This window comes from Monodelphis domestica, chromosome 2 (genome assembly GCF_027887165.1).
Source record: "Monodelphis domestica isolate mMonDom1 chromosome 2, mMonDom1.pri, whole genome shotgun sequence".
NCBI classification, from domain to species: Eukaryota; Metazoa; Chordata; class Mammalia; order Didelphimorphia; family Didelphidae; genus Monodelphis; species Monodelphis domestica.
This window is the reverse complement of record NC_077228.1, coordinates 195,648,285-195,792,463: the sequence shown is the minus strand read 5'-3', so window position 1 is coordinate 195,792,463 and position 144,179 is coordinate 195,648,285. Positions and strand designations below refer to the sequence as shown.

The following is a 144,179-nucleotide window of genomic DNA, read 5'->3' as shown; positions in this document are numbered from 1 at the left end:
AATGGGTACAAGAGAAGACGGGATCGCTGGCTGGGCAATTTAACTTGCCATTTTCTTTTTCAAAAAGTTATAAATTCCTACTTGTTAATAAGCCACTCTCATCCACTCATCTAAGGTGTTGATTATAGAGAGGTAAAATGCAAGTTACTCCCATCAAAATAAAATGATGAGTCACAAATACTTGAAAAAAATTGATCAACTTTGGAGTCAGGAAAATTAGCATTCAAATTCTGCCTAATATATTTACTAATTATATAACCCTTGCCAAATTGCTTGACCATTATGTGGTTGAGTTTCCTCCCCTATAAGGTGAGAATCTTAGACTTGCTCACCTCCAGAGTCTTTCATGCCATATAACTATCAATGTAGTTAATAGATCTTGGAAAAGCATTTTTTACAAACTCAGTAACTTTATTAATACTGTTTTTGTTACATCTTTTTCAATTATGAAAAACTGTTCAGTTATGATTGACTTTGGGTGACCCCATTTGAAATTTCTTGGGCGCAGTTACTAGAATGGTTTTCCATTTCTTTCTCCAGCTCATTTCACAAGTGAGGAATTGAGGCAAACTGGGTTAAGTGACTTGCACAGAGTAACACAGTTTATAAGCAACCGAGTCCAGATTTAGATTCAAAAAGATGAGTCTTCCCACCTCTATACCTTGTAACAGTTAAATTAGTTTCTCTGCTAAAAGTATTATATTTTATGAGGTTGATTAAAGATTACTAGAAATCAAGGATACAAAATAATAAACCATGTGCCCATGGCTGAAAGCCAAATTCAGAACCCCTCCCCCCTCCACGTTTAGTCTACTCACTACATCCTTCTACCTCTGGGTACAGGAAGAGAGGGAGTAGGCATTAGTCAGTTTAAATACAAATTGTGATCTCGGCCCAGGTGGGGATTCAGATGAGATTATAGGGAATTCTGGGAACTGCTAAGGACTTCTGGGGATTGAAGTCTGGGGTTCAAATCTCCATTTTTACAACCTAGCATCCTATCCACTGTGTTACCTAGCTGCCCTTTCATTGAGGTATGAAGTTCCAAGACAGGAACTCATTTTACCATACATTCAATTTGGTTAAAGAAGTCAATTAAACAGTTCTTAAGCACCAGCCACTGTAGTATGTGTTAGGGATACAAAAAAGAGACAAAAGGTGGTCCCTGTCCTCAAGAAGCATATAATCTAGTGTGAGAGATGATAAAGACTAACATCACCATAATCACCACTAATGTTACAAATCAAGAACAAACTTTGATTATTCAAATGAATCAAGTTTATTAGTAGACAAACACAAAAGTCCTAATAATCATCAGAATATGAGAAAGGAAATGTAAAAAAATACAGAAATTGTTTTTATAAATTTTAAATACTAAAACTTTAGAAATTCAGTCATTTTAATATTGAGATAGCAGAAGAAGTAAGAGAACATGTTTAATACAAGACTTATTGGATATTTCTATGAAAGGGATGGAACTGGTCCCTTGTCCCCTCCATCAATAGACAGATAAAGTGGCTAGCCAGAGTTTATTTCAAAAATGAACTAGCAAAGGAATCCAATAAAGAAAGCCATAGAAGGTTTTTGACCTGGCTAATAGGTATAATAGTTAATAGCTAATAGCTATAATAAAATAGCTGATAACAATATTTGTCAGCCACTGGGTGATGAGAGGTGGATTGCTTGCCTGCAAACTAGTCAAAAGATGATGACCCATGGAAAGCTACATTAATGCATCAAATAGATGGCAAAACTATGAGCAAGAGAATGAGTGTAAAAAAGCAAGTAAGTTAGAAACAAAGTTTCAGAAGGATGATGACAAGCTGGAACTGGAAATATGGTAGGTTGTTGCACAAGTCAATCAACAAAAGGAAAGTTATCAGCATCTAGACAACCAAAAGGTTGGACAAATTATTAGGTGGTTCTACAGCAAGAAGTTTCATAGCAAGTGGGATGGCAGCAGCTGGGCATGCAGCAGGTAGGGTGACAAGTTGTCCATCAGCAGATTGGTTGACAGCAATTGGGCTGGCGACAAGAAGGTTGGCAACAGCTAGAATCACAGCTGGTGTGTTGACAGCAGCTAGGCACATAACAACTTTACTTTTAGCAAGCTATTTGACAGAAAACTGTTCTACAGGATGTAAGTTGGCAATACGATGGCTAACAATAATTGTATATGCAGCAAGATGGCTTACAACATGTTCTATAGCAGACAGTCTTGCAGCGTATTGGCTGGCAATGCCATGGTCTTGGTGGGAGAGGTTTCTATTGAGTAGTAGAAAAAAGTTTACAGGAGTCAGATTACTTTCTGTTCTGGATCTTTATATACCTATCCACAATCACTAGATGAAATTAAACCAATAGGATAGGATCTTTTCTTGCTTTTGTTTATTCCCAGGGTTCTATAACTTTAGGAAATTATTCAGCTTCATAGTTTTGACTAATTTTACTATGAATCTTATTAGAATGAATGATTCATTTGATTGCTCCACTAGATTCATACAATCTTTTCTTTCTGAGACAACAGAAAAATTGTCTTCGAGGATGTTCCTTACCATCATGAATCATCAACTATCATTATGCAAAGTAGTCTCTACCCATGATAATCTGATGAGGATTGGTCATAGGTCAGAAAAATGGTCTCTCAGCTACTCTTTATTCTGACTACTGGGGGATTGGTAACTTCATTTAATCCTAACACTATGTCAGTATGAGCTTGTGGCTGATTCTTCCTGACTTAATTTAGATTTTCAAGTCCAGAATTCAATGTCTAGCTCAACTACTTAGCAGTTACACAACCTTGAACTAGTCAGTTGATTGTAAACGTTAATTACCTTCTCCATAACATGAGAACATAATCATACCTGCCATCATACTTTACAAGTTTCTCAGAACATCAAATGAAATAATTATGAAAAGTATAATGTATTATATTTTTATGTATTCTTGAAGGGGGATTCCTTTTGGCTCTGTAACCTAGTTCACTTTGCCAAACTTTTCAATGTCTAGACAATTTTCTTAGTCCTACAAAAGTCACTTCCCTAGATTGACAAAAGAAATTTCCTTCCTCATGTATATAGTCACTATATAAATGAAATCAGAGGCACAGACCCTTTCCTTCTCCCCAATGTATAATAGAAAACTTTTGTCTTTATGTATTAGCCATTTCCCATCCTAGTTGGGAGCTGACCTTTTGACAAAGAAAAACAATTAAGCCAAAATACTAAGCAGATAAATTCATCTGACAATGTATACAATATTTTGTCCTGATAATTCCCCATTTATCTGTTGTGAAGGGGAAAATATGTTACATTATCCATTCTTCAAAGCTTCAATGATTCTTCTATTAACCAATATGCAAATATATTTCCAAGCTGAAGTTAACCATTATTCTGTGCATTTGTTTTGTTTAAACAATTCTAAATGCCCAATATCTCTCTCAAACTTCATTTTTCTACAGAAACCCAGATCAATCACAAGGAACCTGTTTAACTCTTAATGTTACTCTTCTCTTTGTTTCTCTGTATTCTGTTCCTACCTCTCTGTCTCTATCTGTTTCTCTCTCCCTCTCTCTCTTTCTTTTTCTATCTGTGCTTCAATCTCTTTGTCTCTCTATGAAACAAAGACAGAAAGAGTATGTGTCTCCTCTACTCTTTTATTTTTAGGACTTCCTTTTGCTCAATTCAAATGTGTAAAGTAGGTAATATTCTTTGTGCTGCCCCCTCCAATATGTCATTTATTTTGCAAAGTCTTAATTTGCAAAACATGAAAATTTTTTTTCTTTCTATTCCTTTTCTTATTCCACTTCTCTTCTACAATGTTATTAATAAGTAAATTCAGCAGAGTGTAAAATATTTTGTGACCCTGGTCTCAAATTTCAAAGTAACTTTTTTTTAATTCTCTCAGAACACACATCATTTACCAGGTTTCCCTGGCCTCTAGTCAGAATTTCAAAGACTGCTTCTTCACCCTCCCTCCAGAGAGAAACAGGACCTAATCTTACAGAAGATGAATTCTTGAAGTCTCCAAATCCCACTCACACTTGTAGAGCCATTGCAAGTTCACTATTCACCTTTTCTCTGCCTCTGAAGGAGTTGGACTCCTGAATCTACTGGATTGTGCTGTGATTTGTTTTACCAATGAAAACATTGTTGCTAATATTATTATTATTTACTTTGAACATGGAAAAACTCCTCAAAACAATAGACTACACCTCTGGCTCTGGCTTTTTTTTTTCATATAATAATTAAGATAATGCCCAACCTTCTCTTCTTATCTTATCAGCTTCTACAATATGATTATAACTCCCTTGTGGAAATTATAAGTGAGTGAAAGAAATGGTGTGGTTAACTCCTAATAGGAGAGAATTCAGAAAGACTTAGCTCAGAGAAAAAAATATGCCTGGTCAAATCCATTATCTGTACTTGATACCCTGAGGAGGTAAAGACCCCCTCTGATGGAGAGCCCAAGACTTATTAGCATTCTCTCCAAACTCAGAACACCTTCCTTTACTCAGGCACTTCAACAAGGATACTCTGCCCCTATAGCTACAGCTGTCAGAAATTTTTTTTTTTAATATATTTTATTTGATCATTTCCAAGCATTATTCGTTAAAGACATAGATCATTTTCTTTTCCTCCCCCCCACCCCCCATAGCCGACGCGTAAGTCCACTGGGCATTAGATGTTTTCTTGATTTGAACCCATTGCTTTGTTGATAGTATTTGCATTAGAGTGTTCATTTAAAGTCTATCCTCTGTCATGTCCCCTCAACCTCTGTATTCAGGCAGTTGCTTTTTCTCGGTGTTTCCACTCCCATAGTTTATCCTTTGCTTATGAATGGTGTTTTTTTTCTCCTGGATCCCTGAAAGTTGTTCAGGGACATTACACCGCCCCTAATGTAGAAGTCCATTACGTTCGATTATACCACAGTGTATTAGTCTCTGTGTACAATGTTCTCCTGGTTCTGCTCCTCTCGCTCTGCATCACTTCCTGGAGGTTGTTCCAGTCTCCATGGAACTTCTCCACTTTATTATTCCTTTGAGCACAATAGTATTCCATCACCAACATATACCACAGTTTGTTCAGCCATTCCCCAATTGATGGGCATCCCCTCGTTTTCCAGTTTTGGGCCACCACAAAGAGCGCAGCTATGAATATTTTTGTACAAGTCTTTGTGTCCATTATCTCTTTGGGGTACAGACCCAGCAGTGCTATGGCTGGGTCAGCTGTCAGAAATTTTAATGAAACACTGCTCTCATAGAGGAAGTGCTTGCCCTATAGGTAGAGTGAAAAAGAATGATTTCTATTTACACAGATAGCTCAATTGATGGCAGATCCTATAGAGTTGAGTTGACATCCAGCTCTGATGCTTTTTCTATCCCTCATTTCTAATCACCCATTTTTCTAAATTCTTCCCATATAGGAATCTATCCTTTCATTCCCAACTACATGCCTTTTCACTTCTTGTACTCCATACCTGGAATGCTCTTTCTCCTCATCACTTGAATCATCACTTACATTCCTTGATTTCTTTCAAGACATCTCTGAACAGCTTGGCCTTTCTCAGTCATCCTTATCACTAGAACTTCTTTCTGAGACTGACCTTACCTCTTATATGCCTTCTATGTGGTATGGAACCTAGGGTTTCCCTCTGGACACCTCAAACTCCAAAAGTGTTCCAGGTCAAAAAGGACATAGGAAATTCTTTCCTGATCCTTGAGAGAAATATGTCCCTTGGATTTTCCCCTAGATTCTCAATTGTCAAAGATATCCCAGTTCCACCCTGATAAGATTTGGGTGGTACCTAATCTAATCATCCCTGATCCCTTGGGACACAAAACATCACCAAACACCCCTTATACCATCCCCCCATCTCAGAATATCATCCCATTCCTGATTCACCCCATCCTCCCACTTCTGATCAAGTAGACCCTGTTGTTGAAACAGTATAAATATCCCAAACCCCATATCCTTGGGAAGGCAATATCCCACCTGCATACTGTCTTCCTCATACATTTGACATACATTCAAATTAATAAATCTCTTATTGTTAAGCTACTTATTGAAGTTGTCATTCTTGACAAGGGTACCCATCCCCAAATCCAGGGCTCTACCTCAAAGTTTTCCAACATTATATGGACATTTAAAAACATATTTTATGCCTCTCATTAGAATGTAGGTCTCTTGAGGGCAAGGGGCATATATTAACCTTTCTTTGCATCCCACGATCTGCTTTTGTGAACTTTTCAAAGCCATTTAACATGTCTACATGAACTTAAGGTTTCCTCATCAGTTAAATGACAAAGTTTGAACTGGATAATGTCTTGGGTCCCTATAAGCCTGAAATTTTAAAAGCTTATTACCTCTCAAGCTATGACATACTATTTTTAAATGGAAGTTTACATTACAAGTCTCAGTCTTCCTCGTTCCATATTTTCACCATTGCTTCTATTTCTGGTTGATAGATTTAGAGTCAGTTTAACTAGATTGAACTGATATTTCTACTGGTTGCTACATATATGATTTGAGACATGTCTTTGAACTTCCTTGCACCTCAGTTTCCTTAACTATAAAATGAGATTCATCTCTGCTAAGTCCTTTTTTGGTTCATCCTTCTTAGCACCTGTTTCCACACCTATGCAAATTGCCATGGTTTGTTAATTATACATTTCTCATATCACAATGTAGGAACATTGGGAAGTCAGATTAGGAAATCCAGTGTTCTACTAGAGTGGAAGAAATAGTCTGGCCAACTCCAAATAGAGAATTCAGAAAGGCATAGCTCAGAGGGGTGAACAGAGTTGATAAGTTCAAAAGGAAAGAGAATTGGATCAGAATCTTAGATAATCATTACAAAACATCTGACAAATTACCTGTATCTGGAATGACCATTAGTAGAAATCAAATATAGGGAATTTTAGAACTAATTATAAAAGGAAAAAACTACTTATTAAGGAGTGTTGTAAATTACTAACTGAAATAGATGACCTACCTAGAAGGAGGAGGATGGAATAAGAAATATGAACTATTATGCTCTTATTTGAACTAAGAAAGGAAAGGACTAAGCAAACAAGAGAATAGAAACAATAAGAGTTGACCCAAGAAGTCTGGATAAGTAAAGAGAAGAGAGAAGAAGTAAAAAGGAGCTTATAGGATTTAAAACTGGGTAGGAAAATAAATGCATTAACTAAATGCTAACTTTATAAGAAATAAATTTGTATAGTCTACTAAATATTCTAGAGAAAATGAAACAAACAAAATTAGTTAATTAGATGCATTAAGTATTACATAAAATACCTAAGAAAGTTACTATTATCTCCATGTTAAAGAGAAGACAATTGATATTTCAGGAAGCCAAGTGACTAGTTCAAGATAATATAGTTATCAAGTGGATGATGTAGGCCTTTAATGATAGAATTCTACCTCTAAATTCAGTATTGTGGAACCAGTCACAAATTCTTGCCATCATGTATGCTAACTAAAGTTGCTGACAGGCAGAGTCAAGATGGCGGCCTAGAAAGAGCAGAAATTCAGACCTCTGAATACCCTTCCTAACCGATCACAAACTGAATGCTCCCAGGGGACTGAAAAACAAACTCAACAAGACAGAGCCAAGGAACCCTCCTGCTGGACTTAATTCAAAAGGTACGCCCCGCAAAAATCTGGAATCCAAGAACACTCGGGTTTAAGGGGAAGACAGAAGGAAGGTACCAGGACACCTCCACCCACCCACCCACCCAGAGCGCTGAGAATCCCAGGCTCCAGCTACAGCAGGAACTTCTAGGCAGGCAAAGGTACTGGTCTGGAGGATATACATTGCAACCAGGACTGTGATAATCTCAGAGCATCCAACACAGATGGCAGGGAAGAAGCTAGAAAGGGAGGCTAGACCTGGCAGCCTGGCCAGAGCTGTGGAGATCCTCCATATTTGATCTAGCCTTCCAGGAAGTTTTGGACTCAGAGCATACCCAGCTCAACTAAGCTGAACTTAATCCCATCAAAAGTCTCCAGAACTCAGGGAAACCAAGGCTCCACACCCATCCTCATTGACTGCTGGACTTTAATCCAATCAAAAGCCTCCAGAGGACAGGGAAGCTCAACCCCAACAAACCTCCATCAGAGACTACACTGAGAGATCTCCTGTTAAAGCTCCAAGAGGGGAGACTGACAGAAGCCCCCAAACCAAAAAAAAAAATGAGAGGAGCAAGAGCACAGACAAATACGGGGAGTAAAGAAGGGGTTAATATAAATAAACAACAGAAAAAGAAGAAAGAAACTACAATAGACAGCTTCTACTCAGCAAATGGAACAGAGGGGGAGAGATCAGCAAATGATAAATCAGAAATCCCAGCGAATTGAAATCAGGCTGTGGAAGAAATCAAAACACAATTAAGAGAGGCTGAAGACAATTGGGAAAAGAACTTAAAAATTCAGATAAGTCATCTGGAAACAGAGGAACTTGAACTAAAAAGAGAAAATAGTGTCCTAAAGGCCAAAATCAACCAGCTAGAAAATGAGGCAAAGGAGATGAAAGTTGAGGTAAAAAAGATGAAAGATGAGAAAAAGGAGATGAAAGACAAGGTAAAGAGGATGAAAGATAACCTCCAAAGAAAATCAGACCAGAAGGAAAAGGATGACCAAAAAGCCAGGGATGAAATCCAGTCTTTAAGAACCAGAACTCGACAACTGGAATTAAGTGACCTCACAAGGCAGCAGGACACTATAAAACAAAATGAAAAGAATGAAAAAATTGAGGAAAATATGAAGCATCTCATTCACAAAACAGATGATTTAGAAAATTGTTCAAGAAGAGACAATTTAAGAATCATAGGTCTACCAGAAGACCAGGACAAAAGAAAAAGCCTGTACATAATACCACAGGAAATTATTCAGGAAAACTGTCCCAGTATCCTAGAACAAGAGGGGAAAGTGGAGATTGAAAGAATCCATAGATCACCTCCTGTATTTAATCCCCAACTGACAACACCCAGGAATGTTATAGCCAAACTCAAAAACAATCAGACCAAAGAAAAGATATTACAAGCTGCCAAGAAGAAGCCATTCAGATACCATGGAAACACAGTGTGGATAACTCAGGATCTGGCTGCATCCACAGTGAAAAAAAAGGAAGGCATGGAATATGATATTCCAGACAGCAAGGAACTAGGTCTACAACCAAGAATCAACTACCCAGCAAAACTGACTATATTCATACAGGGGAAAGTATGGTCATTCAACAAAACAGAAGAATTCCAAGCATTCGTAAAGAAAAGACCAAACCTGAACAGAAAATTTGATGTCCAAGCACAGAACTCAAGAGAATCATCAAAAAGTAATTAAAAAAGAGGGAAAAAAACAAAACAACAACAACAAAAATTTTTAAGAGACTCAATAAGTTAAAATATGTATCCCTATAAGAAAATAGGTCATTGTTACCGCTTAAAAACTGTTGCTATCACCTGAGCAGCTAGAAGAATTACACTTAGAGAGAACAGTGACAAACTGTATAGGATGAAAGGACAAGAAATAAATAGTATATAGATATATGAATGCACATAAATATATATACATGTGTGTATATATGTATGTGTGTATATATATATATACAACAAGAACTAAAAAAAAGAGGTTAATACTAAAAGAAATGGGAAAAGAAACAAATGGGGATAAATTGATACGTCACAAAGAAGCTCATGGCGGGAGTGGGGAGAACATCGATACACTGGAAGGGTAAAGAGGTTGGAGATAGGAAATACTCAACTCTTATATGCTTTGAAACTAACCCAAAGAGGGAAGAACAATCCAAACCATTGGGGCAGAGAATAGATTTGTGCCCTACAGGGGAGTAGAAGGGTAAAAAACAGATTGGTGGGGAGGGAAGCAGTACAAGGGAGGGAGGGGGGGGTTTTAAAAAGACTATAGGTGAAAATAAGAGGAGGAATAAGAAGAGAGGGGGTAGAAAGGGAAGTAAAATAGGGGTGGGAACTAGGTGGACTGATTACAAACAAACACTGGTATAGAAGGAAATAGGGAAAGAAGAAAAGGCAGTACCAGGAGTAGAAATCAAAATGCTGGGAAATACACAGCTAGTAATCATGACTATGAATGTGAATGGACTCACCCATAAAATGCAAGTGAATAGCAGAGTGGATTAGAATCCAAAACCCTAACATATGCTATCTGCAGGAAACACACATGAGGAAGATAGATACGCATAGGGTGAAAGTAAGAGGATGGAGCCAAATCTATTGGGCATCAACTGATAAAAAGAAGGCAGGATTAGCAATCATGATATCCAACAAAGCCAAAGTAAAAATAAATCTAGTTAAAAGAGACATGGAAGGTAATTACATCCTGATAAAAGGCAGTATAGACAACGAGGAAATATCTGTACTCAATATGTATGCACCAAATGGCAGAGAAACCAAATTTTTAAAGGAGAAACTAGAGGAGCTCAAGGATTAAATAGACAGAAAAACTATACTAGTGGGAGATCTGAACATTCCTCTATCCAAACTAGATAAATCAAACCAAAAAATAAATAAGAAAGAGGTAAGAGAAGCAAATGAAATCTTAGAAATATTAGAGTTAGTAGACATGTGGAGAAAAATAAATAGGCACAAAAAGGAATACACCTTCTTTTCTGCAGCACATGGTAAATTCACAAAAATTGACCATGTATTAGGGAACAAAAACATTGCAAACAAGTGCAAAAGGGCAGAAATAATAAATGCAAACTTTTCAGATTGCAATGCAATGAAAATAATAATTAGTAAGGGTACATGGAGAGATAAATCAAAAATTAACTGGAAATTAAACAATATGATTCTACAAAACCAGCTAGTTAAAAGAAAAAATTGTAGAAACAATCAATAACTTCATTGAAGAAAATGACAATGGGGAGAAATCCTTTCAAAATCTATGGGATGCAGCCAAAGCAGTACTCAGGGGGAAGTTTATATCATTGAGTTAATATATAAACAAATTAAGAAGGGCAGAGGTCAATGAATTGGGCATGGAAATTAAAAAACTAGAAAGTGAACAAATTAAAAATCCTCAGATGAAGACTAAATTAGAGATCATAAAAATCAAAGGAGAAATCAATAAAATTGAAAGTCAAAGAACTATTGATTTAATAAATAAGACTAAAAGCTGTACTTTGAAAAAACAAATAAAATAGACAAAGTACTAGTCCTTCTAATTAAAAAAAAAGGAAAGAAAAAAAAACAAATTGATAGTATCCAAGATGAAAAAGGAGACCTCACCTCTAATGAAGAAGAAATTAAGGCAATCATTAAAAACTACTATGCCCAATTATATGGCAACAAATATGGCAAACTAGGTGATATGGATGAATATTTACAAAAATATAAATTGCCTAGACTAACAGAGGAAGAAATAGATTACCTAAAAAACCCCATATCAGAAAAAGAAATTGAACAAGCCATCAAAGAACTCCCTAAGAAAAAATCCCCAGGTCCAGACGGATTCACAAATGAATTCTATCAAACATTCAAAGAACAACTAATCCCAATATTAAACAAACTATTTGGCAGAATAAACCAAGAAGGAGTTCTACCAAATTCATTTTACAACACAAACATGGTACTGATCCCAAAGCCAGGCAGGTCAAAAACAGAGAAAGAAAACTATAGGCCAATCTCCCTAATGAATATAGACACAAAAATCTTAAATAGGATATTAGCAAAAAGACTCCAGCAAGTCATCACAAGGGTTAACCACAATGATCAGGTAGGATTCATACCAGGAATGCAAAGATGGTTCAATATCAAGAAAACCATCCACATAATTGACCATATTAACAAGAAAACCAACAAAAATCACATGATTATCTCAATAGATGCAGAAAAAGCCTTTGATAAAATACAACACCCATTCCTATTGAAAACACTAAAAAGTATAGGAATAGAAGGGCCTTTCCTAAAAATAATAAACAGTATATGTCTAAAACCATCAGCAAATATCATCTGCAATGGGGATACACTTGAAGCCTTCCCAATAAGACCAGGAATAAAGCAAGGATACCTATTATCACCTTTACTATTTAATATTGTACTAGAAACACGAGAAGTAGCAATTAGAGAAGAAAAAGAAATTGAAGGTATTAAAATTGGCAATGGAGAGACCAAGCTGTCGCTCTTTGTGGATGATATGATGATTTACTTAAAGAATCCTAGAGAATCAACCAAAAAGCTAGTCAAAATAATCAACAACTTTAGCAAAGTTGCTGGATACAAAATAAACCCGTGTAAGTCATCAGCATTTCTATATATCTCCAACCCAGTTCAGCAGCAAGAATTAGAAAGAGAAATTCCATGTAATGTCACCTGAGACAATATAAAATACTTAGGAATCTCTCTGCTGAGACAAACACAGGAACTATATGAACACAACTAGAAAACACTCTCCACACAATTAAAACTAGATCTAAACAATTGGAAAGATATTGATTGCTCATGGGCGGGATGAGATAACATAATAAAAATTACAGTCCTACCCAAACTTATCTATATATTTAGTGCCATATCCATTGAACTTCCAAAAAACTGTTTTACTGAATTAAGAGGAAACCATAACAAAGTCCATTTGGAGGAACAAAGGATCAAGGATATTCAGGGAAATAATGAAAAAAAATACAAAGGAAGGTGGCCTTGCAGTCCCAGATCTCAAACTATATTACAAAGCAGTGGTCATCAAAACAATTTGGTACTGGCTAAGAGACAGAAAGGAGAATCAGTGGAATAGACTTGGGGTAAATGACCTCAGCAAGACAGTCTATGACAAACCCAAAGTCCCCAGCTCTGGGGACAAAAAATCCACTATTTGATAAAAAAAAAACTGTTGGGAAAATTGGAAGACAGTGTGGAAGAGATTAGGTTTGGATCAACACCTCACACCCTACACCAAGATAAACTCAGAATGTGTGAATGACCTGAACATAAAGAAGGAAACTATAAGTAAATTAGGTGAACACAGAATAGTATACATGTCAGACCTTTGGGAAGGGAAAGCTTTTAAAACAAAGCAAGACTTAGAGTCACAAAACGTAAAATAAATAATTTTGACTACATCAAATTAAAAATTTCTGTACAAACAAAACCAATGTAACTAAAATTAGAAGGGAGCAAATTGGGAAACAATCTTTATAACAAAAACCTCTGACAAAAGTCTAATTACTCAAATTTATAAAGAGTTAAACCAGTTGTACAAAAAATTAAGACATTCTCCAATTGAAAAATGGGCAAGGTACATGAATATGCAGTTTTCAGTTAAAGAAATCAAAACTATTAATAAGCACATGAAAAAATGTTCTACATCTCTTATAATCAGAGAGATGCAAATCAAAACAACTCTGAGGTATCACCTCACACCTAGCAGATTGGCCAACATGACAGCAAAGGAAAGTAATGAATGCTGGAGGGGATGTGGCAAAGTAGGGACATTAATGCATTGCTGGTGGAGTTGTGAATTGATCCAACAATTCTAGAGGGCAATTTGGAACTATGCCTAAAGGGTCATAAAAGACTGTCTGCCCTTTGATCCAGCCATAGCACTGCTGGGTTTGTACCCCAAAGAGATAATAAGGAAAAAGATTTGTACAAGAATATTCATAGCTGAGCTCTTTGTGGTAGCAAAAAATTGGAAAATGAGGGGATGCCCTTCAATTGGGGAATGACTGAACAAATTGTGGTATATGTTGGTGATGGAATACTACTGTGCTCAAAGGAATAATGAACTGGAAGAATTCCATGGAGACTGGAACAACCTCCAGGAAGTGATGCAGAGTGAAAGGAGCAGAACCAGGAAAACATTGTACACAGAGACTGATACACTGTGGTTTAATCAAACATAATGGACTTCTCCATTAGTGTCAATGCAATGTTCCTGAACAATCTGCAGGGATCTATGAGAAAAAACACTATCCTCAAACAGAAGACAAACTGTGGGAGTAAAAACACTGAGGAAAATCAACTGTTTGACTACAGGGGTGGAGGGGATATGATTGAGAGATGCTGAATGAGCACCCTAATGCAAAAACCAACAACAAGAAAATGGGTTCGGAGCAAGGACACATGTGGAACCCAGTGGAATAGTGTGTTGGCTAGGGGAGGAATGGTGGGAGGAGGTGGGGGAGGAAAAGAAAATGATCTCTGTTTCCAATAAATAATGTATGAAAATGACCAAATAAAATAATGTTAAAAATAATAAAGTTGCTCATTTATCAACATGCATAAAAAAGAGTTGAGACCATCCTTCTGATCTAGGACCCATCAACATTCAATGGTCCAATGAAAGGAACATTCTGCATAATTATGGTTGATCTTTCCATGAGGAGGAAAATGCTATCTTGAAAAAAGTGAATTTTCTATCACATTAGAAAGAAGACTTGATGAATCCACTGGAAGAACCAATCGAATCATATATTTTAATAAAACTCATAATAACACTTAGCAATTATTATGCTAACCAATTTCCTGAGATAATAGAACATGATATAAACAATAATAAAGAAAGATGCTGCTCATGGAGCCAATTTCACATACTGAGTACAAGAAGGTTCTTAGACTCTAGGAAATTTGCCTCTGCAACTCAACAGAAATCATTTCCACCAAAACCATGACCAATACCTGCTACATTGCTCTTACCAGCTGCCAGTGAACATGCTATAAGACAGTCTACTACAGAACTACTTGTTGTAAGCCAACTTGTTGTATACCCAGCTGCTGCCAACTCACCATCTGTGGCTCCAGTTGCTACATACCTTGCTGTCAGTCAACCTATTATAGAACAGTCTGTTGTCAAACAACTGGTTGTAAACAAATGTGCTCTGTGCCCAGCTACTGCCAAACTTGTTTTAGGCCATCCTGTTGTGATTGTAGCTGCTGCCAGCCTTCATTCTGTCAATCTGTTCACTATAATAGTCTTTTCCCAGATAACCTGCTACAGGCTCACCTATTTTGTATCCTACTGCTTCCCCCATCTTACTGTTGATCAACTTGTTCTCCAAAATGTGCAGTGATTCTAATCATCTCCCTACTCCACATTTTCATAGCTGGTCATTTTTCCACCAGATAATTTTCTCTCATCATCTTGTTGCTGAAAGTCTTGGATGTCCCTGGATATAAAGTCATCCATTTCCATTTAGGGCCCTTCTATTTCATTATGGGTAACAGCTTTGTGACTGAGCTATCATCTATAAGTTCCCTGGTAAAATAGAGATATTTGCATATAATAATGCCATAACTTCCTAGTTCTTATTGTGTTTGACCGTTTTTTTCAAATTACCAAACTATGACAGACACAAAGTCACATTTTTTTTGTCAGAATCTGACCAAGTATACACTAAAGGTTAATTCCTGAGGTTTTGGTCTTTGCAACAACTCAATTTAATTTTTGTTTTAATAGTTTATATGTTCTTCTCATAAGTGCTGATTATTCTACCTTTTTCAAAAAATGTCTTCATAGGGCCAGTAGAACTTCTTTGCCTGTCACCAAATAAACTCTTTTTGTTTGTGCAGTCTCCCTTATCTTTTTCAGGTTGTGCAGTATGAATAATGACGATAATAGCAATGATGACATTGTAAAAGTTAAAATTAAATCTCAATAATAAAATCTTATATTTTGAGGAATTTATTAATGATCATTAGAAATCAAGGAATAAAGAGGATACAAAATAAAGACCACATACCCATGGCTGATTAGCCATTTCAAAATCCCCACTCCATGCTTACTGAAAGGGCCAAAAAGGGGCAAGACCCTTCACGTCCCTGCCTAATATCTTGTGTCTATAGGAAGTACATAAGGACAGAAAGTCAGCAAGCTCCTGGGAAATAGAGTTCTTTTTTAGGGTAACAGATTTTCAATTATATATTCCCCTCCTGAGATCCTTGGAAGACTGGTCTCTCCAATGGATCTTGTAAACATAAGCAACTTTTAAATTACAATAATTTGGGGATAAGAAGAAAAGAGAACAAAACCAATGATTGCTAGGCACATTGACAAAAAGCTACTTAGGGGGAAGTCCCCTTCAGTATAAGAGTATACATATAAAACAAATGCATTCAACCCCATACAGTTCAAATCACAACATCACAAAATTCACTCTGGATCTTCTGATATAGTGTGTGGTCTTTGGAGGCATCTTCATGCTGTCTTCTCCAAACAGTTCACTTTCTGGATTTGGAGAGGTAGCATGTTTCTTATCCTAAAATTATTCTTGAAAATAAAATTTGCATTTTTGAATAATAACACCCCTGAAGAGGGTGTTGAAAAACATAGGGATCACTTAGGGATGCATGGCTGAGTAATGAGTTATATGAATCAATTGGCAAGAGAAATCAAAAACATTTTAAAAATCCAAATAAAAGAGAAAAGATAACTTTCAGATGAAATATAGACTATCAAAGTCTTATGTGTAAAAATTTTAAGTAAAGGAGTATAAACCTATAAAAGGTCCTTGAATCAGGGCCCAATTAAAGTGATTTCTGTACCACAAGTCTATAGGACAAAATGCAGTAATATTTCACTTACTCATTTGCAGCCAAGACTACAGGAAGTTGGAGGGGCAGAGTCAAGATGGCGGAAGTTCAGACCTCAGAAAACCCTTCTTTACCGATTACAACTGAATGCTCCTAGGGCACTGAAATTCAAACTGAACAAGAGGACAGAGGTGGGGAACCCTCCTTCTGGACTCAAATCAAAAGGTATGCCCCCCAAAAGCCAGAATCTGAGAATATTCAGGTCTAAGGGGAAGGCAGAGGGAAGGTCCCAGGACCCCTCCCCCCCCAATCCAGGGGGCTGAGCCCCCAGCTGCAGTGGGAACCTCTGAGTGGGCAAAGGTGCTGGTTTGGAGGGTCTACCTTGGGAGCAATGGGGTGCCGGGCTCTGAGCATCCAGCTTAGACAGCTGGGAGGAAGCCAGGGAGAGACCGGGGCCATGGCTGGGTCCCTCCATCTGGCTCCAGTCTCACCATTGCCTCGGGGCACATCCAGACAAATCCAGTTGAACCTAATCCAATAAGGACTCCTCAGAGCTCAGGGAGGTGGGCAAAGGCACTAGGGAACCTTGCGGACAGTGGAGAAGCAGCTAGAGAGAACTAGAGAGAGCCTGGGCAACCCAGCCTTCCAGGAGTCTGTGGCCTCAGAGCACATACAGCCCAACCCAATTGAACTTAATCTGATCAAAAGCCTCCAGAGGACAGGGAAGCTAACATTCCTCCCCTAGAGACTGTACCAAAAGATCTGACAAAGCTCGAAGAGGGGAAACTGACAGCCCCAAAACAAAAAAAAAAAATGAGAGGAGCAAGAGCACAGACAAATACGGGGAGCAAAGAAGGGGTAAACTCGAGCAAACAACAGAAAAAGAAGAAAGAAAGTACAATAGACAGCTTCTGCACAGGTAATGAGCAAAGAGAGAATGAAACAGAGGGGGAGGGATCAGCAAAGGAAAAATCAGAAATCCCAGTGAATTGGTTACAGGCTTTGGAAGAACTCAAAATGAAATTCAAAACACAATAAAGAGAGGCTGAAGACAATTGGGGAAAGAACTTAAAAACTAAGATAAGTCATCTGGAAACAGAGGCACTTGAACTAAAACAAGAAAATAGTGTCTTAAAAGCCAAAATCAACCAGCTGGAAAATGAGGCAAAGGAGATGAAAGATGAGGTAAAGCAAATGAAAGATGAGGTGAAGAAGATGAAAGATGACCTCCAAAGAAAATCAGACCAAAAGGAAAAGGACAACCAAAAAACTAAGGATGAAATCCAGAATTTAAGAACCAGAATATAACAACTAGAATCAAGTTACCCCCCAAGGCAGCGGAACATATATATAAATATAATATAGAATATTATATTTATATTTTCTTTTATATATATAATATCTATATATTATATAGAATATAGAATAATATAGAATAAAGAATATAAAACAAAGCCAAAAGAATGAAAAAATCGAGAAAAATATGAAACATCTCATTCACAAAACAGACGATTTAGAAAATCGTTCAAGGAGAGACAATTTAAGAATCATTGACCTAGCAGAAGACGAAAAGAAAAACCCTGGACATTATGTTACAGGAAATTATTAAAGAAAACTGCCCCAATATCCTAGAAGAAGAGGGAAAAGTGGAGATTGATAGAATCCACAGATCACCTCCTGTATTTAATCCCCAACTGACAACACCCAGGAATGTTATAGCCAAATTCAAGAACTATCAGACCAAAGAAAAGATATTACAAGCTGCCAAGAATAAGTCATTCAGATACCAAGGACCAAAGTGAGGATAACTCAGGATCTGGTTGCATCCACACTGAAAAAAATGGAAGGCATGGAATATGATATTCCGGACAGCAAGGGAACTAGGTCTACAATCAAGAATCAACTACCCAGCAAAACTGACTATATTCTTACAGGGGAAAGTATGGTCATTCAACAAAATAGAAGAATTTCAAGAATTCGTAAAGAAAAGACCAGACCTGAACAGAAAATTTGATGTCCAAGCACAGAACTCAAGAGAATCATCAAAGGGTAATTTAAAAAGAGGGGAGAAAAGAAAAACAAAACAAAACCAAAAACAATTTTTTAAGAGACTCAATAAGTTAAAATGATATGTATCCCTATAAGAAAAGAGGTCATTGGTACCTCTTAAAAACTTTTGTTATTACCTGGGCAGAAAAAAGAAGTACACTTAGAGGGAAAAGTGACAAACTGTATAGGATGAAAGGACAAGACATAAATAGGTATATAGATATATGCATGCAAAAATACATACACATAAGTATGCATATATATATACATATATATAACTAGAGCTTAAAATAGGTTAATATTAAAAGAAATGGGAAAAGAAACAAATGGGGGTAAATTGATAGGTCATAAAGAAGCTCATGGTGGGAGGGGGGAGAACATCAATACACTGGAAGGGTAAAGAGGTCAGAGACAGGAAATACTCAACTTTTATGTGCTTTGAAATTGACTCAAAGGGGGGAAAACAATCCAACCCATTGGGGGCAGAGAATAGATATGCGCCCTATAGGGGAGTAGAAGGGTAACAAAAGGTCTGGTGGGGAGGGAAGCAGTACAAGAGAGGGAGGGGGCAAGGGATTAATTTTAGAAAGACTACAGGGAAAATAAGGGGGGGGAATAAGAAGGGAGTGGGGTAGAAAGGGAAGTAAAATAAAGGTGGGAACAAGGGTGACTATTTAAAAGCAAACATTGGTGTAGAATAAAATAGTGAAAGAAGAAAAGGCAGTACCAGGAGTAGAAATGAAAATGCTGGGAAATACACAGCTAGTAATCATAACTCTGAATGTGAATGGAATGAACTCACCCATAAAACGCAAGCGAATAGCAGAGTGGATTAGAATCCAAAACCCTAACATATACTATCTGCAGGAAACACACATGAGGAAGATAGATACGCATAGGGTGAAAGTAAGAGGATGGAGCCAAATCTATTGGGCAACAACTGATAAAAAGAAGGCAGGAGTCACAATCATGATATCTGACAAAGCCAAAGTAAAAATAAATCTAGTTAAAAGAGATATGGAAGGTAATTACATCCTGATAAAAGGCAGTATAGACAATGAGGAAATATCCATACTCAACATGTAAACACCAAATGGCATAGGAACCATATTTCTAAAGGAGAAACTAGAGGAACTCAAGGACAAAATAGATAGAAAAACTATACTAGTGGGAGACCTGAATCTTCCTCTATCCAAACTAGATAAATCAAACCAAAAGATAAATAAAATAAAAAGAGGTAAGAGAAGTGAATGAAATCTTAGAAAAATTAGAGTTAGTAGACATGTGGAGAAAAATAAATAGGCACAAAAAGGAATACACCTTCTTTTCTGCAGGACATGGTACATTCACAAAAATTGACCATGTATTAGGGCATAAAAACATTGCAAACAAGTGCAAAAGAGCAGAAATAATAAATGCAAATTTCTCAGATTGCAATGCAATGAAAATAATAATTAATAAGGGAACATGGAGAGGTAAATTAAAAATTAATTGCAAATTAAACAATACTATTCTCCAAAACCAGTTAGTTAAAGAACAAATCATAGAAACAATTAATAACTTCATTGAAGAAAATGAAAATGATGCGACATCCTTTCAAAATCTATGGGATGCAGCCAAAGCAGTACTCAGGGGGAAATTTATATCCTTGAGTTCATATGTAAACAAATTAAGAAGGGCAGAGGTCAATGAATTGGGCATGGAAATTTAAAAAAATTAGAACATGAATGAATTAAAAATCCTCAGATGACGACTAAATTAGAGATCATGAAAATCAAAGGAGAAATCAATAAAATTGAAAGTCAAAGAACTATTGATTTAATAAATAAGACTAAAAGCTGGTACTTTGAAAAAACAAATAAAATAGACAAAGTATTAGTCAGTCTAATTAAAAAAAGGAAAGAAATAAATCAAATTGACAGTATCCAAGATGAAAAAGGAGACCTCACCTCTAATGAAGAGGAAATTAAGGCAATCATTAAAAAATACTATGCCCAATTATATGGCAACAAATATGGCAATCTAGGTGATATGGATGAATACTTACAAAAATATAAATTGCCTAGACTAACAGAGGAAGAAATAAATTACCTTAACAATGCCATATCAGGAAAAGATATTGAACAAGCTATCAAAGAACTCCCTAAGAAAAAATCCCCAGGTCCAGATGGATTCACAAATGAATTCTATCAAACATTCAAAGAACAACTAATCCCAATATTAAACAAACTATGTGGCAGAATAAGCCAAGAAGGAGTTCTACCAAATTCATTTTACAACACAAACATGGTACTGATCCCAAAGCCAGGCAGGTCAAAAACAGAGAAAGAAAACTATAGGCCAATCTCCCTAATGAATATAGACACAAAAATCTTAAATAGGATATTAGCAAAAAGACTCCAGCAAGTCATCACAAGGGTCATCCACTATGACCAGACAGGATTCATACCAGGAATGCAAGGATGGTTCAATATTAGGAAAACCATCCACATAATTGACCATATTAACAAGCAAACTGACAAAAATCACATGATTATCTCAATAGATACAGAAAAAGCCTTTGATAAAATACAACACCCATTCCTATTGAAAACACTAGAAAGTATAGGATTAGAAGGGCCTTTCCTAAAAATGATAAACAGTATATATCTGAAACCATCAGCAAACACCATCTGCAAAGGGGATAAACTAGAAGCCTTCCCAGTAAGATCAGGAGTGAAACAAGGATGCCCATTATCACCTCTATTATTTAACATTGTACTAGAAACACTAGCAATAGAAATTAGAGAAGAAAAAGAAATTGGAGGTATTAAAATTGGCAATGAGGAGACCAAGTTATCACTCTTTGCAGATGATATGATGGTCTACTTCAAGAATCCTAGAGAATCAACCAAAAAGTTACTCGAAATAATCAACAACTTTAGCAAAGTTGCAGGATACAAAATAAACCCACATAAGTCACCAGATTTCTATATAACTTCTGAAATTCTTGCCTTTTTACTCTACCTTCTCACCACTTAGTCCCTTTTAACAGCAAACTTGGCTTAAAGACACAGCTGCTAGAACACGTGAGTATTAAAAAACTTTTTCTCTCTTCTCTTTTCTCCTTAAGTTAAATTGGAATCAGCAGTTTTTCTTTTTCTTCCCCTTAATCTCAAGGGACAGCTGGGTAGCTCAGTGGATTGAAAGCCAGGCCTAGAGACAGAAGGTCCTAGGTTCAAATCAGACCTCAGATACTTCCCAGCTGTGTGACTCTGATAGTTAGATAGAAAACAGCTGTTTTAAATCTCAGCAACAGGACCCTAAAGTCCTGGCTGGAAGAGCTTTTTCTAAATATCCTTTCCCTTAAGTAACAACTTCCTAGATTAGGAAAAAAAAAACCCTGTGGAAAGTTTGTTGCTTTGCCCTGCTCCCCACATGTTTTGTGAAGACTGTTAGAGAAATAATTACAAAATATACATATAAAAATGAGTACTACATTCTTTGACATTTATATGGCAGCTGAAGAATTAGGGGCATTGAGGAATGCAGGATACCTCCAAATTTTTATATTAATAGGTACTGTCATTTTTGTACTCCTCAATACTATATTTAGAGATGCTAAAATAAAAAATATTGAGGATAAAATAGAAAATATTGAGGATAAAATAGAAAAAAATTGAGGATAAAATGCAAGCCCAATTAGAAGATCTAAAATGTTTCTTACAGGATCAATTGGCAAACACCCACTCTACCAGAAACAGACCTGTTTCTGAACCTTTGAATGAGGAAATTTCCTTCCCTGAAATAGAGATGGAAAACACCTTCCCTATAGCCCAGTTAACAGACTGCTTCTCTCGGGTAGTGCAAATCTTGACTGAATTTAATCCCCAAAACCCTTCCCCTGCAATCCCAGTTTCTCATGTTCCCTCTCCTACAGAAAACCAAATTCCAATGCAAAGGAGATCTTGTCCTCCTAGAGAAACCTGTCCTTGTCAAACTGACCCACAGGTACAAAATTCAACTAGAGGCCTGTTTCCTCTAAGAGAAGTACCTGAAATAGGATGGAATGGGGATGTGGTGACTTTAAGACATAGGATACCGTTTACTCCCCAAGAAATAAATGAATTTACACAAAATATTCCTACATATGAACAAGATCCTTTTCTAGTAGCAAAAAAGATGGGAGACATATTTTTTCAGTATAACCCATCTTACAAGGACATTGAGAACTTACTACAGGCTTTTCTAACTGAACGTGAAAAAAATAAAATAATTGCTCATGTCAACAAAACCTGGGGGCATAATACAGCACATTGGCCATCTCAGGATCCCGAATGGGACTATAACAATCCTGAGGATTATCTACATCTATACCGTTGTAGAGAGGCCATCCTCACGGCAATGAAGGAATGTGCAGACAGTACAGATAAGTGGATGGAACTGGAAAAAATAAACAAAAGAAAGAAGAAACACCCTCCAGATTCATGGATAGAATAATCGCGTTTGAGGACAGATACTTAGATTGGGACCTAACTAAAGAGAGTAGCTTAAGACAAGTTAGAAGGATCTTTGTAAATAACTCTTGCAAAGCAATTAAGAATTATTTTAGAACACAATGCCCAAGATGGTCAGATATGGACCTTGAAGAATTGCGAAAAACAGCTATATATGTTTTAAAGGGAAACAAAGAAAAGGAAGAAGAAAATAATGATGACATGGAGGAAATGAAGAAAAAAAATGAGATATTTAATAGATAGGATAACTACATTAGAAAGTGGGCATGATAATGAACCAATGACAATTGCCCCTCTCCAGAAATCCAATTATCAATCCATTACTTGCCACTTCTGTGAGAAGAAGGGCCACAAAATGATGGAATGTAGAACCTTTCTTAAGATGATTGGAAGGAATACACAGTTTAATAATAGCTTTAGAAATAATAACTATAGAAATGATAATGGTTATAGAAACCAGAATTCTAGAAATTACAATAATGACTATGGAAATAACTATAATGAATATAGAAATAAGAACTTTAGAAACCAGAATTATAGAAATAGGAATTGGGAAAATAATGACAATGCTCCAAATGAAGAAAATTATAATGATAATGAACAAAAACAATATATGAGAAATGGCGCTGGTCCAAAAAATACTCGAGGTACTAATGACCCTCAGAGAGGTGCCCTTCAGGGGGGTGCCCAAGGAATATCCCAAACACAATGATGGTGTCCGGGGGCGGGGGGGGCGGTGGGGGCTGGGACACAGGAATCAGAGAATACAACCTTTGATTTCCAGGACCCTGATGTCCTACTACCCGTTGTCCCTATCCACTGCCCTCCCCATACTAATGAACCCCATGTTACCTTAAAGGTGGGTAACACCTATTATGATGGTCTATTAGACACCGGAGCTTCCTGGTCTGTATTAAAGAGAACACCTGATTTACAATGTTATTCTATTGGCTCAGAGAATGTAATGGGAGTATCAGGAATAACCCAAAGAGTTAAAAGACTTCCTCCTAGAATGGTGTCTGTAGGACCCCTAGAGGTACAACACTCCTTCCTTTTGATGCCTGACTCCCCTTTAAATTTGCTGGGGAGGGACCTTCTAATCAAACTCAGAGCCACAATAACCTGCTCTCCAGATGGCTCATTATCATTAGAAGTACCAGAGGAATCTTTAAATTTATTCCCTGTAATTCTCTCAGAAAGTCAGGAAAAAAAATAGCATTCCGTCTTTGCAATACCTAAAGATATACCGGAGTCTCTTTGGGCCACATCTTCTTCAGATGTAGGTTTACTTAAGTTGGCTGTTCCTGTGCAGATAAAAACTAAATCTAGCCCACCTCCTTCTATCCCTCAGTATCCCCTCTCAAAGGAGGCAATTGAGGGTATTACACCAGTTATTAACTCATTAATAGAACAGGGAATAATAATCCCTTGCAAATCTGAATACAACACACGTATCCTGCCAATAAAAAAAAACAAAAAGAGGGCCCGATGGCAAGCACCTCTATAGATTCGTACAGGATCTAAGGGCAGTGAATAATCATATTATAAAGAGACACTCCATAGTTTCTAACATACATAATATTATTTCATCTATTCCTAACACAGCTACATACTTTACAGTAGTAGACTTGTGTTCAGCTTTCTTTTCCATACCTATACATGAGAACTCCAGGCATATTTTTGCTTTCACCTGGAAGGGCTCACAGTATACCTGGTGTTGGCTGCCACAGGGTTATGTCGAAAGTTCGAGCTTATTTGAACAAATTTTGAGCCAAGACACAGACTATATAACATTTAAAAATAGCAAATTAATCAAATATGTAGATGATCTACTCTTGGCTTCAACAGATGCAAAAACATGTCAAGAAGATAGCAAACACCTTCTTTTGGAATTGCACAAAAGAGGACATAAAATCTCTAAGGATAAAGTTCAGTGGTGTCTCCAAAAAGTAGAATATTTGGGATTCATCTTGACTGCAGGTGCTCATTATATTTCTCCAAAACGAATTGAAAATATTCAAAAATTGAGTGCTCCTACCACTAAGAAACAGCTGAGAGCAATTTTAGGAGCAACAGGGTTTTGCAGACAATGGATTCCTTGCTATGGGGAAATTACTAAACCCCTTATAGCATTAACAAAGGATTCGGTTTCTGAACCCCTCAAATTAGAGCCTGAACACTTGTCAGCTCTATCAGATCTAAAAAAGGCTATCATGTCTGCCCCTGCTCTGGGCATCCCAGATTACAACAAGCCATTTACTTTATATGTGCATGAGCGAAGAGGAGTAGCCTCTGGCATGTTAACTCAGACTTTGGGACCTTCTCAGCGCCCAATTGCTTATTATTCTGCCCAACTAGACCCAGTAGCAGCAGGAGCACCACCATGCCTTACAGGAGTAGCTGCTACAGCCTTACTAGTAACAAAAACCGTTGATTTAGTATTGGGATGTCCATTAACAATAATGTGCCCACATGAGATTGAAGCATTATTGATAAAACATAGAACACAGGCATTCTCAGATCAGAGAATTACAAGGTATGAAATAACCTTATTAAATAGTGAATATATTAACTTGAAATGCTGTTCAACTCTTAACCCTGCCACCTTGCTTCCAGATTTACCTACTTCAAGAGAACCATTACATAACTATGAAACATTAGTGTCCATGGCAGAAAAGCCTCGAGATAATCTCTTGGACACTCCCTTAGACAATGCAGATCTGATTTTATTTACCGATAGTTCCTCTTTTATGAGAAACGTTACACTGGAGCTGCCTACGTTACACTGGAGCTGCCGTAGTCTCAGAATTTGCCACTGAATGGTCAGCTTCACTACCTGCTAACATTAGTGCTCAAGGAGCAGAACTCATAGCTCTAAAACAAGCTTGTATAATTGCCAAGGATAAAAAGGCAACAATTTATACAGATTCTAGATATGCTTTTGGCATTTGTCACTCAGTCGGAATGCTATGGCTCCAGAGAGGATTTTTAACCTCAGCTGGAAAATCCATAGCTAATGCAAAAATTATTAATGAAGTTCTTTCTGCTCTCAAACTGCCTAAAGCCATAGCTGTAGTTCTTTGCTCTGCCCATACAGGTGGCTCTGACCCTGTCTCTAGAGGAAATGATCGAGCAGATGCTGCTGCAAAGCTAGCAGCCATAGAAGGACCTGAATTAATTTTAACATTAACAACCACTGATAATTTAAATTTATCACTTTCCTATAATGAAAAGGAAGTGGAAAAATGGAAACAAAAATTTAAAGCAAAACAGATTAATGGAGTATGGGTGTCATCTGAAGGAAAACCCCTGCTCCCTAGAAGTTTCTATAACCAAATTTGCCAATCTATTCATAAAAATGGTCATTTTGGCACCCAGGGCATCGTGGCCTCTGTCAAGAGAGTATGGATAATGGAGACTGGAACAACCTCCAGGAAGTGATGCAGAACGAGAGGAGCAGAACCAGGAGAACATTGTATACAGAGACTAATACACTGTGGTATAATCGAACGTAATGGACTTCTACATTAGTGGTGGTGTAATGTCCCTGAACAACTTGCAGGGATCCAGGAGAAAAAAACACTATTCATAAGCAAAGGATAAACTATGGGAGTGGAAACACTGAGAAAAAGCAACTGCCTGAATACAGAGGTTGAGGGGACATGACAGAGGATAGACTCTAAATGAACACTCTAATGCAAATACTATCAACAAAGCAATGGGTTCAAATCAAGAAAACATCTAATGCCCAGTGGACTTACGCGTCGGCTATGGGGGGTGGGGGGGAGGAAAAGAAAATGATCTATGTCTTTAACGAATAATGCTTGGAAATGATCAAATAAAATATATTAAATAAAAAAAAATAAATAAATAAATAAAAAGAGAGTATGGATAGCCCCTGGTATAACTACTATAGCCTCTAAAGTATGTTCAGCCTGCCCTATCTGCCACGCATATAACCAGCATGCATATCGTGGAAAAGCTTTTGGGGGACGTCCTCTGGCTTACACACCTTTTGAACATCTACAGATAGATTTCATAACAATGCCAAAGGCTGGACGTTATAAATTTGTCTAGTAATTGTAGATCAACTAACCAAATGGCCGGAAGCATTTCCTACAACCCGAGCCACAGCAGATTTTGTTGTAAAGATACTTTTAAAGGAAATTATTCCTCGTTTTGGCCTGCCAGCACATATTGACTCCGATAGAGGGAGTCATTTTACTGATTCTGTCTTAAACCAAATATATTCTTTCTTGGGGATAACTCCAAAATTCCATGTTCCATATCACCCCCAGAGCTCAGGCCAAGTGGAGAGGATGAATAAAGAACTTAAGACTATGATTGGCAAATTATGCACTGAGACCCATTTAAAATGGCCTGAAATTCTCCCTCTGGCCCTATTTTATCTTAGAAGCAGGCCTAGAGGAGACTTACATATTTCACCATTTGAGATGCTTTTTGGACATCCGCCTATACAGGCTAAACCTTTCTCCCCGGCTTATACATCACTGTTAGGGGGAGATATTACCATTGCTTCCTATATACAGGAGTTACAGCACAAACTACGTGAACTTCATGAATCCAGAGCTGCAGTACAAGCTGGACCATTAGACTTTTCTCTGCATGACCTGAACCCAGGAGATAAAGTTTATATCAAGAATTTCAAGCGAACTGGAGCAACTCAACCTTCATGGGAAGGACCATTCCAAATATTATTAACTACTGCAACATCCATAAAGATTGGAGAAAGAGACTCTTGGATTCACTGCTCACGTGAAGAAAGCATCTTCTGCTGAGACTGATTGACTCTATCCTATCATATGAATTGTGACTCTATCTTATCATATGAATTGGAGATAATAATCCATAGACAAATGGATGCTGTTTTTTTTAAGAACACATTGAATTACTGATTTTTTTCTTAATTTTATTATTTCTTTTCTTTTATTTTTTGATCAGAATATTTGATTTTTTCTCATTTTTTGTACTGAAGGTACACATAATTAATATTAATATTATTTTTTCCTACAGTAATACAAGTTAATATATGTACTCTTGCTATAATATCAATATATGCCTAAAAGCTTTAAACTATGGGAACCTGCCATTTATTGATAAAATATTATAGGACTGTGATTAATGTTTGTGTCTGATTCCAGGAAAAGGGATAAAAACAAGGAGCACAGACTAAACCTGAATAGTGCCAATAGAGCACACAAGAAATATTAAAGTGAGACTCGAGGTTGTGATGCTTAACTTATGTTTAAGTCGTAGGACTTCCTTGTATCTACACTCTTTACAAAGTACTCAAACAAGTACAAAGTTTGACTATCATGCTGGCTCCCTATATCCCTGAGGAAAAAAAATCAGAAGAGGGAATGACATTTCCCCATCAAAATAGAATTCTAATTCTTTTCTTCTTATATTATGGCAACTTCCTGTAGTCTTGGCTACAAATGGCTAAGTGAAATATTACTGCATTTTGTCCTACATACTTGTGGGATAGAAATTACTTTAAACTGGACCTATACAAGGCCTATTTTGAATTTTTCTTATGTTTTTGATTATTTTTCTATTCTTTTGATAATTCACACATACACCCCCATAACTGAACATTACATTCTGAGCTAAACTTGATATTTTTTAATACTTACTTCAGGGGGGATTGTATTTTAATTTAAAATCTAAGAATTTTTTTTTATTTTTGAATTTTTTTGTTTGAGATTGTATTTTTATAAAAATCCAAGAATTTTTATTTTTTGTTTAAGATTTTACTTTTATAAAAAAATTCAAAGATTTTGATTATGTTTGAGAAAAGATCTTCAAGAAAGAAGCTTGAAACTTTTATATCCAGAGAATGAACTGTTGCAGAAAGATGCCGAAAACCTACATTTCATCAAGAAGATCAAGAATGAACTATGGATGTGATTGATTGGACTGAACATTTGATTGAACATTTATTGTAACTGTACACATTTATGCCAAAAGGGACTGCCCCTAATTTAGCTTTCTGTCAATGCGCCTAGCTTTCTTTTCTTTTCTATTTCCTCTCTCACTATTCTAATTCTCTTTTTTAAAAATTGAATATTGTGTATATCTATAGTTAGAATTGAATTCAGAATTACAAATTTGATTATGTTGTTTGATCAATGGGGAGACTGGTCTCCCATGATCATCAGGGGGGATTGTAAACCTTAAAATTTCTTAGACTTATGAATGTTGGAAATTTCCCCATTGGGAAATTTCATACTTGAAAAATTTCCTACTGATAGTAAGAACTCTATTGGAATGTGAAAACCCTTGGCATGGGAGGGTCCTTCTCCTCCCTACTTAAGACTACTTTAGGACAGAAACCTTTTGCTAAACAATGGAAAGGGCTTTGACCTATGCTTAAGCATAGAACAGGAAGTTCTTTGAGTCATGATTGATTTTAGAATTGATACAATAGAGATGCTTGGAATGACAGAACCAGGTCTTGGAACTTACAATCCTTACCCTACTCAGTCTAACAGGATTTAGGAAGGGCTGCAGCAAAGATCAAGATTTAATTATTTGAGAATATGACCTTCAACAGACATGTGCAAAGGAAACAAAACTCTGGGCGGTCCTGGGTTAAGCTAGAGCCACCATTGGCACAGGGGAGACATCGACAGTGATTGGTAGATGTGAGAACTGAGGGGAGGGGACTTAGATAGTGTCCTTAAAGATAGCGGGGTCTGAGGAAGAGTTTTTTGCTCTGAGAGGTTTTGCTCTGAGAGGTTTTGCTCTGAAGGAGTCTGGAGGTGGAGGCCCCTGAGAGTGTTTCTCCATTTTGGTCATGTGAGTGATAGTGACTGATCTCTTTTCTTTGCCTCAGCTATCTAAGGGCTTGGGCCTTTGGCCCAGCCTAAGGAGAGGGGGTATTTAAGTCCTATTCCCTTCTCTCCCCTTTCTCTCTCTCTCTCTCTCTCTCTCTCTCTCTCTCTCTCTCTCTCTCTAATACCTTTCTTCCTCCTGTTTGTAATTAAAAACTCCAAAAGGTTGACTGCTGACTTGAGTTTTCATTTAGGAATTACATAGCTGAATTCCTTGGCGACCTTAAATTAATATATATCAGTCTTTTAAAGTGATTTCGATATCACACAACCCATTTCAGCAGCAAGAATTAGAAAGAGAAATTTCATTTAAAATCACCCTAGACAAAATAAAATACTTAGGAATCTATCTGCCGAGACAAACACAAGAAGTATATGAACACAACTACAAAACACTCTCTACCCAATTAAAACTACATCTAAACAATTGGAAAAATCTTGATTGCTCATGGGTAGGTCGAGCTAAAATAATAAAAATGACAATCCTATCCAAATTAATTTATTTATTTAGTGCCATACCTATTGAACTACCAAAAAACTATTTTACTGAATTAGGAAAAAAAAACTAAAGTTTATTTGGAAGAACAAAAGATCAAAGATATCCAGGGAAATAATGAAAAAAAAAATGTAAAGGAAGGGGGCCGTGCAATCCCAGATCTCAAACTATACTATAAAGCAATGGTCATCAAAACAGTTTGGTACTTGCTAAGCGACAGAAAGGAGGATCAGTGGAATAGACTTGGGGTAAGGGACCTCAGCAAGACAGTCCATGACAAATCTAAAGACCCTAGCTTTTGAGACAAAAATCCACTATTTGATAAAAATTGCTGGAAAAATTGGAAGACAGTGTGGGAGAAATTAGGCTTGGACCAACACTTCACACCCTACAACAAGATAAACTCAGAATTGGTGAATGACTTGAACATAAAGAAGGAAACTATAAGTAAATTAGGTGAACACAAAATAGTATACAGGTCTGATCTCTGGGAAGGGAAAGATTTCAAAACCAAGCAAGACTTAGAATCACAAAATATAAAATAAATAATTTTGACTACATCAATTTAAAAAGTTTCTATACAAGCAAAACCAATGTAACCAAAATCAGAAGGGAAATAACAAACTGGGAAATAATCTTCATAACAAAAAAAACTCTGACAAAGTTCTAATTACTCAAATTTATAACGAGTTAAACCAATTGTACAAAAAATCAAGCCATTCTCCAATTGATAAATGGGCAATGGACATAAATAGGCAATTTTCAGTCAAAGAAATCAAAACTATTAATAATCACATTAAAAAGTGTTCTATATCTCTTATGATCAGAGAGATGCAAATCAAAACAACTCTGAGGTATCACCTCACACCTACCAAATTGGCTAACATGACAGCAAAGGAAAGTAATGAATGCTGGAGGGGATGTGGCAAAGTTGGGGCATTAATTCATTGCTGGTGGAATTGTGAATTGATCCAACCATTCTGGAGGGCAATCTGGAACTATACCCAAAGGGCAATGAAAGACTGTCTGCCCTTTGATCCAGCCATAACATTGTTGGATCTGTATCCTAAAGAGATAATAATGAAAAAAATATGTACAAGAATATTCATAGCTGCACTCTTTGTGGTGGCAAAAAATTGGAAAATGAGGGGATGCCCTTCGATTGGGGAGTGACTGAACAAATTGTAGTATAATTGGTGATGGAATACGATTGTTCTCAAAGGAAAAATAAAGTGGAGGAATTCCATGGGGAGTGGAACAACCTCCAGGAAGTGATGCAGAGTGAAAGGAGCAGAATCAGGAGAACATTGTACACAGAGACTGATACACTGTGGTACAATCAAAGGTAATGAACTCCTCCATTGGTGGTAATGCATCAATCCTGAACTACCCAGAGGGGTACAGGAGAAAAACCACTATCCACATCCAGAAGAAAAACTGTGGGAGTAAAAACACTAAAGAAAAACTACTGCTGAATGACATGGTTCAAAGGGGATATGAATGGGAAAATTGACTCCAAATGAACATCCTATTACAAATACCAACAACATGGAAAGAGGTTCAGATCAAGAACACATGCAATACCCAGTCAAACTGTACATTGGATATGGGAAGGGTGGGGGAACAGGAGGGAGGAGAAGAAAATGATTTTTTTAACCAAGGAACAATGTTTGAAATTAAAAATTAAAATTAAAAACAAAACAACTTAGAGGAACCTACAAGAAAAGCCACGATCCACATCCAAAGGAAAAACTGTGGGAGTAAAGCACTGAAGAAAAACAACTGATTGAACACATTGGTCGAAGGGATATGGTTGAGGATGTAGACTCTGAATGAACATCCTAGTGTAAACAACAACATGGAAATAGGTTCTGATCAAGGACACAAATAATACCCAATGAAATTGTGCATTGGCTGTGGGAAGAGTGGGTGGAGGGCAGGGAGGGAAATAATGTGATTATTGTGACCAAGGAATAATGTTCTAAATTGACAAAACAAACTTATTCAAATGGGAAAAAAAATTAGGCCTGGAAAAATCTGAGTAATAAAACTAAAGCCGTTTCTAAAATAAGTATGAGTAAAAGAAAAGACAAAAGGAGAAAAGAAAATCTCCCATCAAAAAGTAAAATAAGGAACCAAAATTCAAAAGCATTAAGTGGATAATCATTTTCCAGATCAAGTATTCTAAATGTGATTCCTATGTCAATAAAGTAAACTTTCCCAGAAGCAAAGAAAAGTAGTTAAAGAAAAGTGTTTAAGTTCCCCAAACAGGTAAAATACAAAAATCTTGTATATGACTTTACTTGTAAAGGAGTGGATCTTGGAATGGAACTATGTCTTCATAAAGGTGGTCTAAGGAATGCATATCTCAGAGATTCTAAAATTGTAGTGAAGAAAAGATCTCGTCACTATATTATTTTTTTTTAATATGGAAGGAAATTTTATAGAAATATTGAAAAAGAAGAATTGATTTCACATTAGAACTCCTACTAACCCTGCCTAAATATTTCAACATGAATTTTTAAGAATATAATCATTAGGAGGTCATACTAAGATACTGAGAAGCATATACAGACTATATATAACAAAGGTTACATCATAGGAGTTCATGACCAAATAGATTTCCTAGAATTTTTGGTAAGCAAGTTTTGTTTTTTTAAATCCTTACCTTCCATCTTGGAATCAATACTGTGTATTGGTTCCAAGGCAGAAGAGTGGTAAGGGCTAGACAGTGGGGATTAAGTGACTTGCTCAGGGTCACACAGCTGGGAAGTATTTGAGGCCAGATCTAAAACTACGACCTCCCATCTCTAGGCCTGGCTCTCAATCCACTGAGCTACCCAGCTGTCCCTGCAACAAGTTTTCTTAAGTTAAAAAATGGTCATTTAAAATGCATTTTATTTTGCTAGTATTCTTGTGAGAGGGGCCCACAAAGAGGCCCACATTTTAAAATGCAAAATGAACAATTTCACAAAGCTACACGATCAAACTAATTCATGGAATGCATAAGAGTTTTACAATTGTGATTTACTTGTCAATATCAAAATCATTATGGGGATTTAAAAAAATTTATACTCTTTTAATCCTACCCTTTGATCCAGCCATAGCACTGTTGAGTTTATACCCCAAAGAGATAATAAGCAAAAAGACATACAAAAATATTCATAGCTGCGCTCTCTGTGGCAAAAACAATTGGAAAATGAGGGGATGCCCTTCAATTGGGGAATGGCTGACTAAATTGTGTTATCTGTTGGTGATGGAATACTATTGTGCTCAACGGCATAATGAGCTGGAGGAACTCCATATGAACTGGAATGACTTCCAGGAATTGATGCAGAGTGAAAGGAGCAGAACCAGGAGAACATTGTACACAGAGACTAATACACTGTGGTACAATCGAAGGTAATGGACTTCTCTACTAGCATCAATGCAATGATCCAGGACAATTCAAAGGGACCTAAGGTAAGAATGCTATTCATACCCAGAGGAAGACCTGTAGGAGTAGAAACACAGAAGAAAGACAACTAACTGCTTGATCACATGGTTCAATGGGGATATGATTGGGGATGTAGACTCTAAATGATCACCCTAGTGCAAGTATCAATAATATGGAAATAAGTCTTGACTAAAGATACATGTGAAATCCAGTGGAATTGTGCATCAGCTACGGAAGAGGTTGGGGGGAGGGGAAGGAAAGAACATGATTTTTGTAATCCTGGAAAAATGCTCTAAATTAACCAATTAAATATAATTTTAACAATAAATTTAAAAAACAATTAAACACCGAAGGTCATGAAAGGGGTAAAAAGGTAGGACTGAAAGTGAAGGAAAAAGAGGCAGCAACCCACTAATACTTTTCCAATACTAGGTCCCAAAATAACTTTAAAATGAGACATCAAATTGAATTATGGAATGGCAAAGCAAACAAAAGGTCAAGGTAAGATATTTTTTGACCTTAAGACAATTTAAGAGACTGGCAGAAGAGGTCTGTGACACAGGGTAGGGGGCTGTCACAGAGTGCACATGGTGGCAGCACTAGTGGTGGGCCCTGAAGATAGCATTGAGTAGGAGCTTTGAATAGAGAGACGGTAAGGCAGTCAGACACCTGGTCAGAAAGAGATTACAAGGGATCAATTGTTGGCAATGGATATAGGACTTAGTGCTAGATAACAATTCTATTGCTCATCTGCAGCTCTAGGTCATAATTTCAGGGCTAAGAGGAGTGCTTATGGTCAACCACAATGAATCATAAGCCAGAGTCATGGTTTGAGGGCAGAGAGGAAAACTAGCTCTTATAGCTTCAGGAGAACAAGTGCCCTGGTCATAGTTCCAGGATAATCATGAATGCTAGTGAGCAGCATTCATGATCATGAAGCAGCAGAGAAGCTAAAGCCATTCCTGGGTAAGGCCCCTAACATAATCCAGAAGATAGGACCATTCCTCTCCTTGGATTAGATCACCTTGGAAGCAGCCAAAACTTGAAGAACTCCAGAACAAACTCAGAAAATAGTAGTACAATAAAACCTAAAACTTAAGGACAGCACTTCCCTCTTTATCTTAAAGTTCAAAGTCAAGAAATAAACTATATAAATAAGAAAACAATCAAAGAAGAACTTGACCTTCAAAAGGAACTATGATGGCAGAGAAGACAAGAACACAAACTCAGATGAAGGTCATAACATGAAAAGAGCTATAAGCAAGCCTCCAAAAATTGCTATTTTCATAGAAACTCAATCAGAATTCCTGGAAGAGTTAAGAGAGCTAGGGAAAAAATTGGGGGGAAAAATGAGATAAATGTAAGAAAATTATGAAAGACAATTAATGAAGAAAAAAGCAAGGTAAGATGGTGAAGTGAAAAAGGGATCAATCCCAGACCAGCATACTATAAATGGTTGGGCAGCTGAAGTCAAGTGTTTGCAGTGTTTGCAATACTTGTGGAGTTAAGAGTATAATACACAATTCCTACATTTCATGTCCTTTAAGAGTGTATTAAGGTTGCAGAAGAAACCTTTCCAAATTCCTCTTAATTATGGTTTCTTTCTTCTGTTGATTATCTCCAATTTATTTTGTAATTATCATATCTGTACAGAGAGATATTGATCTTGTCTCACACATTAGATTATGAACTCCTTGAAGGCAATGACACTTTGTTTTGTTTTGTTTTTAATCCCAAGAACTAAGCATAGTATCATAATAAATGGTAATATTCATTCAAAGAATTATTGCATTGCTTTCAGGGAAAAAGAAAAAATTAACAAAATAGGGTAGTGAATGTGTCTAATTGCAATGATGTTAAACACGTCTGAATCGAATTCCCCTATAAAAAGGAATTAATTTATGGATTCAAAATAAAAATCAACAAAATGTTGACTATAAGCATAAAGTCCCAGAAGAGAAAGGCTCTCAGACTCCTGGAAATTTGTCTCCACAACTCAACAGAAACCACATCCACCAAGTCCCTGGCAGTTCCTGATGCTTTGCTCCTCCCTGCTGCCAGCCAACATGCTGTGGGACAGTGCCACAGAACAACTTGTGAACCAAATTGTGTGCCCAGGTGCTGCCAACCTTGTTGTCAGCAATCCAGCTATGAATCCAGCTGCTGCCATGCTACATGCTATAGGAGTTTGCTGCAGAAAAAAAATTGTTGTCAGTCAATCTGTTGTGTGCCCAGTTGCTGCCAACTTTACACCTGTGGCTTCAACTGCAGCCCACTTCGCTGCCAGCCATCCTGTTGTGATTAGAGCTGCTGTCAGTCTTCATGCACTTAGCCAACTTATGTGAAGCACTGTGCTCCCAGATGACCTGCTGTAGACTCACTTGTTTTGCATCCAATTGTTGCCCCACATCCTGCTGTTGACCAACTTGCTGTCAAAAATGTACTATTCTTCTTACCCTACCCCATTTTTTTGTTTTGTTGACCACTCTCCTACTGGACAATTCTCCTTCCACCATCATATCATTCATTTCTATCAAGTGCTATTCTATCTCATTATGTTTCAGCCACTTTGCAGTAAGCTTTCAGCTCATATTCCCTATTGAAATAGGAGTGTTATACCCATTTTATTACTACAGATGACCATAGCCCTAATTTTAGTTCTCTTCCTGTTTCTTTTTTTTCAAATCAACAAACTGTGACACACAAGTCACTCTTTTCTTGTCAGGATCTGACCCAATGTATCCTACTGATTAATTCCTGAGGTTTTAGTCTTAGTGACCACTGAGGTTTTTTTCTTTTTTACTATTTTTTTCTATTTTACTGTTCCCATATTTCCTGATTATTCTATCTTACTTAAATGTCCTCTTAAAAGACATTCAGAGCTTCTCTGCTTCTCACCTAATAAATGCCCTTCCTTTGCATGATCTACCTTGTGCTTGTTCATTTGTAAAGTACAAATTATGAGGGGAGCAATGGTGGTGGTTCTAGATTCATGATGAAAATTGGTATCTACCTGGAAAGAACTGATGTCTCTCTTCCTTTATTTTTCTTGGGGTTTTGGTGTAACATGGATAATATGTAAACATATTTTGCATAGTTTGATATGTGCAATGGGCATCATATTGCTTGCATTCTCAATGGGTAGGATAAGGGATGGGTAAAGGAAATGAATTTAAAATACAATTTGAAATATTAAAAATTTAAAAATATTTTTAAATTAAAAGTAAGGGGAAATCAATTGTATGCCTTACAAATAATGAAGAAAGAAAAGCAAGGTAGTTAAGATAGAGTGAGAAAGGGGGTCAACCCCAGAGCAACAGAATTTAAAGAATTAGGGCTTAGCAGAGAGGGATATTGAAGAATGGAGAAAGGAGATGATTATGGACATTATCTCCTGGAATATAGAGGAAAATATGAGATAAAGAAAACACATAGAGAGCAAGGAGAAGGGCCACCTCATCATCAGAAGCTGGAGTCAAAAAAAAGAAAGAATGGGGGACAATATCAAGTGTTTTGAGACATACAGGAAAGAAGGAGCACATGGAAAATAGTTGCTCTTTTCTAGGCATATGTGGCTTTTAAAGTCTTCCATATACCAGAATTAGTCATTCTATAACTGATTAGCAGTCCCTTAATTTCCTATATTTTGCTATAACAAATAGAATTGCTATAAATGTTTTTGTATATAAGAGTCTTTCTCCTTTCTTTGATTCTCTTGGAATATAGGCCAAGTAGAACTGTCATTGCACCCAAAGACACATGAAGTTTAGTGACAATTTTATGAGCCATTGTGTAAATTGTCTTCCCAGTTCGTTTGCTATGTATCCAAATGTTACTAACCTTGCTCTCAGCCAACCTGTGTCAGGTGCAACTAAGTACAACTTAATGAAGGATATTTGGTCCAAAAGAATTAGAAGAATTTTCTGCCTAAAAATTTCTAGTTTGGGTCTCTACATGTAAAGTTCCCCCAAAAAATGAGTGATGAGGGGTGGAGTAGATGAAAACCACCAGAGACTGCCTATACTAATTAAATGGACAGTAGATGCTTTCCTCTAACCCTACATAGCAGGCAAAGCCCTCCCACCATCATTACAACAGCTTCATGAACAAAGGAATGGCAGTTATTGATACCTGTGTGAAGTGACTAGCTGACTATGTTCTGGTATCAGGTGTGAAACATTTAGCCTTGGGCTTGTTCATTAGAAGCAGTCATCCTGAAAGAGGTGGAGTCGAGATGGCAGCATAGAGGCAGCAGAAGTTCAGACCTTTGAAAACCCTTCCTTACCAATTAATAATCAAATGCTCCTTGGGGACTGAAAACCAAACCTAACAACAGGACAGAGCCAAGGAACCCTCCTGCTGGACTCAACTTAAAAGGTATACCCCAAAAAAGCCTGAATTTGAGAACACTCTGGCTTAAGGGGAAGGAAGAAGGAAGGTCTCAGGACCCCTCCCCCACCTAGAGCACTGAGGCTCCAGCAGTGGCTAGAACCTCAGGGTGGGCAAAGGTGCTAGTCTAGATGGAGTACCTTGTGGGCAAAGCTGTGCCAGGCTCAGAGCTTTGAACACAGGTGGTGGGGAAGCAGTTGGAGAAGCACAGAGCTTGCAGCCTAGTCACAGAAGTGGAGACACTCCATATCCCTTCCCAAGGTTTTGGCCTCAGGGCACATCCAGATCTGCAAATTTAACTCAGCTGGGCTTAATCTCATCAAGCTTTCAGAGGGCAGGGAAGCTCAAGCCCCAACACCCCTCCCCCACAGACTGCTCTGAGAGATTTAATGACTAAGCTCCAAGGGTGAAGGCTGACAGAAAAACCCAAAAACACAGACCCAGCATATAATGAGAGGAGCAAGAGTACAGGCAACTAGAGGGGGAAAATAAGGGGCAAATACGAGTAAACAACAGGAAAAGAAAAAAAAAAAGAAAATACAATCCAAAGCTTCTATCCAGGCAATGAACAAAGAGCAAATGTACCAAGAGAATCAAGGATCACCACACAAAAACACAGAAACTCCAGTGAACTGGACACAGGCTTTGGAAGTACTCAAAATACAATTCAAAACACAATTAAGAGAGGCTGAAGACAACTAGGAAAAGAACTTACAAAGCAAGATAAGTCATCTGGAAACAGAAAATAGTGTCCTGAAAGCCAAAATTAATTGGCTTGAAAATGAGGCAAAGGAGATGAAATATCAGAAGAAGGATGACCAAAAAGCCAATGATGAAATTCAGTCTTTAAAAACCAGCAAGCGACTTCACGAGGCAGCAGGAAACTATAAAACAAAATCAAAAGAATGAAAAAATTGAGGAAATATGAAACATCTCATTCACAAAAGAGAGGATTTAGAAAATCACTCCAGGAGAGACAACTTAAGAATCATTGGTCTACCAGAAGACCACGACAAAAGAAAAAGCCTGAATATCATCCTACAGGAAATTATCCAAGAAAACTGCCCCCACATTCTAGAACAAGGGGGAAAAGTGGAGAGTGAAAGAATCCACAGATCACCTCCTGTACTTAATCCCCAACTGACAACACCCAGGAATGTTATAGACATATTCAAGAACTATCAGACCAAGGAAAAAATATTACAAGCTGCTAAGAAGAAGTCATTCAGATACCATGGAACAACAGTGAGGATAACACAGGACCTGGCTGCATCTACACTGAAGGACCAAAAGGCATGGAATATCATATTCTGGAATATTAAAATTGGCAATGAGGAGACCAAGCTATCACACTTTTCAGATGATGATGGCCTACTTAAGGAATCCTAGAGAATCAACTAAAAAGCTAGTCAAAATAATCAACAACTTTAGCAAAGTTTCAGGATACAAAATAAATCCACATAAGTCACCAGCATTTCTATATATTTCCAACACTTTCCGCAGCAAGAATTAGAAAGAGAAATTCCATTCAAAACACCCTAGAGGGCCCACTCGAGTTCTGGTCATGGACAGATGCCTGCAGGTGGGAGCCTCTGCTCCCCCAGAAAATGTGCATGCAGGGCCTGCCTAGCCTGGTCTGCCTTCTTGTCATCCTCCCCATCCCCAGGGCAGGAGGCAGCAGGCCACGCTTTCCACAATGGAGGTGGGAGAGCTAGAGTGGAGGCCCAGTCCTGACCCCTTCCCCACTCACTGTATGTAGATCTAAACAATTGGAAAAACATTGATTGCTCATGGGTAGGACGAGCTAACCTAATAAAAAATGAAATTCCTACCCAAATTAATTTACTTTAGTGCCATACCCATTGAAACCAAAAAAAACTTTTTTTACTGAATTAGAAAAAACCATAACAAAGTTCATTTGGAAGAACAAAAGATCAAGGCTACCCAGGGAAATAATGAAAAAAAAATCAAAAGGAAGGTGGCCCTGTAGTCCCAGATTTCAAACTATACTATAAAGCAATGGTCATCAAAACAATATGGTACTGGCTAAGAGACAGAAAAGAGGATCAGTGGAATAGACTTGGGGTAAGGGACCTCAGCAAGACAGTCTATGATGAACCCAAAGATCCCAGCTTTTGAGACCAAAATCCACTATTTGATAAAAACTGATGCACGCATAATATAGATACTATTTCATTTTCTTTTATCCATGGTGTAACCTCTGTGTTACTCCTATTTCCTGTTATGCCTCCATTGCAAGTATGGATACTTGCTTCTGCCACTCATGACTTGTCTCTTTTCAGAATATCTTCAGACATCTTCTTCAGTACCGAACTGGATTAAAGAATTTACCTCTATTTTTCTTTTATTTTCTTTATCATTTTTCCTTCAATTAAACTTTTATAACTTTACTGGAATATGCTATGTGATCAGGGATCCTCTAAATGACTTTTTATATTATCATCTTAATCAAAAGGCTCCTCATCTTTTCAAACTCAACTCATATACTCTCTCCTCCATGAAGCCTTCCTCTATCATTCTGTACTCATACAGCACTTTATTTTAGAATTCTCTAATTTACTCATCATATAATATTTCAGGTCACAGCTATCTGATGTTTCATCACTTATCATCAGATCGTATTGTACTACCATTCTGCCCTGACATTGTTCTACTTCAACTGCCAGGGGAGGACTCAGTACCACCTATTTCAGGGTATTCCTTCCTTATCCAGTACTTCCCCTCTTCTCCTACTCAGACATCCAGAGACAGTATATTTGAACAGTTCAGCCCATTAGTTTTGGAAATTCTACCAAAGGGGGTTGCTATCCTGATTCCTGAAAGTCTACTATATCTAGTAAGAATCACAACAATGATTTACCCTTCCTGTCTTTCTGACATGCCCCTCCCTCAAGCCCCTCCACTATTTCCCCCAAACAATGATTAAATCAAAACTACTATTACTTCCAGAAAAGGGTTATCAATACTCTGCTGTAGGACAACGTTCATCATTACAGTGACTACCCAGCCCAAAATCCTTTTTCCTAATCATCACTCCCCTGAATGACTTATTTCTCCCCATCAAAATGTAGACTCCTTGCATATGCATTGACTTGTAGAAAAATAAGTCATCATCTAAATCTGAATTTGTCTCACCTGTTTTCCCCTTAACTATATTACTTTGAGTTCTATACTGTTGACTGTAGACTATCAATGAACCAAAAAAGGTTTTCTATATTAGAAATCAGGAGGAACCAAAAGCAAGAAAATCTTTTGTGGAGCAGAAACTTGTAAAGTTGGCACCACTATTTGTCATAGCTTCCCAAGGCCACTATGTGTCAGTTCCTTGAGTTCTCATCAATCAAGTGTTGGGCCTCTTCTTGCAGGTCTGACTCTTCCCCATCCATTCCCATGCCTAAGACATACAAAGGTCTTTATCTCAATTGGGCCACTGAAATATTCGATTTTATCTCAAACTTTTCCTCTGCTCAATGCCAGTTTCCAGGGCTTTAGACTCTAGGATGAATATGAAATGTATCCTTGAAGCCTTCTCTCTTTCCTCTATTTTTTTTATTAACAGCATACATTATGTACATATGGATAACACATGATGTAGGGCAGTCAGCCCTGGATCAAAGAGCTGGACAGAAAGCTTTGACAATGAGTTTTACAGAATCAGATGGCAACCTTGAAGGAAACTTGGGAAAAGGGGACCTGGATGAGGTTCCTGCCCTGATGAATGCCAATACAAATGTACATTTAAACACTGAAATCAAACATCTACAGATGAGGAACCATTGCACATGCCTGCAGTGGCTGAGATGGCAAGCTCTGTCATGGGGACATGATGTGGACACTAGGTTACCACTTGTTTACAGCACTGATGCTTAATAATACAGATCAGTAATTTGCCTTAGTGGGTTCCAGATGAGAGTCTTGGAAGTGTGACTCTTCCCCTCCCCTTGGGGCTTAGGCACACTGGGAGACCAAAGAAGGACAGTCTAAAGTAGGGGCCTTGGCTCCTTTCTGGTTCTCTGATCCACAGCAGCTGGTATCAGCTTGGTTGACTAAGTCAAGATAGAATTGGAACTTGAGGAAACAGCGATATGAATCCTTCTCCATGAGATTGAAGATTTTTTTCTGGGCTTCATCAAAGCAAGTTATTGTAGGCTCTAGCATGTTCCAGCTTGTCTCTTCCGGTGTACAGGAATCTAGGTTCACCTCTTTAGTCGCCTGGACAGAGATGAATTCATTGTAGATCTTCTTAGCCTTGGGGCTGAGTTTGCTGGGTGATTTGATTTTTTTGTACTCCTCACAGCTAACCCAGAAATCAATGACCTCAGTGAACCAGGCTTGCTTCCCATCTCTCAGTCCCATTCCCTGCCTCATGCATTATGTCTATAGCAACATAAGTTTGTCATTATATTCACTGACATTTTGGGATACATTAATCTTTTCTTGCACAACTGCATAGATGTAAGAAATATACTCAAATAATCTGTCTGCTAACCAAACATATGGTCCTGTTTATATCCAACATTCTTCTGGTGTTGAATTTTCTTCCTAAACTACAATCCCCATAAAGGCAAGGATGTATGTTTTATCTAACTTCATATCTCTCTTTGTAATCCCACAGTGATCCACACGATGTGGGTGCTTAAGAAATGTTTCTATGTGTTGTTCTTCACAATCTATACTCTCCTTTGTCAGTTCCAGTACCCTGGGTACAGGCCTTCATCATTTCACACCAGGACTACTTCAATTATCTGCTGATTAATCTCCTTGCCCAAAGCATCTTCCCATTTATTCTATCCTCAGCTATGAAACAAACATCTTTCTAAAGCCATGAGTCCAATCATAACACATATCCATCCACTCAGTAAACTCCACCAACTCCCTATAACTTTCAAGACAATTTAAAAATGCCTTTTGGAGCAAGTAGTTGGCTCAATGACCTAGAGAAAGGAATTCCTAGATTCAAATTTGACCTCAAACTCTTTCTACCTGTGTAACCCTAGCCAAGTCTCTAAACTTCAATTGCCTAACCCTTGCTGCTCTTCTGCCTTGGTACAGATACTTGGTATCAATTTTAAGACAGACAGTAAGGATTTTTTTTTTAAAAAGCAATCTTTGATTTTTGAAACCTTTTACAATGTACCATCTTTCTAACCTAACATTTTACTGCCCTCTGTATGCTCTAGATCCACCAACATCGACCTTCTTGCTCTTCCTTGAATTTAGCATTCCATTTCCCTACTTTTTGCCTTTTTACCAGTTGTCCTTCATGCTTAGAATTCTCAATCTCCTCACTTCTAACTCCTAGCTTCCCTTGCCTCAAGATTCAGAGCAAATTCTACCTTTTGAAAGAGATCTTTCACATCTCTAGTGTCACAAAGAGCTGGACATAAATGAAAAATGACTGAACTTCCCCTCCCACACCTCACTGCTATGCCTTCTCTCTAATTATTTCCATTTATTTGTACGTATCCTATATAGTTTTCTGCATGCCGTATCTCCCATTAAAATGTGAGCTCCTTGAGGCCAGGTGCCAAGCTTTGCATTTCTGTATATCCCTAGTACTTAGCCTAATGCTTAATTAGTTCTTGCTGGTTGATTTATGCAATGATTGATCCAAGCTGTTCCCATGAATCCACTCATCTCAATGGAAACAATTCCCAAATCAGAATCTCTAACTCTGACCTTTCCCCAACTTCCCAATATAAAACTCTGCCTGAGTGCTTCATTGAGCACTCAAATTCGGCATGCCAAAGAATTCACATCTTTCTCTGAAGACTTTGTCTTTCCCTTAACTTCTCTATTTCTTTGCATGTCACTTACATCTTCCCAGTTACACAGAAAACACAATCCTTTTCCCTCCCTATCTAATCAATTTCTAAACCAATTTCTAAATGCTACTCCCATTGGTAGCTATCATCTCAGTCCAGTCCTTCAGAATCACTGATTTGGATGATTGAAATAACTTCCATTTAGGTTTTCCAACTAGCAAATTCTTTCCTTTTCAGCCTGTTATCTCACATACTCAACCAAGAAAACTTCCAAAAGCAACCCTTTGCCAGCTTTTGGGACCAAAATCCACTATTTGATGGAAAAAACTGATGGGAAAATTGGAAGACAGTGTGGGAGAGATTAGGTTTGGATCAATATCTCACATCCTACTGAGATAAACTCAGAATGGGTGAATGACTTGAACATAAAGAAGGAAACTATAAACTATGTGAACACAGAATAGTATACATGTCAAACCTTTGGAAAAGGAAAGATTTTAAAACCAAACAAGACTTAGAAAGAGTCACAAAATATAAAATAAATAATTTTGATTACATCAAATTAGAAAGGTTTTGTACAAACAAAACTAATGCATCCAAAATTAGAAGGGAAGCAACAAATTGGAAAGCAATCTTCATAACAAAAACCTCTGACAAAGGTCTAATTAATGAAATTTATAAAGAACTAAACCAATTGTACAAAAAAATCAAGCCATTCTCCAACTGATAAATGGGCAAGGGACATGAATAGGCAATTTTCAGTTAAAGAAATCAAAACCATTAATAAGCACATGAAAAAGTGTTCTATATCTCTTATAATCAGAGAAATGCAAATCAAAACAACTCTGAGGTATCACCTCACACCTAGCAGATTGGCTAACATGACAGCAATGGAAAGTAATGAATGCTGGAGGCGATGTGGCAAAGTTGGGACATTAATGCATTGCTGGTAGAGTTGTGAATTGATCCAACCATTCTGGAGGGCAATTTGGAACTATTCCCAAAGGGCACTAAAAGACTGGCTGCCCTTTGATCCAGCCATAGCATTGCTAGGTTTGTACCCCAAAGAGATAATAAGGAAAAAGACATGTACAAAAATATTCATAGCTGTGCTCTTTGTTGTGGGAAAAAAATTGGAAAATGAGGGGATGCCCTTCAATTTGGGGGATGGCTGAACAAATTGTGGTATATGTTGGTGATGGAATACTATTGTGCTCAAAGGAATAATAAAGTGGGGAAATTCCATGGGAACTGGAACAACCTCCAGGAATTGATGCAAATTGAAAGGAGCGGAACCAGGAGAACATTGTACACAAAGACTGATAAATTGTGGTAAATCGAATGTAATGGACTTCTTCATTAGTGGCAATGCAGTGATCCTGAACAAATTGGAGGAATCTATGAGAAAAACCACTATCCACATCCAGTGGAAAAACTGGGAGTAGAAACACAGAAGAAAAACAACTGCTTGAATACATGGGTTGAGGGGAGATGGCTGGGGAGGTAGACTCTAAATGAACATCCTAATGCAACCACCAACAACATGGAAATGGGTTCTGATCAAGGACACAAGTGATACCCAATGAAATTGAGCATTGGCTGCGGGAGGGGTTGGGGGGGGAGGGAGGGAAATAATGTGATTATTGTAACCAAGGAATAATGTTCTAAATTGATTAAATAGATTAATTCAAATTTAAAATAAATAAGTGAATAAATAAATAAGCAACCCTCTGATCACATCATCCCTAGATATAACCCTCAGTGACTCCTTGTTCCCTACCAAATAAATGTTTTAGCCTTATTCAAGGTCTTTCCACACTTCTGGCCCTATTTACCTACCTAATATTATCTATCCCAATTCTTTCATACAGTCTGTATTCTAACTGTTTTGCATCTCCCAGGATGTACTTTTTTTCCTGTCCTCTCTGGTTTTTAGGACCTGTGCCTGACATGAACGCCCCATTATCCCCCCGACTTCTACCTATTTAAATCTTTCTCTTTCTTCATGATGAAAGTCTAGTTGTGCCTCCTCTGTGAAGTCTTTTTTTTAAATAAAACCCTTACCTTCTGTCTTAGAACTGATATTAAGTATTGCTTCCAAAGCAGAATAACATCAAGGGCTAGGCAATGGGGGTTAAATAACTTGCCTAGGATCACACAGCTAGGAAATGTCTGAGGTCAGATTTGAACCTAGGATCTCCCATCTCTAGGTCCGACTCTCTATCCACTGAGCCACACAGCTCTCTCCTCTAGGAAGTCCTGTCTGATCCCCACTTTCCTAGAAAGTAATCTCTCCTCATATTTTCTGATAATATCTTTTCTCTTGTATATAAGCTCTCCTTGTACTTCTCACATTCATCTTCTTTATGTAATTGATGTACATGTCACATTTCTACCTGTTAGACTGTAAATTCCTTAGAGGCAGAAAATTTTGCATTATTTAATCTCCTATACCCAGCACCTACCACAGTACACATAATTGTCATTTAGTAAATGCTTATTTAATTAAATTGTCATAGCTTCCTAGTGTATTCTTCAGGCACATAGGAAATTGGAAAAGGACACAATAACCGAGTTGAGAAAAGCTCTTCAAATCTTGTGTTTAGTTTTTCTCAACAATGATACTATGTAGTCAAATATAGTAATTTGGAGGCATAAAATTATAGATAATAAATCTGGAATGAACCCCAGAGGCTCCCTCACTTTACAGCTCAGAAAATTGAGGCTTGGGTAGATTTTATGCCTTGTCTGAGGTCATATAGTTAGTAACCACCAGAGGTAGAATTTGAAACCAGACCCTCTACTCCTGAGCCTGTGTTCTTTCTTCTGTACTGCAGAGAATCCTATATAAACTTGTAGAACATCTAGTTTAATGGTTTCATTTCATAGATGAGGAAACATAGGCTTCCATACACAAAGTAACCTGCCTAAGGTCACATACCTCATAATTAATAGAGCAAAGCCTTGATCTGAGGTCTCCTGTTTCTTTCTACATCACACTATATTTTGCCTATTTATAGCAAACTATTTACCATGTTAACAGATGAGAAATCTGACTTCAGAGGGGTTAAAACAATCAACCAACTGGTTGATCAATCATTTTTCAAAGCCTTACCTTCCATCTTAGAATCAATACTATTGGTTCTAAAAAGAAGAGCAGTAAGGGTGAAGCAATAGTAGTTTAATAACATGCCCAGGGTCTACATCTAGGTAGTGTCTGAGGTCAGATTTGAATCCAGGACCTTTCATGCCCCGGTTTGGTTACCTATCCACTGAGCCACCTAGTTGCCTCCTGGTCAATCATTTGTAAATGTTGGCATGACTTGCCCAAGGGAGTAGAAAAGAGTCAGGAGATATTTTGAAAGTAGACAAGGCAGACTTGGAAATTGATGGGGGTGAAGAAAAGTAATAGAAATAATAGAGATACTAATTTAATGGGTGGCCCCAGTTTTCCTACCAGTCACTTCTGCCAGCAATACTTGAGTGAAGGAAGCAAGAGGCTGGGAATTCTCTCTTCAGGCTAATGCCCTTCCTGGAGAGTTCTCTCATCTGTAAAATGAGGTTGCTGAACTGGATTCCATCCAGCTATAAATTATTATTGCCAATAATAACAACCCCTCCAATTTCATTGCATTTTACAGTTCACAAAGAGTTTTTTTCTCACAACTGTCTTAGGAGGTAGGTAGGGTAATTCCTTTTATCTTCATTTCACTAAGAACCCAGAGATCAATGAGGTTCCCAATCACACAGCTATTAAGTACACGAGAAGGGCCAGCAACCCATATGACCTTACTTCAAGACTTGGGCTTTTTCCCCCTATGCTATACCACATTGTCTATAGCTCTATAATTCCAGCATACAGAAGCATTTTAGACCTTTTTCCTCCATTCCATTCCTTGGTAATGACTCAGTTCCTATGTTGCACTCAGTCAGCTATTTAGCATACCAGACACAACTTTATTGCATGGTGGGGGATCCTGGGGCATAAGTTACAGGAACACAGACCTATATGGTACAAAGTGCAGGTTAGATATTAGTCTACTAGGCTGAGGAATTTCCTCAGTTCTAGATCTTCATATATATGTGTATATGTATGTATACATGTGTATATTATACATACATATATATTAGGAGAGGAAAGGGAGGAAAAGGAGAGAGACATCACACACACACACACACATACACAGAGAGGAGGAGAGAGAGGGGGGGTAGGGAGAGAGAGAGAGGGGGGGGGGAGGTTGAAACTGGGACCCTTTCCAGACAAAGTAAAGCTAGGATCCAGGAGTTAGTTTCTTCCTCTTCCCCCATGACATTTTGTGCCTTTTTCTGAGGATTATCCATGTCTTTCTTTCTCTCCCAACATTAGTAGGCTTGGAGTCAGCAATTCTTGAGTTTAAATCTTGCCTCAGACATATTACCCTGGGCAAGTCATTTGACCACTCAGCCTCAGTTTCTCATCTGTAAAATGGGGGTAATAATAGCACCTACCTCACAGGATTGTTATGAGGATAGGATGAGATAATATATGCAAAGTGTCTTGAAAATCATAATATATCAATACTCGTTATTACTTTCTGACATATGGCACATGAACACTTCCCTATTAAAACCTCCTTTCAGGAATTGATTTAATACTTGTGTGATGGTAGGGCCATCAAGAGAAACAGGGAAGGTATGAGGCAGGAAGGCAGTGAAGACAATGAAGACAGTTTCACACATTAAGTGTGAGGTATTGGCATTATATGGAGATATCCAGAAAGTGCTTAGAGATTATTTTTAATATTGGAAAAGTTATTATCAAACTATGGACTATGGATTTTGGAGCATTTGTGAATATATACATAGAGTAATGTGAGAAAGGAAGGAGTCAAATTGGGAAGACTTTTGAGTACATATTTTGCCCTATGAACAATAGGGAGCTATGATGGTTTTTTAAAAGAGGAGCATCACAGTCCATGCATCATTAAGATTACTGAATCAGTAATGTAAAGAAAAACAAAGAGAAAATTGACAACCATAGTATTTAGTGGTCATGGATTTAACATCTCTAGGGTGAGAGAGTTATTATGGTATAGTAGAAAGAACATTTGACTTGTAGCCTAGTGATCTAAGTTCAAGTCTCACCTATGGTATGTTATTAAGTAAATATGGACAAGTTGTAACTTCTATGAGTCTCAGTTTTTTAAATTCTTAGTTTGAGATAATGTTTTAACAATCTATCTCACATGGCTGTTGCTCAGTCATGTCCATCTTTTCGTGACCCTGTGGACCCCAATAGCACACCAATACTATCTATGGGATTTTCTTGGCAAGAATACTGAAGTTGTTTGCCATTTCCTTCTCCAATGGATTAAGTCAAGAGATGTTAAGTTACTTCCCCGGGGTCACATAGCCAGTAAATGTCTAAAGCCAGATTTGAACCCAAGTTTTTCTGACTTCATGTCCAGTACTCACTCCACCTACCTGCCCTCCAACTTCACATGATTAATAAATCTCAAAGCTATGGAGAAATTTAGATGTCTAAATTATTATCTTAACATTAAAATGTTATGATTAATTACAGTGTTATCAAGTTGAAATGACATATGGAAGAAATATAGCCAGAGGATAGATTATAATCAATAAAGAACCATAAGAGTAAGATTTGCTGTTTGATGTACTACATTTATTAGCCATTACTAACAAAGGCAACAAAATGACTTTTGAATAGTTTAGAAAGAACCCAGGAAAGATCACTTACTGAAATGAAATGAGATTGACAGCATCGAGAAATGCAAGACATAGTTTCATCCATTGCCCCCAGTGTTTTTCTTTTATGTTTTAAGAAAACCACCTCCTAGAAGCTGCTTTCATTATCTAGTCACTGCTTGCAGTGGCTTTCAGGATTGTAATCAAAGGGAGTATAGGTGGCATAGTTGGTGAACAGCAGAAATATACACTTGGAAGAATTTGCTGTATAACAAGAAATAGGACACAAGCAATGCAGGAAGAAGCTGTCAGGCAGACTTGGCTACTCAGATGAGGCAGAGTCTTCTCCATTAGTAACAGGTTGCTTTATGGGTGTTGGATATGTAGCTTTTGGGTTGGCAGGTCCTGAGCAGGCGGCTACTAATCTTGCAGGAACTTGGGCAAGTGGGCTGATAGTAACCAGTACCACAGCCAGATGGTTTTTCAGAACCAGTCACACAGCAAGCTGGTTGGAAAGAAGTAGACTTACATCCATCCCCTTTGTAGGATGGGGGCACACAGCGAGTTGGTTGGCACAAGAGAGGGTTTCCACAGGTTGATTTGCAGGAATTTTGCACAGAGCATTTGGGTTGGCAGCTGGCAGGCTCATAGACATAAGACATGCAAGAAGGTGGTTGGCAATAAAAGGACTGGAAGGACATTGGTACATAGTAAGTAGGTTTGTAAGGGGTAGGCATACAGAAAGATGGCTGACAGGAAACAGGCATACAAGGAAATGGTTGGCAAGAGCTGAGAAAGCAGACAGGTTGATAGTAAGTTGCTCCACAGGACTGGCCTTCACAGCTAGTCGGTGTGCATGAACTTATCTGACAAGAAGTTGGTTGGCGTGAACTGGGCATACAGACGGTTGACTGACAGGAAATCCGAGGACAAGAACTGGATTCAGAGCAGACTGGCTGGCAAGAATTGGAATTATAACCTGTTGGTTGGCAGCAAGCTGATGAACATGATCCAGTTGTACACACTCCTTCCTGAGAAGCTGGTTGACAAGGAGTGGCATCACAATTTGATTGGCAGGAACGAGTTTCAGAGCAAGGTGGTGGACAACTGTTGACAATACAAGCTGATGGGCCACATATAGTACTATTGCAAATAGGTCGGCAGACAAAACCCACACGAGATGTTGATGGAAGGCAAGTTAGTTGGCAGGAACTAGGCTCACAACATGTAGGTTCAGGATAACTCAGGTTACAGCTAGGTGACTGGCAGTTTTCTTGGCAGGTAACCAGTTGCCATGTTTTTCCTTGGCAGGAACTAGGCAAGCAGATAGCATTTCCACAGGTCCCACCATTGGCATAGAAAGGAACAGTAGGTGCAGATGGAATGGCCTGGCAGGTTCTGAGACAACAGCTATCAGGCATAGTGTTGGGAGTTCTGTGGTGGCTAAATTGATTCAAGAGGTGAATTTAGCTGTGTCTACACTTCTTTATACCTTCTGGCTTTTATAGTCTATCCTCACTTCATATGGCCACAATCTTGAGCATCTTTTCCTTGTTATTGTTTAGTTTCATGGACATAAAAACATCTGATTAGTAGGCTTCATTGGCCTCAGAGGTGTTGGCCCCACTTAAAACTTGTCAGGTGGGTTTGGAGCCTTCTCAGTTGGGATCAGACTATGCTAACCCTCAAACTCAGCTGTCCCATTTAGAGCCAACTTAGAGCCCCACCTGGAAGCAAGAGAAGTTGAGCTAACCTCTCATCAGGCTACACCTCCACTCATACCTAAGCATGTGGCACTCCCTTATTCTGCTTGGAATGTTTGTCATTAACCACTGATGTTGCCTTAAAACAAAGTACTGGCCCATATGCCCAGAGTCAGTAGAAAATCAGGATAGACTTAATGAGATCCCAAAGGAAATGAAAATTCTTCTTCCAGAACCCTTTCAGTTCCCACGGCCATAGTATTTAAGTATTTTAAGACACGCTGGTGGTCATTTATTCCAAACAATACCTAAATGAGAATCTCTTTTGTGGAATACCCAGTAAATTGTCATTGATCCTTTGCTCAAAGACCTTCACCGAAGTGGAAAACCACCTCTCCATATCCACTCTAAGATTACCCCAATAGCTGCTATTTGTTGTTTTCATCCTTTGTTTTCCAAAAGTACCCATGATTTTCCAATATTGGGATCAAGATACAGCATGTCTACCTGTGGTTGATCAATTCAATATGAGCTTGGGCCACTCTACTAAAGGTCAGGCACAAATAGATCATTTGAACATTTGGGATAGAGATATCTCTAGACTGTTGCATTTCACATTTCCTCTGTGCAACTACAATTCTGCTTTGCTCATGGAGCATAGCAAATTCCTTGATATGCATAAGTTTGCATTTTTTTGCCAGCATTTCCCATGTCTCACAGTTGATACTAAAATGCTTCAGAGAGACCTTGAAAATGTCCTTGTACCACTTCTTCTGATCTCCACGTGTTTGCTTTCATAGGCAAATATGTATTTGTTATTTAGACTATGTAGCCAGCCCTTCAGAATTGCACTCTTTACATTTACATTGTATTTAAAGATTTACAAAGTCCATAGCAGCTCTCTTTGTAGTGGCAAAGAATTGGAAATTGAGAGGATATCCATCAAGTGGGGAATGACTAAACATGATATATGATAATAATGGAATACTACTGTTCCATAAGAAATGATGAGCAGATTAACTTTTAAAATATTTGGAAAGAACCACATGAGATAATAAGGAATGAAACAACTGTATACAGATACAGCCATAATATTTGGAGAATAACTTAAGGATGTTCATCTCCAGAGAATAAACTGAGAAGTCGGAATATGACATATAATCCATAGATTTTACTGGACGCTGCCTTCTGTCGTATGGGTAGAAAAAGGAGGGACTGAATAAAATTAATTTTTTAAAAAAGATTTACAAAGCCCCGTACATAAGTCATTGATTTGATTCTCATAAGAACTGTGATGTGGGTACTATGATAACCTCTCTCTACAGATGAGGAAACTGACAGAGAGGTTATGTGACTTGTTCAGGGTCACACATGGAGCAACCAAATGGCTGACACTACTAGGTCTGTATGCCAAAGAGATTTTTAAAAAGATAACAAAAATATTTATAGCTGCTCTTTTTTGTGGTGGCAAAGAATTGGAAATGGAGGGATGTCCATCAATTGGGGAATGGCTGAACAAATTGTGGTATATGATGGTGATGGGGTCCTATTGTACTATAAAGAATGATAAATAAGATGATTTCAGAAAAAGCTGGAAAGATCTGCAAGAACTAATGCAGAGCAAAATAAGTAGAACCAGGAATATATTATATATAATAACAGCAATGTTAAACAATGATTATCTGTGAAAACTTGGCTCCTCTCAGCAATGCAAAGATCTGGGATGATCCTGAAAGACTTATGACAGGGAATGCTCTCCATCTCTAGTGAAAGAACTGTTGGAGTCATCTTTCACATCAGTGTATCCTTGATTTTATTGGGGGCTTTTGGTTTTGTATGACTTTGCTCTTACAACAATGGCCAATATGGAAGTGTTTTGCATGACCATAAAAAAAAAAAAACAAATGCTAGGCAGAATTAAAAGAGAAGCTATTCCTGACTGAACACATGATTTCCACTATGCCAAGGACAGCATCTGCATTTGAAAGCTTTTTCTTACACTGAGATTAAGTCTGTGTCTATATACCATTGTCAATCTGACCAATACTCCTAATTCTGCTCTCTAGAGGCAGACAGAACAAGTTTTATCTCAATTCCATATTAGTAGTTGTTATTCAGTCTTTTGGTTGTGCCTGACTCTTTGTGACCTCATTTGGCATATTCTTAAGAGTGCTTTGACATTCCCTTCTGCATTTCAATTGAAAGATCATGAAACTGAGGCAAACAGGTTTAAGGGACTTACTCAGGATCACACATCTAAGAAGTGTCTGAATCCTATTTTGAACTCATCTTCCTGACTCCAGCCCTGGCCCCATCTAGCTGTGGTCACTCAAATTCTTAGAGACTTTTACCATATTCCAAAGTCTTCCCTTCTTTAGGCTATCCATTCCCAGTTCTTTCAACTCATACTTAGAAGCCATAACCTCAGGGTCTTTCATGAATCTGGTCTTACTTCTCTGGACACTCCTAAACTTACCAATTGCCCCTCCTAAAATATGACAACTAAAACTGAGTAGAGGACTCCAGGTATGATCTGACCAGGGCACATTGGGACCACTGCCTCCTTATTCCTGGATGAACTCTTTCAGGAAAGAATTTTGAAGTTTTAGGATCATCTGGTCTAAAGGCAGAAATAAGCAAGTTAATCAGGAAAAATTGGAGAGAACATTTGGGGGAGGGGGATTATTCCATTCTCTTCTAATTGACTCCCCTTTCAAGCCTAACTCTCCTGCTCAAGGGATACCCTGTTTAATAAGGCCTCATCACTTGACACAACCAAGTAGCACAGTGGCTAGAGCACTAGGCCTGGAGTCAGGAAGATCTGAGTTCAAATCCAGCCTCAAATACTTACAAGCAGGGTGACCCTGAGTAAGTCATTTAACTCTCTTCCTCAATTATATAATCTGTAAAATGCATAATAATAATAGCACCTGCCTCCCGAGGTTATGGTGAGAGTCAAATGAGTTTGTAAAATACTTAGATCTGTGCCTAGTATGTAGTTGGCATTTAATGTTTCATTTTTATGCTTCTTAAAATTTTTTTTTCTTTTCAATGTATTTATATTTTTATTTGTTACATTTAAATACCTACTTAACTAACTCCCTCATTCCCCCCATTAGAGAAGGCACCATTTGACAAAAAGATATTTTTACATGTGTAATTGTCTTATTTATTTCTACTTATCAGTTCTTTTTCTGGAGGTGGATATACACAGGTCATTCTTAAAACAATAATTCTGATGCTATGTATAACATTCTCTTAGTTCTGCTCATTTTGCTGTTCCTAATTTCATGTAGGTCTTTCATTGTTTTTCCAAAATTCATCTGCCCAGTATTTCCTTTTTTAAAAAGAGGCATTCATGGAGTTATAAGAAAACTAAAGTTGCAATGGTTAACTATGGCTATTATTGGTAAATCTATTTTGTAGGCGGTGGATAGAAGGCCGGAAGCAGTTTGGTACACCAACGAAACTGTTTATTCTAATGAGGAGAGTTAGGAATAGGAGAGGAAATCTCTTAATCCTTTTACTAAAATTATCTAAATAAACCCCCCCAAGATCTAACTGCTTTCTTTTCAGTTTCTTCTTGTCTGCTAGAGCAGACCTCCTTAAATTTACTCTCAATTATCTTAAACAATATTTTTCTATCTAACTAACCTATGCTAATCGATGAACCTTAAATTGATAATGAACTCCTTAAAGTAATATATGAAATCAAACTGTCAGATATAACTGTCAGAATCGGCCCCTCTGACAGCTCCTTCTCCCTTCAGGAGAAAAGCTCTCCAGAATCAGACTTTAACTCTACTTCATAGGTGTATCCCAAACTCTCAAAAATAACTCTCTCAGAAGTCACTAAGGGATCTTCTTTGTCTGAGAGAATGTCCCAGCAACCCTGCTCCCAAGGAAGTCAGAGAAATTGGAGTTCAGAACTAACTGCTTTTCCTCTTAAAGAGAAAGAGGGTGAGAGCTTTCTGCTCTGTCTCTCAAAGCAACAGGAGATTTTACAAAACTCCCAACCTGTCAGATACTGTCGCCTACATAAAAAGTAAGAGATTAATTAACAATAGTGAGAAATAGCCTCTGACCTGGAGTGACAGATTAGGAAAAGCATCAGGTTTGGCATCAGAGCAAAGAATCTGTGTTTGAATATTGGATTGTTACCCCTGTGACCTTCCTTTATCTGGTCTTTAGCTTCTTCCTCTATATAAGACAACTGAATGAATGCTCTTTCACCCCTAAATGCTATGATCCTCTATGATTTCAGGTGCAGATCCACATTTCCTAGCATTGCCCTGTTCTCATCATCTTTCTTCTTACTGACATTCTCTGATTTTTAAGGAGGGACATGCTGTGATGATTTACTGTGGACTAAGAACAATCAGCATATTATCCAAGGATTCCTTCTATTGGTATTAAACATTCTTCTTGCATTCTTCTTAGGAGTCAATGTAGTAAATAAATTTTGTTAATCTCTTAAACCCTCTCCTTTCCAGGAAAGTTCCCTGGATCCTTATCAGGGTTTCCACACCAAGTTAAGATTAGCCAACCACATTGCCATGGACAAGAAATGGTGACAAACTTGAGTGCCTGTGCCAAGCAACAGCATGCAATCCCTTTTGCAAATTATATTCCTCTTTTCCTATCTTAATCTTTCTGAGCTGCAATTTCCCCATCTATAAAATGGGTAAAATACTAAGGGTATCCCATATGCGTCTAGATTTTCATGCAATTGATAAAAGCTTTCTGTTGTTTCTATTGCCTCTAGGATAAAATATAAATTCTCCCCTCCAACATGTAAAGCCATCTACAATGACTAACCTATGTTTTTTTTTTTTATTTTAAACCCTCGCCTTCTGCTTAGAATCAATACTGAGTGTTGGTTTCAAGCCAGAAGAATGGTAAGGGCCAGGCAATGGGGGGTAAGTAACTTGTCCAGGATCAAACAACTAAGTGTCTGAAAATAAATTAGAACCCAGTACTTCCCATCTCTAGGCCTGATTCTCAATCCACTGAGCCACCTAGCTGCTCCCCCAACCTATTTTTTTTATTTTATTTTTATTCAAAAACATATTTTCCTAATTGAATGTAATGATTTTCCACGTATGTTTTCTGAAATCATAAGATCCAAATGGTCTCCCCTTCCACTTTTTCCTGTCCCCTCTTAGAGATTTTAAGCAATTTGATCAGGATTATACTTGTATTATTGTGTAAAACATACATCTATATTCCCAACCTATCTTTTAACCCTTCCTTCCCATCCTTCCCCTATATGCACTCTAAATCACAGTCAGGGAAGAATGTTAAGCTGTCTCTTACACTTGGCCCTCTATCTCCCTTTTCGATGCCCTCCTAGAAGCTTCCTTCAGATTGGGATTTTCCTCCCTCCTCATCACTGCCTCATAGCTCCTTTCAACAATCAGCTCAGGTGCTATAATAGTAGTGATAGTAGCAGCATCAGCAAGTTTGCAAAGTACTATAAAAATCTTTCAGTTCTCACAATAATTGTGGGAGGAAGGTGCTATTATTATCATTATTTTACAGGTGTGGAAACTGAGACAGACAACTTTAAGTGATTTGCCCAAGATTACACAGCTAGTTAAATGTCTGAAGACATATTTGAACTCAGATCATCTCAAGGCCAGATCCAGCCCTCTCTCCACTGTGCCACCAAACTTGATCCCAGTTCTTAATATTTATTTACCACCCATATTATCTTAAGACTATTTCCCTGTCTATGTGCTTTATGTCCCAAGAGGAGGTAAACTTCAAAACTGTCTTTAAATCCCCAGAATATAGCACAACCCTTACTCATAGCAGGTGTTCAATAAATGGTTTTTTTTAACCCTTACCATCTTAGAATTGAAAATATCAATTCCAAGGCAGAAGAGTGGTAAGGGCTAGACAATGGGAGTTAAATGACTTGCCCAGGGTCACACAGCTAAGAAGAGTCTGAGGTCAGAATGGAACCCAGGACTTCCTTGTCTTCAGGCTTGACTTTCTATCCACTGAGCCACTTAGCTGTTCCTTAATAAAAGTTTGAGTTGAATTGAAGATGTAGAATGAGTTTTGATAATGCAAATGTGCCTTAAGGGAAAGGGGGAACCCATCTTCCATTGATGTTGCTACTCTAGAGATCTTTTCTGGATGGATCAAGTGCTTAGAAACAATATAGGATAGCAGCTGCCTAGATGTAGGGTCAGAAGAGTTTGGGCTCAGATCCTGACTTTACCAGTGATTAGGTGTGTGACCCTGAGCAAGCCATTTAGTCCCTTTGGCCTTGAGTTTCTCTGGCTATGGAAATTAGGGTGGTTATATCTATCACGCCCATATCATAACAATTTTTATGAGGCTTGGGCTACATAGTGTCCATAAATAATGTGCTATGTGGATATCAGCTATTATTAAATGCTACTTTTAGAACTGGAAAGCCATCTAGTCCAACCCCATCATTCAGCAGATAGGAGACTAAGCCTCGAAGAATGGTATGACCGATCATTGTCATACAGCTACTATATAAGAGACAAGATTTGAATCCAGGACTTCCTAACTCAAAATACAGCACTTTGTCCTCTGTGTCAGTACATATATTTTTTTTCCCTAAAAACCCTTACCTTCCATCTTAGAATCAATACTGTGTATTGGTTCCAAGACAGAAGAGTGGTAAGGCCTAGACAATAGGGGTTAAGTGACTTACCCAGGGTCACATAGCTTGGAAGTATCTGAGGTCAGATTTGAACCCAGGACCTCCCATCTCTAGGCCTGGCTCTCAATCCACTGAGCTACCCAGCTGATCCCATCATTATATCTTAATAAGGAATATATGGACTTCTTATGAAGAGTATTTTCAGGGCAGGTAGGTGGCTCAGGGGATAGAGAGCCATACCTGTACACATGAAATCCTCGCCTCAAATCTAGCTTCAGATGCTTCCTAGCTGTGTGATCTTGGGCACCCAACACCTGTTGCCTACCCCTTATCTCTCTTCTGCCTTGGATCTGGTGCCTGGTATCCAAGACAGAAGATAAGGGTTTAGGATTTTTTTAAGTGCTTCCTAGGAAAGGAAATATTCCATCTTTATTCCCCTATAGTCTAAGCCTAATGGAATTTCCTTATTCCCTCCACTAGCCTTTTATTGTACAAAGTCCTTTCCAAAGCCCTTGCCCTAGTGCTTTTGGCCTAATTCCACTTATATAGGCCCATTCAAGGCAGAGAAATGATGGTAAATGCATGGGAGCAAGTGATCAATAATGAGAGTAAGGCAACTAGATGGTACAATGGATAGAGTTCCCAAGTCTTGAGTCAAGAAGAGATAGGCTCAAATCTAGCCTTGGATATTTACTAACTGAATGACAATGGGCAAATCATTTCACCCTGTTTGCCTCAGTTTCCTCATTTATAAAATGAGCTGGAGAGGGAAATGGCAAACTAGTATCTTTGCCAAGAAAACCCCAAATGGGAATACTATCCATAATAACTATTGGAGTCATCTTTCACATCTCTATGTCTTTGGTTTTATTTTGAGGTTTGGGTCATGTATGAGCTTGCTCTTCCAACAATGAACAATATGGAAGTGTGTTTTGCATGACATTAAAAAATGGGGGAAAAACCCAAAAAGGGTCATAAAGATTTGAACACAACTTAAAAAATGACTGAAAAAAATGAGAGTAACATCTGTCTAATTTTATTTGAAGATGAGAAAAAGTTTCTCACATCTAAAAGTATATCATGGGTGAGAAAGACAAGGAATCAGGTTTCAAGAGAGAACCAGAAGCTTCTGAAATGAAAGGGGATGGAGCAGGAAACAAGAAACATCATTCACCTCTTCATCGTGTGATGTTAGCCTGTGAAAAGGATATCATGCGCCATTTTCTTTGTGCCTAAGTGGGTCTGTATCTTAAGGGTCCTAGATTATAGTTGAATTCTTTCAAATAGAGCTATTGTAGCACAAGCAACATGCGGTAAACAATGGAAAGGGGTTCAAGCATGTACTAACTACTCATCTGACCCTAGTGGGGCCAGAGATTTTTCTCTTCAGAGCCATGTCTTGTTTCCTAATGCCTGGACCTACCGGATCTGGAACAACAGCCAGATGGTTTTCCATCTTCAACTTTGCCAGCAGCTGACTCACCAGTGGTTGGGCTGCTGGGTGTACAGGAAGTGGTCCCTGAGCTTGTTGGCTCACAAGGACTAGCCTCTGAGACAGATGGTTTGCATGGAGTGGACTCAGAACCATCCGGCTGGCTAGAAGTAGACTTTTCACAAGTCGGCTTACATGGGGAGCTAGGCTCAGAGCAAACCGGCTGACAGCATGCTGGCCGAGAAGCAATGGAGGTGACATAGACAGGCCTGCGCAGATAGGGTAGGGAGTAAGGTGGGCGGTAGCAAGTTGGACGATAAGACATGGAAGTCAAGTAAGGTTGTTTGCAACTAAGAGGAGAGGAGCAGATGGGGCGGTAACACGCAGGTCGGTAGGAAATGGGTGTGATGCAAGGTGGCCTACAGGAACTGGGCACGTAGAAAGTGGGCCGAGAGCAAGCTGGCCGGCAGACAACAGAAGCAGAAGATCCTGGTCTGCAGCAGAGTGGCTGACAGCAGGTAGACACACAAGCTGGTTTGCAGGCAATAGGTTCACAGCAAACTGACTGGCAGCGTCTTACTACGTAACAAGATGGCTGGCATGGACTGGGCAGGCAGGTGCTCTGTTGGCAAGGGGTGGGTTGACAGCAGGCTGTTGCTGTTGGACAGACACTGGGAATGCAACAGGAAGGCTCTTGAACTGTGCAAGTTGACTCACAGGGACTGCGTAGGCAGCAGATGGCACGGTAGCAGATGGGTTCACAGACCAGTGTCACACAGGAAGCTGGCTGGCAGCAACTGGGCTCAGAGCAAATAGGTGGACAACAAGCAGGCACAGAGCAGACAGGTTGGCAGCAAGTGGACACTGCACAAGATGGCACACAAGGACTGGTTTCACAGCAAATGGGCTGACAGCAAGCTTGTACAGAGCAGACTGGTTGGCAACAAGTGGGTGCAGAGCAGATGGGCTCACAGCAACTGGGCTCACAGCAAGAGGATTCACAAGGAGTGGGCTCACAACATACTGGCTGGCAGCAAGTGGGCTCACAGCAAGAGGATTCACAGCAACTTGGGGCACAGCTTGGAGATGTGCTGCACGGTTCTTCACAGCTAATAAGTTGCCAGGTTGGACTTGAGCAAGAAGTAGTCAGGCAGATGGTGGAACCACCATAGCTCACATCTGCTGGGCAGATAGAAATGGCTGGCACTGTGGTACAAGTCCCGGAACAGCAGCTGCCAGACATCTTGGACCTACTTCTTTCTATAAATCTGTAAGTTGCAGGGAGGAAGCTACCCAAGTCTGAGCATTGCCTTGTGCCCTGGACTTTTTATATCCCCTAAGTCATGAGGGATTCCACAAGACATGACATCTTTTCCTTGTTGTTGTTTGGATCAGCTTGTACAGAAACATCTTATTAGAGTGTTGCTTGTTTGCAAGGGAGTTGCTTGTCTTCTCATTAAAATGTTTGTTTATTTTCTTCCTAAATTTATGCTTTTCTTAGATTGGGGGGAATCTTCATGGGGCCCTTTGTTTTGTGGGTCTAGTGCTAGATAACTAGGATGTCATAGGCCTACTTATATGTGCACAGAAACATGATAAATTCCAACACTTTTATAAATTCTCTGTTTCTAAAATTCCCTAATATTATTCTGGGGGGAAAAAAAACTTTCTTGTGGGAGTTGAACTAGATGGCTTCAGCACCCACTTCTAGCTATGACTCTGATTCTCAATATATAGACCTGAGCTCCTTGGTACTACGATCTGTCTAGCAATAAGCAGTCCCTGGCTTCTGTGTCAAATGAACTACACTTTAAAATAGTTAAGTTCCCAAGTTGGGTTCAGAAGAAGAAATGAGAAAATTCGCCTCCCCTAACCTTCCTCAGAGCAGCTACGAGGCACTTTGATAGACAGCTAGGCTTGGAATCAAGAAGATTTATCTTTGGTGGCAGCTGGGTGGCTCAGTGGATTGAGATCCAGGCCTAAAGATGGAAAGTCCTAGGTTCAAGTCTGACCTCAAGACACTTCCCAGCTGTGTGATCCTGAGCAGGTCACTTCACCTCCATTGCCTAGCCCTTAACACTCTTCTGCCTTGGAACCAATACACACTATTGATTCTAAGATGGAAAGTAAAGGTTTAAAAAAGAAAAGAAAAGAAAGATTTATTCTCATGAATTTGAATCCAGCCTCAAACACTTATTAGTTATGTGATCCTGGGCAAGTTATTCAACCCTGTTTGCCTCAGTTGTTCATCTGTAAAATGAGCTGAAGAAGAAAATGGCAAACCATTCAAGTATTTCTGCCAAGAAAATCCTAAATGGGGTCACAGAGAGTCAGATATACTTTTAATGACTGAACAACAACAAAAACCATCCTTAAAAAGGCAGCACAAGAAGTTCAAATCCAGCCTCATATAGTAGCTGTGTAGCCCTGGGCAAGTCACTTAACTTCTATTTACCTTAATCTACTGGAGAAGGAAACGATAGACTACTGCAGGATCTTTGATGGGAAAACTTCAAGGGAGAAACTAGGTGGTTCAGTGGATTGATAGCCAATCCTAGAGATGAGAGGTCCTGGGTTCAAATCAAGTCTCAGATACTTTCTATCCATGTGACCCCCGCCAGGCTGCTTAACCTCCACTGCCTATCTCTTACCACTCATCAGCCTTAAACAATATAACAGTATTGATCCTAAGATAGAAGGTAAAAGTTTTGTTGGGGGGTTTTTTATATCAATGGCCAGTATGGTCCATAGGATCATGAAGAGTCAGACACAACTGAACAAAAATAAAGATCCTTCTTTGAAGTTCATTGATGTGGAGCATCATGCTTGGAACCAGTTAATGTTTTGACTATTTTTAACAAGCTTTTCTTTATTTTCTATTCTTTGTAACAAAGGATGACTTTGCTCAATAGGAAAGAAGACAGGGTATGGTAGGAAATGACAATGTTATAAAAACAGAACTTAATACAATTTTAACAATAGATTAGAGGACAGATAGGTGGCTCAATGGATAGAGGCCTAGAGATAAGAGGTCTTGGGCTTAAATGTGGCCTCAGACACTTCCCAAGTGGATGACCCTGAGCAAGTCATTCAACCCTCACTGCCTAGCCCTTACCATTCTTCTGCCTTGGAGCCAATATTTTAGTATCAGTTCTAAGAGAGAAGGTGAGGGTTTTTTTTAATAGTTTAATACATTCAAAGATGTTGTGTTTGTTGTCCTTTGTACTTGAAGAGGGCCAAAATGACATCCCTATGTCAGGGTCAATGTACAGTGTGTCCAGCTATTACTGATCAGACAAATATTAGCTCAGAAGGCTCTACCACAGAGGGGACACAAATAGTCAGTACGAATATTTGGAATGGAGAGGCCTCTAAATTTGCGATAGTGGGTTATTAAAAATCATTTACTACAATAATCTTTCCTTTTACTGATGGGAAAACGAAAGCCCAAAGAGCAAATGGGATTTCAGAAGCCAACCTTTCAGCAAGCCAATCATAACTGACTCCACCATAGGACAACTAATGTTCTGAGACTACCATAGTTTGGTCCAAGCACATGCATTTCACCTGCTCATAGTCATTCCTTGCCAAGACCTCCCTACAATCCATTCAAGCATCTTCCAGATTCTCCATCTCCTTCTTGTCCACCTGGATAGACTGAGTGGCTCCTAACTTTGAATCAGAAAAGGAGAAAAGCTAGGATTAAAAGACATCATAAAGATCACAGATGTGCTCTCTTGGTATTTGTATCTCAAAGACATATCTGAGTGTACAATTTATCCTTGTGGCTATAATGATCGAGTAGAATGAGAAGTAAGATGTGTTTCTTTTTTTTTTTTAACTAACAAGGTCAGGCATTCTGCCTCAGTGAGGAAGTCAATTTTTACATATCATTATGGCATAGTAGATAGAGCACTGGACTTGGTTTCAGGAAGACCTGGGTTCTAATTGTTCCCAAAGCACTTCCAAGTTGTGAGACCTCAAGAAATCATTTAAATTCTTTGAACCTCAGTCCCTCATCTATAAGATGATCAAATAAGAGAATGCACACAGTGTTCGCCAAGTTTTGTAACACTATATGAAGGTGCGCATTTATGGTGTATGTTTTTTAGCTTATTTGTTGCTTTAAAGGAGTTCCCAAAGTATTGCCTTACCCTGCTCCTCTACCTGCATTAGAGAAGACATCATTTGATAGCTTCATGTATATAAAGAAAATCATTTTCCTTATTTCTATTTGTCAGTTCTTTCTTTAGAGGTGGACATAAACAATATTTCTGTTGTTATGTATGATGTTCCCTTCATTCTGCTTGTTTCATGCTTCATAATTTTATGTAGGTCTTTCCATATTATTTTTGTAAAATTAACCTGCTCATCATTTCCTATGCTACAGTAGTATTCCATTATAATCATATGCCAGAACTTTTGTGAGCCATTCCCCAATTGATGGGCATATTCTCAATTTCCAGTTCTTTGCCACCTCTACTGCTGCTATATATATTTTAGAACATATAGGTTCTTTTCCTTTTTTCCTGATAACCTTTAGGAAACAAGTCTAATAGTATTGCTGGGTCAAAAGGCATACATTTTATAGCTCTTTTGGGCACAATTCCAAATTGCTCTTCAAAACAGTTCACAGTTCCACCAATACTGTATTAGTATCCCCCATTTTCTTTCCCACATTCCCTCCAACACTTTTCATTTTACCTCTGTATCATTTTAGTCAATATGACAGGTGTTCGTTTTCATTTCAGGGCAAAAGACAAGTTTTCTCTCGTGAAAACTAGTAAGATATTTCATTCAATTCTGCAGGGTTTTCTGCAGCCTTGGAAATATCTGTTGCCCTCTTCCCTTTCCTTCTACCTCCACTTCACTTGCCACACATGATATCTTCAGCAGACATTTTTAGCAATTAGTCAGAATACTCAAAATGGGAAAATCTCCTGCTTTCCACCCTAAGGCTTCCTCCTTTGTCACAACCTCAAACACTGAGAAAGAGTATGTTATCTTATCCCTCTAACTAGAATCGTGGGAACAGTAAGTATGTATTTCATGAATTTAATTACTTTGTATACATTAGTATTTATGAACTTTATTCTCATGCTATACTTTTATGTGTACTTCATCTCTCTTATTAGAACATAAGCTCCTGGCATATGAAGTTCCTTTCCTTCTTTGTGCTCATATCTCCAGTGCCTACCACAATGCATGGTACCTAATGGGTGCATAATAAATACTTGTTGACTGAAGGCTGCCCAGACCTACTAGGTGAAGCCTGAGTTAAACAGATATCTGGGAAATGACAAAAATATCAAAGGCAGAATTGCTCTTTTCTTCTTTCATTAATCAAAAATATGTATGTAGAAGGGTAGGATGAGACAATAAAAAGAGGTGAGTTTTTTGACCTATAGTCCAATCAAATATGTTATATGGTGAACAAATTCTTATTTAATTCTGCCTTCTTAAGTAAGAAGATATGTAACTGTATATATCCATCACACAGTGAGGATCACAAAGGATAAACGCAACATGGGAGCTCCCCCCAGCATCAGCAGTGTAACAACAGATTAATTTGTTGTAATTTTTCAAAGGGAGTCCCTTTCCTGGGTGCCAAGAATACCATCAACTAGAGATGAAGGACTAAAACTCTTGCTCTTTGATAGAGAAACCTTTATCGGGCTTATTCCACAAAAACTCTAACTTGCCTTGGCTTATTTCTTGGGAATTTGAAAATCAGGCTTTCATATGAGCATATGAGCATATGACCAACCCCACCAAAGCTAAAAAAGAGATCAGAAAACAGTATAGAAACAAAGGTTATAGACAACATCAGATCTTATCCCCGGTATAGACTATGCTTGCTACTATCTGTGATGAGATGGGATAATAGCATTTTGGTGACACCTTCACACACATCTCCATCCACTCAGAGAAAACGAAGAGTTGATTTTGTTGAGTTCAATTCAGTTCAATCCTGTGTCACTGTCATGTTCACAGGAGAGCCACCATAGTACAATGTAAATGGAAGACCTGGGTTCATAAATGGCAATTGTGGTCTCTAACATATATGACACTGGGCAAGTCACCTAAATTTTCTGGGCCTCAATCTCCTTATCTGTAAAATGAAGGAGAGTTGGACTAGATGAGCTCAAAATCCCTTACAACTCTTAATCTGCCATTCAGCAACTTTAAATTTCTTTTTTAAAGTTCCTTGTTTGAAAAATGAAAAAATAAAAGAGAAATCCTGGCTCTTATATTTGACTCAGTTCCCACACCTATCAGGATCAGGCCACCCCTGGCCAATGTATATGATCAATTTTAACTGCCTCTAGGCTTCAGTCAGTGGGATAAACCACAGATCCACGGAACAAGAAAACATTCCAAACATTGGATTTAAGGGGAAGCATCAAAATGGTCAAAGAGAAGTATCTGAAGAAGGTGATGAGTGTCACAGAACATCTTAGAAAAGTCTGGGTCCACAAAACCTTGAGTCTGAAACCTCTACAGCTCGAACCAGCTTTCTCCTAAATAAAGGATCAGGCATTCAGGCAAGGACCCAAGACAACTCCAAGGGACTCATGAGAAAAAGGCTAAGTATCATCATAGAAGGAGTAGATGGAGTCTGAATGCAGATTGAAACATACCGTTCTTCACTGTATTTCCTCCATGAATTTTTCTCTAGTGAAGGAATATATGTCTTGTTTTACAACATGATGAACAGGGAAATATGTATTATATGATAATACATGTAGAACTTATATCAAAGCACCTGCCTTCTTAGGAAAAGGGAGATAGAGGGAGAGATCATGGATTGCAAAATATCAGAAAACAAATATTCAAAATTGTAATGTCATCTTGAAAAAATTTTTTAAATTTCTTAAGTCTCCCCTCCTGGCTCTACCAGAATGGTCTTGACTCAGTCACACTGCCTCAAAAAATTTACTCCAAATGTTCTCTGTCCCTCAAGCACTGGAGTAGAGAAAATATTCATGTATTTCTCCACCTTTTCATGCTTCTTGCCTAGATCCATCCCATACAGTGAAGGAAGAGCCAAAAAAAAAAAACAATTGAATTATGTCAGAATGCTTGAATTTATTAAAAGATTAGCAAAGAAGCCTCTTTGCCCCTCAGAAGCAGCAGAAAGGACATACAGGAAGGACATCCCAAAGACATCTTGAAAAGAAGGATGTCCTGAAATGACAAGACATTGAACAAGTTCATGAGAGTCAAGTCTTGGTAAGGAATCCTTATTTTTCTTTCTTTGGATCCCTTGTTTGAGATTTTTTTTTAATTTCTCACCAGAGTGGGGTTCCCCTCCCCCCCCAGGTGCCTTGAGTCATTGGATAGGGTGTTTTGAGTTGCATTCCTTCTCTGAATGTACATGTGACAGGATCTACAGAGAGAGTGGGAGCGAGGCCACTGTCTCTTTGGACTGAAGGGAGTTCTAGGCAGATGGGATAGGGAGGGCTGTCTCTCCATCTGGGTTCTTCAAATGAAGGTGAGGTCTCTGGATTCCCTCCAGATGTCTTCATTTGGTGTCACACACAGGTGTTGGCTGGCAGCAAACTGGCCCACAGCAGCACCCACAGCAACCGGATCCACAACCCCCACAGCCACAGCAGCTGCCTCCACAACCTCCTCCGCAGCCTCCACAGCCACCACAGCCACCTCCGCAGCCTCCACAGCTACCGCAACCTCCTCCACAGCCACCACAGCCAGAGCCACCACAGCCAGACCCGCAGCAGCTGGAGCCACAGCAACTGGACCCACAGCAGCCACAGCAGCTGGGTTGGCAACAGCACATCTCACAGCATTCCCCAGACTGTTCTTGTTGGCAGCCACAGCAGTTGAAGCAGTCCGTGGGACAACAACCCATGGTCCCAGCTGGTCAGGTCTCAGTTGGCAATGAAGCCAGAGTTCCCCAAGTCTGATGAGGTCCTTCCTGCCTGTGGCTTTTATATTCCCTCCCCAAAGGGTGTTGGCATAAAGCACAGGATGTTTTCTTTGTTATTATTTATGCCCATTTCCAGAGGAAGGGCTTATTAGCAGGCTGTTTATTTTCCAGGCTAGTGTAGCTAAACTCATAAAAAAAATGTGGAAGGCACAAGGGGGCCACACTTTGTTTGCTACTAAATTAGGACTCACGCCAACTGTTATTTGTCCAGGAAATAAAAATACATCTTGTAAGAGGCCTATCATCATCACCAGGTAAACCTCAGCCATCATTAACCATGTGTTGGTCAGAGGTGTGTGAAGCCAGCAGTGGCACACTCCTCTCCCACCTTCTCATTGGTGAGCAAGTAGGAGTCAAAATAATAACCCAGTTATTCTGGGCTGTTGGTCCATCAGAGAGTAGCCAAGAAGCCAAAAAGTTGAGTGGTCTGACCCATCTGGTCCATGAAAGACTACTGACAGAACCAGACAATAGAACTTTTCACTTGGTTGCTCCCAGGGAAGACAGTCATCTTCTTCACAAGGTTATTTTCACCTGGCAAATTCGTGTGTGTATGTGTGTATGTGCTGCCTGTGCATAACAGGCGAACTGATGAGCATCAGTGAGAAATGGATACCCCCCCCATGAAACAAAAAGAGACTCATCATAAAACACCATGGGCCTGGGTGAGACATTCTTGCCTGCAAATAGCACCCCCCCAAGACATCACACCAGGTTTCAACGTGAGATTTTCAAGCATTGCTTAAAGTTGGCAATACCTTGAGTAGAGATTAACAGGGATGAGAGGAGAAACAAAGACTTGTTAATAAAGGATGGCTCTCTAGAGGGTGAGGTGAACATATAAGAGGTAATTTAGGAAATTATAAAACCAAAAGTTATCAATAATTTAAAAAAAAGAAACCAAGAAAAGAGGGAGAATGGGAAATGGGAAGACACTTCAGAAGCCAAAGAACTGTGCTTAGCATTGAACTTTGAAAAAATGTATTGCTTCCTTTCACATTTACACTAGTATTTTCCCCTTAAACCACCCCAACAATGAACTTTCTTTGTAACAAAGAAAAAAATTCACACAAAGCTACCCCACATAGCAATATCTAACAGCATACATCACATTCCATACTCAGAGCCCTCCCTTCTTTCTTGAGAGAAGGAAGGTATGTTTTCTTATCAGTTTTCCAACATCAGATATTATTCATGACAACTTTTTAGACTTCAACTGCCTTTGTTAGTGGAGAAAAGTCAGGGTTCAGAAGCCTTCTCAATGAAGGAAAGTATGTAAGGTGTCATCCCTGAAAACAGACTTTGGGAACTGCTATGGCAAAGTACAGTAGATTCTTTTCTAACTGTAAAATTTAGTATACTCTGTTTCTCAAGACAGGGCATTCATCCATTTTTCCGATTTGAGGCTTTGATCCCTCATCAAAGTCTAGCAATGAAAAAAACAGCCTGCTCCCAAGTAGCCAGTATCAGCCTTTGCTATAGGTAAGCTGGTCTGATCTAAATCAAGGAACAAAGACACACCCTCCCTCCTCCCCTATTACATTTCTTTACTTGCTATTTTCCCTTAAGTCCTTAGCTGAAAATGATCTCTCCCTCCCAAAGTGTTACTGAGTTGTTCATTGAGGTATCTCTCCTTTGCCCTTATGATATTCTCCCTTCTATCACAGTTGCCTGTATTCAAATTGTACTGCCCATTCCCAAGCTTTTTGAAGGCCTGAAGTGTACCAATTTTTTTCATCTTTCTATTCCCCAGCACAGTGCTATGAAGATATTAGGCACTTGATAAATGTTTATTGAATATTGACAGAACTGAATTCCTTTTTAGAGAGGCAGAGAAGCCCCTTGAAGTTCATAGATGTAGAGATGGAAGGGTCATTAGAGATGATCTAGCCCTAATCCCTCATTTTACAGATGAGGAAACTGTGACTTGAAAAGGTTAAGCATCTGAACCAAGATCACATAGTAAGGAATCACACACTCCTCTCCCAACTGCTCATTGGTGGCCAACTGGGAGCCAACATTTCAGTTATTCAGAGCCAGAATTCAAAGCCAGTTTCTCTGATTCTTGATTCCAATTCCAAGGGTCCTGCCATAGCGCCAGCCAGCCTCCCTGTAGAAGGCTCAAGGTGAAAATTAGGGCCCATTTTTCCCATGGTCTGATATTGAGGTGATAATGAGCCAACCTCAGTATCCCTGATAGTTCATATGCTTGTCAGACCTCCAACAGGCAGGCACTTGTTAAGGTAAGATAACACATTGATCCATTCATTGTCACCAGACAGACCTTGCCTTCTAAGAAGATCCTGGTTTAGCTATTTTGGGTACCTTGGAAGCTTCTGCACTGGGAAATTAAAATTAATGACAAGATACACTGACCCAAAGAGTTATAAAAAGCAAGGAATGTTGTATAGTCTAGTGACTCCTCGTGTTTGCTATGTGATATTACAACCATGATTTTAAAGGATTCCTCTTCTCTTTTTGGCCTGCCCAAGCACCAAAGACAGACAGAAAACACAGTTACTGTTACCTAGCTTGAAAAGGCCCAATAGTACCTTTGTTTTACACAAGAAAAAAAAATGTTTACATAGTTTAGGACTTAAACTAGTCCTGGAATCACTCTATAACTAAGTTCAAAGCTTAAAGCTGTCTTGGAGATCACAATGTAACCAAGCTCAGAATTTCAGCCCAACCTGGGGATCAAAGTATAAGCATTTAACCACCCAGTGGCATAAACAAAGAATCCATTCATTTCAATTCAGCAACATTGATTGAACTGTGAAAAGCATTGTACTAAGCTTTGTGCACCCTGCTCCCTGACCAAAAATAAAAATCCTATCTTGATTCATTTTGCCCTGCCCAGTTTTGTTTGAAATGCTCCCTTGTGTGTATTAGAATGTCCAGGTCATGTTCTATGCATACCTATATTCATAATACAGTTTGGATGTATTTATATCTAGATCTGAGTCTTCAGTTATTGGGTAAAAGGATCTGCAACTACTTTGCAATCATCAGAAATAACAATTCATATAGAGTACAGAAACAAGATTAGTGTCACTGAAAGAGAAAATATCAGGGACTCACACTATCTCGTAAGCAAGCACCCTGTGAAATCTTTTCCCCTGAAAGTCTTATATTGTGTCCCCCCCCCTTTTGTGCCTCTGCAATTATGACCCCAATCTATATAAACTAAGAGTTTGGGACCCTGGGTCATGAGTTACACAAAGAAGAATAAGAAATGGTCTCTGCCCTCATGGAACTTACAGTCTAGAAGGGGATGATCAGATATATACAAAAAGGGGGGGGGGGGAATAATGTTCCTCTTGAAGTTCACCTTCCATGCTTTACTGTGGCCTGGAGGTGACACTTGGTTCTCAAAAGCTATGCCTACAGAGCGCAAACTCTTACAGAATCCACCAAGCTTGAAAGGCACCAAATATAGATGAAGCAATAGATACTGAATCTGGCATCCAAGAGCCCGCCTAGCTAAGCTCAGAGTGCCTTATCACCAGTAAATCAGCCTGTGGATAATTAGCTTCTTCAGGCATAGGAACTCATAAAAACTGTCTATTAAGGTATAAAGGGTTTTAGTGGAGGCAGCACCTATGGAACCACAAATTTTTACCATGTCATGTTAAAAATTCAGTACATGCCATTAAAGAGGAATGAATAAAATGCAATGGGGCAGTTAGTCAATACACATTTTTAAGGAGCTTATTGTGTGCTGGGCATTCTGCTAAACACTAATGCCACAAGAAGGCCAAAGTGGACAGCATGTAAATAACTAAGTCCAGACAATATACATGCAGAGTAAATAAAAAATTATTTTTAAAAGGAAAGCACGGAAGGGGCACAGGCTAGGGGCAAGGAACAGGGGGTTCTGGCAAAAGATGGCTTTTAAGGAGAGTCTTAAAGGAAGCCAGGGAGCTAAAAGGCAGAAATAAGGAAGGGGGGCATTTACAGGCACAAGGGATAGCTAGTACCAAGACACAAAGATGGTAAGTGGAGTGTTGTGTATAAGAAAACCAGAAGAGTTGGATCATAGAATGCATGAAAGCAATCTGATGAATATTTAAGCCTGGAAAGAAGCAGCTTTAAATGACAAATAGAGGTGCTGCTGAAATCTAGATTTTCAAAAAATCACTTTGGCAGCTGAGTAGAGAATAGGCTGGTATGGAAAGAGACTAGAAGCAAGGAAGAGAAGAGAAGGGCAAAAGGCATTTTTAAGTGCTCTAGGTACGAGGCCCTGAGCTAATCACTTTATAAATATAATATAATCTCATTGAATCCTCACAACAGTTCTGAGGTAGGTGTTATTTTATCCCCATTTTACAGTTGAGAAAGCTGAGGCTAGCACTTATTATATAAGTCTTACTATGTGCCAAGTACTGTTCCCTTAGGCACTTTACAAATATTATCTCATTTGATCCTCACAACAACCTGGGAGGTAGATGTTATTATTTCATTCCCATTTTACAGTTGAGAAAACTGCAGCTAGTGCTTATACAGTTCTTACTATGTGCCGGGTACTGTACTAGGCACTTTACAAATATTTCATTTAATCCTCACAACAACCCTGGGAAGGAGGTGTTATTATTTTATAATTGAGAAAACCAAGTCTAAGAAGTTTGGTAAATTGATCTTGACCACACAGCTTATAAGTATCCGAGAATGGATTTGAATTCAGGTCTTTGTGACTCCAGGACCAGTGTTCTCTCTACTGCACCAAGTAGCTGCCTCTGGTGAACAACCAGACTGTTAAAATTATACAGGAAGGAGGTGGTGAAGGGCCCCAACTAAGGTGGCAGAAAAGTTAGTGAAGGAGAAATCTAAGAATAATGTTGTGAAGGTAGAAACAAGATTTGGCCAGGGTACGGATTTGTCAGAGGAATACCAAGATTTGAAGTTGAGGTGACTGTGAGTATGGTATCGACCTTGAGTGATAAAAGTGTGTTATTCTCAGAATGAGCATTCAGCTTACACCCCCCCACATTCCCACGTTCTCAAGGCAAAAAAAAAAATACCATGTCTTGGGAAAGGGATGTGGAAAGCTAATTTGTTGCCTTTGATGGCTATCAGAAAGGCTCTATGACAGGCCTGGGAAAAGGAATCAATAAGACACAGAGGTCCCAATTCAAGGGCAATAAACAACTCAGTTACTTCTTTATCTCTTAAGGATGCTAAAGGGATGTTAATGCAATTCATCCTTTGTGTACATTGGTACTTCACCACCACTGTACTTTGAACCTAGCCCACAAGTTTTTGGTTGTAAGTCACAGCCCTGAACTGGGAGAGGTGGAAGGGTCTTAACATTAGGGATTCTACATATTGCCTGTCTGAGCCTCATTGATTTGCACTTCAAGGCCAAAGCCTTTCATGAAAGTGAGTGGAATGCTAGTGTGTCTTTCCCAAATAAAGCATCTTTAGTCCTCTGACTTGCACCCCAGTAGTTTCTATACTTGTTAGATTTAGACTTCTCCTTAGAATAAAACTGTCCCCCACACACCCACACACACCTTTTTCTCCAATTAAACATTTGGTCTGCTTACATTTCAAGAACTTAGATGGCTTATCTAGTCCAGAGACAAGCTCCAGGAAGGAATAGATCCAATAAGAACAAGGAGGTCCCCATGGAAGGACTTAGTAACTTTCTTGTCTTTTAGAGAACAACATGTAGAATAGGTCTCCTCCCTGAACATATCTCACTATCCCAAGCCTGGTCATGAGTCCAGTAATGGGGATCTGACAGAGAGAAGGGAGGGGAATGGGAGAAGGTCTTTTGTGATTAGAAAATCCTATAAATTGCTTCCTTGAATTGTATGCATTGGCATCTCTGCATACCCAAAACCAGAGGTATCCCCCTTTTGCCAAAGGTACCAATAAAGTCTGTCCTGCACTTGGGTTTCCTGACTCCAGAATTGTTTTATTTTTGAGAGGGGGCCCAACATTCATAACCCCCCATCCCACACAAAAAGAATAAACAACTGCCTCTTTACTGTTATCCTTCTGACTCGTTTGTTTATTTTAGTATGTGGGGTATTTGTGCTAGATTTTATCCTACACAACCTCAAGACTAATAGAGATGTTGGAAAGGGATAAGGTTTGGGGGGAAATATAAGTTCTGTTTCAAGCAAGTTGAACTTGAGGTGCCTGTACAATCTGAAAGTTAAAAGGCAGTTGATGCTGTAGGACAAGAACTCAGGATAAAGGCTAGGGTTGAATATAGAGATCCAAGGATCACTTATCGATATTATAAGTGAACCTGCAGGTGCTGATGAGATCATTAAGTGAAATAATATACTGAGAAAAAAGAAAGAGAGCCCAGAACAGAGCCTTCGGCCACTCCCAGAATTAATGAGTATGACCTATATGAAGATCCCGGGAAGTAGAGGAAGCAATCAGACAAGTAGGAGAACCAAAAAATAGTGGCATCCCCAAAACCTAGAGAAGAGAGAGTATACAGGAAGAGAAAAATGATCAGCAGTGTCAAATGCTGTGACTCAGAGGTCTAGAAGGCTGAGACTTGAGAAAAGGCTGTTAGATATGGCAGTTAAAGGAGATTGGAACCTTGGGCAAGTGCACTGTCAGTTGGATGATGTAGGAAGCCAGATTTCTGAGGGTTTAAATGAGAATGAGAGAGGAATCCAAGGCAGCTTCTATAGCTAGCTTTATTAAAAACATTTAGTCCAAAAGAGCAGGAGACTAGGACAATAGCTAACAGAGGTGATAAGATCATATGAGGGTGTTTGTTTTTTTTAATGGATATATTTGTAGGCAGCAAGAAAAGACATTAGATAAGGAGACAGTGAAGTTTAAGTGAGAATGTAGAGATGACAGTAGAGAAATCTGGAGGGGAGAGCATCAATATAGGTACATTTAGAGTACATAAAGCCTGCTTGTTCTTCACAAGAAGTCTCTTACAAAGAATAAAAGAGATAATGAGGAACTAACCATGTAAGGAGGTGGGAAGAAAAGGACATCACAGTGTGTGGAGTGGAATTCAGGTGGGGGGGGGGGGCTCACATCCCCAGAAATCACTCTTAATGAGCAGACAGGAGACTTAATAAGATGCTGATAGAGAAAAAGCAACTTTATTTGGAGAAAACAGAGAAAGGGGGGAAGGGAGAGAAAAGGGGAAGGAAAAGGGATTCTGCCCACACAAGCTGCTTGCTCAGGGCAAAAATATCCTCTCTCCTTCTAGGTACAATCACAGACTTTTATAATAATCCTGATGCAAGATTCTCCTCCCCTCTGTCCAATCCCACAGAAGGGGGGGGGGAAGTTGTCATGTTTCAAGTCTTGAGTGCATGATTTTCAACAGTAGGGTACCCCTAAAGACCCTCATGAAAAACCTCATGACTATCATGGGATTTTCTTCTTGAGGCAGTAAAGATACATTTGAAACAGCCTGTTCCTTCTCATCTTAACCCTCTTCCTAGAGTTGGCAAGTTTCCCAGGCTACAGATAAACTCTTCTCAAGATTTTTAATAGGTCAGGAAAACTAAAAATTTTATTGGGGGGAGGGCAGCTCTAGCCTAAGGAATAGTAATACCTATTCCTAGCTAAGGAAAAAGTAATCCCACAGTGGGGGATGAGATTCAGTGTGCAATTCTAAGAGTAGTATTTGGCTTGTACTCCCAATTTACAAGACTCCTTAGGATTACTATTCCTTAGACTAGAGCTGTGCCTCCACCGCCATTCCATACAACTTTTAGTTTTCTTGACCGATTTTTGAAAAACTTTGAGAAGAGTTTATCTATAGCCTGGGAAAGTTGTCAACTCTAGGAAGAGAGTTAAGATGAGAAGGAACAGGTCGTTTTAATTTTATCTTTACTGTCCCAAGCTGGAAATCCCCTGATAGTCACAGATTTTTTTGATCATGGGGGTCTTTAGGGGTACCTACTGTTAAAAATCATGTGCTCAAGACTTGAAACATCACAACTCTACCCCCCCCCTTTCCATGGGATGGGACTGAGGGGAGGAGGAGAATCTTGCATCAGAATTATTATAAAAGTCTATGATTGTACCCAAAAGGAGAGAGGACATTTTTGCCCTGAGCAAGCAGCTTGTGTAAGAAGAATCCCTTTTCCTTTTCTTTCCTTCTCTCTCTTCCCTCTCTTCCCCACTGTCTGCTATTTTCTCCAAATAAAGTCAATTTTTCTCTGCCAACATTTTATCAAGTCTCCTGTCTACTCATTAGAGTGATTTCTGGAGGTGGGAGCTCCCCCAAAATTCTTCTCCACACAATAGGATGGTCATGTATGGGATGAAATTGTGCATTATCCCCCAGCATACATCAGTTATAATCAGTAATCATAGATTGACAACTTCCTATGGAAATTTAGTGAAAGTTAGATGCCTGTCAGAAGGTAGATACCAATGTCTCCTTATGAAGAACAGAGAAATCCCCATCCCCAAGCAACTTTATATATTTATTACAGATAAATATATACCTTAAATTCATTATTTTCTAATGTGGCCAAACTGACCACCCCTTTTTTATCCCTTTATTTTCATTCCCATGGAACAGTGTCAGTGTCCTACTTCCCATGAGAAGTGTCTTAAAACTTAAAATTATAATCTTAAGTCCCTAACCCAAATGTTTTGGTCTTAAAGAACTTTGGACATGTCTAAATTCTGACTCAACTTGGAAATTGCAGATTTATGGAATGCTCTCATGTTCTTGAGAGTGCTGGGAAACTTAAGGACAGTAGGACAAGGTAAAGAAAATAAAACATACATGGACATTGTATATACACACGGATGGTGGGCAACAAAGAAGTATTGTGTTAAATTCCTATAAATTCTGAATTCATGTGAACATCTTTGGACACTTACTTTGGGTCGACCACTCAGGCAGTACTCCCCATCCTCTTCCCTTCCTAATAATCTCTGCAAGAATCTATCTAAGCCTCCTGTCTACTCATTAGAGTGATTTCTGGGGGTGTAAGCTCCCCAAAAATTCCACTCCACTCCGTCTCAATATTTTTAGTCAAGTATGAGTCAAGATCCTCAGATAAAATTATAGGAAAGAGAGTTCCCAGACAGGTTTGAGGAAAAACAAGATGATCTGTGAGTGGAGTAAGATAACAAAAGATAAATGGTCCAAAAGTTCCTTCTTACTAAAAATAATCTGGATTCAGAAAGTAGGCTTGAAATGACAGCATTTCTATTTTCTTTCCTTGGAAAGGGGAAATGCCCTAAAGGCAAGTGCCAAAGAATTAAGCAAAGATCTCCAGTATTCCTAGGAATACCTAAACATAGATCCCCTTCTCCCACTTCCCTTCCTTCCATCCTCTTAGATTCCAATTTTCAGAATCATGCTAAGTTTGAGGAATAGTGAAGGGGGAGATAAATTCAAGGAGAGAACAAAAAAAAATATGCAAAAAAAAACCATCCTTTGAAATTGTCAGTAATAAAGAAAAGTCCTCTGTGTTCCTTGTTATCAATCATTCTTCCTAGACTTGTTCCCAGAACCCTTAGATACAAAAGGCAACAAACCAGTCCCTCACATATTCAGGGTACCCCACATTAAGCACCTCTTCACCAAGAATATGGGGTTACAACTCAAATGTCATTCTGAGAATAATACACTTAATTCTATCTTACTCGATCCCCCTTCTTTTTAGCTATCCTGGACTGTTATAATCTTCTTTTCAGCTATTTTTTACTCTCTCTTAATACAAAGTTGCATAGAGACTTGGTACAGAGATCAATTCTGGAAGTAGTGTCTTTAGGTGGCTGAACACCAAGTAAGAAAGCATCCTGTCTGTCACAAAGTTTACAGCAAGATATCAAAATCAGAATTAACAAAACAACAATTCTCAAAATTCCTGGTCCAGCAGTCACCCAAAACAACAGTTCAGGTTTCTCTATTGGCATGAGATTTCTTTACTATTACTCTCAGTGGTTGATCAGCAACAGTCTCAGCATCAGGCAACAGGCAGTTCCACTGGTCCTTTAACCTGAGTGTAGTGAGTCCAACCTCTTTTGGAAATTCGTACAGCTGTGTCAGTCATCAGCAAAATCTGAAATGGCCTCTCCCAGACTGGAGTCAGTTTTTCATCTTTTCAGGTACGAATCAGGACCCAATATTCTGCCTGGAACTTGTGTATCAGGAAACCTAGGGATGGGTCTTGGGCAATCAGTGGCATCTTCTACAGAGAAGAAAAAGAGTGAGAGAGTACACATAATTTCTCAAGAATCTTATCTCTAGGGGGCAATTGGGTAGCTCAGTGGATTGAAAGCCAGGCCTAGAGACGAGAGGTCCTAGGTTCAAATCTGGCTGTGTGACCCTGGGCAAGTCACTTAATCCCCTTTGCCTAGCCCTTCCACTCTTCTGCCTTGGAGTCAATACATATTGACTCCAAGACAGAAGGTAAGGGTTTAAAAAAAATAATCTATCTCTATTTTCACACTGGGGTGGTATTCCATAGAGTGTGAGAGTCCCAATCAATTTCCAAAGCCATCATCAACCCCTACAAATACCTTGAAATGAAGTGTTCAAGCAAAAACTTTGGTCACTGTTTGCCTAGCATCCCTAGAATCTGGTTAAGGGCATACAGTTCGCCATGAATTTGGAAGGCAGCCTCTATCTATAGAAACAGCCTTGTCTCTGTCAATTATAACATACTCATTTCTTTGTTCTTCATTCAATATTCGTAAGGATCCATCTACAGATAGGTTTGTTTTCCCGAGTGCAGTCACAACCTGGATGCATGTAGACCAAACTCTAGCTACAGAATTTTAAACAAGGAAGCCACTAGCCTCTTTTGTCCTCCCCACATCTGTGAAAGGACTTCCAGAGCCATGCTTCTTCTCTATTTTCCAATTGGATTCCTCTTATTCTCTCTATCATAAATTTCTCCTGACTCTGCCCTGACATCTAAGCCTTAACCTCCAGATTCTAAAAATCCCACTCTTCTTATGACCACAATTTGTTCTCCCTTGTCACCTAATTGCTTAATAATCATTATCTCTACCTCAGGTTCTATAAGAGATACAGAAAATCCTAGGCCATAATCCTGAGCCAAATATTCAAGCTCCAATCATAATCAATTAAAATTGGAGGTCCCTTTTTATAACTGTTTCTACAGGACCTAAACAATGAGTACAAATCATTGATTAAAAATACCTCATTTAACTGAGGAGAGACTAAATGAACACACTAGTGCAAATACCAACAACATGGAAATGGGTTCGAATCAAGAACACATGTGAAACCCAGTGGAATCACACGTCGGCTATGGGGGGGAGGGAAGAAAATGATCTTTGTCTCTAATGAATAATGCTTGGAAATGATCAAATAAAAAATTATTTTTAAAAAAATACCTCATTTAGCTAGCACTTGATAAACTCTAACCCTTAATTACTGATTTACTCAGTTGTTTGGGAAATGGAAATTTTCATTTTACAATTTGCATTCTGTGCTGATTATAGAATTTTGTCATAAAAGGAAAGGCAGGAAAAAGATTATAATCATCCTCAGTCTTAAGAGGACACATAGTGACTTAACACTGTCTGACTTAATGTATAGGCCAAAGCTGTTAATAACTCGTGCCATAACTATTTCATTCAGGGATCATAAGAATCCAGTGGGTCTTACTAAGTCAGAAGGGTCTCATTCTAGCTTAGAGTAGGGTTGCTTACCTGTCTTCTGAGTGCCTTGAAGTTCTTCTCTCAAATGGTAGATTGATTATCGGACAGTCATACCTGAATTCCAAGCTCATAATTATGTCAGTTGAGATTTTAGGAGCCTTTTACCTTAAATGGAAAAATCTCACCCATTATAGTTCAGAGAAATTCATTTTCTCAGTGTTCTAATTCCATTATCCTGAAATTCTATAATCCAAACAAGTTTTTTGTCTTGTTTACTTTGCCTACTCTAATGGCCTTACAAGTTTGCAGATAAAATGTTTTTCTCTTTAACTTTTCCTATAAATACCAATTCTGTATATTCTTTATACTTTCTCTGACTATTTTTAGTCCTTACAGACTCTTCTAACTCTATAATATATATAACTGAAAATATTTTATCCTCACCTATTAGAATTTATTTACTTCTCTGAGAATACTCAGGGCCATGAGGCTTGCCCCTTCTTCTTGGTAGTGGGGAAGTGAGATAGTTGATTGCCTAAACTTACTAGTCTCAAAACATTCACTTTTTTTCCTTCAAAACCTGTGCTCAAAGCAGAATAGAATTCTCTTTTTCACCTTCTCCTCACATATCCTACATAACTGAAATTTACATATCCACCATATTCTAATCCAAAATCCCACCCGTCCAGAAGAGTTATTGCAGAGAATAAGATAGCAAATTGATTACTCTCCAGTACAAATATTGCTTTATGTGAGGGCTTTGTTGATATTATACAACATAGATACATCATACTTTCATGTTTCCCTACAGCTTCATTCATTAATATATAATTAGGAACAAATAAGTCTAATGGTAGAAGTAGCCCAGGAGTTGGGTTTAGCAAGGACTAAGGTACAAGGGATTCAAAAGTAGAAATAGTCTAGAATTGAATCAGTTGACAAAGAGGAATTGAGATAGGAAAGGGAGGATAGTATAGCCAATGAAGGGTGATGGCCTAGGAAAGAAATGAAGATAGGAGGGTGTTCATAGAGTTAGGAACTATGAGAAATAGGTAAAAATGGAAGAGTACCCTCTTCCAAGACTATCTGCCCAAATTGCTCTTGCCCTGGCAAATTGGGTCCCCAGAGTAGTGAACTCTTCTCCTTAAGCATTATAGGAGTTGTGGATTCTAACTCTGTATATTCTTAGCCCCTATTCATTGTGTCATCCAAATATCAATCCATTAGGTGACATTAATTAGCTTTTATAAAAGGTATATTTATTCAGGAGGCATGGCAAGTATAGTAATTTTAAACTTTTCAAACCCTTTGACCCAGCAATATGACTACTAGGCCTACATCCCTAAGAGATCATAGAGAAGAGGAGAAAAAAACCTACATGTTCAAAAATATTTAGAGCAGCTCTCTTTGTGGTGGCAAAAAAAAAAAAGAAAGAAACTGAAGGGATGTCCATCAATTGGAGAATGGCTGAATAAGTTGTGGCTATAATATACTGCTCCATAAAAATTGACAAATGGGATGATTTCAGAAAAACTTAGAAAGGCTTATATGAACTGATGCAAAGTGAAGTGATCAGAATCAGGAGAACATTGTATATTCAGTTACAGAAATATTATACAATCATCAACTGTGGACTAAATTATTATTAGCAATGCAAGGACCTAAGACAGCCTCAAAAGATTCGTGATGAAAAGGGCTTTCCACAGTCATAGAAGAAAATGTCAGAGTATGAATGCAGATTGAACTATGCCATTTCTTCCCTTGTTTTCTTTGAGTTTTTTTCTTATATGTGTGATATGTCTTCTTTCAAAAATGGGAAAGAGGGAAATTTATGTTGACTGACAACCACTGGTAGCAGAGTCTGCCAGAAAGTTCTGCATTACAATGGAAGAAGTGCCTATTTTAGAGTGAAGGTGGAAGAATAGTACCCCAAGATGGCTTCAACTTTGGGGAATGCAACCTCTAGTATTGAAGAGAAATTCTGGCTTTGGACACTTATTCATAGAGGCCAACAGAGAGTTACTCCTAAGAAAAACCTCATTAAGAACTACTTAAAGGGAGAAAAGGACTTCTGGACTCTAAAGTTGGGAAGACAAACAATTCAATCTTGGTTATACATGTATTACCACACAAAACATATTTCCAAATCATAAAATGAAATATTTCTAATGAATTTTGTAAATATGAAAGTTCTATGCAAATACTCACTGTACTTTTTGTATTACAAAGCAATAATTGTTGAAACTAATTGATACTAGGTTTTTAAAAAAAATAGAAAAGTTACAGGAGTTAGGTACAGAAGACCTCAAAGCAAAAGAATATAGTAGGTTAGTGTTCAATAAGCCCAAGGATTCCAACTACTAGCATATGACTTAAAATTTTAAAATGACTTAAAAAAACTTCTGAGAAAAGTGGAAATCAGTTTAACAGAAACTAAGTTTAGACTTGCAAGTGATACCATATAGCACAATAGGTGGTAAATGGAATAGAACATATTTGTGGATGTGTATATGTATACATACATATAACTGTGTGTATAAACTAGATCATTACATGAACAAATTAGAAGTGCATGAAAATAGATAGCTTGACAAATATAGATAAGAGAAGAAGTCTTGATCAAACAAGATTATAATTTAAAAGAAAGTAGACAAGTTTGATTATATAAGAAACAGAACAGGTAAAAGGCATGTGGGATGAAAAAGAGGAATAGTCACATGCATTAAGAAGATACCTCAATAGATAATGAAAAAATCTTTGACAAAATACAACACCCATTACTATTAAAAACACTAGGAAGCATAGGAATAGAAGAGCCTTTCCTCAAAATAATAAACAGTATTTATTTAAAACCATCCACAAGTATCATCTGCAATAGGAATGTTAGAGACCTTCCCACTAAGATTAGGAGTAAAGCAATGATGCCCATTATCACCATTATTTAATTGGTACCAATTAGAAAAGAAAAAGAAATTGAAGGGATTTAAATAGGCAGTGAGGAAACTAAACTATCACTCTTTGCAGATGATATGATAGTATATTTAGAGAGTCTTAGAAAATCAACTAAAATACTAGTAGAAATAATTAATTTTAGCAAAAAATGCAGGATACAAAATAAACCGACATAAATCATTAGCATTTCTATATATTTCCAACAAAAATTGGCACCAAGAGTTAGAAAGAGAAACTCCAATGCAAAGGAAGGAAGACTTGCAGTCCCAGATCTCAAACTATACTATAAAGCAGTGGTTATCAAAACAATTTGGTACTGGCTAAGAGACAGAAAGGAGGATCAGTGGAATAGACTTGGTGTAAATGATCTCAGCAAGACAGTTTATGACAAACCCAAAGATCCCAGCTTTGGAGACAAAAATCCACTATTCTATAAAAACTGCTGGGAAAATTGGAAGACAGTGTGGGAGAGACTAGGTTTGGATCAACACCTCACACCCTACACCAAGATAAATTCAGAATGGGTGAATGACTTGAACATAAAGAAGGAAACTATAAATAAATTAGGTGAACACGGAATAGTATACCTGTTAGACCTTTGGGAAGGGAAAGGTTTTAAAAACAAGCAAGAATTAGAAAGAGTCTCAAAATGTAAAATAAATAATTTCAAGTACATCAAATTAAAAAGTTTTTGTACAAACAAAACCAATGTAACTAAAATCAGAAGGGTAGCAACAAATTGGGAAACAATCTTCATAAAAAACCTCTGATAGGGGGCAGCTGGGTAGCTCAGTGGATTGAGAGCCAGTCCTAGAGATGGGAGGTCCTAGGTTCAAATCTGGCCTCAGACACTTCCCAGCTGTGTGACCCTGGGCAAGTCACTTGACCCCCATTGCCTAGCCCTTACCACTCTTCTGCCTTGGAGCCAATACACAGTATTGACTCCAAGACAGAAGGTAAGGGTTTAAAAAAAAACCTCTGACAAAGGTTTAATTACTCAAATTTACAAAGAGCTAAATCAATTGTACAAAAAACCAAGCCATTCTCCAATTGATAAATGGGCAAGGGACATGAACAGGCAGTTCTCAGCCAAAGAAATAAAAACTATTAATAAGCACATGAAAAAGTGTTCTAATTCTCTTATAATCAGAGAGATGCAAATCAAAACAACTCTGAGGTATGAGGTGATAACCTCACACCTAGCAGATTGGCTAACATAACAACTATGGAAAGTAGTGAATGCTGGAGGGGATGTGGCAAAGTAGGGACACTAATTCATTGCTGGTGGAGTTGTGAATTAATCCAACCATTCTGGAGGGCAATTTGGAACTATGCCCAAAGGGCGATAAAAGACTGTCTGCCCTTTGATCCAGCCATAACACTTCTGGGCTTGTACCCCAAAGAGATAATAAGGAAAAAGACTTGTACACGAATATTGATAGCAGCACTCTTTGTGGTGGCCAAAAATTGGAAAATGAGGGGATGCCCTTCAATTGGAGAATGCCTGAACAAATTGTGGTATATGTTGGTGATGGAATATTATTGTGCTAAAAGGAATAATAAAGTGGAGGAATTCCATGGAGACTGGAACAACCTCTAGGAAGTGATGCAGAGCGAAAGGAGCAGATCCAGGAAAACATTGTACACAGAGACTGATACATTGTGGTACAATCGAAGGTGATGGACTTCTCCATTAGTGGCAATGCAATGTCCCTGAACTATCTGCAGGGATCTAAAAAACACTATCCACAAACGAGGGGATGCCCATCAATTGGGGAATGGCTGAACAAACTGTGGTATATGTTGGTGATGGAGTACTATTGTGCTAAAAGGAATAATAAAGTGGAGAAGTTCCATGGAGACTGGAACAACCTCCAGGAAGTGATGCAGAGCGAGAGGAGCAGAACCAGGAGAACATTGTACACAGAGACTAATACACTGTGGTATAATCGAACGTAATGGACTTCTCCATTAGTAGTGGTGTAATGTCCCTGAACAACCTGCAGGGATCCAGGAGAAAAAAACACCATAAGCAAAGGATAAACTATGGGAGTGGAAACACCGAGAAAAAGCAACTGCCTGAATACAGAGGTTGAGGGGACATGACAGAGGATAGACTCTAAATGAATATTCTAATGCAAATACTATCAACAAAGCAATGGGTTCAAATCAAGAAAACATCTAATGCCCAGTGGACTTACGCGTCGGCTATGGGGGGTGGGGGGGAGGAAAAGAAAATGATCTATGTCTTTAACGAATAATGCTTGGAAATGATCAAATAAAATATATTTAAAAAAAAAAACACTATCCACAAGCAGAGGATAAACTGTGGGAGTAAAAACACCGACGAAAAGCAACTGTTTGACTACAGGGGTGGAGGGGATATGACTGAGGAGAGACTCTAAATGAACACTCTAATGCAAATACCAACAACAGGGAAATGGGTTTGAATCAAGAACACATGTGATACCCAGTGGAATTGCGTGTCGGCTATGGGAGAGGTGGAGGGAGGGGGGGAGGGAAGAAAAGAAAATGATCTTTGTTTCCAATGAATAATGTTTGGAAATGACCAAATAAAAATTAAAAAATAAAAAAAAGAGATCATACCAAGGTCAATGAAAAATAAAATAAAATATTCAAATGTGCCAAAAAAAATAAAAAGAAAAAAAAGAAAGAGAAACTCCCTTTAAAATCACTCCAGACAATATAAAATATTTGGGAATCTATCTTTCCAGACAAACATAGGAATTATCTGAACATAATTATAAAACACTCCCCATGCAAATAGAACTAGATCTAAACAATTGGAAAAACATTAATTGTTCATGGGTAGGATGAGCATGAGTGACAATCCTACCCAAACTAATTTACTTATTCAGTGCTGTGCCTATCAAACTACCAAAAAACTTTTAAAAAATCCCTTAGCTTCCATTTTAGAATCAATACTGTATATTGGTCCTAAAACAGAAGAGTAATGGCTAGGCAATGGGGGTTCAGTGATTTGCCCAGGGTCACACAGCTAGGAAGTGTCTGAGGCCAGATTTGAACCTAGGACTTCTGCTCTTAACTCACTGAGCTACTAGTTTCTCTTTAGATCATATAAATCTTTCACCTTTTTTTATAGAATTAGAAAAAATTCTAACAAAGTTCATCTGGAAGAACATAAGACCAAGAATTTCAAGGGAACTAATGAAGAAGGCAAGATCCTGTAAGGAAATCCTAAAGGAAAGGATCCTAAAGAAAAGCATAATGGAGGGCAATTGGATGAAGATAAATGGAAGAAGAAACAAGTGATCTTGTCATTAAAATATACTATAGTATATATATATATATATGTATACATATATATATATATATACTATAGTATATATGGACCTAGTATGACAAAAGGACTCAAATGGGAGCGTGATGTTAGAGTATGGAAAATCAGAAACATAGATGGAAGAGGAGAAATAAAAAATGAAGGGTGATTCATCTAGTCCCTTCCCAAAATGGAGACTCCAAGAAAAACCCATCAATAGTGTTCAAGGAAAGACTAGCCCCATTAGTATGAAGGTTTACTTAGACTTATAGAGCTGTTTATCTACCTTTGATGTCCACATTTAACCCACCTCTCACTTGTGGCTTCAAGAAGTTATAACTGGTACAATAGTCACATTCCAGCAAAACTGTCTCACAGAAGGTCTAAACTAGGTTAAGAGTTACTGATAGGCCTTAAAACCATCTGTTAGTTAGAGGGCTGTCTATAGCAGGCATGTGAAGATAAATCCCAGTGGAACGGGCAGATGAGAACAATTTGTTCCAATGACCACAAAGTTGACTGAAACAGGCATTCTGGAGCAATTAAGAGTTTGGTCAGGGGACAACTGGGTGGCTCAGTGGATTGAGAGCCAGATCTAGAGACAGGAAGTCATTGGTTCAAACCTGGGCTCAGATATTTCCCAGCTATTTGACCCTGGGCAAGTCACTTAACCCCCATTGTCTAGCCCTTACCACTCTTCTGCCTTGGAACCAATACACAATATTGATTCCAAGATGGAAGGTAAGGGTTAAAAAAAAGAGAGTTTGGTTAGTTATTGAAAATGCCACATTCATTCACTCCATCCCAGGCTATGCCCAGTCATCCTGACTTTTGTCTTGCTGCTGGGTTTCAATAACTCTGGAAATGAGAGTGAAGCTGATAACTGATAACTGATAACTTAAGTGATAACTCTCCCTCACTTAAATCCAATTCATGGGCAGTCAAGACATTACCTCATGATGTCATTGGTCTTTTTCAAAAATGAAGGATGAACAACAATAACTCAACCAGGGGAAAGGACTGGCAAGGTAAAAGGACATTCCAGGGTAAAGAAGCTCCAGAGACTGAGGAAGTTTCCAAAATGAGACTGCAGTTGAGACATGATATTAAATTCCAGAAAGTTAGAAACTAAGCTGGAAAGATAATAAAGAATAACTGGCTTGGGCCACTTCCCAAAATGGAGGCCGCAGGAAGACTTCACCATTGGAAGAAAAAAAACAACAGCATGATAAAATAAAGTCTAAGGATGAGATGGCAAGAGATATAATATAGTATTCTAGAAAATCAAAAATACAACTAGGAAAAGAATTTTTAAAGATTCAGAAAAGACTTATAATTGTTCCTAGAAGGGAAGAAAGTAGAAACAAGGTGCATATAAAAGGCCCAGCTATAGAATATGAAAAGAAAACTAGTGACTATATTTTAGGAAATACATTCCCAAAATAGTCTTCCTAACCTAAAAATGATCACAAGGCCAGCAAATATTATATTTTTTTATTTTTAATTTATTTTTAATTTTTATTTAGTCAATTTAGAACATCATTCCTTGGTTACAAGAATCATATTATATCCCTCCCTCCCCTCCCCTCATCCTTCCCATAGCCCATGTGCAATTCCACTGGGTATTACATGTGTCCTCAATCAGAACCTATTTCCATGTTATTGGTGTTTGTACTAGGATGTTCATTTAGAGTCTATATACCCAATCATATCCCCTTGACCCATGTAGTCAAGCAGTTATTTTTCTTCAGTGTTTTTATTCCTACAGTTTTTCCTCTGAATGTGGGTAGTGTTCTTTCTCATAGATCCCTCCGGATTATTCAGGATCACTGCATCAGCAAATATTATTTTAAATGGAATATATAAAACAAATCAAATACCTGTGGTGATCCAGTTCCAATGATTTTGTTTGTGACAGGTGCTTAAAAAACACACTAGACTCCTTATCTGTTTATATTGGATATATCCTTTGGATCTACAGAACATCACTGAAGTCATTCATTTCCAGTCTTCTATAATTTTATAGCAATTACAGAAACCAAACAGAGGAATTTATATTTATTGCTAGAGCTAATTAATAAGGAGCCATAGAAGTTTAATTGGTTGGATTTTGTGGGAGCAGAAAAGAGTGATATGGTCAAACCTATAATATTGGTTTGGCAGCTGAGTGGAGGATAGACTGGAAGCGAGAAAAACTTGAGGTTAGGTGCCCAACCAGCAAGCTATTGCAATAGTCTAGGCACGAAGTTATGAGGGTGATCACTATGGTGATAATTTTATCAGTGGAGAGGAGTTTGAAGAAATATTATGAAGGTGGAAATGGTAAGACTTGAGAACAGATTGAATCTATTGATTGAGTGTGAATAAAGATTTGAGCCCGGGCCACTGAGAGTATAATGATACCCTGAAGTAATAAAGGAATTCATAGGAGGTGAACATTTGGGAAGAAAAACAATGAGTTCTATTTTGGATATGTTGAAACTAATAAGCCTACAATATATACACTTTAACATCTCCAATAGACAGTTCATGTTGCAGAACTGAACCTTCATAGAGAGATTAGGACAGGACAAATAATTTTGGGAATCATTTGCATGGTGATAAGTGAATCCAAAGGAATTAATAGGAAGACCTCAAAAGACAATATAAAGAGAAAAGAGAAGAATGTGGAAGCCTACAATTAGTGGGGGTGACCCAGAGGAAGATCTAGCAAAGGAGACTGAGAGAGAGAGAAAGAGAATTCAGACAGGTAGGAAGAGGACCAAGACAGAATGTGCCATGAAAACCTAGAGAGGAAAGAATATCCTGACAAGATAATGATCAACAGTATAAAAGGCTAAAAGGGGGAATAGAGGTGTCAAAAAGGATAAAGATTGAGAAAAGCCATTAGATTTGGCAATTAAGAAACCATAACTTATGATCACTCCCATATAGAGTTTATGGTAAAGAAAAATAAAATTAGAACATTGTCTACAATGCATTGTAGATTTTGGGAAAAGAAATATGCTATCAGCTACAAAGGAAGTCATCCCAGTGGAGATAAGAAGCATCCAAAATTTAAATTGTCAAGATAAAAAGAGAAATAATTCCAGCAAGAAGAAGAAAATGAGAGTTGTTTCTACTATGAAAAGATAAATGTGAATGCACCAATCAACTTATATTTTTTTAAAGAAACAGATGACCAAAAATAAAGGCAAAAAAAACAAAAAAACAAAGGTGAATATAAAAGCACGATGTGATCATATAAAATGTTAATGAATATTAAATGAGGGGCATGAATGCTAAAGAATGAATTGAGCTGAAACTGGCAAAGGGAGTTAAGGACTTCTCATTAGAAGGCATTTTTATAAAACTATATTAAGTAGAAAGATCAAAGAAAGGACTTTTTCCTAGAGTAGACAAAATGAGAACAATGATAACAAGAGAGAAAGCACAATTGTTCAAGTCACTTTGCTACTGTTTTCTCTGCCAATGAGAATAACCTATGCAGTGGAAGAGAAAAAATAGGAAAAACAAAAATGACTAAGTAAAGCATAATAAGAGGGTACTTTATTTACCTTTAATGAATTCAAGTCACCTGATCCATATGAACCTCATCCTGAGGTGCTGAAGAGCTAGTGGATTTGTTTATTGAACCATTGTCAATAGCATTTGGAAAGTTACTACAAGATAATATAGATCAATTATCTCAATTTTCAATAAAGGAGAAAAAACAGTCTACAGAGTATATTGTATACTAGTAAGCTTGATTTCTATTCCTAGAAAATCTCTAGAATAAGCTACTAAAGAGATGGTCAATAAACATTTAGAAAGGGAAATGATGATTACAAAGAGACAGCATGGTTCTATCAATAAAAGGTCATTCCACAGTCCTTTCTTTCTTCGTTTATTTATTTATGTATGTATTTAACAGTGTTACTAATCTTATAGAGGTTAGTATAAAATACTATACATTTAGACTTGGATTTAAACTTAGGTGTTCATGACTCCAGGTCCAAAACTCTATTTACTATGCCATCTAGCTGCCTACCTATCTAGAAGATGAAGACTAGTCAGCACTACACTAAGATGGATTCAGGATTGACTGAAAGTTGACTAAGCTCAAAGAGTAGTTATTGGCTGTAAGCATGGCAGAAAGTCTCCAGCAGAGTCCTCCAAAAATTTATGCTGGACATTGTGCTATGTAACACTTTTATCAATGACTTGATCAAAGGCAAGAATAGCATGCTTTTCCAATTTGCAGATAATCCAAGCCTGGGAAACATGGCTAAAATACTGCATAATAAGAATCAGGCTGCAGAAAGTTCTCAAGATAGAACAGCAATTCCCAAACTTTTCTAACTCAGCACCCCTTCGGGCTCCTAAAAATTAAGGACTCCCTACCAAGAGTTTTTGTCTATATAGATTATATATATATATATATTGATATTACTATATTAGAGATTAAAAATATCTTAGTTTGGAGCCCAGACTAATGCTGTCAAACTCAAACAGAAATGAAGGGCCATTAAACTATAAATAAAGATCCCTATGGGCAACATATCACCTTAGAAATCACATAAAAACCTTATCTATGGTATATTGCATTTTTCTTGTTTAAAATATTTTCCAATTACATTTGAATATGGTACCTGCAATTGTTTGACATTTCTACGCTAGATCACACTTTTAGAGACTCTGAGCTAATTCATTGAGTTGACTCTAATATTTAAATTTAATAGGAATAAATTAAAATCATACATGAGTTCCAAAAATCAGACTGTAGTTTGAAAAAAGATGTATTTTAATAGACTGAAATATATTAAAATATATATACATGTATACAGATATGTACATTGTCTGTATAGTAATGTGTGTGATATATATATCACATATATATGTGTATATATATATATATATATAATGTGGTAGACAAGAACACCAGTGTGATTTGGAGTGCATTAGAAGACTCAGAACTTCTAGGAATAGAAAGATGACAATCCCACTGTTTGCTGCCCTAATCAGACCTCATCTGGTATACTATGTTCAGTTTTTACTACCACAATTTGAAAAGGACAATGATAAACTATGGCATATACAGAGGAGGACAAACCGGGATGGTGAAGAATCTTGTATCCATATCATATGATGATAGGCTGAAAGTACTGGGTATGCCCAACCTGAAAAAGAGAAGACTCAGAGGAGATAGAAAACAAGTCTTCAGGAATTTGAAATATTGCAATATGGAAGAGGGATTAGACTGATCTGATGAGAATAGAATTCAGAGAAATAGCTAGATTTAGGCTTAATGCTCATAAATGATCTTCATAATAACTAAAACTGTCTAAAGGTGGAATGTGCTATCTCAAGAGGTGCCCATGGAGAAGCTCACCAAGTAGAGATTAGATGGCCACTTGTCAAGGATGTTAAGGAGGGGTTTCCTTTCAGATATGGGTCAGACTAGATGGCCATAGAGTATATTTTCAAATCTCATATTCTATGATTCTGTGCAAATCACTTGTTCTTTGCACATTTCAGATTCCTTATCCACAAGAGACGGTTGAACTACATGGTCTCTACATTTCTTTCAATTGTTAATATCAGTTCAGAAGATAAGGGATGATACCAGACTCCTGATGAGGGTAGAGAAATGACCCCTATACACTATCTCAATCTTCTTCCTAGGAACAATTTCTGGAACATAGTAGGTACTTAATAATTACTTGTCCATTAATTGAAAAACATCAAGAAAAATCCTGAAAAATCCCTCCTTTATATGAAAATGAGAAATGACCAGGAGCAACCATATCACGGATATGCCTAAAACAATGTGAGTGGGTGAATGTTTCCTTGATCTTTAATCTCATCAATATTTCTCAATGCCAACTGGGTCTGCAACCAAAACTCACCTACCCATCAAAACTGACTATATACTTTCAGGGGAAAGTATGGGCATTTAATAAAACAGAAGATTTCCAGGAATTCTGAAAAAAAAAAGACCAATGGAAAATCTGATGTCCAAATACAAAATTTAATAGAACCATAAAAAGGTAAACAAGAAAGAGAGGAAAAACTTAATGGCTTCAATAAGGCCAAATTGATTATATTCCTATGAGGAAAAATATTTATAACTCTTAAAAAATTGTTTTCACTATCATAGAAGAAATATACATAGGCAGAGGTTATGGTATTAAGCTGTTTAAGATGATAAATAAAAATAGGGGTAAAAAGAGGATTGCACTAAGAGAAACATGAAGGAAGAGATAAAATAGGGTAAATTATATACATAAAGGGGTACATGGGGCAAGGGTGAGGGAGTACTATTATAATAAGGGGAGGAAAAGAGTGGTAATAGGTAATGCTTAAACTTTACTCTCAGTGGAATTGGTTCTGAGAGGGAAGAACATCCAGATTTATTGGGGTATAGAATTCTATCTTACCCTATAGAGAAGCAGAAAGGGAATATGGAAGGGAGTTATGGAGAGGGGAGTATTAAAAGGTAAGTGAAAGTGTGTGTGGGGTGATTAAAAGACCCTAAAGAGAAATAGGAGGGAAATAAGAAGGAAAGGGGGGGGTAGGAAGGAGAGTAAAATAAGGATAGAGAAAAGGGGGAACTGATTAAAAGTATTATTTCTCAGCACCATTCAGTAATATACCCTTAAAGTCCATCAAAGTTTTCCTTTATGGATTCTTTCCATCATTCATTCCCATTTTAACCTGAATTTTCATTAAGAAAACCATGATGATGTTTTTCATTATGAATCTTCCTCTTTATTTTAAGTACCAGAGACCAACGCCTTTAACCTGTTACAGAGTTAATAGATGGTCATGTTGTCAATACTTTTTTTTAAAACATTATTTTATTTGGTCATTTACAAACATTATTCATTGGAAACAATGATCACTTTCTTTTCCTCCCCCACCCCTCCCACCACTTCTCCCATAGCTGACACACAATTCCACTGGGTTTCACATGTGTTCTTGCTTCGAACCCATTTCCATGTTGTTGGTATTTGCACTAGGGTGTTCATTTAGAGTCTCTCCTCAGTCATTTCCCCTCAGCCCCTGTAGTCAAGCAGTTGCATTTCATCGGTGTTTTTACTCCCACAGTTTATCCTCTGCTTGTGGATAGTGTTTTTTAGATCCCTACAAGTTGTTCTGGGACATTGCATTGACCCTAATGGAGAAGTCCATCACCTTTGATTGTACCACAATGTATCAGTCTCTGTGAACAATGTTTTCCTGGATCTGCTCCTTTCGCTCTGCATCACTTCCTGGAGGTTGTTCCAGTCTCCATGGAATTCCTCCACTTTATTATTCCTTTTGGCACAATAATATTCCATCATCAACATATACCACAATTTGTTCAGCCATTCTCCAATTGAAGGGCATCCCCTCATTTTCCAATTTTTGGCCACCACAAAGAGTGCTGCTATGAATATTCTTGTATAAGTCTTTTTCTTTATTATCTCTTTGGAGTACAAACCCAGAAGTGCTATGGCTGGATCAAAGGGCAGACAGTCTTTTATCGCCCTTTGGCCATAGTTCCAAATTGACCTCCAGAATGGTTGGATCAATTCAAAAGTCCACCAGCAATGAATTAGTGTCCCCACTTTGCCACATCCCCTCCAGCATTCATTACTTTCCATAGCTGTCATGTTAGCCAATCTGCTAGGTGTGAGGTGATACCTCAGAGTTGTTTTGATTTGCATCTCTCTGATTATAAGAGATGTAGAGCACTTTTTCATGTGCTTAATAATAGTTTTGATTTCTTTGGCTGAGAACTGCCTGTTCATGTCCCTTGCCCATTTATCAATTGGAGAATGGCTTGATTTTTTGTACAATTGATTTAGCTCTTTGTAAATTTGAGTAATTAAACCTTTGTCAGAGGTTTTTATGAAGATTGCTTCCCAATTTGTTGCTACCCTTCTGATTGTAGTTATATTGGTTTTGTTTGTACAAAAGCTTTTTAATTTGATGTACTTGAAATTATTTATTTTACATTTTGTGACTCTTTCTAAGTCTTGCTTGGTTTTAAAGTCTTTCCCTTCCCAAAGGTCTGACATGTATACTATTCTGTGTTTGCCTAATTTACTTATAGTTTCCTTCTTTATGTTCAAGTCATTCACCCATTTTGAATTTATCTTGGTGTAGGGTGTGAAGTGTTGATCCAAACCTAATCTCTCCCACACTGTCTTCCAATTTTCCCAGCAGTTTTTATCAAATAGTGGATTTTTAACCCAAAAGCTGGGATCTTTGGGTTTATCATATACTGTCTTGCTGAGGTCTCTTGCCCCAAGTCTATTTCACTGATCCTCCTTTCTGTCTCTTAGCCAGTACCAAATTGTTTTGATGACTGCTGCTTTGTAATATAGTTTGAGATCTGGGACTGCAAGGCCCCCTTCCTTTGTATATTTTTTTTTCATTATTTCCCTGGATATCCTGGATCCTTTGTTATTCCAAATGAACTTTGTTATGTTTTTTTCTAAATCAGTAAAGAAATTTTTTGGAAGTTCCATGAGTATGGCACTTAAATAGATAGATAAGTTTGGGCAGGATGGTCATTTTTACTATATTGGCTCGTCCTACACATGAGTAGTTAATGTTTTTCCAATTGCTCAAGTCTAGTTTTAGTTGTGTGGAGAGTGTGTTGTAGTTGTGTTCATATAGTTCATGTGTTTGTCTCAGGAGATAGATTCCTAGGTATTTAATTTTGTCTAAGGTGATTTTGAGTGGGATTTCTCTTTCTAGTTTTTACTGCTGAGCTGTGTTGGAGATATATAGAAATGTTGATGACTTATGCAGGTTTATTTTGTATCCTGCAACTTTGCTAAAGTTGTTGATTATTTCAATTAGCTTTTTGGTTGAATCTCTAGGATTCTTTAAGTAGACCATCATGTCATCTGCAAAGAGTGATAACTTGGTCTCCTCCTTGCCTATTCTGATGCCTTCAATTTCTTTTTCTTCTCTAATTGCTACTGCTAGTGTTTCTAGTACAATGTCAAATAGTAGAGGTGATAATGGGCATCCTTGTTTCACTCCTGATCTTATTGGGAATGCATCTAGTTTTCCCCATTGCAGATGATATTAGCTGATGGTTTTAGATATATACTGTTTATTATTTTAGGAAAGACCCTTTTATTCCTATACTTTCTAGTGTTTTTAATAGGAATGGATGTTGTATTTTATCAAAGGCTTTTTCTGCGTCTATTGAAATAATCATGTGATTTTTGTTGGTTTGCTTGTTGATATGGTCGATTATGTGGATGATTTTCCTAATATTGAACCAGTCCTGCATCCCTGGTATAAATCCTACTTGGTCATGGTGGATGACCCTTCTGATCACTTGCTGGAGTCTTTTTGCTAGTATCCTATTTAAGATGTTTGCATCTATATTCATTAGGGAGATTGGTCTATAATTTTCTTTCTCTGTTTTTGGCCTTCCTGGCTTTGGAATCAGTACCATGTTTGTGTCATAAAAGGAGTTTGTTAGAATTCCCTCTTTGCTTATTATGTCAAATAGTTTGTATAGTATTGGGATTAACTGTTCTCTGAATGTTTGATAGAATTCACTTGTGAATCCGTCGGGCCCTGGGGATTTTTTCTTAGGGAGTTCTTTGATGGCCTGTTGGATTTAATTTTCTAATATGGAATTATTTAAGAATTCTATTTCTTCTTCTGTTAGTCTAGGCAGTTTGTATTTTTGTATATATTCATCCATATCACCTAGATTGGTGTATTTATTGCCATATAATTGGGCAATGTAATTTTTAATGATTGCCTTGATTTCCTCTTCATTGGAGGTGATGTCTCCCTTTTCATCTTTGATGCTGTTAATTTGCTTTTCTTATTTCCTTTTTTAATTAGATTGACCAGTACTTTGTCTATTTTGTTTGTTTTTTCAAAGTACCAGCTTCTAGTCTTATTTATTAAATCAATATTTCTATCACTTTCTATTTTATTAATTTCTCCCTTAATTTTTAGGATATCTAGTTTGGTTTTCTTTTGGGGGGTTTTAATTTGTTTGCTTTCAAGTTTTTTATTTGCATTTCCAATTCATTGATCTCTGCTCTCCCTAGTTTCTTAATATATGCATGCAGGGATATGAATTTACCTCTGATTACTGTTTTGGCTGCATCCCAAAAGGTTTGAAAGGATGTCTCGCCATTGTCATTTTCCTTGATGAAATTATTAATTGTTTCTGTGATTTCTTCCCTAACTAAATGATTTTGGAGTATGATATTGTTTAATTTCCAATTAATTTTTGATTTGGTTTTCCATGTACCTTTACTGATCATTATTTTTATTGCCTTGTGATCTGAAAAGGCTGCCTTTATTATTTCTGCTTTTCTGCATTTGTATGCCATGTTACTGTAACCTAGTGTATGGTCAATCTTTGTGAATGTGATATGTGGAGCTGAGAAGAAGGTGTATTCCTTTTTGTCCCTATTTATTTTTCTCCATATGTCTATTAACTCTAATTTTTCTAAGATTTCACTCACTTCTTTTACCTCTTTCTTATTTATTTTTTGATTGGATTTATCTAAATTTGATAATGGTTGGTTCAAATCTCCCACTAATATTGTTTTACTGTTGGTTCAAATCTCCCACTAATATTGTTTTACTGTTTATTTCCTCCTTCAGTTCTCCTAGTTTCTCCATTAGAAATTTGGGTGCTATATTATTTGGTGCATACATGTTGATTAGTGATATTTCCTCATTATCTAAAGTCCCTTTTAATAAAATATAATTACCTTTCCTATCCCTTTCAATCAGGTCTATTTTTGCTTTGGCTTTATCAGATATCATGATTGCCACTCCTACCTTCTTTCTATCAGTTGAGGCCCAGAAGGTCTTACTCCATCCTTTAATTCTGACCTTGTGGGTGTCTACCCGCCTCATGTGTGTTTCTTGAAGACAACATATGGTAGGGTTTGGGATTCTAACCCATTCTGCTATTCGTCTACATTTTATGGGTGAGTTTATCCCATTCACGTTCAAAGTTATGATTGTCACTTGTGGACTCCCTGGCATTTTGATATCCTTCCCTAATTCTAACCTTTCTTCTTTAGCTCTAACCTTTTAATCCAGTGATTTACTTTAAATCAGTCCCCCTTGTCCTCTCCCTTGATATGTTTCCCTTTCTAGCCCCTCCCTTTTTGTTCCTTCACCCCTCCCTCTCCTTCCCTCCCTTTTTTGTGTTCCCTCCTCCCCTACCCCCCTTGATTTTCCCTTCTCCCTACCCTTGTTGGGTAAGATAGAATTCAAGATCCCAATGGATCTGGATGTTCTTCCCTCTCAGAGTTGATTTCCCTGAGACTAAGGTTTAAGTAAAAACTCTCTTCCTCTCCTTCCTTATAGGAGTTTTCTTCCTCTCCCCTTCCTGTGTGAATCTTTGTGTGAGAAAGATTATTCTATTTGGTCTTTCTTTTCCCCCTATTTACACATTACATTTTCCATATATTAATATATATAGATTGATATAAATGTAGTCCTTCTAGAAGAGAGTTTGAATAAAAGAAAAGATAACAATTTTCTCCTTTTCCCTTTCCTTCATATTTACCTTTTCAGGTATTCCACGCTCTTTGTTTTTTGACATCGAACTTTCCACAGAGCTCTGGTCTTTTCTTTGCAAAAACTTGGAAATCTTCTATTTTGTTGAATGCCCATACTTTCCCTTGGAAGTATAGAGTCAGTTTTGCTGGATAGCTGATTCTTGGTTGAAGACCCAGCTCTCTTGCCTTTCTGAAAATCATGTTCCATGCCTTACAATCATTCAGAGTGGAACTTGCAAGATCTTGTGTGACCCTGATTGGCATTCCTTTATATCTAAATTGTCTTTTTCTGGCTTCTTGTAAGATTTTTTCTTTTGCTTGAAAGCTTTGGAATTTGGCAATTACATTCCTGGGAGCTGTCTTTTGGGGATTTAGTGTAGAGGGTGTTCTGTGAGCTCTTTCAATGCCTGTATTTCCCTGTATTTCCCCCTTGTTCTAGAATCTCTGGGCAATTTTCTTTGATTATCTCTTGTATTAAGATGTTGAGTTTGCTGTTTATTTCTGGCTTTTCTGGTAGTCCAATTATTCTTAAATTATCTCTTCTTTCTCTATTTTCCAAGTCTGTCACCTTGTCAGTGAGATATTTTATGTTCTCTTCTAATTTCTTGATCTTTTGGCTTTGCTTTATTGATTCTTGCTCTTTTTCAAGGTCATTATCTTCCAGTTGCCTAATTCTGACCTTTAAAGCCTTGTTTTCCTTTTCAGTTTGGTCAAACCGGTTTTGTAGTTGCGTGAAATTCTTTTGCATTATTTCCCACTTTCCCTGCCAGAATGCTTCCATCTTTTTTTATCATTTCCGATTCAAATTCTTCAAGAGTTTGTGGAGAGTTTCCATTTCCTTTGGAAGGTTTCAGAGCATTTGCTTGTGTTTCTTCTTCTATCTCCTCTGTATTTTGTATTTTTGCTCCATAAAATGTGTCCAAAATTTCCCCCTTCTTCTTGTTTTTCTTGTTGTTTTGAGGTTTTTGTGCTTCTGTGCTGTTTGCTATCTCTATCTGAGTGAGGGGGGCTGGCTCTTCTTTTATCTGTCTGGTGTTCAGAGGCTTTAACCCCAGGCAAATTGTCTGTTCTCCACAGCTGTTCTGTCTTCCCCGGGAAGCCAGGAATTACTGGTGTTTCGGTGTTTCGGTGTTTCGGTGTTACTGCCCTCCTCAGTTCCCTCCCGATGCTTCTCTGTTGCCTTACTTCTATGCTCTAAGTCTAGCTTGGCACTCTCCGTGAGGTATTTCAATGCCTTTGTCGGCCAGAAGACCCTGTACTCTGAGGGGGAGGGGCCATGGCTTCCCGGAGCTCCGAGGTTTCCTGATAGGATTAACTTCAGCTGGGTTGGACTGAGTGTGCCCTGACTCAGGGACCTTCCATGAGACTCAGATTGAAGGATCCAGCCAGGGGGCTACAGGCTCCCTCCCTTCTCTCTCTGTTTCCCTGCTTTCTGTGTTGGGTGCCCCCGCGACTGGGTCAGGTTGTTTTCAGGATGCAGCCTTCAGAATAGCCGGCCCTGAGGTCCTTTTGCCCACCCTGAGGTTCCCGCTGGTGCCTCGGACTCAGAGCTCTGGGTTGGGGGGATGGGTCCTGGGACCTTCCTTCTGCCTACCCCTTATATCCGAGTGATCTAGGGTTCTGGCTTTTGGGGGGCCGTACCTGTTGATCCAGGTCCAGGAGGAAGGTTACTGGGGTCTATTCTGTTGTTTGTTTTGAATTTCGGTGCCCTAGGAGCATACAGTTTGAGATCGGTAAGGAAGGGTTTTTGGAGCTCTGAACTTTAGCTCTTTCTAAGCCTCCATCTTGACTGGAAGTCTGTCAATACTTTTTATGGTTAGTTTGCCATGGCCCACCTTGAAGAGGTTTTTTTGGCCCCTCTACCCCCCTAGAGTTCATTACTAGAAAGGCAGAGGGACTTAGGCAGAGCAGCTCCTTTCCCCCTCTCCACTGAGCCTGAGGACATTTTTTCATATCACCCACCCCTCTGTCCAGAAGCCCAATGGGAGCACATTAGAAGGGGGTAGGGAGGGTGGGAAGGAAGGTAAGGTGAGCAGCTCACAGGCAGCAGAGCTGGAGGGGAGTGAAGCACTCAGATCACTGCCTTCCCCCCTCTCTACATTCACTAAGGACATTCCTCACTTCACCTGCCCCTCCACCCAGAAGCCCAATGGGAGCACTTTCACCCTTCCCTATATGGGGTAAGGGGGTAGTGTGCCCTACACTCAGTGTCAGAGAGAGACACAGCACAAGGTCTTGGGGGGCAGGGGCAGGGGTGGGCATGACACTCCATTTCTAAAAGGTTCACCATCATTGCTCTATACATTGTACCTCTGACCTATCTCTTAATTTGTTTCTAATCCTTTGCGAATGCAAAAAAAAAAAGTGAAACTATTAATTGTTTAGTATACATATGCCTTTTCTATCTTTCACCTCCAGTTATATGCCTAAATGTGAGATCTCTTGTGTCAAAATATATGGATATTTTATTTATTTTCTCAGTAATAATTCCAAATTGCTTTACAGAATGTTTGGGGCAATTTACAAATCCAACAGTATATTATCCTACTTATCTTTTCAACTACTTCCCCAGTGTTAACTTCTCCCATCTATTGTTATCTTTACTAATTTGCTGCATAAGAGGTTAAACCTTAAATATTCTTACTTTGATTATTATTTATATATCTCATATTACTGATTTGGAGCAATCCTTCATATGGCTATTAATAGTATATTGCAGGTTCAGTTCCAAACTCAGTACAATAAAGCAAATATTGCCATAAAGCAAGTCACATGAATTTTTTTGTTTCTGAGGTGCATATAAAAATTATGTTTATACTATACTGTAGCCTTCTAATTATATAATATTTATTAAATAAAAAATTATTTATTATGCCCACCATTATCTGAGTCTTTTTTTTTTAACCCTTACCTTCCATCTTAGAACCAATACTATTGGTTCCAAGGCAAAAGAATGGTAAGGGCAAGGCAATATAGGTTAAGTGACTTGCCTAGGGTCACACAACTAGGAAGTATCTGAGGTCGTATTTGAACCCAGGACCTCCCATCTCTAGCTGTCAATCTACTGACCCACCTAGCTGCCCCACTATCCCATTATCTCAGTCTTGAGGAAGTTCAAATCTTTTTGCTGTTGGATGGTCTTGCCTAGATATTGTCTGCTGTTGACTGAATAGGGAGGTGAGTGCTGAAGGCTGGGGTGGCTGAAGCTATTTCTTAAAATTAAAAAAAGTCTGCTGCATTAACTGATCCTTTCATTTGTGTACTTAGAAGTCTTTGCAGGATAATTAATCAGGCTAATTTCAATATTGTTGTTACTCAGTGAATTGGAAAGCTTGAGGAGAAGGAGAAATATGAGAATGGCTCTTTGGTGGAGAATCAGAATGCACACAATATTTATTGATTTAGGTCTGCAACTTATATGTACCAACCAAAAACAACTACAATATTAAAGACAGATAACTATAGCATAATAATAATGAGTTTCATTGTAAGAATTACCAAAATGTGTCACAGTCAGAATGTGAGCACATGCTGTTGGGGAAATGGTACTGATATAGTTACTCAAGGCAGGGTTACCACAAACTTTCAACTTATTCAAAAAAGCCATAATATCTATAAAGTGTAATAAAGGTGTGACTATACAAAATTCTTCTGGAACTGTTTATATCCTTTGATTCCAAAACAACAGCTTTGGGATTTGGATAACACATCCTTAAAGATATTTGATGAAAACTCATTTCCCAAATTGACTACCTCCTTGTCCCATTTGGCATTTTTAATGCCAAAAACTTCAACCATTTTCCAGTTTACCAATGATTTTTGTCAGAGTTCTTCCACAAGTAATTTATTGAGTTTAACAAACCCTATGTGGTTGAGTTGTTAGTGATTCATTCTGTTTTATTCTTCAGCAGTCTGACCCAATGATCTATGTAGTTTTTTTCTTTTAAATAGTCCCAAACAGCTTTAATGATTACTATTTCACAGTATAATTTCATTTTTGAAAGTACTATGCCTTTCTCTTATCTGCTTTTTTCAATATTTCTCAAGAGTTAAAATCTTTTTCCCCCTTTGCAAATTATTTTCATTATCTTATCCAGCCCTATAAACTCCCCTCCCTATGATAGTTTAATTGAAATAATAGCAGATCTGTATTTTTTCAACTAGTGTTACTACCTTTATTATACAGAATGCCCTTTTTGTTAATAAAAAACATTCTTAATTTAAAGAATATGCTATAATTTTACCCACACACAGGGGTGTATTGCAGCCAAGAGAGTTGATTATTAAATTTTCTGTGTGGATTTTTACACCTCAGAAATTGTCAAAAGCTATAAATCAGGGCTCAAGTCATAGCTCTGTTGATTGTCTAGATTTAAGAAAGTATTCATGAAGATTAAACTTAAATGTATATTCTACATACATTTTTTTCCAAATATACTTGGACACTTAGCACACTCCTGCCTCTAGTCTTGAGTGCAAACTGGTAGGTTAACTGAGAAATTTTGTATATTTACATCATGTATGCATTATATATTTTTTCCTTTTCAGTTATTTACTCCTAGATTTTCTATTGTTCTGTAGAAATAGTACTGATTTTTATGAGTTTATTTTGAACCTTGCTACTTCAACAATATCATTTACTATTTTCTTTATTTATTTTCTAAAGAACTTCATAAATTACAGAGGAAACCAATTATAGTGGAAATAAAACAAAAGATGTATTTTCCCATCCAAGTTCATAAAATGCCTCCCATTGAAATCTATCTGCAGATTCCATGGAGACAGCGATTTCAAAGTAGAAAACTAGTATTCCAGAGAGATTTTCCAAAGTTTTCTCTTCCTCAAAGAAGTAAAAAGATTTTAGTTCATACACTTCCTGATGTAACTTCTTTGGAGTATTAAGCTTCCAAACATGCCATAAACAGAGGGCAACATAAGGCTACAGACAAGCTGTGTTCCCCTAGCAATCATTGGAGTAGTCTCAGGGAGACTGGAATACCAAGGTCAGTGGAGTAATGCAAGAACATTAGGGGCCTTATAGCCCTGAGTCATCAGGGATAATGATGTCATTCTCCTCTGATGTATCCTGGTCATATGTGTCCCTCATGTATATGACTCTTAATTCCTCATGTGTATGACTTTCCATTCATGACCCCTTTGTGTTTTCACTCTCCCTACTTCTGAATGTATTTATAGGAGATCATTTCCCAGGTTTATGGACAGAATATTTAACTGTTACTTTTCTTCATAAACCATTTTGATAGATACTTCTGTTTGGAAATAAGTGTGTTCTCTGTCTTACTAAGCACATCTATGAGCATAAGATGTATGTTTTATAAGTACAAACCACAGAGTACTTTGTTTGGGTTTTTTTAACTTTATCTTCTGTCTTGGCATCAATTCTAAAACCAGAGTAGCAGGAGCTAGACAATCGGGGTTAAGTGTCTTGCCCAGGTTCACACGACTAAGAAGTGTCTGACGTCAGATTTGAACCCAGTTCCTCCAGACTCTTTGTGTGTTCTTCACTATTCTACCTAGCTGCTCCTCACACAATACTTTGAATATGGCATAGCCATCCCTAGGGAACCTAATCTTTGAGTCAGGAGAAAGTGCTACCAGATGCTACATGTATATTAAAGAGGTACAAATAAAGGTCTAAATGAGCACCAATGCATAAAGTCTTTACTAACCAGAAGATCAGGAAAAACTTCGAGAAGTAGAATTGAAGTTAGGCTTTAAAGGATGGGAAGGAGGACATTCCAAGTATAGAAAATAAGACACAAAAGTAGAAAAGAATGAAGTCTCTTTCTAAGAGTACTTTAGGAGTATAATGAATAACTGGAGGCAAGTTAAATTAGATATGGTTAGTACAGAAAATAGTATCAGAAATATAGAAGAACTTGAATGTCAAGCAAAAGACCATAAACTTAACTAAGAAGGCAATAGGGAACTACTAAAAATTTGTGAGAAGAATAGAGTCATAACCAAATACTATGTAAAAAAAAATTAGTCTGGCAAGGTTGAGAATAAGGAAAAGCATGGAAACAAAAAAGCACTGTCTGGTGGCTATTGCAATAGTCTATGTCAGCATTGGTGAACATTTTAGAGATCAAGTGCTCAAAGTGCAACTTCAAGCTGCCTGTGAACCCCCTGCATCAACTCAGACAGAGGAGGAAAGAAGTGCTCACATTGGGTGGCTGGACAGTGGGGCAGGGCATGCAAAACATGTCCTAGGGTGCTGTGGAGAGGGGGAACAGAGCAGCCCTCCCCATGCCACCCTGGCATTTGTGTCATGGCTTCACCAACATAGATCTATGTTTAATGTTAACAAATTCCTTTTTAAGATATCTCATTTTCTTGTTTCACATTTTCTTGTATTGTTTCCCTCAGTAGAATCTTGAGCTCTCCCCATCTTGGTTCTTTGAAGATGAACCATATAGTAACTCTAATGCAGGCCTTGGTCATCTTTCTCCAAGATTATTGAATTATCTTCCTATCTGGTTTTCCTTCTCCAGATTCTCACCATCTATTCTGTCCTGCATGGCACTACCAGATTCATCTTCCAAATTTAGTCCAGGCCCTCCTCACTGTGGCTTTATAAATAATATTCTCAGGTTCAAGGTACTCCTTAGGTCAAGATCTATTCAAAGGTACAGTTCACATGTCTCCATTAATGTTCCATTTTATCACACCAACTTAATTCAAACCAAAAGCTCAAATTCAAACAAATTAAATAGAATAAGAAAGTTAAAAAAACAAAAAACACAATTCATCACCTCCCCTCTACATAGGATATACATTCCATACAGGTTTCTATGCCACAGATAGATAGGAAAACAAATGGGTTTCTTTGCCTTAAAAACTTAATCTCCTAGGCTTGCATCCTGGCTGAAAAGCCACTACATTCAAAGTTTCCACTTACTATTTTCCCAGACAGCTACTGATGTCATCTGCTGGGCTATTTCCTCTACCAAGTTGCCATTTGCTGCTTCTCCACTGAGCTGCTAGTGCCTTCTATTGCTTCTCCATTGAATTGCAACTGCTATATTGCTTCTATCACACAATGAGTTTTCATGGCTCTTTTATGAGTCAGCCCATAGCTTCAGGGCTATTTTCTATTTTTCCTAGAAGATAGACTCAAAGATGGGTTGTGTGGTAAGGGGATTGTTTGTTTTTACCATTCTCTTTCTTTCTCATAGAATTTCCTTCATGATTGTTTGTTGTTGTTGTTTAGTTTAAGTGAGGAAATTCCTTTTCATTCAACAATCATTTGCAGTATTTAGTGCCTCCTATGTTCTAGGCATTGGAGATACAAGAGCAAGAATGTACCTGCCATCAAGGATCTCACATTATACTGGAGGAGAAAATGTAAATAAAAAATGAAATACAAGCTTCTATATGAGGTGAGAGGTATTGGATACAAATAGAGATGTTGAAATTTGCAAGAAGAATGTTCCCTTTTTCATCCACAACTACCATAAAGGAAGAAAGAATAGGGAATAGTGTTGAAATTTGGAGTAGAGACTTAGAGAAAAAAGGGAACATACAGTAAAGATCAGGTGTTTTCAGAGAAGTATTTGGTACTTACTCTTTCTAAGAAGAATAGTGTCTGTGATCTGAGAAGAGTAAATTTGGTGATTGTTGTAAAAATCTAGGCAACAAATGAAGAAATCTTGGTGGTAACAAGAGAAATGGAGAGAAAGGAAACAAATATAAGACATTCCACAAGAATTCACAAAATTCAAAGATTGTATATAGAGGAAGTAAAACAGGACAAAGTTAAAGAAGGTACCAAGGCTTTGAGTTAATAGGATGATGATACTTTTGACAGAAATAGATAGATAGACTTGGAGGGAAGGAAGATAATTAAATTTTAGTTATGACTCCTCACCCAGAGGAATTGTCTTGAAGGATAAGTGGGGTAGGAGTATTGGTAAATAGGCTTTTCTTGAAGTTTTCCATGTTTCTGAGGATTTTGGACTTAGGTAGAAATTTCCTCCCATTTTCCTCCCTCAGTTGAGCAGCCACTCAATTGAGGAGAAGCTATATGAAGAGATGAGAGAAACAAAGGAATCACTCTGGTCCCCCATGTATTTCCTTCTAAATCATCATCAAGGAATTGAAATATTGGGTTATATCATTGTTACAGAAAGTTGGGGAAGCAAGCAGTGCTGAGACCTCATGGCATTGAAGATCATAGAGAAGTAATTGGACGAACCAATAAAGGTGAATGAGAACACTAAAATCCAGTCCATATTCATTGTCTTCCTTTAGCTTCCCTGGAGCAATATCCAGGAACAGCCCTAGATCTCCATTAACCATTATTTTTTTTTGTATTCCTTTTGTCTTTATAGCAATACAAGACCTAACATAATGTTTATGAGATAGAAAGTTAAAGGTCAGCTAATTAAACTCTTTATAATATTGATAGTGGTGTATGCCCAAAGGGGGAGGAAATGGCCAAGGTCACTTAGTCCATAGGTTTAAATCTAGATCCTCTTGATATGGGGGCATAGGCTTCCCCAGACACCCTAACTCCCTAATCGTGTAGAGTACTTAAAAGACTACATTTTTCCTTACATTTATGAAGGTGACCTTGAGACTTTCAGGACCTCTCTCTTCATTCTTGATGAACACAAACAGGCATTACCCAGCTGGCTCCTGATAATCACCTACTTTATGTCTCAGATATCTGATTGTCCTCTGAACTGGATAGTTCACCCCTTTTTGGCTTAGTGGTAGAGGCATAGCCACATGCCACATCTCAGGTTCCAGAGACCCAGTAACATGCCATCATCATCCTTTCTCTAGTCACATAGGCCCTATTGTCAAAAGTAAATATAAAGCCCAGAACATATCTCCTCTAGGAGGCAGTGATCTACCTACACTGTTCTCTCAGGTAATTCAACATAAATACCAAATTAATAAATTTCTCTTTTATTTTTAAGCTAAGTTTTAGAGCTTGCATTCTTACAAAGGGTACCTATCCCAAACTTGGGATTCACCTCAAGTTCCCCCACATTTCTGACTTCCATTCTGCCATTTCCACTGCACTATGATTTGGAAAGTAAGAACTCAGTCTATTCCTTGATCAACTGGTATCTCTCATGGTCAAGTAATCTTTATTTTGTCATCTCTATCTTTCCCAAAATACATTGACTTCATAGTTATGTTGATAGTTTGTATTGTTTGTGGATAAAGTCGAATATAGATGAGCAAATATGAATGAAATAAAATTCAAGCAACAGTAAAGAGGCTATTTGCCTTGCAGGGTAAATTTAATAATTTGCCATGAAAAACCAAAATAAGCTCATAGGTTCATAGAGTTTTAGCTGAATCCATAGACCAAAGACCATATCTACTCCAACTCCTTCATTTTAAAGAAAAGTGAAGGCCACAGAAGTTAAGGCAGCTTCTCCAAAGCAAAAGACAAAGCTGGCAAAGCTAGAATTTGAACAAAGGCTCTAAAATCTCAAATTCGGTGCTTATTCAATTTGTCCCATAATTTTTCATCAGAGATTAGGAACTTTTAACATTCCACATATTCTCATTATATAGTATTTGCCTTTTAGTGACTATCACCTCACAATTCACATTTCCTGAACAGTAGTAATGAATATATGTCTTAACTTTGACTCTTTCCTCCTTCCTCCTCCCAAACACCCAAATTAGCTCTAGAAATGAGATGAATAGGGATATTTTTATGTTGTGGAAAATTATGATCCAGATGAAGAACACCTAGTCATCATACAATCATGAAGTCAAATTATGTCAAAATAAATAGGAAAGACAGCTATTATTGCCATTGCACTAGAATAATTAAGTTTTTATTAGGAGGATTACAAAGGATCTTCACTGAATCTCCAGAGACAGAAAGGGTTTCCAGAAATAACATATATTCTTTTCATGATATGATCATCTCATCTCATTCCACTAAATAGAATTATTTTATAAAATAAATGTTTTAGACATAAAATATCATAAACATTCATCACAATAATAATTATAGCATTTTGTCTTATCCAACCTGCTTTGTGTTTTTCAAGAAAGCATCTAACCCACTATAAGTGGGTCCCCCCTGGTTAGAGAGATGCCCCAAGAGCAGATGCTGAAGGAGCAAGCAGATGAAAGCAGGGGACAAGTAAGAGACAAGAGACAAAGAGATCAAATCCACATTTTCCTGAAGATGTGCTTTTTGAGTGATGGGAAGTTTTCATGCTGGTGTCCAACAGGAAGGACTGGGAGCAATTGGTTTAGGTTATTGAAGTATTCAGATGAAACAGGGTTGGACCAGAGTCAGGAGTACTTGGTCATTCCTTTCTTTCTCCTCCTTGCCACTCTGGGCTCCTTAGCGCACAAAAGAGTTGCAGGGACCACATCTTGAGCGAGGGGCACAAGGTCCACAGGGGGCACATGGGACACAAGGATTGCTGACTGGGCAGGGGCCAATGGGTTTGCCACAGGCATTGGTTGTTGCACAAGGGTTGCAGGGAAGTCTGAGGAGACAAAATTATCAAAGCTGAATTAGTATGGGTGAAAGGTAACTTTTGGTCAGAAGACAGGGAAATAAAAAAGACAATCTTGCAGTAGGATATGCCATATGAGGACAGAGACCTCCGAGGGTTTTTTATTTGTATCCCCAGAACCTAGCATAGTATCTGGTGCATAACTGGTGCTTTTTAAAAAATGCATTTTTAATTTAATTGGATTATACTTTGACTTTTGTTAACAAGATGAGTCCTTGAATAATTTGATGGATATGTGATCACATCAAGGTGTATCCCTACTTCCACTGTAGAAATAAAACACAACCCTCCATCCTATGTTCAAATCTTATCCCAATCCTCTAAGAAAGAATATACCCCTGTACTTTCTTTTAAGTTATTTAATGTTTCAGGTATACCAGTGCAGTCATTGGCCAGTCTATCTATTATCACTCATTCTCCCTATCTTCCCCAAGATACAAAGACTTCATAACTATATTGGACATCTCTGTAGATCATACATTCTCCATCTAAAACCTGAACTCTGCTACCTGAGTATAAATTACCATTGGGAATATACTGCAACCTACTTAACCCTAACATGTTCATAGGAAAATAGATGTAGGATTGGAAGTTTATCTATTTCAATCTCCTTATGCACTGATGAAGAAATTGAAGCATGAGGAGAATAAGTAGACTTCCCAAGGTCACAAAGATAGCAAACATCATTTGTAGGTTTTGAACCTAGATATTCTCCATAACCATGGACCATGTTACTTCCCCATTTCCCATACTGCTCTTTTGAAACGATGCATTAACATCAAGTATATATTTATTCCCTCCCAACTCTCCACTCCACCCTCAAAAAAAAAAATCACTGTCAGTGCTCTGGGAGAAATCACCAGTACAGTACTTACTTGCAGTCCTCACTCTCCAACAGACCCTGGTATGTGGCAATCTCACACTCAAGTCGGGCTCTGACATCCAAGAGGACCTGGTACTCTTGGTTCTGCCTCTCGAGGTCACCACGGATCTCAGCCAGCTGGGATTCCACACTGGTGATCATACATTGTAACTGAGAGAGCTGAGAACTGTAACGGGCTTCAGTCTCTGTCAGAGTGTTTTCAAGAGAATCTCTCTGTAATGCAGAAGAAGAATGAACGTCAGGAATAATAACTGCTCTTCATTCATGACAGTATTGACTTCCCAAAAATTTATATGCTCCTCCTTTCTCACATTTTCTACCACTGTGTTTGCCACAAAGCAGAGAACTCTCTTGGGGACCTCAAACGCTATCCAAAACCTTCCCATGCCTGTACATTAATTGCTTCTACAGCATACCAGATAAATGGTCTCACACAACCTTTGCTGAAAGACCTCCACTGATGGGAAACCCAGTACTTCCCAAGGCAGCCCATTCCACTTTGGAACAGTTCCAATTGTTAAGAGGCTAGAGGGGTTTTTGGGGGGTCATCAATCTCAAATTTACCTCTTCAAAACCCAGCTTCCAAAGCAAAGCAAGTCTGACCCTTCTACCACCATAAAGATCCCTTTCAAAAACCTGAAGACACCTATTAATATCCTCCTTAGGTCTTCTCCAGGCTAAACCTCCTAGTTTCTTCATTCAGGCCTTATCTGAAATGATCTCAAAACCTTTCACCAATTTGTTTGCCTTCATCTCTGGTCTACTTTTAAATGTGTGGCATATTTTTCACACATTTATTCCAGCTAGGATTTGACTAGGGAAGAAAACAGAGAACTTCTCACCTCCCCAGGCCTGGATGCCACATTTAGTTTAATGCAGCCTAAGATTACATAAGCATTCTTGGCTGCTATATCCCTCTGTTGACTTACATTGAGCTTCTAGTTCATTAAAATCCCCAGATCATTCCCAGAAAACTACTACATAGCTATTCCTTCCCCTTCTTACATTTATGAAGCTGATTATTTGGACTTTGCTGTAATCTTTTATATTTATTCCTGTTAAATATTATTTCATTCAAATTAGCTGAATGCTCTGGCTTATTAAGAACCTTTTGTGTGCCTATTCTATTATCTAAAGTTAAACTACTCACCAGGTTGTGCTGAGCCTGAAGCTCAATCTCCAAAGCATTGACAGTACGTCTCAGCTCAATGATCTCAGCCTGGAAGTTCTGTAGCTGTTCAGAACTGGACACCACCTGCTTGTTCAGTTCTTCTGTCTGAAATGTTCCAAGTTGAGAAACAAGAGATCAGAACATGATCATTGAGACCTTGGAAGCTTCAAGTTCTGTAGTGGGCATAAGCTAAATCCTCACCTGAGTGGTGAACCATTCTTCCACATCTCTGCGGTTGTTCTCTACTAGGGCCTCATATTCAGCCCGAGTCTCATTCAGGATCCTGTTCAGGTCCACAGTTGGGGCAGCATCCACCTCCACGTTAAGACGCTCCCCAATCTGGCATCGCAGGGTGTTGACTTCCTGGGGAAGAAAAGAATCAAAGTGAACACAAAGATCCCAGTAACTTCCTACCCTGGAAGAAGGGAGGAAAGAACAAAAGAAAGGACAAAATAGGGGAAAGAGGAAGAGAAGGAAGGAAAAAAGCAAGAAAGCAAATTAAGAAAAGAAAGGAAGAAAGGATACAAAAGAAGAAAGGAAAGGAAGGAGGTAGGGAGGAAAAAGAGAAAAATACTGAAAATGTCCTTGAACAGAATTGAACTTCCCATTAATGTGTTTGATTCTTGCAGGGAAATTCAGAAGCCCCATGAAAAAAAACTTCAAGCTATTTCATTATTAATCTTCCCCAACACATATTCCCACAGGCTACCACAGAGTCAGTGCAAAATCTCTAAAATAAAACTAATCAAACCACAAATCTGTCAGAATTCAGCATACTGTGGTATGCTGCCAAGAGCACTAGATTAGGAGGTAGATTTGCTTTTTCATTTCTGTCCCCAATTATGCCACTAATTTGCCATGTGATCTTGGGATACTTCTGTGTTCCAGGTCCCAGGATAATTTTCTGTGATTAAAAGAGGTCCCAAAGCCACTTCCAGCTCTCTCTCATATTCCTTCTAAAGCCATAAGAGTTTCCATTATGAATGCATAAAAATGAGGCCATAGAAAGCTGCCCTGTTACTGACCTTATTTAGTTCATGTATGCATCAGTTTTTCTTTGCTCAGGTGTCTGGCCTCAAGCAAAACATTCAAATTTCGAATCATGTATCCAATTTACGGATTACTTAATCTCTATTTTATGTATTCAGATTTGTGTTACTAAAATAACTTCCCTAGCTCCCAGGAGCATAACTAATGGACTCTCTGCCTCCTACTTCTCTTTCTTTGCTATAGCAGGTTCCAACATGTTCGGGTCCCACAAGGTCTCAGCATGTCTTACCTGTTCATGATTCTGCTTGAGACAGAGCAGTTCCTCTTTAAGGGACTCCACTTGGGCCTCCAGGTCAGACTTGCACAGGGTCAGATTGTCCAGAATCCTGCGCAGGCTATTGATGTCAGCCTCTACCAGCTGGCGCAGAGACAGCTCAGTTTCATACCTGTGACCCCAGGAGGTGATGATCAGTGGAATAAGAAGTAGGAATGATCCTGACTTCGACTCTGCAATTTCACCCTACTGTTTCTAATTAGAACCTGGCAGTTATAGCAGCCATTTCTGTCCATTCTTTAATCATCTTTACACCTTTAAGTTGGCTTAAAACTACACTGAGACTTCTGAGACACCTTTCTTTAAGGCCTCAAAGATAATCTTGCTGTCTACCCTTCCTCAAAGCTTCCCTCCCCCAAAAGCCTCAACATCAGTAAGTATTACACTATTTAAAGTTTTACAAATGATTAAGAGCTGATGAACATGGGTCGATGGGGATATGATTAGGGATATAGACTCTAAACAATCACCCTAGTGCAAATATTAATAATAGGGAAATAGAGCTTGATCAATGACACATGTAAAACTCAGTGGAATTGCATGTCGGCTATGGGAGATAGGGAGAGGGAGGGGAGAGAAAGAACATGAATCTTGTAACCATGGAAAATATTCTAAATCAAATTAATGAACTTAAAAAAATAAATTGTATAACCAACACAAAAAAATTAAAATTAAAAAAATAAGTTGGTGTGATACCAAAAAAAGAGAGAGAGCTGATGAACCTAATAATAGAAAAAGGAAGTTCAGTCATCATTTGTATTCTCCAAAAAAGTCACTTCCGACATACCTGATATTTGCTCTGGATGAAGCAAGGGAAATAACACAATGGAGTAGATTTGAAAACAGAAGACTTCAATGCCTCAATATTATCTCACTATAAAATCTTGGTCAAGTCACTTCAATTCATCTGAACCTCAATTACCTCAAAGCAGTAGGTTGGACTAGAGATCTCCTGAACACCCTTCTGGCTTTGATGATCTATGATTGTGATAGATATAGATATTGATATAGATATAGATATCTAGTAAAAATGCCAGAGAAGGGCTTTAGGTACCATCAATGATGGGTAGAAGAGGGAGTAGACTAGAGAAATTAATGGAAAAAGATATAGTTGTGATATTATGGGAAAATTATTGGAATTCCAAGTCTAGAGAGGACAAAAAAATCTTGAGATCATCGGGCAACTTTGGGCAAGTCCCTTCTCTTTACCTCAGTTTCTTCACCTATAAAAGAAGGGGACCCAAAAACATGAACTAAGGTCACTTCTACATTGATCTATGATTCTACAATGCTACATGCATGGACTTGGGATTAGTAACTTTATCTTTCTGGGATCTCTGTTTCCTCAACTATAAAAAAGGGTTAGAATATAAGACCTCTGAGGTTCCTCCCATTCCTGATTCCTACAAGTTAATCAGTAGCCTCTGCTTCATCATGCCAACTCACTTGGTCCTGAAGTCATCAGCAGCCAACTTGGCATTGTCGATTTGTACCACCAACCTGGCGTTCTCAGACTTGGTGCACAAGATCTGGAATATTATAATAGGGCACACAGGGAACAAGGTGTTAGAGTAGCCAGTCATCTGTAGACTTTGAATAACTAGTCCTCTCAAACATTGGCTGGTTGACCAAAGTATCTTTTGTTTGGATGATAAAAGATCATTCCTTGTCAACATAAATGTACTGGAAACTTTGAAAAATCATTCATGAAACATATGACCAAGTAAAGAGTCTCTTTCCAATATACTGTTCCCTTTGAAAATAATCACTTCCTTTGATTTTATATGACTCTCAGTAAGATATATATATATAGATATATATACACATACTACACACACTTCCAGCTATTCCTCCTCTTGGTTCCTCACAGTTTATAGGCTATCTGGGAAGCACCTCTGAGCAAAAGCTATGGATTTTATCTTTCTTTGTTTCCCTCGCGGTCATCATAGTACCTAGTACATAGTAGGCACTTAATAAAACTGACTTATTGACTAGGAAATAGAAATTCAGATTGATTGAGAGTGGAGAAGATTACTCAAAGTCCATTTTACTCTTTCATGTGGTTAAATAAAAGGGGGGGTAGCAAAAGCTTAATAAATATTGAATGCTCAACTGAAAACCAAATCAGAAAGATGAATGAGATCCCCTCAGAAAAAAACTACTCTGCCAACATCTTCAACACTATTTCTCATACATCAGGCTCTGGTGAATGGGTTACTAGTGCTCAGAAGCAACTCATAATTACAGCTCTTCTATGCAAAGTGCTGTTAATTCCTCTATATGGTTAACATTATGTAAATGTTCACATTTAATCAGTCATTGAAAGACAGAGAATGATCTAGGCAAAAACTTAACCATCCCCTTATTGACAGGCAATTCCAATGCCAAATTTCAAAAGTCTTACATTTGAATGGAATGACTTGCCTAGTCTCACAATACAAGTAGTTTCTCATATTTCTTATTCTTTTCATCCCTACTGTCAAGTTTCAGAATGACTTGGAGGTGCCCACCCACCCACCTAATACCTTCTGCTGAAGCTCCTCAATGGTCCTAAAGTAGGACTGGTAGTCTGGGCACACATAGGGGACCTGCTGTTGGCACCACTCCTGTATCCTACACTCCAGCTCAGCATTCTCCCTCTCCAGCTGGCGTACTTTCTCCAGGTAGTTGGCCAGGCGGTCATTCAGGAACTGCATGGTCTCCTTCTCATTGCCATTGAAGGAACCTTCACAGAACCATCCACAGTTGCCCACATTGGCTGGGATGTTGCAGGCCCCTGGAAGGGTGCAGCCGTGGCAACTGGGAGGCAGGCAGGGCCTGGAGGAGCAGCTTGTACGGCAGCTGATGCTGGGTAGGCAGCAGTTGTAAGGCATGGTGGTGAATATGGTGGTTGGTTGTTCGGTTGGGTACAGAAGTCTTGTTTCCAGAGCCCGTGGGGTTATGGAGCATCTGTCCACCCAGGAGCCTTTATAGCCCCTCAGAAGTGGGTGTGGACAGATTACCACACCTTTTTTTTTTACTCTCCAGATTTTTCAAACAACCTTCCCCTCAACCTGTTATTTACATCCCTCAAAAAAGTCCCTCACCTCATAAAAGACTTTACTTAGGCTTCCTGCTAAGTCAGGACTCCTCTCCAGAGCTTTTTGTCAGTGAAGTAAGAGCTTCATGTGTCTAGCTTCAAAGAGGTAGAATCATTAAAGCCATCATACCAGCTATCGTTAATTTGGCTTGGTGGGTAAGGTGACAGTATTGCTTTGCCATCTAGTTCTGGTGTCCTGACTCCTGGGTATTAGTTTGACTCTACATCTGAATCCTTTTACAGGTGGCAAAAAGCCATAGACCTTTTTATTCCTCTTTCTTACATGTCTCCTATTTCAAACTGAGCAGTTTCAATACATCATCTATCAAGTATGCAACAAATATTTGTTGAACAGCTCTGATATACGACAACTTGTGGCAAGTACAGGAGATACTAGAAAGTATAGGAGTTATTCCTGCCCTGGATGAGCTTTTAGCCTGTGGAGACATAAGACTTGAGTCTTGAAAAGATTACTTCCAACATAATTCAATCAAACATTTAAGTACCTACCGTGTACCAATGGAGAAGGAAATTGCACATCACTCCAGCAGCTTTGCCATGGACAGTATTGGGGTACTCTGGTCCAAAAGGTCACAAAGACATAGAGATTATTGAATGAGCAACCGACAACAATTGTGTACCAGATGAAGAAGTGAGATATTGAGGAGAGAGAGCTGGCCTTGGAATCAGAAAGACCTAAGTTCAAATTCTATCCCTTACATCTAATGGTTGTATTAATGCAGGAAATGACTTAACCTACCACCTACCCCAACTCTAAGACTGTAAGTTGCAGGGAAGGTACCAGTGTGCATTGATAGAAGTAGTCTCCTCTTTGGGGAGCCTCCTATACCAAGGAAAGCACAGACCTAGTCCTTATCCCTATCCCTATATGCCAAGTACTTGAATACAAAATATTTAAAAAATGAATCAGGTTTTGGAGTAGCTAGGTTTCTCAGTGGTTAGAGAGAGCCAGACCTTGAGAGTGGAGGTCCTGAGTTCAAATCTAGCCTCAGACTTTTCCTAGCTGTGTGATTGAGCAAGTCATTTAGCTTCAATTGCCTAATGCTTACCACTCAGAATCAATAGGAATGGAATCAATCGTATTAATTCTAAGTCAGAAGGTAAGATTTTAAGAAAAAATGAATCAGATTTTGTATCCTTCTACAAGTCAGAAAGAGTAACAGTAATGGTGGCCTATTGCATTTCTTTAGCATTTTATGATTTGCAAAGTTTCTGATCATTAGATAATTTGTTAGTAGTAGATGCTAAATGCAACTAGTACAGACAAGAAGGGAAAGTTCACCATCAACTGGCATGGTCATTGAGAAGATGAGTTTTGGTTTGATTCTTAAATGATGGACAGGATGCAATAGAATTCTCTGGTCTCTAACATCCTTTCTAGCTGGCATTGTATTTTCCTACAGCAATAATTTCTATAGGAAGAGAGACAGAATGTGGACAGCTAGGTGGCTCAGTGCTTGGCCTAAATTCTGGAAGACTCATTTTCTTGAGTTCAAATCTGACCTCAAACACTAGCTGTGTGACCCTAGGTAAGTCACTTAACTCTGTTTGCCTCTGTTTCCTCATTGTAAAATAAGCTGGAGAAGGAAACAGCAAACCAATATCTTTGCCAAGAAAACTCAAAATGAGGTCAAGAAGAGTGGGACATGACTGAAAACAATTGAACAACAGTAAAAGGGAGAAAGAGAACATTCCATAGGATACAAGATCTAGAGCTGAAAGGAACATCATAGGTCATTTAGTCCAATGTCTTCATTATACAGATGAAGAAAATGAGGCCAGGGAAGTTAAGTGATTTTTCCCAAGGTCACACAGATAGAAATGATACTTCATCATAACTAGTGCTTTTCACAGAAGAAATGATTTCCATATAATGTTAAGGAAGAAATTCAAAGTAGTTTGTTTAGAATTGATGGGGTTATACAGGAAAACAGTGGGCAAGGTACACTGGAGCTACACTGTAAAGCAGCGGTTCTCAACCTCTCCATTTGTAGCAATGAGAATACATAATGCATATCAGGTATTTCCATTCTGAATCATAACTGTACCAAATTACAGTTTTGAAGTAGCCACCAAAATAATTTTTTGGTTTGGGGTCACTGCAACATGAGGAACTGTATTGCGGGGTCACGGCATTAGAAAGGTTGAGAACCACTGCTGTAAAGGATCTCAAATGTAAAGCTTGAGTGTTAGAATTTAACTAGGAAGCCATGGGTAGTCCTCACTGGTTCTTAAGTAGAATAATAATATGAAAAAATTTTTAAAGGTTAGCCTAGCTGCATTGTTTAGATTGGGTTGGAGAGTGCAGACTAGAACCATGAAGACCAATCAGGAGGCTTTTACAGAAGCACAGTAAAGAGATAAGGATTTGGATTAGGGGAATTACATTAAACAAGGAAAGAAATGATGAGATTCAAACATTTTGAAGAATCAACAAAGCTCAGTGACTACTTGGATTTTGAAGTGGTAGAGAAGGGAAAATCAAGAGAGCTCTAAAATTTGAGCCTGACATGTATTTCACATTCCAGTCAAACTGGCCTAGTGGCTGAAACTCCACCTCCCATTTCATTGCCTTTGCATAGGCTGTGCCCAATGCCAGGAATGCACTCCTTCCTAATCTCTGCCTCTTTAGCATCTTTTTCTTCTTTAAAAGCTCAACTCAAGTGCCACTTATTCCATATGGCCTTTCCTTGATTACTCATGCACACACCAGCTGGTCAGTGTTATCTTGTTGCCTGTTTTTCTCTACTTTATTGCCTCCACTGATTTTTTGTATTTATTTTATACATATTTGATTTTTACTTACTTTTATAACTGTTGTATCCTTCTCTCCTCTGCCCCCACAAAAAGCACTTTAAGATTCGGGATCATTTTATTTTCATCTTTGTATCTACCTTGCTTCATATAATAAATGCTCATTTATTTGAATTAAATAATTGGCCAAAATAATGACATAAACAAATAAAAAATAATCAAGAGTCGGATTGGGAGGGAAAAGAATGAGTTGAATTTTAGACATATTGAGTTTAAGGTAACAATGTTACATATAATGAAAATATAATACTAGCAGTTGGAGATGTAGGATTTAGAACTTAGGATAAATAGTTAGGACTTCAACATCTGTAAAAAATGAAGCAGCAGAAGTAGTAAATAAAAGTAGGAGAGTAAATAAAAGCCAAATCTTGGAAAACATTCACATTAAAGAGAGAAGAGATGTGTTTGAGAAGTGAAGGAAGAGTAGAAAAAGAAAAGACATCTTAATATACAGTATCATGGAAAGGAAAGAAAAAGAAAATCTGAGAATGGAAAGATTGTGCACCAATATCAAATGCTTCAGAGAAGACAAGGAGAGTGAGAATAGAGAAAAGGCCACTGACTGGTGATGGGGGATGAGAAGGGAGAGATCATTGAAAGCTGCACAGGTAAGATTGAGGGGAAATGTGTCTAAATTGAATTTATATAAATGTAATCCTTTTAGATGAGTGAAGGGAGCTCACTATTTAAAATAAGTATGGTCAAACTTTAAAAAAGAACAGAAACTTTCATTTCTTTAATTTTATAAATATAGATGTTTCTAGATGAGATCTATTAAAAGCATTAAGAATTCTTTGATTATGGCAAAGACAAAGCCAGAAGGAAAAGAATCCAGAACTAGGCATAAAGAAGTTAGAAACTATTTCTTCATCAAGTAGCAAGCAATACTAAATACCTAACATATCCAACATTATAGAGATACAAGGGCAAAAGTTAGACAGTCTCTGACCTCAAGAAACTTGTATTCTACTGGGGTAATACAACATATTTCCATAGCACAGCAATGATCAGAAAATCCTATCTCTTGCTGGAAGAAAATATCCATTACAGATGAGAATCTCTTTACTGCCTGGTGTTGTTGTTGTTGTTGTTGTTGTTTTAAACCCTTACCTTCCATCTTGGAATCAATACTGTGTATTGGTTCCAAGACAGAAGAGTGGTAAGGGCTAGGCAATGGGGGTTAAGTGACTTGCCCAGGGTCACACAGCTGGGAAGTGTCTGAGGCCAGATTTGACCCCAAGGCCTCCCATCTCTAGGCCTGGCTCTCAATCCACTGAGCCATCCAACTGCCCCTTACCGCCTGTTTTAATAGCAGTAAAAAAGAGCAAAGAGAAGTGATAACCAATGTAATTCCTAACACAACTGGGCAACTAACATAAAGCTGTGTCTCAATCCAGCCTTTCAAAGACTCCAAAACCACTAGTAGCTGGATAAATCTGAATATGACTTCTTTCTTTGTCAGTCACATCAGTTGATAAGCTTGCTATATGTAGTTCAGTCATTTCAGTTATTTCTAACTCCTCATGATCCCTTTTAGGGTTTTCTATGAAAAAATATTGGAGTAGAGTTTGCCATTTCCTTCTCTAGCTCATTTTACAGATGAGGAAACTGAAGCAAATAGAGTTAAATGACTTGCATAGACACAGCCTAATGTCTAAGGCCAGATTTGAACTCATGAAGATGAATCTTCCTGGCTCCAAGCCCAGGGCTCTACTCACTGTGCCACCTGGCTACCCAATGCTACATTAGGAAACATTAAAAAGAGACATTCAGTTCTGGATGCCCCATTTTGGGAAGGATATTAACAAATTGGAACACATCCTTATGAAACTGAGAAAGATGGTGAAAGGACTAGAGAATATGCAAAGACATGTGGATAAATAGATATATGGATAGATAGATAGATAGATAGATAGATAGATAGATAGATAGATAGATAGATAGATAGAGTAAATAGATAGTTAAATAAATAAATGGATGAAAATAGTAGGTGAATGAAGTGATTTTTAAAGTGAGGATTTTTAGGTCAGAGAAGACATGAAGAGACACGATAGTTGTCTTTAAGTATTTGGGGGAAAGATTATATTTATTCTGCTTGGATCCAGAGAATCAATCTAAGGTCCATGAGTAGAAGTTCCAGAAAGTCAGATTTCAGCTTGATTTTTTAAAATAGGTTCTGAATAACTAAAACTATTCTAATGTGAAAGGGACTTGCTCACTGACAGAGGTAGCAGACCCCACCTCCCTAAAGGCTTCAAAGTATAAACTGGATAACCTTTTTGTCCAAGTTTCTAGGATCTAGGTCTAGGTCTAGATCTAAATGACCTTTGAGGTCCCTTCCTACTTTGAAAAAAATCTGTGCTTCTTTCCTTATCCTTTCTATCACTGAGGTAGTGTACCAATGACTAGAAATCTTGTTTGTCTTTCATTTTTGAAAAGGATCAATAACATCACGTGGTGATGCCTTGACTTGTGCACAAATTGTATGTAAATGAAGCAGAGTGGCACAGTCATCAGCCTCGCTTTCTACTCCAGTCATCTAAGCCCAGTGTCAAGGCAAAAGTTAAGATGACTGGCAGTGACATGGGATGCAATGAATGACTTTGACATGTTCGATGTCTGACCAAGCTCCATGGACGTGGGAACAAATTGTTCTCATGCACCCATTCCCTCGAGTAAAGTCTTTACAGGCTTGGGGACAGATATTTCCCCAAATCATAGACAGATTTCTGACCCATTAGCTACACTCAACTTGGCTTAACCCATCTGCAGGGGTGGTTTCTGAGGAGAAAACTTCCTCTAGCAGAAGTTATCTCCTCCTCTGTGCCTTACACAGCCAGGTGCCCAGCTCATGCTATAGCTTCTTGGAGACACAGATGAGAAGAGAATTGAGTGCCTGGTCAATACCAAAGGTGGATAAGTAACCCTAAAAAGGGCTTGGCAAGCCCTCATACCAGAAGAGCTTGTCCTCCTTGAGCACCATACACCCCAGGGACTGCAGTAATGATCAAAAAGGAGAGAAGGAAATATCAAATAATGTTTCCCTTTACCTTGGCAGATTATGTAATACAAAAGGGTCAGACACACAGTCTACAGATCACATATGGCCCACAACACTCTCAAATACAGCCCAAAAGGTTAAAATGTAATTAGAAAATAGTGAACAAAAGAAATTAAAATGTAATAAAACATAGATAATAATATGTGGTTCTCTAAATCAATATGTGTTCCACAGGGATCCTTATGTTTAGGGGACCCCAGTTTAGCACCCTGTTTGGGGGTGAGTTTAACACCACAAGTGTAGTAGAAAGGCACTGGACATGGTGTGCCTAGGTTCAAATACTGTCTCAGACTTGGTTTTCTCACCTAGAAAATGAGAGGATTGGACAAGATGATCTCTAAAGTTATTTCCAGCCCTATATCTGAATTATATTACAAAGTAACCAAGCCAGAAAAAAAAAATGGAAGAACAAGCTTATAACCCATAGATAGAATCTATGTTTTGGAGAATAAACTGCTTCTTAAGATGCTTCCATATTCTCTTTGTTTTCTTCATGACTTCTGTATTTTGTACAATTCCTATATTCCAACCCATGCGACCAAGAGGACTGGTCCCACTCATTGTCTCATTGCTTAGGCCACATTTGGCGCAGAAAAAAATAGATGTTAAAAGAAGATTCTTTATAAGGTTACAAAAGAAGCCAAGCAAAGGCCATTGTTGCAATGTGCTAATTAAATATCACTAGAGCTCTAAGATACCTGTCATTAGAGAAACAAAGGCTATATCCGAATGGATGCTCTAGGGTGTGTGCCCTTTGTCCTAGGATATGTGTCTTGGGCCCTCCTTTAATCTTTGCATGAGATCCAGTGGGAGCACCAAGGAAGCCAAGAACCCTGCTGAGTTCAGATAATGTATTGTTTTTTAACCTTTACCTTCCATCTTTGAATCAATACTGTATATTGGATCCAAGATAGGAGAGCCCTAAGAGCTAGGTAACAGGAAGAGGGGGAATGACTTGCCCAGAGTTATATACCTAGTATTTGTCTGAGGCCAAATTTGAACCCAGGACCCCCTATCTCTAGGCCTGGCTCTCAATCCCTGAACCACCTACCTGACCCTAGATAATGTATTATTAATCAATGAATGGATGTCTGGCTGAGTAGTAGAGAGAGTCAAAAAGTATCAATAGAAACCTGGGGGGGAAAGTCTCAACTGGCCTAACCCAATTCAAGTATTTATTAAACATGTACTAATGCAAGGCCCTATGATAGGTACTGAGGAGGAGAAGAAGATGGAAAAAAAAATTTTCCACCCTCGAGAAGCTTACATTGTACCTGGGGTAGGGAAGATAGAAATATAACATATAAGCAGGTAAGTGTACACATGATTATTTGAGGAGTGATCAAAAAGAGCTTGTACTGTCATATTGTATATGCCATCGGAAAAGGCATTGAAAAAATACTGTTTGTATATATATAATGCAGATTAACCTTAAAAGTGTGCTACACATCCTTTTGAGAGTTGGTTGCTAAACATTTATTAGATCATTCCTAAGAGAGGACACACTGTATTTACAGTATAGATTTATGGGTTTGAAATATCATGACAGTGATTTCATTGGTATGGGTAACTTCTTAGAAGAAAACTTCCTCTACCACAAGTTATCTCTTACTCTGTACCTTACACAGCCAGGTCCCCATTAGTTTGAATAATGCATCCTCTGAAGTGGTCATATTCAAATTCTCATTTTATATTTCCACTGGACTGCAACCAATTGCCATATTTTACATAATTATAACTTTGAATAGTGTGAATTTGAATACATGCATCTATTTCACAGAGTACATTGTTTCCTCTAATCAAGACCTAGCTGTAGTCTGTTACCCAAAACTCTGAGAAGTTCAGAGATTTGTCCAACATCACATGGTTTGTTTATGTCAGAGGCAAGATTTAAAACCAGTTCTTCCTAACTGGGAGGCTAGGTCTTCATGCAATGCACCATCCTTCCTCTCATATCCAAAACATATACAAAATAAAGGCATGATCATTTGGGAAGAGGAAATAGCTAGTGGGATGATTCATTTAAAAAACAGTATATGAGCTTTGAAGAAAGGTAGGAAGAGGTGCACTGGATAGAGAGCCAAGCCTAGGGTTGGGAAGACCTGTGTTCAAATACGATCTTAGACACTTCCTAGCTGTGTGACCTGGACAAGTTACTTAATCTAATTTCCTAGCCCTTGCCCTTCTGTCTTAGAGATGTCACTAAGACAGAAAGGAAGAGAAAAAGAGAGAGGGAGAAGGAAAGGGAGGGAGGGAGGGAGGGAGGGAGGGAGGAAGGAAGGAAGGAAGGAAGGAAGGAAGGAAGGAAGGAAGGAAGGAAGGAAGGAAGGAAGGAAGGAAGGAAGGAAGGAAGGAAGGAAGGAAGGAAGGAAGAAAAGACAACCTTGTAATTGACTTGAGTTATAAAGGAGTCTAATCTCTGATACTCCTTTCTCATCTTTATCATAAAGAAATTCTCTTAAGAAACACCCTAACAGATACTACAGAATCATCACTGCTCTCATGTATTCCAATTTCACCACTAATACATTCCCTTCAAAAATGAGGTGACCAAAAAATCATGATGATCCTGAGAATTCTACTCCTTAAAGGCATTACCAGAGCCATGACTTGAGTGAGGGAAACAAGGTGTCCATGAAGAGCAACAATAATCCATGCTCATCTTCACAAATGGAATTATTTAGACTCCAAAAGTAGAATAACAATGAGTAGCAAAAAGGTAACAACTAATAAACCTTTCAGTCTTTCTCCTGAGGTTATATACCTACCTAATGACAAAAGGAAAGATGCATTTTTGTGGTTAAAGAAATTATGTAATATAGTCAACTTCTCATACTTTGGTATAAAGGAGTTGAGACTCAAGAGCGTGATGCTAATTTTTTTTTTACAAGCATTCCAAAGCCTATGAATAAAATGATAGCCAAGGTAGGACAACCAACTAAGAAAAGACTAAGTTTCTGATGGTAGAATTTCAGGCATCTTTTAGGGGGAGGAGATATCTGGGAAGCGGAATTACTATGAAGAAATCACCTTGAGAAGCTTTAAAGTTATTCCAACAATATTGGAAATAAGGGTTGATTCAAGAAACAATCAGATTTGATGACAGGATAGGACAGAACAGGAAAGGAGAAGACAAGAAAAGAGAAGACAGAAGAAGAGAAGAGGAGAGGAAAGGAGAGGATCTGAAGTATCTGAAGAACAATCAGGTGGAAGAGAGATTCAATTCATTCTTCTTGGCCCAACAGGACTGAATCAGAGAAAATGGGGTGGAGGTGCAATGACACAAATTTAGGAAGAACTTCCTAACACTGAGAGCTAACCAAAAGAGTAATGAGCTACCCTGAGAGGGAATAGGTTCTTCATGACTTGAAGTCTTTTAGGAGGAGCTGGATAATCACTTGTTAGGTTTACCATAGAGGTAATTCTTGGTCAGTTCTAGATTGATCTAAATCAAGAATTCTTAATTTTTTGTATCAATCTAATAAAGCCTATGGACTTAACAAAAGAATGTTTTTAAAGTTATAAGATAAAAAGGATCAAAAAGCTGTATATTGATATACAATTATCAAAAGGGTTTTTTTAATGGTTCATGGTTCAGAAGCTAATCAAGATGGTATCTACAGACCCTTACAACTCTGGAATTCCTTTTCCAGCACATTCAGAATTCTTTTTTTGGAATGCCCTTCAGAGTCCTTTTATACCCCATGTAAGAAATCTACTTATTAACTTCTTACCTTACCTCTATTATCTACTTATTACCTTACTCCTCCTTTAGATCCAAAATGAGGTTCCTCAGCTTCATCACCCACCTTGGCTTTCCAAGAATTCTAGTGGTTCCAAAGGGTTAAATTCAACCTTTGGATGCACAGATTTGCTACTATGGATATGCCAGAGACTCTGAAAAGATTTCCCCAGCAAATATTTCCAGCACATTTTTAATATTGGCATCAACCTTGGAATAAGTGTCTAGCTTCCCGTGGAGACTTCTATGAAGGGACTCCACTCATTTGGGCAGTTAGGTAAAACAGTTGATTGAGTGACCAGTCTGAAGTCAGGAAGACTCATCTTGATTTCCAATTTGGCCTCAGACATTTACTAGTTGTGAAACCGTGGGCAAGTCACTTAAACTTACTTGCCTCTGTTTTGCCATCTATAGAATTAGTAGAAAAGGGAATCACTCCATATCTCTGCCAAGAAAATCCCAACTAAGGTCATAAAAAATTGGACACAACTGAAAACAACTGAACAACATCCCTTCTTTTAAAATTTCATTAGTTATTTTAATTTTAGGTTTATTTTATTTTATTTGTTCATTTTATTTTAATAACAAATTTCCACAAAAGTTTTTGGAAATTATATGATTCATGTTGTCTCCCTCCCTCTCCTCCCCCCCACCCCCAGAGCTGACAAGCAATTCAATCTGGGTTATACATGCATTATCATGTAAAACATATTTCTATATCATTCATTTCTGTAAGTGAATAATTTTAAAACCAAAACCCCAAATCATATACCCAAATAAGCAAGTGATTGATCATATGTTTTCTTCTGCATTTCTACTCCCACAGTTCTTTCTCTGGAGATGGATAGCTTTCTCTTTCATCAGTCTCTCAGAATTATCATGGATTATTATATTGCTGTTAGTAGCAGCCTATCTCATTTGATCATTTCACAATTTTTCAGTTGTGTTCTCCTTAGTTCTTCTCATTTTGACATGGGTATTGTACCCCCAGAAGTTCAGGCAAATCACTATCAGGAAAACTCTCTTGCTCCCCTACATCCTTGTGACTCCTAGACTAAAAACATCCAAGGACTCTGAGATGATTTCCCTCCTTTGGTCCTCTTTTAGTTTTAAGATGGACAAAGGGATGCACCTCTAGGATACACCTTGATTCTATCAGGCTACATCTCAGACATCTGCCTGTCCCCTAAAACTAAGAAATCTTTCATGAGGGTCACTCCTTATGTCTCCAGGCAGACCCCAGCCAGATGATAAACCCCTCCACAGAATACCTGAATGGCTACCACTCTAGAGTCATGTCCACACTAGGATACACCACTTATTGTAAGAGTATAAAATCCCCAGACTTGATGGGTTCTGGGAACAGCTTCCCATCTTGCTGTTCCACCTGTATTATCCTCCTGGCCATTCTCAACATTACTTTCTAAATTAATAAATTTCTCTTTATTTTTAAGCTAAGTTTTGGAGTCTTGCATTCTTGCAGAAAGGTATCCTTCCTGAACCCAAGGGGTGTACCTCTTCACCCCCACAACAATTTCACTCTGCATCAGTTCACATAGGTCTTTCCAGTTCTTTATGAAATCATTCTGTTCATCATTCCTTATAGCACAATAGTATCCCATCACCATCATATCCCACAACTTGTTCAACGATTCCCCAACTGAGGGGCATCCCTTTACTTTCCAATTCTTTGCCACCACAAAAAAAAAAAATACAGCTATAAATTTTTTGTACAAACAAGCCTTTTCCCACTTTTTTTTTCATCTCTTTAAGATACAGGCCTAGTAGTGGTATTTCTGGATCAAAAGATATGCATTCTTTTATAGCCCATTGGGCATAATTCCAAATTGCTCTCCAGCATGGGTCACAATCAGTTCACAACTCCACCAGCAATACATTAGTTTTCCAATTTTGCCACATCCCCTCCAATATTTCTTATTTTCCTTTATTGTCATATTGTCCAATGTGATAGGTATGAGGTAGCATCTCATAGTTTGCATTTCTCTAATCAAGAGGGATTTAGAACATTTTTGTATGATTATTTATAGTTCTTCATCTATTAATCTATAATATCTATAATAATCTATTAATTCTTCATCTGAAAAGTGTTCATATCCTTTGACCATTTATCAATTTGGGCATTACTTGGATTCTTATAAATTTAACTTAGCTTTTCATATATTTGAGAAATGATACCTTTATCAGAGAAACTTGTTACAAAAAAATTTTCCCAGTTTTTTCCATTCTAATCTTGGTTGCATTGGTTTGACAACATTCATTTAGATCAATGATGTTAGCTGTGATTTTTAAAAAATCAATCTCCCTCTGTCAAGTCACACTGAGACTATTTGACCAGCATTTCAGAGTCTCCTTGTGAGTGTGTTCAGAGTGAGGAAAAGCAACTTTCTTCTCCAGAAACTATGCTTCTTATCAAAAGAAGTTGCTTTTCACTGAAGTGCCTATCCTGTTCAGGTCAGGGAGCTTCCTGCCCATTCTATACAGTACCTAAGCTGCCTCACAGTCTGTCCTGTTTAAGGGCTATTCATGATTATGGCTGCATGTAGACCCAGAGTAGTGAGTAACTCTTTGCTTTCATGTGGCTTTTTATGAAATACAATGGCACACTTTAGAAGGAATGAATATACATGAGAATCATCAGTGTTTGACAAGGGTAAAAGTTTATTAGGAGGATGACAAAGGAACTTCAAGGAGAGAAAAGGTTGAAGCAACAGAGGAGACCATGGGATGCAGTCAGTCACATTTTCTGAGGAGAATAATATTTGAGCATCTGAAGATCAAAAATGTCCAGAAAAATGGCACTCAGATACATAGAACAAGCAAATCCCAGCTCCTTGGGATCACTGACTCTATTTGTGAAATTGTGTCTTTCTTCCTATTCTTCCTCTGGCCCATTCTGCTTCCCAAGATACAATCACTCCAACAGAAGGCTAGCCCAGAGTTTGGAAATAAATGATCCTTTGTTCTTGATCCATTGGGGAATGGTGGAAATTTTAGCACACAAAGAAATTACAAGGACCACATGGAGATGGAGGGATACAAGGTGTGCAAGGGACACAAGGATTGTTGACTGGGCACGAGGCCAATGGGCTTGCCACTGGCATTAATAGTAGCACAGGGATTGCAAGAAAGCCTGGGGAAACAAAATCATGAAAGGTGAATATGAGAATCATTTTCTCACTGACAAGAGCAATGAGTATATTTCAAAATTTGTCCTAGAAAAATGAATGCCTAGCACTGAGAATCAGGAGAGAGAGAATTTCTCTCTCCTGAATTTACCATTTTCCCTATGTAATGGAGGTCTGGCACATGCCTAGTTGCATAAGGTGGCATGACTCACATGGAAGATGCCATTTTATGCAGTCTAGATATGCATCAAACTCCCTTTATAACTTTCAGCTTAGAAAGTTGGTCTTAAAGTTGAGAAGATCTGGAATCAAATCCCACCTCTCACATGTACTGGCTAGGTAATTCTGGACAAATCATTTAATTTCTCTGGGCTCAAAATAACTCTCTCTAAGACTACAAAAATACCAAGAAGATATTGCCCAGCAAAGGTAGAAATATTTCCTTCTCAGAAGGTCCTTGGACAAAGGATCAAAGCTATAAATCTCAAACAGACTTTAGAAGTTATTGAGTCCAAACTTCTCATTTTACTGATGAGGAAACTGAAGCAGAGAAACATTAAGTGACTGGTCCATGATCACATATCTAGTAAGCATCTCTGAAACAACATTTGATGCCAAGCCCAGTGTCTTCTACAAAGTTATATCAGCTGTAATTTATAATGGACCTTTCAATGGTAAAAACAACCAAAACTTATTTTCTTCAGAAGAAAAATACCTTCCCCTCAGTGAATAAGGCTATTTTTAAAATTAACCAATTTGGAAGAGCAGAACAAATAACAGGGACATTCACTTCCCAACATATTCTAGTATATGCTATAAAGGTCTGTATAGATAGATTGGTATCTTCAAGCTTTGGTAATAAACTCCCTGTGTCTTGGATGCTATGCTGGATAATTTTAGTAATAAAATCCCCTAATTTGTAAAAAAAAAAAACATATATGTGGCTTTGCCCAAAATCCCCAGAACGACTTACTTGCAATCCTCTCTCTCCAACAGAACCTGGTATGTGAAGATCTCACATTCTAGCCAGGCTCTGACATCCAAAAGGACCTGATACACTTAGTTCTGTCTCTCCAGGTCACTATGGACTCTACATTGGTGATCATACACTGTACCTGGGATAGCTGAGAGCTGGAACGGGCCTCAGAATCTGTTAGAGTGTTTTCAAAAGAATGTCTCTGTGCTGGAATAGAGGGGGGAAATGTCAGACATGTCACTAATTTTTTTCAGGACTGTGTAAAGACACTTCCAAAAATGTCTCCCTAAGCTTCACAGCCATCTCATAATCATGACAAGATAAGAACAAATCTACCTTTAAACATTAGTTATGGGGCAGATAGGTTGTTCAGTAGATTGAGAACCAGACCTAGAGAGAAGAGGTTCTGGGTTCAAATCTGTTCTCAGACACTTCCTAGCTGTGTGATCCTGGATAAGTTATTTAACCTCCATTGTCTAGCCCTTCTCATCCTTCTGCCTTAGAACCTGTCTTCATTCAGCTAGTCTCTTTATTCTCTTTAAGATGAACTACAAACCCCTTTTGTCTGGCATTTAGTATCCTTCACAACCTGACCCTCACCCACTTCTGCAGTTATTTCCCAATAGTCACCCATTGCCTAATCTAGCCAACCTGGTCTTTTTGCTTTCTCAGTTCATGACTAGATAGATAGATAGACAGACAGACAGACAGATACAGATAGATAGATAGATAGATAGATAGATAGATAGATAGATAGATAGATAGATAGAAGATATAAATAACATATTATGTATATATCATCTATATATGTAAATATAAATTTATATTCTATATATCAATAGACTGATAGATAATATATATTATCTATATATGTAAATATAAATATATGCCATATATCAATAGACAGATAGATAGATACATAGATACATAGATAGATATAGATAATATATTATCGTGTGTGTATATATTGTCTATACATGTAAATATAAATATATTCTATATATCAGTAGACATATAGGAAGATAGATAGATAGATAGATAGATAGATAGATAGATAGATAGATAGATGGAGAGATGGATGAGTGGTTAGGTAGTTATAGATAGACAGATATAGATGATATAGATATAGATATAAATATAGATGTAGATGTAGATATAGATGTAGATGTAGATATAGATATAGATATAGATATAGATATAGATATAGATATAGATATAGATATAGATATCTCAGCACATAGCAGAGGGCCTGAAGTATTATAGGTGCCTAATAAATGTTTGCGGATTCATTGATTGATTGATTGTTTCATCTGGAACCACAAGATGAGCTCAGAGCTAAGGGGCAACCAACCAGGTTGTACTGAGCCTGCAGCTCAATCTCCAAAGCATTGACAGTACATCCCAGCTCAATGATCTCAGCCTGACAGTTCTGCAGCTGTTCAGAACTGGACACCACTTGCTTGTTCAGTTCTTCTGTCGGAAAAAAAAATTAGTCTTTGTTAGGAGGTGGTGAGATAGCTCACAAAAGATGGCTAACAAAAACACTGACTGACATTCTGGTGAATCAGAGCCTCACCTGAGTGGTGAACCATTCCTCCACATCTCTACAGTTATTCTCTACCAGAGCTTCATATTCAGCCCAAGTCTCATTCAGGATCCTGTTCAGGTCCACATTTTGGGCAGCATCCACCTCCACATTGAGTCAATCACCAAGCTGACATTGCAGGGAGTTAACTTCCTAAAAGACAAAATGGAAGGCATTAGTACACTTCTCCAGTAAAAAAAAATTTTTTTTTAATTTTAAAAATAAAAAAAATTCGAGTCCTTCCAAAGTAATACCTAAAAAAAGATGGAAATCTAAATAATTTCCATGGGATACTGTGTACTCAGTGGAGAGATAGACAGACAGACAGAAAGACAGAGAGAGAGACAGAGAGAGACTTAGCCCAGATCTTTTTCTCTGTCTTAAATAGTTTATTTTTTCAAATAGTATATTTGAAAATAAATGACTAATTTACACTTGCCAACAATTTATACCCCAACAGAAACTTAGATTCCTTCCTTGGTTCCAATACCTCCCCCCTTCCCATACATAAGCCTATTGCCTCATCTTTCTGGGAACTACATGAGTGTCATGTCCTGCAGTCTCTTCCATGTGTCTCATTTTTCAGCATTTCTGATCTTTTCCCCATTAGATTGTAAGCTCTTTGACAGAAGGGTTCTCTGACTTGTTTTAATTTGTATCCCCTTTTTTAGCAGAGTACCTGATACATAATAAATGGGTGAGAAGGAGAGAGGAACCCAACAGGAATGAGTCTACTCATAAAGTCTATTGTGAGAGCATTTTTATAAGATACATCAAGTTTTTGCTTGAATCAAGTAATTAAGCTTTTCATCTCTGTGGAGACATAGAGCTTGAGGAAAATACTAAGCATTAACATTTTCATAACCATTTAAGGTTGGCAAACCAATTTTCATACATCCTGTAATAATCCACACAACAACTCTACTAGATGAGTGCTATTATTGTTCCCCATTTTTCAGAAGGTAGCTAGTAGCACAGTGGATAGAAAACTGGGTTTGGAATCAGGAAATCTCATCTTCCTAAATTCTAATTCAACCTCAAACACATACTAATTGTGTAACCCTGGGTAAGTCACTTAATCCTGTTTGTCCTATTTCTTCACCTGTAAAACAAGTTGAAGAAGAAAATGGAAAATGAGTCCAGTATCTTTGCCAAGAAAATTCTAAATGGGAAGGGTCACAAATAGTCAGACATTATTGAATGACAACAAATGGTACATATAGGGATAAAGGTTAAGTCACTTGCTCAGAATTATACAGCTGATAATGTATAATTTCAACTCAGTCCTCCCTGACTTCAAGTTCAACACTCTATTCATTATGTCATCACCTACATATCTCATGAAAAAAAGACAGGGATAGAGAATGACCTCAGCATTTCATTAGTATAAGGAAGTCCCAGGTAATAAATATCCCTTCACCCATACTAGTCAGTAGCTATTCTTCAACTTATAGTCTCCAAGGCTTGGCTGGAATACTGAGTGCTCACTAAGTAAGTCCACTGGGTTCAAGTCCTTCCACTGACACTTACTGCCTACAAATTTCTAGGGTATTTGCCCAACGCCACTCAGTATGTGCTAAAGGCAGAATTTAAACCTAGGTCTCCCTGGATTAAGACTGGCTCTCTGTCCATTATATCATATCTCTTCCAAGAAGATAAAGAATTCAAAATTAATTCCTTCCCTCTTATTCCTGTTTTTCCTAGCATTTACTATTTTCTGAAGTTTGGAAACTCTTTCTCTTCCTTTTTCCTGTTGTCCTCTTTGGGAGCATCATCAGTATTATCATTATCAAAAAGGACTAGTAGAAAGAGAATCACTAGGACTAATCAGGGGAAATTTGGTTTCAAAACCTGTTTTGAAGGGCAGCTAGGTGGTTCAATGGATAGAGAGCCAAACTTGGAGCTAGGGGACCTGGATTCAAATGTGGCCTCAGACACTTCCTAGCTGTGTGACCTTGAGCAAGTCACTTAACCCCCATTGCCTAGCCCTTATCACTTTTCTGCCTTAGAACCAATATCTATTATCAGTCCTAAGACAGAAGGGAAGGTGTTTTTTGTCTTGTTTTTGTTTTTAAAAACCTGTTTTTAACTATCCTACTTTGTGGTGACCCTTTTCAGATTACCTTATACCTACTCTGTATAAATCTTGTATTTACATAGTTACTTCTGTGTTATTTCTCCCTTTAGAATATAAGTTCCTTGAGGTCAAGGACTATGCTTTTGATTTTTCTTTTATGTAGGTTTTTAAATTAATATATAATAACTGTTATATTTTAAAAGTTTTATTAATAATAACTTGAAATAAAAAGCTAAAGTAAAACCTGCCTAACTCAGCTCGATCCCAAGAGAAGAGAGGAAGAGGGAGGAGCTACAGAACTTATAAAATCATAATGTGTACATGTACAAACAGAAAAATCTGGATGATACAGAAAGGAATTTGGGGTAATTTAGTTTTAGGGATTGAAGAATGTCTGACTATACATTTGTCACCAGAACTTCACATAGTACCAAACACATAGTAAGCTACCAATACATGCTTTTTGATTGACTGACCCCAGGTAAGGCTCTTCACCTCTCTGAACCTTGGTTTCCTCATCTGTAAATTGAGGCTAATAATTCTGTAATACCTACCTATCAAACATCAAGCATTTTGCCAGTCTTACAGAACTGTCTCAGTGTTTGCTATCATCATTGCATTCAATAGCAAACATTTATTGACTGTCTTCCTATGTGGACTGAAAATATTTTTCTAGTTTCTCTTCTTTATGAGACCAAAGCCCAACTTTTAGCCTGTGGCCTCAAGATCAAGATTCTGTGATTACTATAAAAAGTTATCTTGAATCTGAATGATTCAGTCTCTGTCAAATACCAAATCTTCTCTAAGGTTGACTTCTTTGCACATCATGCCTCTGTCTACCAAGCATCAGAGTCAGAAAGTGTTCTAAGGACCCTTTTTATCCTCTGTTCATCCACTGATTCATTTTCTTCTAGACAATGCCTGGCACATAGAAGGTAGTCAATAAGTGTTTGTTGTGTGACTGACTTTGGATTTTCTTTTTTTTTATTTCTTTTTATCCTAGTTTTTGTCGATGTCAATTCTAAAACAGAAATGCATTGAGAGTGAGGCCATTGAGATTAAGTAATTTGCCCCAAGTCACACAGATAAAAAGTATCTGAAACCAGGTCCTTCGGTTCCAGGGTTGGTGCTCTATCTCCTGTGCTTACCTAGCTGCCCCTGCCTTCATTTTCAATATTATCCAAGTTGGTTATAGTGTGAAGCATTTGGCTTTCCCCTAGTACTCAGCACAGTGCCCGACACATGTTTTTCAGTCATTCAGTCATTTCTGACCCTTCATGACCCATGGACAACAATCCATGGGGTTTTCTTGGCAAGGATACTGGAGTGGTTTACTATATTCTTCTCTAAAGTGTCTCCATTTTACAGATGCAGAAGCAAAGCAAATAGAAGTTAAGCAACTTGCAGTGTCACACAGATAATATGTCTGAGGCCAAATTTGAGTTTAGATCTTCCTGACTCTAGATCCAGCACTTTATCCACTGTGCCACCTAGATGCCCCATCCTAGTACATAAGAAGCACTTAATACATGTTTATTGATTGACTGACTTGGTGGATTAAAGCAAATTTGGTTTCTTGAACTAGAAATCTTCACTTTCTTGAGCATAGCAAATACACTTATATCTTGTCAGACAAGATGCCCAAATCTTGAGATTTTTTCCTTACCTGCTCATGGTTCTGTTTGAGACAAAGTAGCTCCTCCTTCAGGGATTCCACCTTAGCCTCCAGATCAGATTTGCAGAGAGTTAACCCATCCAAAATCCTGCACAGACCATTGATGTCAGCCTCTACCAGATGGCGCAGGGATAGTTCAGATCAGCACCTTCAAAATGTGAAAGAAGATCAAAGAACAAAGAAAGCAAGAATATAAAGAGAAAGTCCTCATCTCTCACCACCTAGTCTTCTATTCTCATGAGATCCCAGCATCTAGAGTCAGAAGATACTTAGAAATTATCTAAGCCAAGGGATCTTTACCTTTTTAGGGTCTGGCAAAGACAATAAAACCCCTTCTTCAAATGCAGCTATACACCCCAGTTAGTGTGAATAATGAATCTCATAAAGAGGTCTTAAATTGATGCTATTCAAAGCTATAATTATGTAAATATGGTCATTGGTTAAAGCCCCATGGAAATTTGTAATGTTAATATGAATAATTTGACCACTTTAAAGAAGATTCACTATTCTCACTAATCAGGTCCTAGCTGTCTCGTTTTTTAAATGCTTAAAATAAAATACACAAGATTACAAAGGAAATCAAGTATGTGAAAAACAGTTATAAAAAAAAAAATTTTTACTGTGGTATATGTTGGTGATGGAATACTATTGTGCTCAAAGGAATAATAAAGTGGAGAAGTTCCATGGAGACTGGAACAACCTCCAGGAAGTGATGCAGAGCGAGAGGAGCAGAACCAGGAGAACATTGTACACAGAGACTAATACACTGTGGTATCATCGAACGTAATGGACTTCTCCATTAGTGGCGGTGTAATGTCCCTGAACAACTTGCAGGGATCCAGGAGAAAAAAAACACCATTCATAAGCAAAGGATAAACTATGGGAGTGGAAACACCGAGAAAAAGCAACTGCCTGAATACAGAGGTTGAGGGGACATGACAGAGGATAGACTTTAAATGAACACTCTAATGCAAATACTATCAACAAAGCAATGGGTTCAAATCAAGAAAACATCTAATGCCCAGTGGACTTACGCGTCGGCTATGGGGGGTGGGGGGGAGGAAAAGAAAATGATCTATGTCTTTAACGAATAATGCTTGGAAATGATCAAATAAAATATATTTAAAAAAAAAATTTTAAACCAGTATATGAACTCCAGATTAAGACCCCTCAAGAGGAGCCAACTACCCTGCCTCTACTTGAAATCTTCTAGGAACAGAGAAGTTAAGGCCATGTTGAAGCCACTTGTTTTGTTAATGATCAGTGTATAATGGTCAAAAGTTCTTACTTGGTTCTAAAACCATCAGCAGTCAGCTTGGCATGGTCAATCTGCATGACCAGTCTAGTATTCTCTGCCTTGGTACACGGGATCTACATGAATAAATGATTATAAGCTGAATTAAGCTTAGAAATAAGACTTTATTTCTGAAAGTAAAAAAAAAAAACTACCATCCTCTTCTCCTTTGCACAAATGATAAAAGAATGATAATGCCACCTTTTCTGTTCAAACATTGCATTATTCATCATTCATTAGATTGCAAATATCTTAAGTACAAGAATTGGTTTGTTTGTTTTTTAATCCCAGTGCTTAGCACAGTGACTGGCCCTGACACATGTAAGCACTTAATAAATAATTTATTGATTGATTGATTATTGGGCTTCGAGATAAAAGCAATGTGATAGAACCAAAGAGCACACTTCACAAGGAGACTGGAGCCCTGTGTTCTACTTCTGCTTTTGCCACTAGTTAGCTCTATGCCTTTCATCACTTTACTTTTCTGGACATCAGGGTTTTGTTTGTTTTTGGTAGGGAGTTTTTTGCCTTTATTTTTATTTATTTTTATTTTTATTTTTTATTTTAAGAACAAATTTCTACATAAGTTTCCCGAAGTTATAGGATCCATATTGTCTCCCTCCTTGTTTCCCTGTCAGCTCCTGGAGCTGACAAGCAATTCAATCTAGGTTATACATGTATTATGAAGCAAAAAAAAAAATTCCTATATTATTTATTTTTTGTAAGTGAATAATCTTATTAAACCAAAACCCAAAAAATATACACAAATAAACAAATGAAAAATCATATGCTTTCATCTGAATTTCTACTCCAACAGTTCTTTCTCCAGAGTTGGATAGCATTCCTTTTCATGAGTCCTCAAAATTTTCCTGGATCGTTGTATTGCTGTTAGTAGCAAAGTCTATCACATTTGGTTTTTCCACAATATTGCAGTTACTGTCTATAATATTGGGGGTGGGGAGGTTTTTGCAGCATAATAAGAAGAAAAGACTAGATTATCTCTAAATCTTTTTCCCAAACAAAACCAATGCAACCAAAATTAGAAGGGAAGCAACAAATTGGGAAACAATCTTCATAAGAAAAACCTCTGACAGAGGTCTAATTACTCAAATTTATAAAAAGCTAAACCAGTTGTACAAAAAATCAAGCCATTCTCCAACTGATAAATGGGCAAGGGACATGAATAGGCAATTTTCAGATAATGAAATCAAAACTATTAATAAGCACATGAAAAAGTGTTCTAAATCTCTTATAATTAGAGAGATGTAAATCAAAACAACTCTGAGGTATCATCTCATACCTAGCAGATTGTCTAATATGGTGGCAATTGAAAGTAATGAATGTTGGAGGGGATGTGGCAAAGTTGAGACATTAATGCATTGCTGGTGGAGTTGTGAATTAATCCAACCATTCTGGAGAGCAATTTGGAACCATGCCCAAAGGGCACTAAAAGACTTTCTGCCCTTTGATCCAACCATAGCACTGCTAGGTTTGTACCCCAAAGAGATAACAAGGGAAAAGACTTGTACAAGAATATTCATAGCTGTGCTCTTTGTGGTGGCAAAAAAAAATGGAAAATGAGAGGATGCCCTTCAAGTGGGGAATGACTGAACAACTTGTGATATATGTTGGTGATGGAATACTATTGTGCTCAAAGGAATAATAAAGTGGAGGAATTCCATGGTAATTGGAATGACCTCCAGGAATTGATGCAGAGCAAAAGGAGCAGAACCAGGAGAACATTATACACAGAGACTGATACACTGTGGTACAATCGAATGTAATGGACTTCTCCATTAGTGGCAATGTAGTGATCCTGAACAACTTGGAGGGATCTACTAGGGAAAAAAACACTATCCACATTCGGAAGAAAAACTGTGGGAGTAGAAGCTCCCACAAAAAAACTGTGGGAGTAGAAAAAGCAGAAGAAAAACAACTTCTTGAATACCTGGATCAAGGGGATATGGCTGGGGATGTAGACTCTAAATGAACATCCTAATGTAAACACCAACAACATGGAAATAGGTTCTGATCAAGGACACATGTAATACCCAGTGAAATTGTGCAGTGGCTATGGGAAGGGTGGGAGTAGGGGAGGGAGGAAAATAATATGATTCTTCTAACCAAGGAATAATGTTCCAAATTGACTAAATAAATTATTTTTTTAAAAAGATGAAGAGACCATTCCTGACTAGTAAAATAAGATAAAATTTTGTGATAAAAGGGATATTTGATCTAGATCTTGACCTGCCTTAAATACTATCTGTGTCATTTATTAGCAAGTTGAACTCTCAGATCATCAATTTCTTCATCAGTAAAATGGCTATATTAATATATCTCCTACCTATTTCATAGTTATTATGAAATTATTATGGTTACTTCTTATTATTCTCCCTTTGAGGAACTGAAGTCACCTTTTCTCAGAAGGAAGGAAGTTGAAAAAAATTATTTTTTTTAAAGGAGAAGAGAAGTATTGTTCATATCTAGCCAATGCTACCAAGCTTGTCTATTCATCCACAGGTACTTCTTCCATCTCAATAAAAGAAATGAAGAACCATAATTTTCTGTGATCTGTACTCAATATCCAAGATGCCATGTCTGCTCCATAAATGTTCAGCAATACTTAACTATTGTTATTTCAGGAATTATAATTATATCATATAGTTCTTCTAGCTGAGTGGATTCAGCATAAGGGGATAACAAAGTTATTCTATTATTTTTCATTTATTCTATTTAAAGTCAATTACCACTCATATCAAACTTTGAGTAAAGACATTGTCTTCATTCAGTGGGCCTGGAGTAAATATCATGGATAAAAATCATTAACCAACACAAGAATAAGCCATTGTGGTCAATGCCAATGACATGATTTCAATGTGATGAGTAAAATGTTTTTAAGTTTAAAGAATCTATTTTAGAGAAAAAATCTATCTCAAAGGACAAAGTGACACCCACATTTATCAGTCAGTAGCAGTGGCATGTTGAATATGATAGAAAAACAATTAAGGAGGAATAAAGGATTTCATTGTAGCACTGAGTTTGATTGTTGAGATTAATTAACAAATTTGTAGTGGAGCTAATCAACTAAATTATATGATTTCTTCTAGTTCTATTCTATAGCATGATTAGGAATGGAGGAGGTGAATAATGGAGGTAATATAAGATTTGCATTTAATAAAGTAGCAGAACAGAATGGGGCAGAATAGTTCTGGGAGTCAAGAAGCGAAGACACTTTAGGATTGAAAAAATTCACCAGTAGATTGAGTTTGAAAAGAGACAAAAGTCAAGTCAGAACAATGATGAAGGCTTTAAAAAGTTCAGAAAGTATTGGAGGACATAGTAAGGACATAAAGGCTAAAGAGAAGGAAATGATAGGAAATGATGATCCCTTAAAGGCATTTCAGAGTTAATTAACACAAAAGTGAAACAATTGCAGTTAATGGCAAGATCAAAAATATGGCCATTCTCATGTGTATCTGAGGTACAGTTGAGGAAGGAGAGTGATATAGTTCAATATTTGCCATGTCAAAGCATTAGATAAGTGGAAATTGATGCAGATGGAGAAGAATTCCACTTGACTAGAAAATGTCATTATGGCCTCCAGATGTTTCCATGGTTGGAAAGAGAAGCTAAATGTGAAAAGGAAGTGTCAGGTGAAGAACCCAGATTTTATCTGAGTTCCATCTTCTGATAAGGTGGTAGAAGGTACCAAGGATCTTGGACTCAAGACTAGGACAGAATAGAATTTTGTAAGCTATTTTCTAGGGCAGTCGCTCTAAGGCGTGGGTCTCTTTGGGGATTAAACCCTTTACCTTTGATCAGTGTTTGTCTATAGTATATAATGACCAGGAATTGCATTAATTTCATTCTCTTGACTGGAAAGGTTTCTTTATGAGACATGCATGAAGAATGTATTACAGGGAATAAAGATGAATGAGAATGACATTTACAATGCCAAAGAAATAAAGTTTATTGGAAGGTAAGTGAAGGTACCTCCTTGCATTCCAGAAATGCTGAAGGAGCAAGGAAGGTGGAAACACCATCTGTACAGGAAACACCCCAATGTAATAGTATGTGACTGAGTTAAAAGAAGCTTTAATGCTTCCTATTAAGGATTTTTCCAGTCAATGAGTTGATGATGCCATTCTTGGTTTGTTGGCTCTGGAATTCACAGGAGATCCTGGAAATGGTGGTATAGTTGACAGAAATGGGGATGATGGGGAAAGAACCAAAATATTGCTGTTGGCTTTGAGAACACAGCTAGATCAGAAGTCAGGATCAAATGACTTTTCCCATCCTGAGTTTATATGATGAAACTGAAGTCTTCGAGAGAGATGGGAACTCAACAGATTCGTGAACAAGAGTTGCCACAAGGCCCACAGGAGTTGCCGCAGGCATTGGTGGTGGCACATGGATTGCAGGGCAGCCTGGAAAAACATGATTGTTTGGGTCAGGTTGAGAATAGGAGTGTTCCCTGCAGAAATCCTTCCTAGACCATATGCCACAAATTCCATTCATACTTTGATTTAGCCACTGGTAAGTTTTGAGTAGCTAAGTGAAGTCAGGAAAAAGTCAAATTATTACCAAATATCCCTCCTGGAAAGTTATATGATTAGAGAAAGAATTGTGATATATGGCTATTCCTAGACAATGTTAAATGGGAAAATGGGCACAATTTTTAAAATTTCTGAATGTATGTATATGAGAGAAACAGAGAAAGAGAGAATTTGTTCTAGAAATTTGGCACTTACTTGCAGTCCTCACACTCCAACAGGTTACGATATGTGGAAATCTCACACTCTAGCCGAGACCTGACATCCAGAAGAACCTGGTACTCTTGATTCTGTCTGTCCAGGTCACCACGGATCTCAGCCAACTGGGATTCCACATTGGAAACCATGCACTGTATCTGGGAGAGCTGGGAACTGTAACGGGCCTCAGATTCAGTCAGGGTATTTTCCAGAGAATCTCTCTGTAATAGAGCAGAAAAGAGAATGTCAGAGAAGGTATCCCATAAGATTATTTTCATATAATAATTTTTTTTACTTTATGTTTTGTTGACTCTATGCTTGATAAGTAAACCCAAGGAGCTCAGTTTAACCCCAAAGGGAGTATATCAAGACTGAAAGTTACCCACCAGGTTGTGCTGAGCCTGAAGCTCAATCTCCAAAGCGTTGACAGTGCGTCTTAGGTCAATGATCTCAGCCTGGCAGTTCTGTAGCTGTTCAGAGCTGGACACCACCTGCTTGTTCAGTTCTTCTGACTGAAATGTTCCAAGAGAAAAAGAGGGGAAAACATGATCATCAGGGCCCTGGAAGCCTCAAGCTCTGTAGTGGGCATCAGCTAAACCCTCACCTGAGTGTTGTACCATTCCTCCACATCTCTGCGGTTGTTCTCTATCATGGCCTCATATTCAGCCCGAGTCTCATTCAAGATCCTGTTCAGGTCCACAGTTGGGGCAGCATCCACCTCCACATTGAGTCGATCACCAAGCTGGCATCGCAGGGAGTTGACTTCCTAAATGACAAAATGGAAGGCATGAGTACACTTCTCTTGGATCCTTTCAACAAACAACTGTTTTAAAAAAAATAAATGGCTAGTTCCCACTTTCCAATCATCTCCATCCCAATAGAAACTTGGACTCCACATCTGGCTCTATCACTCTCTGCCCCACTCTGATACACGAGCCTTTTGTCTCATCTTTCTGGGGAAAACATGAGTGCCTTGTCCTGCAGTCTGTTCCTTGGGTCTCTTTTTTTAGCACCCCTTGTCTTTTTCCCATTAGAATGTAAGATCCTTGAAGGTAGGACTGTCTAACATGTTTTTATTTGTACTCTTACTGTTTAGCAGAGGGTCTGGTATGTAGTAAGGGCTTGGGGAAAGCTCTATCTATTTATCTAGTCCCACATCTTTAAGTAAAATTTCCATAATCATCCTCCAGCACTTACAACTGAGTAACCAAGAAAGTGGTAGTCTTTGCTCTCATCCAACATATTGACTGTCTGTCTATTCATTATGCCCAAAAATGTTCCCTCTATAGATTTCTTTTCTCACCTCCTCATGGTTCTTCTTCAGGCAAACAAGCTCCTCCCTGAGGGACTCCACTTGGGCTTCCAGGTCAGACTTGCACAGAGTCAGATTGTCCAGGATTCTGCGCAGGCTGTTGATGTCAGCCTCCACCAGCTGACGCAGAGACAGCTCAGTCTCATACCTTTAAGTGCAAGTGATATTCAAAGGAAGAATGTATGTATTATACAAGTTGGATGGCAATATCTTGCCTCTTTTTTTTAGCTTCGGTAGTTTTTGTTTGAGAGTCTATTTAATTTCAGTTCCATAAACATCTTTTAATCAGCTACTACATGCAAGGACAAATAATTCCACATTTATTAAGTATCTACTATGTGCCACATGTGAAAATGAGACAGTGTCTACACTTAGGGAGTTTATGTTCTACTGGAATTTTTTTCCAATTTCTTTCCTTTCATCCCTTTAAAGAGGGGTTAGAAGGGGCACCTAATGGTTCAGTGGATTGAGAGCCAGGCCTAGATACTCCCAATCCTAGGTTCAAATCTGGCCTCAGACACTTCCTAACTGTGTGACCCTAGGCAAACAACTTAACCCCCATTGCCTAACCTTTACTGCTCTTCTGTCTTGGGACCAATGCATGGTATTGATTCTAAGACAGAAGGTGAGGGTTCAAAAAAGATAAGGATTAGAAAGGAGGGAGCAGAAAGCCCAGTGATCAAAAAGATGAACTGGAAAGGAATTGTCTGAACCTCCTCTAAGCAACATTTGTCAAAATCGTTTTGCCATCTGAAAAAAAAATTACTTCTTTCTCTATATCTCCATATCTTTGTTTAATTATTTCTTCTGGATTCCAATTTGAAACTCATTACTAACACATATCTAATATCAAGGGTTTAGAAACAAAGGGAAACCTTGATTTCCTCTCCCGCTTCTACCCAAACTCACTTGGTTCGGAAGTCATCAGAGGCCAGCTTGGCATTGTCAATGCAAATCACTAGCCTGCTGTTCTCAGACTTAGTGCACAGGATCTGGAAATGAGAGAGCCCACACTGAGTATCTTTTAAACTTCATAATTTACTACTAACTTGCAAATAAATAATTTACTGTTTCTAAGCCCCTGTAAATTCAACTGTTAAATATCCCAAGACTTTACCTTCTGCTGAAGTTCCTCAATAGTCCTAAAGTAGGACTGGTAGTCTGGACACACATAAGGGACATGCTGTTGGCACCACTCCTGGATCCTGGATTCCAGCTCAGCATTCTCCACCTCCAGCTGCCGCACCTTCTCCAGGTAGTTGGCCAGACGGTCATTCAGGAACTGCATGGTCTCCTTCTCATTGCCATTGAAGGCACCTTCACAGAACCATCCACAGTTGCCCACATTGGCAGGGATGTCACAAGCCCCAGGGAGGGTGCAGCCATGGCAACTGGGAGGCAGGCAGGGCCTGGAAGCGCAGCTGGTATGGCAGCTGATGTTGGGCAGGCAGCAGTTGTAAGGCATGGTGGTGCGTGTGATGGATGGAGGGTTGGTACGATGATCAAGTTGTGTGAGGTCTACCTGCCTCCCTGGGCCTTTTATACCCCAAGAAGTGGGTGTGAGCTCATCATATAGCATTGTTTCCTTCCTTCACTTTCAGCCAATTTTTTCCAAAAATACTCTAGTTAGAGACCTTCAAAGAGTCCTGCCTCACCTCATAAAAGTCTCTACCCTGGCTTGTGCTAGGTCAGGACTCTTCATAGATGCTATTGGCTGGAGAATAAGTGTCTCATCTGTTGTCTTCAAAGATACAGATTCATCACACATCTGAATGACAGTCCTCATGACTCAAGCCTGAGGACAGCAAAGGACTCTGACTTTTCTGCCTAGGTTGGATCAGATGTTCCCTTCATCCAACAAGTTTTGCCATTAATTTTTCAATGGAAAGTTTAGAAACTGAGAAGTCTTTTGGATACTCTTCTCCTAACCCTTCCTCAGTGCTAATGTTGAGAATAAATATCACTAGTGTTGAGAATAACTGTAGGGACTAGAAAATATTAGAAACCTGCATCTCTATAGGTGCTCAAGTGACTTGTTGACTCTTTGGGATCTAGGGAAAATTGATAATTGAGGGAAATGAATTTTGGTGCTTATGAATAAAAGAATTAAATGACTGGGAAAGGAATATGCAAAATCCCCCAGAGGAGCAGAGGATTTACTGACAACTGGTTCTGGAAATCAATAGAGCCTCACTGAGAAGACAAAAAGAATGAACTGGTTCAAAGGAAATTGATCTGGGAATAGATTATGATGTCTAAGAACTAAGACAATTGCCAATGGGGAATACCAAAAAGAGAATATGATTAAATAAGGAACTGGTTACAGACTCATTGACAAAGCTGGAAAGGACCATAGAAGCCTGATTCCCTTCATTTAAGATATATAGACCTCTACAAAGATATATAAAGACAAATGTAGGCATATATATAAGTGGAAATTTTGTATCCTTTGGACTCCATCTTCCAGAATTCTTTTATTGTCCCAAGAATCCTTTTCCTCTTCGTTCATGTTTTTGTTTGTTATGTTTGTATATAAGTTTTGGTGGCTCCTCCCTATCTCTTTTTCATAGTTGAGGCTGGGTGAGCTCTCCCTGCTTCCCTAGTTTTTTAGTTTTTAGTTTTGTTTTGCTTCAAGTTAAATATTAATAAATATTATTAAATATACTATTTGTAGCACTGAATATTAATTTTAAATTTTACACATAAATAGACATAGACACAATAGACATGTAGACAAATATATCTATTTAGATATAAACTGATACTCAAAATTGTCCCCAAAAGTCATTTGAGATGATAAATTTGATAATTAAATTTGATTTGAATCCACATCCTCTAATTCCAAATCTAATCCTCTCTTCATTCTAGATTGCCTCTCATATTTATCACAGAGGTATCCATACTTCTTTCAATGTAAATTGTCCAGTATATTAATATTCTCCTATTATTACTTTACTTTGTTAAAGAAAAAAAGACAAGTGTTGGATTGGACTTGCTATCAAAAAATTACCTGCAATCAAAAATCTTTGTCCAATATGGTATACCTAATCCAATTGAGTTCAATCCAACAAATGAGAAAAGATTCTGAAAACAGTCCCTAACCTCAAGAAGCTTATGCTCTAGAGCATCTCACCCTCCCCAGAGACTGGGTGCAAGACTACCCCCTCATTTATCTTCCCCTACACCTTACCCCAGACAGGGGAGGAAGAAAGCACTCCCATTAGGCTGCTGGGCAAAGGTGTGGGTGAAGTGAAAAAATATCCTTGGAGTTAGGGTTAGGGTTAGAAATTCATTTAGGGTTAGGGTTAGGGAGAAGAGTAGCCTGAATACTCTGCTCCCCTCCAACTCTGCCACCTGTGACCCATCCACCATAACCCAATCAGGGGAGGGAGGAAGAGCTCCCATTTGGACTGCTGGGCAGAGTGGTAGGTCAAGTGAAAAAATGTCCTCAGGCCAGTGGAGAGAGGGAAGGGAGCAGCTCAGCCAAGTCCTTCTGCCTTTCTAGTAACCAACTGAGGGGAGGGAGGGTATAATGGGTACATGCCCACAGAAAGGTCTCTACATGCCCTTCTTGGTACATGAGCCATAGGTTCACCATCACAGCTCTAGAGTCTTCCTCCCACATGTAACCTGGAATCAACTCTGGGTTCTCAATGGCATGCCATCAGAGTATTAATTCTGGAAGATCTTATATAAACTGAAAAGACTGTGTACAAGTCTGAAGAGAGACCACCATTAAAGGATCAACCAGCTAAATTCTGAATTCATTATCAAGTTGTCTTTAGGTTAATCTTAACACCTTTCAAACGCTGTCTCCTAAAAAACTGTGGGAGTAGAAACACAGAAGAAAGACTTAAGATCAATCATGTGGTTCGATGGGGATATGATTGGGGTCTTGGCACTAAAAGGTCACTTTATTGCAACTATCAATAA

The 144,179-nt window shown here is 38.1% G+C and overlaps 5 protein-coding genes across 11 annotated transcripts; all 5 read right to left on the bottom strand.

Moving 5' to 3' along the window:
* Nucleotides 1-49,653: 49,653 nt before the first annotated feature.
* KRTAP29-1 (keratin associated like protein 29-1) lies at nucleotides 49,654-56,339 on the bottom strand. Its single transcript, XM_007482223.3, has one exon. It carries the CDS (start codon nucleotides 51,117-51,119, stop codon nucleotides 50,049-50,051), a length of 1,071 nt encoding a protein of 356 aa, XP_007482285.2. The 5' UTR covers nucleotides 51,120-56,339; the 3' UTR covers nucleotides 49,654-50,048.
* A 194-nt stretch (nucleotides 56,340-56,533) lies between these two features.
* On the bottom strand, nucleotides 56,534-60,722 carry LOC100619324 (keratin-associated protein 16-1). The gene has a single exon (XM_003340246.4). The coding sequence runs from the start codon at nucleotides 60,717-60,719 to the stop codon at nucleotides 59,451-59,453; it is 1,269 nt and encodes a 422-aa protein (XP_003340294.1). The 5' UTR covers nucleotides 60,720-60,722; the 3' UTR covers nucleotides 56,534-59,450.
* A 43-nt stretch (nucleotides 60,723-60,765) lies between these two features.
* LOC100014006 (keratin-associated protein 17-1) lies at nucleotides 60,766-74,593 on the bottom strand. Its single transcript, XM_007482222.3, has one exon. It carries the CDS (start codon nucleotides 67,347-67,349, stop codon nucleotides 67,002-67,004), a length of 348 nt encoding a protein of 115 aa, XP_007482284.1. The 5' UTR covers nucleotides 67,350-74,593; the 3' UTR covers nucleotides 60,766-67,001.
* Nucleotides 74,594-106,063: 31,470 nt separating this feature from the next.
* LOC100013082 (keratin, type I cuticular Ha1) lies at nucleotides 106,064-113,638 on the bottom strand. The gene is made up of 7 exons (XM_001364457.3): nucleotides 113,239-113,638; nucleotides 112,160-112,242; nucleotides 110,669-110,825; nucleotides 109,591-109,752; nucleotides 109,369-109,494; nucleotides 108,211-108,431; nucleotides 106,064-107,305 (listed from the first exon to the last, which is right to left on the bottom strand). The coding sequence occupies exons 1-7, from the start codon at nucleotides 113,584-113,586 to the stop codon at nucleotides 107,158-107,160; spliced, it is 1,245 nt and encodes a 414-aa protein (XP_001364494.1). The 5' UTR covers nucleotides 113,587-113,638; the 3' UTR covers nucleotides 106,064-107,157.
* LOC100013969 (keratin, type I cuticular Ha4) lies at nucleotides 109,412-141,776 on the bottom strand. Of its 7 annotated transcripts, none has more exons than XR_008916362.1 (11): nucleotides 141,364-141,775; nucleotides 141,156-141,238; nucleotides 140,238-140,394; nucleotides 139,539-139,700; nucleotides 139,321-139,446; nucleotides 138,935-139,155; nucleotides 132,881-133,037; nucleotides 129,129-129,290; nucleotides 128,904-129,025; nucleotides 127,692-127,759; nucleotides 126,090-126,581 (listed from the first exon to the last, which is right to left on the bottom strand). XR_008916362.1 is itself a non-coding variant. In XM_056816762.1 (8 exons), the coding sequence occupies exons 1-8, from the start codon at nucleotides 141,709-141,711 to the stop codon at nucleotides 126,442-126,444; spliced, it is 1,260 nt and encodes a 419-aa protein (XP_056672740.1). In that variant the 5' UTR covers nucleotides 141,712-141,776; the 3' UTR covers nucleotides 126,090-126,441. The 7 variants fall into 7 exon arrangements, 2 of the variants coding, with proteins under 2 accessions (XP_056672740.1, XP_007482282.2); XR_008916364.1 differs by having other exon boundaries at nucleotides 128,904-129,022; XR_008916363.1 differs by lacking the exon at nucleotides 127,692-127,759.
* Between the last annotated feature and the right edge of the window lie 2,403 nt (nucleotides 141,777-144,179).

Excerpts from the sequence above, each read along its gene's own strand:
- KRTAP29-1 (XM_007482223.3), bottom strand. The coding sequence starts at position 51,119 with ATGCCTGATAGCTGTTGTCTCAGAACCTGCCAGGCCATTCCATCTGCA.
- LOC100619324 (XM_003340246.4), bottom strand. The coding sequence starts at position 60,719 with ATGTCTGGCAGCTGCTGTTCCGGGACTTGTACCACAGTGCCAGCCATT.
- LOC100014006 (XM_007482222.3), bottom strand. The coding sequence starts at position 67,349 with ATGGGTTGTTGTCCCACGGACTGCTTCAACTGCTGTGGCTGCCAACAA.
- LOC100013082 (XM_001364457.3), bottom strand. The coding sequence starts at position 113,586 with ATGCCTTACAACTGCTGCCTACCCAGCATCAGCTGCCGTACAAGCTGC. Across the intron at positions 110,826-112,159 it reads GCTGATGACTTCAGGACCAA|GTATGAAACTGAGCTGTCTC; the intron begins GTGAGTTGGCAT and ends CTGGGGTCACAG. Across the intron at positions 108,432-109,368 it reads TTCAGGCTCAGCACAACCTG|AGAGATTCTCTTGAAAACAC; the intron begins GTGAGTAGTTTA and ends TCTGCATTACAG.
- LOC100013969 (XM_056816762.1), bottom strand. The coding sequence starts at position 141,711 with ATGCCTTACAACTGCTGCCTGCCCAACATCAGCTGCCATACCAGCTGC. Across the intron at positions 141,239-141,363 it reads TTGAGGAACTTCAGCAGAAG|ATCCTGTGCACTAAGTCTGA; the intron begins GTAAAGTCTTGG and ends TCTCATTTCCAG. Across the intron at positions 126,546-138,551 it reads CAACTCCTGTGGGCCTTGTG|TGGCAAGCCCATTGGCCTCG; the intron begins GCAACTCTTGTT and ends TATTAATGCCAG.